A 122,182-nucleotide genomic window follows, 5' to 3' on the forward strand; every position below is an offset into this window, starting at 1 on the left:
AAGTAAAAAATATAACATTTTTAGGTATATGGTTTGATGAAAAAATTATATGGAAAGTACATATAGAAAAAATCATAGATAAATGCAAAAAAATATTAAACATTATGAGATGTATGGCTGGTATTGATTGGGGAGCAGATCGGACATCATTAAAAATAATTTATACAGGATTAATTAGATCAAATATTGATTATGGAAGTATAATTTATGGATCAGCAGCAAACACTCACCTTATAAAATTAGACAATATACAACATCAAGCTTTAAGAATTTGTAGAGGAGCAATCAGAACCAGTCCAATAGCAGCACTTCAGGTAGAGATGGGAGAGATGCCATTAGATATAAGAAGGAAATAGTTAGCAATAAATTACTGGATAAATTTACAAAGCAATAATCCGGATCATCCCACACGTGATATTTTAAAACCATGCTGGGAAAAAGAAAAAAAAACAAGTTAAGAGTTTTGGTTGGATTATCAATAATATAGCAGAAGAATTTCAAATATATGAAAAAGAAATAAGTTCAATGTTGCCTTTGCCAGTAGTGCCACCGTGGCTGTTACCAGAAGCAGTGGTGGATATGGTATTGATGGAAAAGAAAAAGGATACGAAATGTAGATTAGATTCAAGTATAATACAAGAATATATAAACAATTACTATCATTATGTCCAGATTTACACAGACGCATCAAAAACAGATGAAAAAATAGGAGTAGCATTTGTAATACCAGAATTTAAAATAAAAGTAGGAAAAAGAATTACAGATGGATTATCAGTATATTCAGGAGAATTATTAGCCATATTGTTAGCAGTGCAGTGGGTGGAGGATATAAAACCATTAAAAACAATCATTTGTTCAGACTCAAGTTCAGCATTATTAAGTTTAAAACATAATCATTCAGAGGGTAGACCAGACATTTTGTTGGAAATAAAACATACTTTATTTAGAATACAAAGAATGGGATTAATATTAGTGTTTTTATGGGTACCAGCACATGTAGGAGTTGGAGGGAATGAGAAGGCGGACAGGATAGCAAAGAAGGCAATACGAAACATTAGCTTTAAAATAAATATTAGTAGGTCAGAGGCAAGAAATATAATTAAACAGAGAATCAGGAAAGAGTGGCAAAAAAGGTGGGATGAAGAAAAGAAAGGAAGATGGTTTTACAGAATCAACAAGATAGTAGGAGAAGTAAGAACAGGAAGAAGGAGTAGAAAAGAGGAAAGATTAATTACAAGATTAAGAATAGGACATACAGGACTTAATTCTACATTGTTCAAGATGAAGAAACATAATACAGGAAAATGTGATTATTGTGGAGAGGAGGAAACAATAGAACATGTAATACTGAAGTGTCAGAAATATGAACAAGAAAGAACAATTTTAAGGAGAGAATTTGTAGGTATTAAAGAAAATTTTATTTTGAGAGATACTTTGCAAAGAAGTTTAGGTAGCAAGCATATTCAAATTATAATTAGATTTTTCAAAAGCACTAAATTAATAAATAGAATTTGATTGTTGTAACAGTAAATAAGATTTAAAACCATGAAGAACCACACTCCATACCAGTCGGTGGCGGTAATGCACATCATAACGTTATTTGCCAACTGCCAAAAAATAACAGAAGAAGAAGAAGAAGTGGATCCCGTACCGCAACAAATGAAACAGCGTTTCGAGACAGCGATACCTCGAGAAATTGTAGTATTAACTTTGCACATTATTGTCTTAGGTTTTGCACTCAGCGCCTGAATGAAACTCCACTGAAACCATGGGTTGTCATCATTACTTTTGGGCAAGGGGACTCTGCACCTGCATGGCTGACATCGCAGTCATGTGCACATGTTGGCTCTCTCCTGTTCAAAATTGAAGTTGCAGTCTGGATAAGGGGGACCAAAACTGTGACTGATGCTCCAACCTACTGGATGATGACCAGTAATGTCAACCAAAGTTCACGCAGAGATTGGTCACAAGATTGACTTCTCCAATGGAGCAGTCTGTTTCCAGATTTATATGAAATCTATTTGCGCGTATACATATAGGTCACTCATCTATAGATAGATTTATATATCTATCTAGATAGCTATAAATATACTCAGAGGCATATATATATATATGTCTCTGAGTATTTCTTATTTACTGCTGATCTTTAAGTGTACTGTGTCTCGGGACTTGCTGCGATTCCACTACATTGGAACTGTCAAGGCTTTCTATATTTGTTTTGTTTTTGTTCTTTTCAAACTAGGGGTTAAACAATTTGTACCCATCTATGTTTGATGTGCAATTCCTACTACTACTATATTTCTTTCTAACGTTTATAGTTTAATAAAGATGCAAAAGAATATTTAAGTTGTCCATTTATTCACATAAGGCAACCTAGTTACACTGCTTTCTGCTTAGCACAAGTTTCGCAAGTGGTTCACAAAGCTTAGGTTTAACACTTTCAAAACAATGCTGGGACACAAACTGGTCGGAGAACAGCACACTGTCATAATTTTGCCCAGTAAAACCGCGTTATGGCAGCACCATGCTCAGTGGTATGTCACCCTGCAAGTGTATTACCTCCATTTTAATACAGATTTGGTGAATCTGACAAAGAGGGCAGGTCTAATTGGCTGAGCCTAATCGCAATCACCGATAACTTGTTATTTTCTGAGATGAATTTGCGAACCATTTAAAATATTTTAATTTGTCTATGTTGAAACCATCAAATCAACTTTAATTCTTTTCACATTCTCAATAAACAAATACAAGACTTTTATCTCTATAGTCTGTGTTAAAACTCAAGCATTTATGGGAGACTTCTGATGGTTTTGGGGGCCCCTGAGCAGCCTTGGGCTGGCTTTGGGGGAGGAGTTCTCATGTTAAATGAAGGCAAAGCATTTTTTTCTGACAAGATAAGGTCAGAGACAACCTAGCAACGACTACCTGATGGCTAATAAATGACAAATAATATATAAAAAAAAGAGAAGACAAGTCTTAATGAGTTTATTTTAATTCTATTGCATTCTTGGCAGGCCGCACGGTGGTTACAGTTGGTACCACTATTGTTTTGCAGCAAGAAGGTCCTGAGAGTCTACATAGAATTTCCCAGTGCATGTGCAGGTTCCCTCCTGGTACTCAGGCTTCCTCCACCATATGAGTGAGTGTGTGCATGGTTGTTTGTCCTGTGTGTCATGCCATCGTCCAAACCATGCTGCCCTGGGAGCGCATATCAAAAATCCACAGCTCCTAATATCAGTCATATGGTCAAGTGGGTCCGGCAGTTTTGACATTAAAGAACACCTGCTGAAATGTCGTGTAAACCGCAACTACCCGGCGGACCGATTGCCTTCCCGGATGACGAATGGTGCGAACCCACTTTCTACACGTCTCTGTTGTTTATGTAGTTTTAATTGTATCGAAGCATTTCATTGGTTACATTTATACACCCACAGAGCTTTGACCAATGACCGAGGATTTTACTAATTGGCGCGTAGCAAACTGCTGCAAACGTCTCGGATCCATGACTTAACAGCAACAAAGGATGATAAATAAATTTGATTTGTTAATTTATTTTAGATCTGTAACCGCTACCACATCAAAGTTTAATGTTCTGCTGAAGCTTTAGAAAACTAAAGCTGGTAGCCCGGTTGACAACGTACGGTAAGTTCCGGAGGTTAGGAAACGACGGGTTGCTCAGTGAGACACAAGCTAATGTTAGCTTGTAGAATCTGCTTTTGGCACAATTAGCGAGCTGGGGACAAAATTAGAGCTTCATTTTAGGCAAATTCTAGTTATAGTCTAAGCTAAACAGCAACCATCGACTGCCCGGCGTTGCAGTTGTGTTATTTAAATGCATACCTCTGTTGAAATAAAGTTCGGTCCCGTAGTGTTAGGCTAACCAGGCTAATTGAATAAGCAGTTCGGTCAAGTCTGCCTTCTCGGTCCACTGAACTAGTGTGTGCTTCATTTTAATTCTGTGTAATTGTGTGTCTCGGCCCCTGACACTAATACAATGACGTAAAAAGATTGAATAACAAACTATAGTGTGCTTGCATTGGTGCATGGCTGTCTTATTAGAATGTACAACTAAGAAGCTGAAGTTGGTTTCCGATTCGGGAAAGCTTTATTTGATTTGTGAAAGTTTTTTTTGTTTTTTTTTGCACCTGGACCACCTTAGAACTGGTCCAACTCCATAACTACAATATTTAGACACCTCAAAACTGGATTAGATTGTTCTACACAAATAGCAGGTAATGAATATAACTTAAAGAAAAATCAAACAGACTAAAAAGAGTGCGTCGTTGTGTGTGATTTTAAGGTCTGTACAATAAAATAGGCTTGACTTAAAAAAATTTGAAATGCAGAAGGTGAAAAATATGTTTAGAATTATTGCATTTGTTTTTTAAACAGATTTTCTTCTACATGCACTTCCACCAGACATCCAAGTGCTTAAAGATTTGGCTGTGTTTGAAAAAGAACCGCTTGCCATCACCGTGTTCAGTCTCAACCAGTTAGGAGTGGTGAGAGCATGAGTAAAATGACTGGAGGAGCAGAATATTAATCCTGTATGGTAACGTAGCATTGTGTAAAAAGGTCCGTCTGACTTGAAGTTCAATTATCCATATAAAAATTTTATTTGATGGATAAAATCATAAAAAACTTTTTCCACATCAGAAAAAAAGTACAATATCAATTGTTACTTGAAAAGTAACAGGTTTTAGCCTGTTTTCAGTCTTCTTTAAATTCTGTTCTATGTCTGCGATACATTTAGAGAAAGTAAGGAATTAATGGGTTTGAGGATTTTACCTATATCAGACACGATGCCAAAAACAGGATGGAATTTGCCCATCTTCATAAGAAAGATTTCACAAATCTTCCTTCTGCTCCACGGGAGGTTTCTGTCCTCCCTGAGCTCGTGTTAGGACACCTGCGTTACCGTTTGACAGGTGTACCGCCCCAGTCAAACTCCCCACCTGCCACTGTCCCTGAAGCGGGTCACACCCTGCACGCGTAGGGGTGTTTAATGCCAGTACTGTAGTTTTGGAGGTTTGAAGTGTATAGGTATTGTAGTTTTGTGAGGTAGACCAATTCTAAGGTGGTAGAAATGCAAAAAAAAGTACTAATATGGCCCTTTCTTGAACTTTCACAAATCCCAAACTAGGTTTATAAGATTCTGCTATTAGAATAATCTAGTCCAGGTTTGAAGAGTCTATGTACTGTAGTTTTTAAGTTGGAGAAGATTAAAGATGTTCAAGGTAATGAAAAATTGTGGTGGAATGATCCTTTAACTGTTTACGAATCATAAGCCAACTCCAGCTGGAGCGGTACAACTCAGATCTACTGATGAGTTATGCTAAGGAAAAAAAATCCGATTTATCTCTTGTTGCTGTTAGAAAAACATCTAGTAAGCCAAACCTGATTTCGTCAGTAAGATGGATTTTTGTGGGCATTGTTTTATAAATAAACCCGAGCTGTCTGGGATAATTGTGCTATTGGAAGAGCCAGCTGTGTCCACGTTTCAACTGTGTGATTTCAGGGTAAGCTGAATCATTTGTGGACAGTCCTACTTTATTATTTCAGCAAGTTTGTACAGTGCTCCTGTACCATTGGTTGTAAAACAGAACCTTAGCTTGTCGCTCGACAGTCAAAAGGCTCACCTTGACTCCTCCAAACAATCCTCCTGTTTTTTTTATATGGCAGCATAGTTTAATCTTCTGACCACAAACCTTTCTACAGAAGTCTTTTCACTTGCCCATGTGAGCGGCTGCAAATTTCACTCTAGCTTTAAGGTGTGGATTGTTGAGCCCTTCTTGCTCAGCAGCTTCTCACTGTCTAGCGATGTTAAACTCGCTTCGCTGTACACAGTGACACTGATGGTCCAACATCTATTTTGAGCCTCAGTGGTTTTTAGGTTGCTGCTGAACATTTTAACCAGTTCATTTGAAGGTGACAGTTTGGGTCAGATGGTTAAACCTTCCCAAACAAACATCAAAACTGGTTTTGAAAAGGTCACATTAGACATCTTGAATGTTTTTTTTTTTCTTTCAAAGTCCTGACCTCAACCCTTTTGAAAGTTTATGGACTATATGATTACAAACTGGGCCTATACCAGAAAACCATGTACCGTACTTTAAATAAATTCTGCCACTTTAGATGAGAAGGATGTTCAAATCTCCAGTCAGACATATGCTAGGACCTTGTAGAGGGCAACTCGAGTGTGGTTTCCTTTGCAAATCACCCAAGGTTGATTAACCAAATATCAGTAGTGGAGCATGTATATATTTGAGCCCACATGAATGATCATCCAACCGTGTGGATTAGGGATAATCTGTGTTAAATTCACACTTGGCACCCATTACTTGTTGACAATTCGTTGTAGTGGGAAAAAGAAAACTTCAAGTGCATCACTTAAAGCCCTAAATTATTATTGCATTCATGCTTTTGATGAGTCTACGCTAAACTTCTGGCTCCCGCTGTATCATTTTCTTCTGTCCTGCAGAAGCAGTCAAAGATTAGCAACCATAAAGACAGAGAATCTGCTTTAAAGATATTAAAATGGTAAGTTGTGCACAGTATTATGTTTTGCCTGACCCCACCACGTCTTTGATTTTATCATTGCTAATGAGTTTGTTGTTGTTTATCTTTTACAGATTCGAATTGCAGCTCTAAATGCTGCTTCGACAGCTGCCGATGAGTCTCAGGACCCACTGAGGAGCAGCAAAAGTCAGACCAAAGAGGCTCAGGTACAGATTAGATGATGATAAACTTAAGTGTGTAGCTAATCGTTATCTACACGATTCTTTGGGTAGAAACGAATTGCCTTTTTTTAACTTTAATTTACCTCAACAGGAAGCTGAGGCTTTTGCTTTATATCACAAAGCCTTGGATCTCCAGAAACATGACAAGTTTGAGGAGTCTGCCAAGGCCTACCATGAGCTTCTTAAAACTCCGCTGCTCAAAGAGGTAAACTCCCCTCGGTGTATTGTACAGGCCTGATCATGCTGTTAAGTTTTACACTCTTGTGTATAGGTCACTTAATTACAAAATTAGCTGTTAATATTGTTATTTTTAGGCATCCTTGTTTTAGAAATCTTTGACTCTGGTTCATTTAATGTTTTCTATACTGTAATACATTTTACTATTTGTTTTGGCTGTTTGAGTGCATGTTCTATGAATGAAAGTGTTTAAAATAGGCAGTTTTGCATTATCAGACTGTATATTTGAGCTGTTCTAGAGGTCTGAGAGAATGACTATGCCCCATAAAGCTCTGCATAAAGATCACTGCTTCTAAAATCTACTTGTGCCAGATGTAAATAATTTTATTCCCTGCATTCATCCTCCCTGTCCCTGCTGAAGAGAAGCATTCACAGAGGGAGTGGTGTGTTCAGGGTGATGCTTGGTGTTAGTTTTCCACCACATGCAGGTTTGAATGTAGGCCAAAAAGTTATACTAGGAGGTGCACGGCTAGTAATTGTTCTATCGACAGATTCTTCCACCTGAGCTGTGAATATTTGCAGCTAATCCAGAGTAGCCCTGGGCCTCTTGGTTGGTTCTCTGATAAACCCTCTCTTGTTTAAATTTTCCTCTAACCTCATAGACCTTTACAGAGCTCCTGTATTTACAAGTTTTGTAAGTTGCTGAATGGTCTTGTAACCCAATGCTTCTTTCTTGTAATGTTTATTGTCCTTCTAAGTTGCTGTTGCTGTGCTTCTCCGTTGCCATTCGTACCAAATCTTATTTACGGTTTAATATTTCAGGCCATGCCCTCAGAAGATCAAAGAGTGGGTCTGAAGCATCCTGGACTGATGCTAAAATATTCAACTTTTAAAAACCTGGCTAGCATGGCTGCAATACGGGATGACTTGGGGAAAGCCATGGAGTTTTATTTGGAGGTAAAACTGTCATTCTCATGGTTATGTTGTAAATATTTTTGGTTTGTATTTTTGGAAATGTCCCTGCTTTGCTTACAGTTTTAATTGGAATGAATTGTGCTGATGAGTTTGTTTTTTAACTCCTGCCCTGGTTTGGGCTTTATTTTTCTAGGCCGTCATGTTGGACTCCACTGATGTGAACATGTGGTATAAAATTGGTCAGGTGGCTGTGCGACTTGTGCGCATCCCTCTTGCTCGTCATGCGTTTGAGGAGGGCCTACACTGCAACCAGGACCACTGGCCATGTCTGGACAACCTTATCACTGTTCTGTATGCCCTTAGTGACTATACTTGTGAGTAATGCGTATCCTCATGTATTGCTATGACTTTTTCATAACCGGGTTCGTAACATCTCTCATCGCAGTTTCAAGTAACTGTTTGTGAACAAAACTTGGAGCAAATGTTGTTCTCCTGCTTTATAAACCTTTATAAACCTGCTTTTTGTTAGAATCTCATGAAATTGAATGACTAGTGTTTTAGGTGTTTTTGTTTTATAATCGTCTCCTACTCAGCAGATATGATTACAGCAGGCTGAGCCGACCATGTGGCACACAGACGGGATGCCGCAGTATCTTCTCTCTCTGTCTAAATTTACATTGTAAAGTTTTTAAACACTTAGATTCTGAGTTGATCACGGCCTAAAATCCAGGTTGGCTAGCCTTGCACATGTACAGGGGTTGGACAATGAAACTGAAACACCTGGTTTTAGACCACAATAATTTATTAGTATGGTGTAGGGCCTCCTTTTGCGGCCAATACAGCGTCAATTCATCTTGGGAATGACATATACAAGTCCTGCACAGTGGTCAGAGGGATTTTAAGCCATTCTTCTTGCAGGATAGTGGCCAGGTCACTACGTGATACTGGTGGAGGAAAACGTTTCCTGACTCGCTCCTCCAAAACACCCCAAAGTGGCTGAATAATATTTAGATCTGGTGACTGTGCAGACCATGGGAGATGTTCAACTTCACTTTCATGTTCATCAAACCAATCTTTCACCAGTCTTGCTGTGTGTATTGGTGCATTGTCATCCTGATACAATGTTTGAACCATTGGATGCACATGGTCCTCAAGAATGGTTCGGTAGTCCTTGGCAGTGACGCACCCATCTAGCACAAGTATTGGGCCAAGGGAATGCCATGATATGGCAGCCCAAACCATCACTGATCCACCCCCATGCTTCACTCTGGGCATGCAACAGTCTGGGTGGTACGCTTCTTTGGGGCTTCTCCACACCGTAACTCTCCTGGATGTGGGGAAAACAGTAAAGGTGGACTCATCAGAGAACAATACATGTTTCACATTGTCCACAGCCCAAGATTTGCGCTCCTTGCACCATTGAAACCGACGTTTGGCATTGACATGAGTGACCAAAGGTTTGGCTATAGCAGCCCGGCCGTGTATATTGACCCTGTGGAGCTCCCGACGGACAGTTCTGGTGGAAACAGGAGAGTTGAGGTGCACATTTAATTCTGCCGTGATTTGGGCAGCCGTGGTTTTATGTTTTTTGGATACAATCCGGGTTAGCACCCGAACATCCCTTTCAGACAGCTTCCTCTTGCGTCCACAGTTAATCCTGTTGGATGTGGTTCGTCCTTCTTGGTGGTATGCTGACATTACCCTGGATACCGTGGCTCTTGATACATCACAAAGACTTGCTGTCTTGGTCACAGATGCGCCAGCAAGACGTGCACCAACAATTTGTCCTCTTTTGAATTCTGGTATGTCACCCATAATGTTGTGTGCCTTTCAATATTTTGAGCAAAACTGTGCTCTTACCCTGCTAATTGAACCTTCACACTCTGCTCTTACTGGTGCAATGTGCAATCAATGAAGACTGGTTACCAGGCTGGTCCAATTTAGCCATGAAACCTCCCACACTAAAATGACAGGTGTTTCAGTTTCATTGTCCAACCGCTGTGTGGAAATGGATACACAAAACATGGTCTGAGTTTTGTCGAGGACTCCCGATAGCGATGGTCAATAAATGATGTGATCCGTCTACAGGGATCAAACCAGGAAAATCCTATTTTTCATCCTATTTTTTTCAACCAAAAGGAATTAAGTAAACTTTATCTGCATTTTTGCAGATTGTTTATACTTCATTGCCAAAGCCCTGGAGAAGGACCACTGCTACTCTAAAGGCCTGGTGTTAAAGGAAAAAATCTTCAAGGAGCAGCCTTGTTTGAAGAGGGATACGATGCAGATGTTTACAAAATGGTAAAACCAGTTCACTTTTTCTTTTTAGGAGAGTCATAAATTTACAATGTGCTGTAAACAAACATTTCACAGTACTGAAGGTTTGCGTGTATTTTGCTGTGGGTTATTGCAGCGACATGTCCATTCACTTTGTGGAAGTGGAAGAGGAAGAGCGCAGATCCATCATTGAGGAAGCTCTCGAGATAAGGAAGCGCAGACAGTCTCTCTCTCACTGTGAACCAAAACCGGACCTTGACCTGATTCAGCCTATACACTGTCTCTCGTTAGTTTTTATTTTGTATTTCTTCATCCTATTTGGATGCTAAATGTATATTACTGAAAATAGTAACCTTCTTATACTAGCCCCTTGGGCAAAAGTATTTGTTGTTTCTTCTCTGAGTTTTTTGTCTGTAAATTTGAAGTCTCTCCTGTCTAACCTCAGATGGAAGCATTTAGGCGAAAGCTTTCTTGCAATGTACAAACATCAGACCACCTGCGAACCTCCACGATCGAGTCTGGGCCGCAGAATTGACTTGTCATCGTACTGTGACCCGAACTTCTGCCAGAACCTTCCCCAACTGAGTAGCCCTGTGAGTATGGGCTTGACCACTGTGCTGAGCAGCCCCAGTTCATCCCTGCCACCAGTAGCCTTTAATGAGCCTGCAGTCCTTATCCAGCCTGGTTCTCAGCCTCAAATTACCCTGGGCCAGACTACTATCGAGGTCACTACTTCAGCTCCCCCTGGTGGTCAGTTTATTTCTGTCTTTTTCCAGCTTACATCATTTCTTTTGTAAAATAGAAAAAATAAGCTTTTACACTAATATTCAGTAATTCTGGGACGTTCACATCCCTTGAATCTTTTGACATTTTGCCACGTTACACTCTACGAATTTCAGTGTCTTTTGTTGGGAGTTTTTTGTGATAGACCAACATAAGGTAGTTCATAAGTGGAACGTGGAAGGGTTTTTAAAATGTTTTTTACAAATAAAGATCTGAGAAGTGTTGCATACCTTTGCTTTCAGTGCCCTTGGATCATTCTGCTATAGAAGCACCTTTTGCTGCAGTTACCGCTGCATGTCTTTAGGGGGCCTGTCGCTGTCAACTTTGCACATTCAGGAACTGACATTTTTGCCTATTTGTATTTGGAAAATATCTCCAGGTCATTAAGATTGAATGATGAGCATCATCCTTTTTGAAGATTTACTACAGAATCTCAGTGGTATATATGTCTGGGCTTTGAATAGGACATTTTAACACATGACTATCCTTTGAGCAAAATCGTTCCCTGCTGAAAGGTAAACCTCCTGTCCATTCTCAAGTCTTCTGGAGCCTCTTACAGGTTTCATTCCAGGAGAAGCTCCTCTGTCTCTGCTTGGAAAAAAAGCATCCCCACAGTGTTATGCTGCCTCCACTACATGTTACTGTGGGGATTGTGTGTTCAAAGATTAGTTATTAGATGAATTCAGAAGGCATTTGCTTGACTTAGATTTTATTTACAGATTAAAAGGGTTTAATAATGAATGTGTGCTGCACCTTTCAGATGTTTATTTGTAAAAAGCGTTCAGAGCCATGCAACCTTTTCCTTCTGTGTCTCTATTTTGCGCTACTTTGTGTTGACCGATTACACAAAAGCCAAAAAAATGCATAAAAAAATAGTTTGTAACTTGCCAAAATGTGGAAATGCTCAAGTAGTATGAACACTTTTGCAAGCCACTTTTTATTGTTGTTTTGAATATTCTGTTATGTTCACAGCTGCAAGCATGGAAATTTCCCTGGCTGATAAAGGGAAGAAGGCTCCCAAAAGAAAACGTGGCGTGGAGGATAGCGGTGAGACGGCCAAACGTCGCTCGGCACGTGTTCGAAACACTAAATGTAAGAAGGAAGAGAAGATTGATTTTCAGGAGCTTCTTTTTAAATACTTACCTTCCAGGTAGGTTGGCCTAAAACGTATGCACAAAATCAATAAACATTTTTATAGCTCTGCTTTTTTATTTTAATTTGGAACATTATTTTCTTGTTCATTTTAGGCTAAAGAAGTTCGATCCTGATGATGATGAGAGCTTGGGGAATATTGAGACTCAGTGTAATGGGAAGGATGACGTTCAGCCTTATCATGAAAGCTGCTTACCAGCTGACTATGTTGAACCCATGGAATCTGGTATTCTGCATATTCTTTTTAAGGTGTCAGCTTGCTTTGCATTGGAACATAATGATAAACTAAACATCTTTGCATTTTTCCTTTGATAGAGCAACAAGATGTTCACAACTTCTTGCTTAATAATTTGACCAATGGTGGAATATTGGATCTGATGATGCGCTATCTGAAAGCAATTGGTCTGAAGTTCATGGAGGAGTGGCCACGGGGGCTGACCACTGTGGTGCTGGAGGTTTATCAGACTTGGAGGAAGCACAGCTTGGGCCTGCCTAATCCTCTCCTTCGGGACTGCAGCAACCAGCACATTCGGGTAAGAAAAAAAAAAAGAAAACTGTTTAATTGTTGGGTGTTTGTCACTGAGAGCCCCTCCAGAACGTAAAGGCTCAGACCTCATGCTGTTGTGGAGCAACATGGTGTATGTTCAACCAAAGTAGGGCCAAAATATCATATCTGGACAGTAAAATTACAATTGGGATTTTTATTTATTTATTATTATTACTGATTTTCATCTATATGGCAAATTTTTAACATTTGCCTGAAGTACAACTGGTTGGTAATATTTAAGTTTAGTGCTGTGCTGAGAAATCCACTGGTGACTCAAATCGAATGATTTTCACCCCTACTGACCCTGACTGGTCAGAAACTCAAAATGTCTATATTTTAACGGTCAGTGAACGCATCATACCGAGTTGTGCTGACTATACTCAGTGTGGACATTATTACAGTGGCAAGACAGCCTAAAGTTAGTTACATTCATTTAGAAATGAAGTCAGAGAATGAACAAAAGCTGTTTAAGGCGGCTATTTTCTATGCAGGAACTTTGAATGGTCATTTCACTCCTTCGCACCTTTCTTGAGTTTTGTCCTTTCAGTACTTTTGATAGTTTCTGCCTATCCAGGAAATGCTGACAATGAGCTTGGCCTGTATGGAGTTACAGCTGGAACAATGGTTACACAACAAAGGGAAGATTGGTAAGCTCATTCTCATGGTGTTGGATGTTTTTTTTGTTATTGATAGAACCTGGTTGTATGATGTGTGACTATTGCTCCAGAGTACGTACGTACTCTTAGCAGAACTATCAAAGTTCAAATTAAACTACTTGTTGTTTATTCGGGGCTTCTGCAAGGCCTTAAAAAGTCTTCAAGTTATTGGTCATCAAAATGTTTGACCTCAAATGTTTGATAAATGCGCAGATTATTTATTCTTTTTAAATGTCTGTTTAAATGAATTTGTATCCAGAACCCTCCCAAATTAACTTCTACATTTAACATGACTTTAACACAACTTGGCTTGTAAATGGGGATTTGCGTTGTTGACAGCTGTTTAAATAGGCAAATAGCTATAACCTGTCATTAATAATTGTTATGAAGCTAAAGTAAATGCTCGTACACAAGTGTACATGATGTAAAACGCCAGTGAAGTTGGGTGTAAATACACCAGCGTCACATGCCAGAGTTGAAAAATCCCAAAATAGGTAGACAAGCTATCTTTAACTTGTCTACCAAGTAAGTTTAAAAGTGGGTCCCAAATTAAAATCTTAAAAAGTCTTAAATGTAACTTTTTAAAGCTTGTAATTGACGATCTTGTTTATCTTTGGAAGTTGCTAAATCGAAACATGTTTACGTACATTAGGTGTTAGGGTTGTAACGGTACTCGCATATGTACCGGACATTTTCGGTACACGCCTTTTTGGTCCTGAACACACGTGTAACGAACAGTTACAGCGTTATAAAACAGAACACATGCAGACTGTTTATGTGCCGAACTGAGTTCACAGTTCTAAGGTCAGTTTAAACGTTTAACACAAAACGGTGTGGACCCCCAGCTATCTCTGAAGTCTGCTAATCAATAACTGGTTCTTTTTTCAGCTACAGGGATGATGTAGAAAGAAAGGACTGAACTAAAGGCTTGTCAGCATTATTCACCACTTCAGTACTTACTAAAAACCTCAAGCCAAATGTAAACAGCCCTGGTCCTGGAGGAATAGTTAGCTAAGGTCTTAATCCTGCTGCCTGCAGTAGTATTGTAAAATGTAGTAGTATAAAATGCTGCGCAGCAGCAGACATGTCGGCAGGATTCCTTCTGAGGAGAGCAGGCTTCCCAGCAGCTGAATTTCATGCACTACTGGATTGTCTATATATTAATCAAATCCAAAGTGATGTTTTATTCTTAAATATCAGCACCGTTTTATTCTGAAAGTCCTAAATACCAGCCTTCACCATTTTCAGATGGTTTTGGCTATATTTGATTATCCTTTATATTAATGGAAAATAAACCAAATCTCCAGTCAGAGCTTAGTTTTAACCAGTTCTAAAAAATCATATCTTTGTTCTCTGCTGAATAAAGTAGAAATAAATAGTTTCTGATGATCAAAGCATAACAAAAATGTACCGAACTGTGACTTAAAAGCGGAGGTACATACTGAAACCAGGATGTTATTGTACCTTTACACCCTATTAGGTATTATTTACAGTTGGTTTTTACAGACGTCATTAAATCTTGTCCAGTTATTCCAAGAGGAAATTGTGGCGGTCCCAGCAGTGACACGTCTGACTCCGAATTCCCTGGACAACACTTCCAGGGCGACTTGTTAATCCTGGCCCTCGGTTCCTCCCAAAGAGATCTGTTTGAGAATGATTGGTTAGACGTCATGGTACGTGTCTACTGGCTGAAAGCACGATTCTTGGCCCTGCAGGTAAAATCGACGTTTCCTAGTTTTGTTCATGAGTCTTTTTCACACAGTCTACCCAGAGCTGTCATTTAATGTCACAGTTGTTTTTGGCTTTTGACAGGGAGATATGGAGTTGGCCCTTGAAAGCTATGATGTTTGTATAGGCCTGCTGCAGGGCAAACCAAAGGCCACTGATGGGAGACATTATACCATCAACCTGCCAAACCTATGTGTAGATGCAGCCATATCTGCGGAGGAGGTTGGTAAAATATTTGATATACTTCCTTATCTAATGCTCAATACACGATTACAGAAAGTCTTCAAGGATAACGGATTTAATACGTAAAATGTTACTGTGTTCACACAAGGAGTTAGTGCTGTGAATGTGTTTTCTCTGATCCCATGTATAGATCGACAAGAGACTGAAGTCGTTGGAGCGTTGTCAGTCTTTAGAGGAGATCCAGCGTCTCTTTGAGTCTGCAGACTTTGAGTCTGTTGTTGGCCTGCTGCAACCCACTTTAAATTATGAAAACAGGGGCAAATCTCTGGAGTTTGTGAGCTCGGCACCGGAGCGTCCTGCCCAGCTGATGCTACTGCAGGTTGGAAGTACTATAAAGCTCTTTATCCGCTGTAGAAACGGGACTGTTTTTAGGAAAAGCTGTATTTATTCTCAAGGTTTTGGCCAAAATAGCTCTAGAAATATTTGAAAAGTAGCGCATTGACAGGAAAAATGTGTCTGAACCCTGTCTGTAGCTGTTGATTTGTTGCTTTAAGCATTGACATAGTTGGAAAACAAAATTACATCATATTATGTTTGTGAATTTACTTTAAAGGAATTAAAAAAGCTGCCATTCATAATGTGCTTGAGTTTTGGGTAAACTCCTTACACTGTGACCTTTCCCCCTTTCTCCAGAACTCCCTGTTGAAGCTGCAGGACTACTGGCAATGCTTGGAGAGCAGCGAGCTGGCTTTGAACGAAGCCCTGCTGCAGCTCAACTCTGCTCCAGGCGGTTCTACTCCTAGCAAGGAAGAGTGGGTCGTCACCATAAGAAAGTTGCTGGATGGCATCGAAATCTGCTTCAACAAAGAACCGGAGCTTCTGAGCAAAGTCCCTCATTTCTCAAGCTTGGCTCGACTGGCAAACAATCTAATTCAGGTTTGAAAGAAGGGATGGGAATACAGTAAAACGGTAACCGCAATAAATTGTTTTATTGCTTTATTCTGACCTGTTGCTGTGTTTTATTTCCCTCTAGCTGATTGATCTTAGCATGAGTACTTCAGATGATCCAAAGGAGCCATATTTCTTCTCAGTTGTGCCTTGGATTATTTTGTATCGCATTATCAAACACGAGGAGACTGCTTTTGACTGTATGCTTCGGCAGCATATATCTTTAGATGACGACGAAGGTGTGTTGAGTCGTTGCTTCTCCCTCATTCAATGCTTTGAGTTTTTTTCTTTTTATTAACGCTGAAATGTCTGATTTTTCAGATGCACCAGAAACTCCCATGCTTCCCTCCTCTCTGATGCTTTTGAGTACAGCTCATGAGTATCTGGGTCGTCGTTCCCTTTGCTGCAGCTCAGAGGGTGCCTTCCTGAAGTTCTTTGTAAGATCGTACATGGAACTCCCTTAGCAAACATTGTTTTTAACAGGTCTCATTTAGATAATTAACTGTATTGATACAGTATGATGTATTGAAAAATCTGGTAAACCTGTTGTATTCGGCCTCTCCACAGCCCATACATTTTTGTGCTGAAATTACAGCCACAAGTATTTGCACATTGTTTTGTTCGTTCTTGTTTTAAAAATAGTTCAGTCTCATTCAGACTGCATGATTAACATTGGTTTTTAAGTTTTTACTACAGACTCTCAGCTGGATTTAGTGCTGGACTTTGACTACACCATTCTAACACAGTAATATGAACTTTGATCCAAACCATTCCATTTCACCTCTAGCCGTATGTCCTGCTGAAAGGGGAAGCTCCGTCTCATTGTTCTGCAGCCTTTAGCAGGATTTCTTGCCCTACGTTCAGCTCCATTCATCTTCCCTTCAGATCTCACCAGCTTCCCCCGTCCCTGCTCAAGAAAAGCATTCCCACAGCCTGATACTCCCTCCATGTTTTTTCATGATGGGGGTGATAGGTTTTCAATGTAGACATGTTTAATGTTGATTTCTTCTGAGCAGAACATATATTTACATGCCTTTGTATGTCTCGTATAAAACAGTTTTTTTTTTTGTTTTTTTTTTTCTGCTTCACAACTTATTTGGTGCAGATTAGGATATTGGAGAAGGAATTTGCTGCTTCCACCAACAATGACTCTCATCCCTATAAAGAAGAGCTTGAAATGGCCTTGGAGCAATGCTTTTTCTGCTTATACGCCTACCCCAGTAAGAAGAGCAAGGCGCGCTACCTTGAGGACCACTCATCTCCACAGGTTATTCCTACAATTTCTCACCTATATTTCGTCTTCTTTCAAGATTCATGTCTAGTTTGCTAATCAGACTTCCATAAACTAAAAGTTAGCAACAAAATCAACAAAGGTAGCTGAGCTGTTATGTAGCTAATGGGGAAATGGTGATGAAGAGGCGGTGCAGTAGTAAAGAGGTGGCTCAAGGCTTTGCCTAATTGGTATTTCTTAGTTGTATTGCCAAACTTATGTAAGAGGTGTCCATGAAAAGGAGTAGACTGCCGATGACGCAAACATGCACCCTTAGTGAACCTCTCGATGCTGAAACGGTCAGATATATAACCATTAACATTGTTTGTTACTGAGCCACACAAAACAGGTTACAGAACTATTTTTACTCCACTGAGTGAGAAATGATGAATATTTGTGTAAGCCGCAAACGACATATCTGCAAAATGCAGTTTTTTTAAATGGTAAATGGCCTACACGTATAGCGCTTTTTCAAGTCCCCAGAGACCCCAAAGCGCTTTACAATACAGTCGTTCACCCATTGATACACACATTCACACGCTGACAGTGGTGAGCTACAATGTAGCCACAGCTGCCCTGGGGCACACTGACAGAAGTGAGGCTGTTATACATCTGGCGCCACTGAGACGGACAGAGCGAGGTTTCGAACGAGGAACGAACGGGTTACAGGACGAACTCCTTCCACCTGAGTCACTGCCGCCCCTAGTTCAGTATTTAATGCAAAGACTCTGTAACGGCTTCATTGTTTTTCTATTTGCTCTCTGAACTCCCGGTTTACTTGAACTGATTTCTAGTATTTCTAGTCTATAAACGCCATAAGAACTAAAGGAAATGATGGGAGCAAAAAGCTTCTGTGTGTAGCCACTTTATTCCCACTGGCATTGCTTCCATCCATCCATCCATTTATGTGTCCTATTTATTTGCCCACCCATTTATCGGACCCGCTAACATCCATAATGCGATTTTTACTGATTCTGAATTTAAATCTGGGCCAGATCTGCAGTATACATAGTATACCTTCGTTTTTAATTTTTGTACCAATATTATAAACACACAAAAATGGCGAAATATTGAATTTGGTTATCATCATTGTGGAAGAACCTAGTTATTAATTTTAATGGTTGTTTTTGCAATGCTCTTGTCCAGCCACAAGTGGGAGTCTGTGCATTTAGGTTGCGATTATTCTGGCTGTAATTACATAATACCACAGTGCTAGAGAAGGGGTGCCCATTAATCTGTTGTTGCACTGATGCTAATCAGTTGAACTTGGGCCTGGTTTTGGGTTTTACAGGTCGAGCTTCAGTGGACCGATGCTCTCTTCATGTTCCAGTATTTCAAACCAAAGTCACTGCCTGAGTTTGACAGCTATAAGACTAGCACAGTGTCTGCAGAACTGGCCAATCTGCTGAGGAGATTTGCAAGCATAGCGCCCCCAAGTGAGACCCCCACCTTCACCATGGATGAAGTGGCAGCCTACATTGAGGACATGACGGAGAAGGTCAGTTTACTGGGTTACTATGAGGGGTACTAAACAATGTTGAAATATGTCCTTTTTGTCTTCATTTGCAAGTTTGTCCTTAAAAATCTGACTATTTGACATTTATCACTTGAAGGTCCCTTCACTTCCAGCAGGCAGCCCCCCTGCACCTCCAATCATCAATGAGATCTACTATCTGTTGGCTGATTATCACTTCAAGAACAAGGAGCAGTCCAAAGCTATTAAGTTCTATATGCATGACATTTGCGTATGCCCCAATAGGTCAGTAATTTCTTCACACTGTTGTCAGTGATTACATCTGTCTTCAAAATGCTGGATGTTTCTCTACTGCTCAGACCTCACTTCACATTCTCAACTACATCTAGAATGTTGGTTTTCTAAGATTTAAGACGGATTTATTGTAAAAACTTTGCTTAAATTACTGCTCATTTGTAAACTTAAAGCATTTCTGCTTCAGTTCAGCTTCTTCACTAGATCAGCTCATTCATTCAGCTCACGGGATTCACACAGCATTTATGCAATAAAAGCAGTTCTACTTTTTATGTAATTTTAAAGGGTTTTAGAAGTGAACTTAATAGCAAACCTGTCGTCTCTCAGATTTGACTCCTGGGCAGGCATGGCTTTAGCCAGAGCCAGCCGTATCCAAGAAAAGCTCAATTCCAATGAGCTGAAAAGTGACGTTCCTATATGGAAGCACTCGCAGGCCGTGCTAAACTGCTTCAAGAGAGCCCTGGAGATAGACGGCTCCAACCTGTCCTTGTGGATTGAGTACGGAACCATTTCGTATGCGCTGCATTCTTTTGCTTCTCGGCAGCTCAAGCAATGGCAAAATGAACTCCCTGCAGAGGTTGTTAAACAGGTGAGGCCTATCTAGCTCATAATGTTTCCCATGACAGTTTGGGTTGCATCTGCTTTGATGCCATATTTTTATGCTCAACAGTCACATTGCACCACTTTAGATTTTTTTATTTCTCTACAGTAGAGCTTATTGATATGCCGCCTTGAGAAAAAAACACTAGATGTTTGCCTTGTTTGTTTGTTTGCGTTATTTCAGATGGAGGAAAGAAGAGACTCCATGCTGGAGACAGCTTTTCAGTGTTTCCAGGGTGCATCCCGCTGTGAGGGTGACAGCGATGAAGAAGAGTGGCTTATTCACTACATGCTGGGGAAGATAGCCGAGAAGCGCAGGAAGCCCCCTGTTGAATATCTGCAGCTTTACAAAAAGGTAAACCTGCTTATCATTCTTTGACAGTGTTGCGGAGTTGAAGTATCCTTTACAGTCCTACAATGTAATCTTTTTTTATCCTACATACAAGAATAAATGGCTTAAATAACTCTGCAGTTAAGATTAGATCTGTTGTCTCAGGTGACACTCAGTGCCTTGCAAAAGTATTCACACCCCCTTTTAACTTTTTCACAATACAGCCACAAACTTCAATGTATTTCATACGATAGATGAACACAATGTAGTGCATAATTGGAAAGCAGAAAAAAACGCATACCCCATTTTTAATAATTTGTACCAATAAAAATCTGAAAAGTGGGGCCTATGTTTGTTTTTTTGCCCTCTTTTAATGAACAACAATAGGGCAATTTATTTCAGCCAATTGCCTTAAGATGTCATCTTATAAGTAAGTTCAGTCCCTCTCTGTAATTCAGGCTTTGAGAGAGAACATAAGTTGACAAACGGCATCATGAGACACATGCATAGCAGACAGGTCAGGGAAGAAGTTGTGGAGAAGTTTAAGGGGGACATGTTATGCTTTTAAATCTTTTCTTTTCACACTTAAATCATTTAGTTATGGTCTATATAAAGTGGAACAGCAATGCTTTGGTCTGTATTCCTTGTTATTGTAGCTCCACAGACCCCTCTTTTACCCCTGTTCTGAGGTGCATCTGAGACCAACTCATTTTGGTGTGGTCTCTTTAGATGCTGTTGAGGTGCTTCACACCCCACCCCCCTACAGGTCAAGGTGCACTCCACTTTAACCCCATCTGCCAATTTTCTAGTTAGATAATAGAGATACAATTATCTAGCGCCGCAGAATGCAAAACTGTTTGTGTAATAATACATTTCAAAACACGCAGTACCGTTATGTCCTTAAGGAGCTAAAAGCAGCACACAGCGCTAACAAAAGCAGAAGGCACAATGCTACTTCTATTAAAACCATGGCCTGGATGTCATATCAACACACAATTCATGTCTAGATTAAAGTTTGGTGTCATTTTGGCGTTATTTGCAGCTTATCGCTTTCCTGTGTTCATCGTTTCAATAGACAGAAGGAACTGACCCCTTAATCAGATTACTTCTTTTGGCAAATCCTTCTTGATACTGGTGGAGGTTGCTGAAGGCACTCGTAATAGAAGTGTTTCGCGCAGACAAAGAGGAATTTTCCCACTGATGTGGGAACATTTCCATGAAAAATAAAATTTAACCAGGCACTTTGAAGAGGTTCTAATGCTGGGGACGATGTAATGAATTGTGTCTGCATTCCTACAGACTCCAAGTACACAACAAAATATGTTTAAAGGCTAAAAAAGTGGATTTTCTATGATATGTCCCCTTTAAAACAAGGTTAATCAGAGAAGGGGCCAAGTGGATCTTAATGACTGGTGTAGATAATTATAGTCGGTGGTATAGGTTCAGTTTCCAAAGCAAATTCATGTGCTAGAATGGTCCAGTTGAAGTCTAGTCCTAAATGTAATGGAGTTTGTGTGGCAAAGCTTGTAAACTGTTGCCAACAGATACTCTCCATCCATTGTGACTGAGGTATTTTGCAAAAAACTGTAGCTATACAGGGGTTGGACAATGAAACTGAAACACCTGTCATTTTAGTGTGGGAGGTTTCATGGCTAAATTGGACCAGCCTGGTAACCAGTCTTCATTGATTGCACATTGCACCAGTAAGAGCAGAGTGTGAAGGTTCAATTAGCAGGGTAAGAGCACAGTTTTGCTCAAAATATTGAAATGCACACAACATTATGGGTGACATACCAGAGTTCAAAAGAGGACAAATTGTTGGTGCACGTCTTGCTGGCGCATCTGTGACCAAGACAGCAAGTCTTTGTGATGTATCAAGAGCCACGGTATCCAGGGTAATGTCAGCATACCACCAAGAAGGACGAACCACATCCAACAGGATTAACTGTGGACGCAAGAGGAAGCTGTCTGAAAGGGATGTTCGGGTGCTAACCCGAATTGTATCCAAAAAACATAAAACCACGGCTGCCCAAATCACGGCAGAATTAAATGTGCACCTCAACTCTCCTGTTTCCACCAGAACTGTCCGTCGGGAGCTCCACAGAGTCAATATACACGGCCGGGCTGCTATAGCCAAACCTTTGGTCACTCATGCCAATGCCAAACATCGGTTTCAATGGTGCAAGGAGCGCAAATCTTGGGCTGTGGACAATGTGAAACATGTATTATTCTCTGATGAGTCCACCTTTACTGTTTTCCCCACATCCGGGAGAGTTACGGTGTGGAGAAGCCCCAAAGAAGCGTACCACCCAGACTGTTGCATGCCCAGAGTGAAGCATGGGGGTGGATCAGTGATGGTTTGGGCTGCCATATCATGGCATTCCCTTGGCCCAATAGTTGTGCTAGATGGGCGCATCACTGCCAAGGACTACCGAACCATTCTTGAGGAACATGTGCATCCAATGGTTCAATCATTGTATCCTGAAGGCGGTGCCATGTATCAGGATGACAATGCACCAATACACACAGCAAGACTGGTGAAAGATTGGTTTGATGAACATGAAAGTGAAGTTGAACATCTCCCATGGTCTGCACAGTCACCAGATCTAAATATTATTGAGCCACTTTGGGGTGTTTTGGAGGAGCGAGTCAGGAAACGTTTTCCTCCACCAGTATCACGTAGTGACCTGGCCACTATCCTGCAAGAAGAATGGCTTAAAATCCCTCTGATCACTGTGCAGGACTTGTATATGTCATTCCCAAGATGAATTGACGCTGTATTGGCCACAAAAGGAGGCCCTACACCATACTAATAAATGATTGTGGTCTAAAACCAGGTGTTTCAGTTTCATTGTCCAACCCCTGTACTTGTCAATATCTAGTTAAACAAAAGCTGGAAGAGACATTCCACAAAAGACTTGCAGCTGTAACTGCAGCCACATAATGTTCTAAAAAGTACAGATTTTGTGTTGGTCTATCACATAATATGGCGATAAAATTCAGAAAAGTTTGTGGTTCTGACAAAATGTGAAAACCTTTGAGAGGTATGAATGATTTTACAAGATGCTGGATCTGTTTATTTCACTTGCTTTTGCACATTTCTCTGATTACTGGAATTCACTAGTAACCCTACTGTTTCCTGGGTTTATAGGCAGCACAATATCTGCATGAAGAAGCTGCCAGGTACCCACGGAAAATTCATTACCACAATCCTCCTGACCTGGCTATGGAGGCCCTGGAAGTAAGCAAAGTTCAACTTGTTGATCAGAATGTTTCCAGGGATGTTGCTTCTCTACATTTTATGCAACAGCTGTTTCTGAAACCATTCACATTAACTATACCTTTGCAACATTCAGTTTCTTTTTTCCTTTTTTTTTTTCTAGTTGCATTTCCGTCTGAGTGCCTCCATCCTTAAATTGCTACAAGCTGCTGAGTCTAATCTGGATCACGACCTTTTATTTAACCTCCTGGTTGAAGCAGCAACTGGGCCATTCGCAAAGGGGGAAGAGAAGAGTATGCCAAGCTTGCCAAGGTCCAATGAAAAGTAAGCTTCATTATTAATTATTTAGAAAGTCCAACAAATGCTACAAAAAACTGTTGATCTCACGGTGCTGCATTTTTTCTCTTTATTCAATTTTAGAGAGAAACCGCCTACGATGATGGAAGAAGAATTTAATTGTTCCTCAGTTTGCATAGGGAACGTCCTCAGCTCCTCCCCAGCCTCTGCTGCCACCCCAGGTGTAACTTCCCCTCCTTACGTGGCCACGCCATTTGACCACGATTACGCCAAACGCAAAACACTCCGAAGGCAGCAGTGGCAGCAGCAACGGCATGAGGAGCAGCAGGCTGATGGTACAGTCCCAGTCCTAGACACTGCCTCTGGGGTTGGGCTCTTTGCCATTTTCGCACTGGGACAGAAAGGCCCACTGGGGAGCGCTCAGATTGCTAATCACCATGCTCAATGGCTTCGTTTTCAGTCACTATGGTCCCCATGCACTGGGTGATTGGGATGTGGCGAAATGGGCAATATGGCTTCTGATTATTTGGCTAATAAGCTTTCCATGGAAAATGATAGCTACTTTGGTTGGCTGAGAGCATTTGGGCTTATATGTTTTTCATATTTGTGCATGTGGGGTTGTAACATCTGTCTCTTGTGGCTTCTTCCTCTCACTGGGAATTTAAAGTTTTTGTTTCTCCTAAAGCATCTTCAGCTTTTTGTGTCACATTTACACAAGTCTGGTGTTGTTTCAGCATCCATCAGCTGTTATTTAGCACCACACACAAAAAAAGCTGCAAATTTGCTGTGAACTTGAATATAGAGCATGTTAAGCTTAGCTGCATAAACATTACATTGTCTACATTTCCAAGTACTTGTCCATGTCTGATACATATTTATTATTAAGGATAAATATGTAACAGACTTTGGCAACCATTTTAAGCAGCCTCAAAAAACAAGGTTCCAAAATTATTTCATTTAATTCGTTTTTTGGGATTTTTGTTTCGTGTTCAGTGTTGTAAAATCCATTTAGAAACTGCCCCTATTGGAATTTTGAGGCCAATTCCAATTTTGCATATTGCTTTTTTTAGGAGCTGTGATATAAAAAGACATAAGAACAGCCTTATTAATATTTTCTTCAGTTGTTGCTGCAGTGAGCAATCACTTATTTATATCAGGAACCCAAGCAAAGTCACATGGGTGCTTGAGAGACCAGGCACAGTAAAATTGGGTTTTATTATTACTTCCAGACAAAGACATAATGAGAATGTAGATCCTTCCTGTAAGACTACCAAAAAGCTTCTGACATTTCAAAAACCAGCATATTTCCTATCAGACATAAGTTAAAAGCTGTTGTCTGTTTAGCCTTCCTGTGTTCTGCTGAAAAATGTTAGCTCTCTCACTCTCTTTAGCTGCCTGAATAAATTCCAGGCATGCCTCAACAGTAGGAAATATAGTTTCCTTTGAAATGACTTCCTACATCTTTGTGCTTCCTCTGGCTTAATTTGAAACATGGAAAATATCTACCTTTGAATCTTTTTCACTCAGTGACCACATCCACACCAATGAGTGTTGTCAACAGTACCTGCTAATGTTTATTTATGGTATGTTCATTGGAAAAAGATTGGACTTTTTTCGTTCCTGGCTGGCCGATCGAGGTAAAAGTTGGCCAGATTACTGTTACTTGTTCAGGAGATGGAGTTAATCCAAAAATGTGCCGGACGTAAAACCATGCTGTCAGTAGTGTACATATTTTTCATTTATTCACTTTTTTTTTTTTTTTTTGCATTTAAACTGTTGTAATGGTACTAGGTTTATTGGTGTTTAAAAGATGAATTCAAGAAGAAAAAATCTATTCAGAATAATACAAAAAAAAAAAAATAGCCTGGCGTTTACTTTTAAATTATTAGCGCAAAATATTGAAATGTGAAAGCTCACATTGAGGAAAAAGCCAGCGTTCTTCCATTAGATAAAAACCTGTATTTGCTCAGTCAACCCATTCATGCAAATTCAAGTTGAATGTGCAAATAATGCAGCCATATTGCCCATGTTGCCAGTTTTGTCACCCTCTCCAGATTCTTTCCTTCCTACCTACCTACCTACCTACCTACCTACCTACCCACTTACCTACCTGCCTGCTACCTCTTTGCCTGCTTGCTTTTACCACCTGCTTTGCCATTTATGTGCATGTAGTTCTATTGGGGTGATTGTTTTAACAGCTGGAGAAACTCAGTCCCTGAATCACACTCCACCAAACTGTCTGATGTCATATAATCACATTTCATCAGAGTGTGGTGTGTGGGTTAATTACACAGAAAGCAAGATGGGAGATATTCTGAAATCTCACATGGATCATATTTGCTCTATTACTAATAAGGTACAATTTCTAATTATGGCCAATTAATGTGAAAATTCCAAGTTGGAAAGAATGTGGCTTCCATTTATTGGCTGAAGTTAGAAAATGCCTCTCTATGCACATTGCTGCTGGTAGGTGTCCGACCTTTGACTTGATTCCTGCTGAAAGTGCACTGAGGTGAATGTAGAATCTGATTCAGACATGCTATTTTCAAGTCAGAACCAAGACATTATTTATGATATGGTTGTCTAAATGTTTAGAACTAACAATTGGAAATAATCATTTTGGGGACTGTAGACTCATTGATTGTTTCCTTCATTTTGAAAACATGCACAAGGGAGTTGTAAAACTGGAAAGGTTTAGTTATATATAAGCAGTGTCTTGTGAATTCATACATCATGAATTGGATCACATTGCAACAACATATTTCACTACATTATATTTGGATTTTATGCATAATCATGAAGTGTAAGGAACATTATATGTGGTTCTTCCAATATTGTTTTCCAAAGGAATAGCAGAAGTGTTGCATTAATCATTTAGCCCCCATGAGTCAGAACATTATAGAATCAACAAGTCTTTTGGGGTCTCTGCAACTTTCCACATCCAGAAACTGACAGTTTTGCTCAAATTCAGACCGGATGAAAACGCATCTGTGAACATCTGTTTTCAAGTCTTGTCCACAGATTCTGAATGGTCCAGTCAAAGTCCAGCTCAAGGTCATGAACATGCTGTCTTCTGGAAGTGTTAGATGTTTCCATACTCAGGACACAAGTGATTCAGACAGCTTAATTACCTCCTCACATATAACCCCATCCCCAGGTCTTTTGCAGCTTCTTAACAGGTTTTCTTCCAGTATTACCTTGTATTTACCTCCATCCATCTGCCCATCAACTCTTATGGTCCCTTCTGAATAAAAGCCTCCTCATAATGCTACCACTGATGAGGATGGTGGGTTCAGGGTGAGGGTAAATAGCCTGAACTTATTTAGCACTTTTCCAGTTATTTTCACCCAGGCAAATTCACCCAGTTGCACTCCCAAACACACACACATTCATACACCGATAGGCAATTTGGGGATAAGTGCCTTGCCCAGGGGCATATCGACAGGTGACATGAGGAGGCTGACATTTCGGATTGACAGGCGACTTCTCCTCCCACTGAGCCACAGACGCCCACTGTAATGTACAGTGTTTGTATTTCAGCATTTAGTGTTTGTTACATAAGATAAAAAGTTACATTTTTGGGCTCATCTGACTAGAGCGTTTCTTTCTTTCCATTTGCTGATTATGGATTGAACGGACCTCTGTGAGATGTTAAAGTTTATTGTATTGTTCCCCAAACCTGCTTTGAGTTGTGTGCCTGATAAGCTGGGAAAACATTTAAGGGGTATGAATAGAAATATTACCATAATAAAACACACTGTGTATTTTGTGTTATCATGAGGAAATACTTGTCTGAATTAGGTTCTACATCTTCAAAGGGGTTTTTCTTCCATTGATTTTAGGCTGTTGCTGATTTAAAAAAAAATCAAATTTAGAGTTGAAAAAGTGCTTTCTCACTATATATTTTTTCAAACCAGCTTCCTCATATCTTCAACAGCCTCACCAGGGTTTGACCATGAATACTGCCTGCCCAGGTCTCCAATATGGCTGGCTTCCTTCAATGGTACTCTACTTCCAAACACCAAAATAAAAGTGCTCTCTAGTAGCAAGCATTGAATACACAACTTTTTAGTTTACACAAACTTTACATTACCAAAGTAATGTTGCTATTGATTCATGACTGTAAATCTTTTGAAAATCGCCGTGTGAATTTTTTATTTGGAGTAGTGAAGGCTTGCTTCCTTATTAACAGTTTGCTGCCATGATTTCTTGCTGAGGCTGCAGAACATGGTAATAAAGAGGAATGCTGGCATTTTGTTTTTAGACCTTTTACAAAAACAAACCATCTCTCCTAACAATATGTCATTAGTTCTGCACTAATAAACATTTGTGACTCATAAGTTATTTTAGCTGCATAATTATATCATTTTGTCTCTAAGTAAAACAGGGAATGTTAGGTGTTTAGAAACAAGTTAACCTCCACCTTGAAAAAAGGCTTACACAGCATGTAAACTGATCAGGTTTTAAGCAGTACAATGATTTCGTTCATATTCTTCATTTGTGAAGGTAATCCCAGATTCTTTCTCTGAGGCCATGCAGCCATTAAAGTAACCCGTGTTTTTGTTTGATCACTCAGAGCGAAGCCAGGACAGCGAGGTGGTGTTGCTTTCTGATTCCAACTCCACCCAGGATGCCTTCACAGATCCCGCCAGTTCACAGGACACCAGTCAGAGAGCTGCCTCGGTCAAAGCCAGTGCATTGTCGTCAGAAAGCACGACCCCCATGAAGGACAGACAGCCCACCTCTGAGGACACAGGTAGTCAGAAGTCCATAAAGCCCTGATCTTACTACTATGCACCTTTTTGATGTACTGTGTGTTTCTGTCTGTAGAATGCAGTTTTTACACTTGTTAAACAAGGTACAGCTTACACCCTCTAAGAGGTACAACCCTGAATCTAAAGAGCCAAGACTGGAACAAATGCATGAAAACATGTTTTATTCCCACTATAATGTATTAACAAGGTAATTACTATAGAAACTCTTACTGGTGTGTTAAAGTCTAATACAAATCCTTAAACACAAAGTAAAATATCCAAAAATGAGAATAACATGATGACAAAAAAACATTGATCTGATCAAAATGTTGCAGCTAATGTCTTCCAGTTGAAAAAAATAAACTGCTTTGTTTTAAATATTTACCGTCCTAAATGCTCAGTGCTCTGTTGACTATAAAGCTGTTAAGAGCAGCTTACTTTAGCCACTGAACTGTTAGTGTTTTCTGCTACTGGAGCTCTATCGGTTAAAATATTTAGGGTGTGTTTTCTGACTCTGACTTCTGTAAATTTACTCATTTGTTCTCCTTCACTCATGTTACAACAGATAAGCTGCATAATTGCGTAATAAATCTAACCCTAATTAATGCATGAATAATAATGTACAGTAGTTCATATTAATTGAATGTATCTGAGATGTGAAATAAAACATCAGCAAACCTGTTGATGTCCTGTTTGTTTCTCAGTTGACAGTCCTGTCTGCTCTTTTAACAATGATATGGCAATGCTGCCTTTTCTAAGGCTTGGATAGATCAATTCTCTGACTTACAAAAAAAAAAAAAGGTTGTTAGCGTCGTTGAGACAGGACTACTAACAGGCTGTGACTAATACACCAGGTGCGCAGCAATTTGACTGTACACCAGGCCAGGTTTTGGGAACCTACTGTTTGTGTAAAACAGAGTTGACCATCAGTGCGTCCTGTTTTTTTCACTAGATGAATGAAAAGCAGGTCCTTGCTTTCTCTTGGGACACAGCTGCCGCACATTCTCCCTTTGGTGTGTCATGAGTCTCCTTCCTGGCAAACCCCTGACCGGGACAGCACTCTTCCCCCCACCAGACCTGCGCACATTATTAGGACAGAGCTTGTTCAGCGCACTGGTGCGACCAACGTGTTGGACTGCCTTGGACCTCGTATGGACAAATTTCGCCTGCTTTCTGCAGTCCATTGCCTCGTTATAAAAGCATATGTCTAGTCTCATCATTCTTTGGAGCATTTCCACAGAAGAGTTACAGCAGGCTTATTGCAGCAAAAAAGAAAAAACACACAATAAACCCCCACATGATTTTGGTATATGTTCTAGAACTACTTCAGAAACTGATCTCACCTCATCATGCTCTAGCTCAGGGGTTCCCAAACATTTCCATACCATGGTCCCCCAAACAGCATTAGCGTCTGGGCGGGAACCCCCTTTTGCAAACCCAAAGAAACATAAACTTTATGAAATGTATTTTCTTAACTATTCAATAATCAATATATTTCTTTAATGTAAGAATATTATTAAAATATGTTAACACAATTATAACCCCACTGAATAAAATTCAACAAACTGTTGAGGATAAGAAGTGTTTTTGTTTTATCATCATCCCCAACCTTTCTGAGGCCCCCCAGGGGTCACAGCCCCCACTTTGAAAACCACTGCTCTAGCTAATTTACCCCACCCATACATGGTAGGTAGGTTTTTGATATGCAACTCAGAATCCGATTTAAAAGATAAACGCTTTCAAAATGCTTATCCTCATCCAAACTAATCAAAATTTGACATACAGCATGTCTTTATTTTATCTCTCTCCTTAGCTTTACATAGAGACCAAACAGGTATCCAGACAGAAGAGAAGGTTATTCAGGAGAAGGTTGTAAGCATGGTGGTGGAAGTCCCTGACGGATCGACCCCTAAGGTGTCTGCAGACCCCTGTCCTCTTCCTCTCACCCCCACAGTCACGCCACTGAAGCCAGCATCCTCGCAGCAGGGCACTAGTCAGACCACACCCAGCGAGAGCAAGAAGAAGCCCGAGCCCCCCGCTGAGGTGATTGAAGTGCCCAAAGCTCTGCCGGTAGAGCGAGCTGATCAGAAACGAATGCTGGTGGAGATGTGTGTCCGTGCTCTGTTTCTCTGCCTCAGCCGTTTCCCTCAGCACTACAAAAGTCTCTATCGTCTGGCCTACTTCTATACCAACAGCAAGACTCATCAGGTCAGTTTACTATTACTCTCACCTCTATGCTGTATCACTGCTAATATTAAGGATAAATATTTGAGGACAAATAAAGTAAGTTGTGTTACAGATTTATCGGTATGCTGAGCAGAACTGGTCATTTCATTATTTTTTTTTATTGGACCTGTGAGCACTGCAGTGATGCACAGACTGTGTTGGCTTTATGCCTCTGTGGGCAGAGGTGTGCATGTGGGTGGTTGCTCAGTCCTCCATCCGCCAATTTGGCATAGGAAAGACAGCATAGAGCTTTACTGAGATGGCAACCTTCTGTTAGCAATTTATTGCAGCCCCAGCTCATGTTTATTAAGGACAAGCTTGGCCATGGAAGATCTTTTGATTCACAATCGTCCCGTTTGACCTTTCTGTTTCTGCAGCATTGTGGTTTTGTGGCTTCTGGTGTTGCTGTTCAATAACTACATTTATTCTCTTTTTGTGCTCTAAAATGACGTTTTATAAAGTTGTGTTCAAAACTGAGGCAGAGTTGGTACTCCAATTAATTTATGGTAAAACCTCCCCTGGTTTTTACAATCAGCGGAGTTATCAGCAGCTTGGATGAAAGCAAATGTACCCTGGCAAGGGACTTGATGACAGTCATTTGATGTGTGGCTGTTTGCACAGGTTGCTTAGCCGCCCTCACAGCGCCGACACTTCCAGCATTAAAAGCTTCTCTGCTGCTTGTGTTCTCCAAAACTTTTCTACTCACATTGACTGGCCATTTTTATCCTCATTCTGAAAACGTAAGCAGAGTAGCCTGTGGTCTGTTCTGTAGCATTGTGGAAAATCAGACCAAGTGACTTTGAGTTGCTATCTTTTCAAACAGGGCGCTTGTCTTCACACGTATTTGAGTGCTGTGAAGAGGTCTGCATTTTTCTGATTGCAAATGAGCAGTTCTCCTTTTCTCATAAAGATTTATTGGCTATTCATTTTTGTGTTTGTGTCTTTGGTGTGTGTGTGTGTGTGTGTGTGTGTGTGTGTGTGTGTGTGTGTGTGTGTGTTCATAGTATACATGCAAATAGATGTTTTATGAATTTTTTTTCTTTTCATTTGTTTTCTATCACAGAACCTACAGTGGGCCAGAGATGTGTTGCTAGGATGCAGTGTCCCATGGCAACAGCTGAAGCACATGCCAGCACAAGGACTTTTCTGTGAAAGAAACAAGACAAACCTGTTCAATGTAAGTCCAGGTTCTAATCCATGCCTTATTTGAAATCCTCCTTTTCTCGTCAGTTTCACGTCACTACATATTAGTGAAGACACGGTATTGTGTTCATATTTAAGTCTTAAAACAACTGAATAATTAAGTAGTTATAAAAGTGCTAAGGCAGTATTAGCTCTCTAACCAACATTGCATTTTCTTCCATCTTGGTAAGCAGTTCGGGGTCATTTTATGTTTGTGCCAATCGTAACCATTCAAAAGCCTGTAGGTTTTTTTGCACCTGTAAGTTGGCCTAAATTTCAGTCCTAGCATTTTCTTAGTTTAGCTCATTTAAAAGACACTTTCAAGGTGGGCTTGAGTCACCTTCATGCAGTCTAGATGTGGCCATTTTATTTACTGAGAAAGTATTTGGGGGCAGTTGAGGACAGACTGCTGTAGCTGCCACAAAGAAGTTTATTCATTTGTTAATTCCTTATGTTCAGATCTCAGATACTTTCCGTTGCTTCGTCTAGGATTTTGGGGGGGGGGGGGGGGGTTCTGAAGTGCTTTATTTGACATGTGCACCTGAAACGAGCACATATAGCACTAGGTAACAGCTTCCATACAAGGGTAAAAACCATCATGGTTGACTTCTCTTTTCCTCTCCGCTCTCAACTCTCTCCAGCGTTATTTAGTAAGTAAACTGAAAAAAATGTACTCGGCTGTAGGGGTGGAGCCCCACCCATCCAATAAAACTACCAAGGGAACACCAACATTTCTCTTAGGGTGTATTCACACCCGTCACCTTTGGTCCGCTTTAAACGGACCAGAGTTCGCTTCCTCCTTGGTCTGGACCCTTTGTGCAGGTGTTAATACACTCAAGCGAATCCTGGTCCAGACTAAACCACCTTTGAAAGTGCACCGGGACCATCTCAAAAAGTGGCTCTCAGGTTCAAATCATCTCTTCCATCGATTATGATGGGCAATGTGAGATCATTGGGAAAAAAGTTGGATGAACTCCAAGCCCTACAAACAACCCAGCCAGAGTATCGGGAATTTAGTATTTTGTGTTTCACTGAGACATGGGAGCAGGATCATATCCCCGACTCCAGCGTCTTTCTGCCAGGCTTTCTGACCATACAAGCAGACAGAGATTTAAAGAGAAGCGTCAAAGGCAAAGGAGGTGGACTGGCAGTACTTGTGAACAATAGATGGTGTCATCCAGGGCATGTTACTGTGAAGTGTCATCTCTGCAGTCCAGATAATGAACTGCTAGCAGTAAGTATTCATCCATATTATTTACCCAGAGAGTTCACCAGTGTTATTTTGGCAACAGTTTACGTTCCACATTTAGCTATTGCCGACACTGCATGTGATGCCATCAGCTCAGTTGCTAAGCTACAGACACAACACCCCATTGCATTTCTGGCAATATCTGGTGATTTTAACCATGCTTCACTCTCTGCTACACTTTCAATGTTTCGACAGTTTCTCAGCTGCTCTACCAAAGAAAACAAAACGTTGGATTTGTAATATGCAAATGTAAAGCACTCATACATCTCCAAAGCAAGACCCCATCTAGGCAAATCAGATCACAATCTTGATTTCCTCAGCTTTAAATGGAAGCCCCTTGTTCAGAGGCAACCTGTAATGAAGAGAACTGTGAGAAGATAGTCACAGGAAACTGAAGAAGCCCTGCGAGGTTGCTTTAAGGCTACAAACTAGGACGTACTGTGCCAGCCATATGGAAAGGACATCAATGTCATTACTGAGTGTGTAACCGACTATATAAACTCCTCAGTGCATTCCACTAGAATGGTGGAATGCTCCACCAGTAACAAACCCTGGATCACCAGTGACTTGAAGGACCTGCTTAACAAGAAAAAAAGAGTCTTCAGAGTGAGAGACAGGAAATTATTGAGGAGCATAAAGAACCAACAGCAAGGAGGTGTCGAAAAAGAAGCTGGAGAGCAAGCTCCAGCAAAACAATATCAGAGATGTCTGGTCAGGGATGAAGAAGATCACAGGCTTCAAGCAGAAGGAGTATCGGACTGATGGATGTCTGGACAGAGCCAATGAACACATTCTTTAACAGGTTCAGTTAAGAAACAAGCTCAACATCCTCCTCTCCTGCTCAGAGCCAAACAGACACCCTCATATGACCCCCAGCTTTTCTGTCACAACTCAAATGTGTTCTTCCACCTCAGCCATGGACCCTTCTGCTTCTACATGTTTGCCTTTGACCAAATTAGAAGATGCTGATGCTCCCTTTGCCTCCACCTTCCACCTATGTGTCTCAAGAAGTCATGTGAAGAGGCAACTGGAGAGACTGAACCGGAATAAGGCTGCAGGTCCAGATCATGTTAGCCCTAGAGTCCTGAAGGCCTGTGCAGAGCAGCTCTGTGGGATTCTGCAGCACCTCTTCAACCTTAGCCTGGCCCAGAAGAAGGTTCCGGTGTTGTGGAAGACCTCCTGTCTTGTTCCGGTACCAAAGAAAACTCACCCATCAGTCCTCAATGACTATAGACCTGTTGCCCTGACATCTCACATCATGAAGGTCCTAGAGAGACTTCTGTTGGCCCACCTGAGTAAGCAAACAATGAACCATCAGGACCCCCTTCAGTTTGCTTATCGCTTTGGAGTTGAAGATGCCATCATACACCTGCTTCAACAAACCCACTGTTATTTGGGCAAAGCAAGCAGCACCAGAAGGATAAGGCTCTTTGATTTTTCCTGATTTGCTTTGTCAGAAACTCCAGAAGACTCAGGTGGAGGCCTCAACAATCTCCTGGATCAAAGACTACCTGACAAACAGACCACAGTTTGTGAGACTGAAAGGTTGTGAGTCTAACCAGGTAGTCAGCAGCACAGGAGCACCACAGAGGACTGTACTCTCACCATTCCTTTTCACTCTGTACACGTCAGACTTACAGACTCCTGTCATCTGCAGAAATACTCGGAGGATTCTGCAGTCATGGGGAGGATCAGAGATGGACAAGAAGCTGAGTACAGGATGGTGGTGGACCACTTTGTGGCATGGTGTGGAAACAATCATCTCATTTTGAACGTGACTAAAACAAAGGAGATGATTGTAGATTTTAAGAGAAACAGGAATAAGTCAAACACTATTTCTATCATGGGAGAAGAAGTGGAGGTGATGGAGGAGTATAAATACCTCGGTGTTCACCTGGACAACAGACTAGAGTGGAGATGCAACTGTGAAGCCATCTACAAGAAGGGACAGAGCAGACTGTACTTCTTGAGGAAGCTTAGGTCCTTTGGTGTTTGCAGTAAGATGCTGCATATCTTCTATAAGTCTGTTGTGGAGAGTGTGATCTCTTCTGCCATCATCTGCTGGGGAAGCAGCATCAGAGCCAGGGACTTAAAAAAGCTCAACAAGCTGATAAAAAAGGCTGGCTCTGTTCTGGGGACTCCTCTGGAACCTCTAGAGATCATTGTGCAAAGAAGGATCATGGAGATCCCTGAGCATCCTCTTCATGAGACTGTACAAAAACAGTCTCAGGTGTATAACCACAGCTTAATAGCTGAGGTTATACAAAGATACAAAATAATATTACATAATATTTAACTGTTGTTGGACTCTACCAGTGACCTTCAACTGCAGCTCTGTTTTGATGTCTGTACACATATTAGAAAGAGGGCCACTGAGAAATGTATTTGCCATTGTTGCAACTTTTGCAGATGCTACATCTCTCACTGACTGGCACTCAATAATCTGCATCCAGCTGTAGTACAAGCAGTGTTCCATTACAACCAATGCTTCATATGAAAAAACTTGATTAAAAAAAATATTACAGTATTTACTCTGCATGGGATTAAATGCTGGATGGTTTACATGTTGGAATTGATCATGCAAACTTAATACTGGCCTATTAACGTCACTGTAAAATGTAAATGAAACCACATTTAAGGACCATATATCCAGTCCAAAGTTCTGGTAAGGTAGCCTTTTTTTTGCTTGGATTGTCTGTAACAAGAACCAGAAATGTTTGCCTCAGACAGCTCCCATCTCATTATAAAACGTAGCAGAGCTACCTATCACATTATCAGTACAAATGCTACTTTTCAAACTGCATTTGCTCATTTTTGGTATTCATCAATTCAATCTTATGTCTGACCTGTGTGCAGGTCTCTTACAACCTAATATTGAACCTCAGTCTGCAGCAACACTGTGCAAAACTTTTAAACCTCCTGCAATTTAAATTGTGTTTAAATTGGTCATTTTCCACATTTTCAATCATTTTGTTTGTTCATCATACCTGACCTTAACAGCATATTAGTGTAAAAGTTCTGTGAGGCCTAGTATCACGTAGGTCTTGAAGTGGAACCTTGGTTCGGCTCTGGCATACTTTGTGTTTGGTGAGTTGGGAACTGTGTTATCCTTAAGAGTGTGTGGTTGTCATTTGTTTCTCTGCCGACCCTGTGATGGACAGGACCTGTCCAGGGTATTTAGCCCGCTTCTAGACTCGTGACTATTGTTGACTGGTGTGATAGGCTCCAGCTCTCAAAAGACCATATTTTCACCATTAGAAGAATTCCCAAACAGTTGAGTCATTTATTCTTGTTTTCATTTCAGTGAGGGAAAAATGTTCTGGGGTTTTCCCATCCTTCGGCCATACAGCTGACTGCCAACTTGCTCCAACAAGTAGGGGAGGGGGATTGTTACTCCATGCTGCACAAGACATTAGAGATTTGTGCACTGTCTCTGACAATGGATGAAAAACAGTTCTAACCATTGGAGATTATATAATTGAAAATGTACTGGTTTTAAAACCAAAAGGTCTTTTTGGACCGTAATATACCAAGAAACTGGAAATTAACCTTTGCCTTTTCAAGAGTCGAGTAAACCATGCGACCTACCAGAGTTGAGCTTTCCCATCTCACATATGCTCGTCTTTAAGCAATTGGATTAAAATATCCTTTGAGAATAGCAAAACCCAACAGTGAGTTACTAAAACTGCAGTTCAATTATTAAAACATTGTTCTGCATGTCAGTGTATTTGCATTTTTTTAAGTGCTGATTGCATAGAGCTTCTGGTAACAGACTGTGGATATGATGTGGGCCAGGTCTGAGCTGGAGAAGAACTCTGCTGTTCTCTGGTTCCCACTGGGTTCTCAAAGAGCACCTTCTGGATGCAAACCTGCCACAGTGGCACACCAACTGTTTGAGCTTTACTGTCCTCTATGAACCAAATCCTCTGTCTCAACCAAATAAACACGTACATGTACATATTTTATAACTGAGATCCAACACATCCATCTTCCTTTGTTTTAATAGTTCTGCGGAGATATTACAAAATCAGTTTCTAGAACCAGTTGTATAATTTTATTTGACCGCTCTGTGCAAATCTTTAGAGCAGTTCTACAGCATCTAACCACATCTGTGTTCCACAAACAGAACATAAACATTTTTCATATAAATCCAATCAAATACTGCCCATTCCAAATAAAATTCAAGTGCTGTCCATCTACTTCATCAGAGATTCAGGTAAGAGCACCATGATCACTCTGGTTGGATCTGTAGACAGAACAACTGCAGTTTGCCTTAAGCCGAGTGTTAATTGAAGCTAAACCTACAGTGAAAATTGCTTTTTCTTTACATATAAAAACAAGGCTAAAATTGAACAAAGTAAATTAGAATAAGAATAACTGACAAAGATGTCATTTTTGTCAACAAATAAAATAACAAAACTAAATTAAAACTGCAAGCAGCGTTGGGTGGCGCTCTACCTGATTGCTGCTCTGGCAGGTGTGGCCGCTGCAGGCGACCCGCACTGCCACCTTATCGCCTGCATCAAATCTGCCATGCAATTCTGCACTCAGCCACCAGGCGGTAGTATAGGCAAGCCTCAACATTACGTTTGGTAAGGCTCAGTTCAGCTCCAGCAAGAAGTCTTCAAGAAACTTCCTGTTTGGTGGTGAAGGATTATTGAAGACCTGTCGTGTTTTGAAAATGTCATGTAAAATTATTCTGCTGTTAGACAAAATATGAAACTTCTACAGACTATAAGGAAGGGTAAATCACCACAGAAACCTTTGACTTTGTTCTCAATAGGCAGGGCTAAAGTGATGTCATCAATAGACCATACCAACATGTTGAACACCCATCCACAATGAGGCACACACAATTTGATACATATCCAATGATGCATCAGGGAGATATAGCTTTTTTAAATATTCTACGGGGCCCAGTTGAGTCAAATTCCAATGTAATCCAATTGAACTGCTTGGTGGTTGTCAAAGGTCATTCATATCCAGTTTGGAGCAAATCCAGATCATGCATGCATGATTTATAGCTACTCTGCCATGCCCACACAGTACAGCCAGCGGTCTCTGTTCACAGTAGTATTCAACCATCACCTTGTTCTGTGTGATCACACTGTGATTGAAACTTTAAGAGTCAAAATGTAAAAGAAGGATATCTACCAGTAAAACAGGTGACTTCATGTTTTAAGTGAGCATGGCTAAAGTGATGCCAACAAATGAGTATGTAAATATGATCAGTGCTGGTCTGAGATGACAGAAAGTTTGGAGCTGGTGCAAGCTAGTGATACAATTATTACAGTTTCATCTTTCGTGGCAAGAAATCAGATTTTGAGGCTTGGCCACGCCCACATGCTTTCATGAAGCAAAACACTTTGGATAAGTTTTGATCCCCAATACTTTAAGGGTATACACAGTCATTTGAAAGTTTGTAACTGTAGGAGTTTGCTCAGAAACGACAGTGTAAACAAGACAACATGGCTCCTTTGATCCAAAATGGATGACTTCTTGTGGGGTTCGGACCATGCCTCCAGGAGACTTTTTGTTGGTCCTGAGAAGTTAAATGTGTATACTTAATTTTATAATCCTCAGACAAAGCATGGCTTGGGACTGGTGTTCTAGTGCTTCTAGGGGGCGCTGTGGAGAAATTAGGCCACGATCATTAATTATTTGACTAAAATCAATCATATTAAATTTTGGGCAGACCAGATGAAAAATATGGAAATTAGAGGCAAACGTAAGGCCATGATGTGACGTTGAACGTCACCACACCGCCCAGACCACACCCTCCGGCCAAACTTCTCAATACTGGAGACTTACTTAGACCATCTTGTTCTCTGTCACTGGGGACAGTTTCAGGTTGATTAGGTGAAAGGGATCAAATATGGACCTCATAAAGTAAAACATTACACTTCCTGTTCTTAGGGGGCGGGGCTTCGATGATGTCCGTATTTGACCATTGAATATTGTTCAGGGCCAGATGTGAATCATCCCAGGTGTGGGTCTCTGCAACTTTCCTCCTTGGAGCTATAACAATTTTGTTTTTCTTGGCAAGAAGTCAAACTTGAGGTCTGACTCCGCCCTTAAAATCCGTAATTTTACACTAGGACTGACACGTGTGCAAATTTTATAGAGTTTTTGAATATGTCAAAGCCTCCAAAAAGTGATTTGTTTGACCGAAGGATAATACTAAACATTGGAATTACAATAGGCCTTTGCAGAGCTTTCGCTTCTCGGCCCTAAATATTGTAGTGAGAGGGTATCAATTCAGATCTAATTGGTAATTCTACTAATATCTAAGATTTTGTCAAATAAAACTGGATTAAAACTAACAAATGACTAAAATGCGGCTAAAATTAAGTTACATTTTATTCAAAAGTACTATGGCTAAAACTTACATTCAAATGGTCAAAATTAACACTTCCCAGGCTATGTAGGTGACATGGTGTTGGACCACTTGTTTGCTGAATATTGGACCATTTGCACATTGCTGGATGCTACCAGGCCTTCCGGCGTTATCGGCCATTTTGTATCCCAGGACAGTCCGTTACTACAAATCCCAGCGGCCACTGCGGCTGATATGACGGGGCCGTCCCAAGTCTGACGTCACAGGAGGTAATATAAGAAGGTGAACGCTTTAATCCTTGCCTTCAGCTGGGGACCTCGACACGGTTACCATGCAACTGAAGCATCCCTCTGGAGAAGAAGAGGTCCCACGTGGATTCTTCATTTATTCTCCTTCGTTGGCCAACAAAAAATTCATGAAAGAGGTTTCTGGAATAAGAAGGCCAGAAATTTCACTTTGCCGATCGAAGACGTGAGCTTAACACGTAACCAAAAAACCACGGAGTTTCAAGGAGACGCAACTTTCCCTCCTTGTTTTGTACCAGTCGACTAGTGACGGTTCATCATAATTTTTCTACCTTTCTGCCATGGAGGCCACCAAGGAAGAAAACGGACTGCTTCGCTGAGTATCCGCGGACGCGTGGAACTCTTCACCCCACCTCACTCTCCCTCTGCTCAGAGGAGGCAACGACAAGTAAAATCCACCTTTTATTTTTATTTCTTAATTAGGAATAGCTTGGGCAGGGCAGAGGAGGTTATAGTGCGATGTAGAATCGCCACTTAGAGTCTAATGTGTTCTGAATTGTATGTGCATGCCATTGTTCTTTTGAAACGTGATTACTGTTGTTCTCTGAGGCCGCCGAGTCTCGCAAGATTGTGCTTTCGCCGTGTGAACACCTGAGAGCAGGTGCGCTGTGAAACTGGACTGCTATAATAACCTTATGGTGAAAATCAACCATTTTCTTTGTCTTCAACTTCATGTTTTATGAGTTGCCGCCAAAGGTTTTATAACCCTTTGTGTTCTCGAACATCCCCAGCGTTGGGGGATGTTTTATGACTGCCTGTATCTCACTGAGCTACACTTTCTGGCGGGCTGCGCTTCCAAAGCTTCGTTCAACCATATTCCCTTTTTATTTTGCCATAACTGCCATAACTGCTGGTTTGATCTCATACACACCCACTGCTGTTTTGTTTATTTTGTTTAGGTAGATATTTTACCCTTTTGTGTAGAACTTTGCATGTTTGATTAGGTGAAGATTATTGAATCGGATAGTGGATTGTATCAGGCTGTTGATTTAATAAATATTCACATAGTTAAAGGGAAGTCGTTTGTGTTTATTTTGTGCGAGAGTGATTTGTCAGTCAAAATAAGGTTAAAGTTCCACACGTTTCGGCAGAAACGGTTGATTAAACAGTGACATCTCTGGTAATAGTTATCAATTATTACTGAGTATTTAACGGTTGTAATTATCAAAGGCGTTGAGCCACAATTACAACACCAGAAGACATCTCTGGTCTCGATTCATAAATGAGTATTTTTGGTTAAGAAATTAATTTTCTCAAATTATGATTTTTAATTATAATTATTGATAAATATTAATTAATCAATAATCATAATCCCAACAACGGTAAACATGTGGGGAGAGTTCTGGTCAGATGCGACCAAAATGAAACTTTATGGCCAAAATTCAAAAAGCTTTATGAGAAGAAAATCTAATATTTCACATCAACCTGAACAGACCGTTCTCACTGGGAAACATGGTGATGCGGTGGGGAGATTTTCTTCAGCAGGCCTGGAACCGAAACATACAGCCAGAGCTGAAATTTAAACATAGAATGGCCCATGGAACACCAAAAAAAAAAATAACAACCCAAAGTTATAATCATTTTGATGAACAGCATCTTGTTGTCAGAATGCAGGTAAAGAGACCAGAACTCCTCGGCTGTACTGTGCAAAATACCATCACACATTAGATCAGAAATACCTCCCTCATTCTTAACATACTGTGGCTACAAAAATGCTATAAGGCCCTCTTTGATGGTGCAGTGAGAATGAAGCCTCAATCCTTCACTTGAAAGTTGTCGAAAACATCACCCTGTGTTTTACTTGTAATAGAAACCTAAACAGCATATTCCCCCTATATATTGCTCTAAAAATCACTATGTCACTGTTTTTCCTTCTCTTCAAATGTAGGTTATGATGCCCTACATTGCCTTGATGGTTTGGCTGCATTACGTTTACGGAGGCCTCCATAAAGTAACCGACATACTGCTTTAACGAAATTATCCAAATCTGGTTGTGTTGCATTATTTATAAAGGATTCCTAGAACCCAGCTCCCTTTTATTTAACCAGTAAACCTGTATTACTGTTCCTGTTACAGATATAAAATGGTTAGGGTGTGGGTGACCTATACTTTACAAGAAAAGTAACACTGCATCATTTGAAGGTTTGGTGAAGTCAGTATTGTAATATTTTGGGCCTGAAGCTACTTTTTTTTGTACTGTACATTTATGCAACCAGGTTATTGCAGCTTTTTATTATATACTTGTTTTACAATTCTCCTCAAGCACATGTTTGTTTTGAAGTTGAATTGTGATGAATTATAGAATGTGGAAAAGGTTTTGAAAAGACATTTTTGATGGTGTTATTTTTTTACATAACAAAAACCGGGCATTTTTAAAGGGCTGTGTAGGCTTTTGAGAGCCACTGTAGTTGTAGGATTATTTACAGACATTGCAAATATTAAAAATAGCATAAAAAGACCTTAATTGTATGTAATCTCACACGGTTATTGTATTACATTTATTCCCAGCCTTTGCTACAGAACATAAGGTTTATTCAATAAAATACTGTGCTCCAGTTGGTGGCCCACGAGCTGCTCAGGAAAAACATTGGAGTAGTTGTGAGTAGTCTGTTCTTCCACTGAGGCACCGTTTTACCTCGTGCTTTCTCTCCCCACACCACACACACATACTTACATATTGCTTACATATTCTTCCTCCCACTGATGTCCACTCAGAGAGCTCCAGGGAAAATGGACGTCTATGTTGCAAAATATTTAGTCATTTAACGGTTGGTGGTCAAAATGAGCCTTTCTAACCAATTTACCTGCTTACAGGAAGGCCTCTGAGTCTTGTTACATTAGCTTAGCCCAGTTCTCTGGGGGAGCAGTTACACTTTCATTACTCGCTGTGGTTTGATGTTCAGCTGTGTAATGTTCTGGAGGTGGAGCCTTACTCAAGAGAACATTGTTTTGGTTTGATTTTTTTTCTATGAGGAGGAGGAGGGGTAATGGTACAGTGAATCTACATTGTCGAAGTTGATATTTGGATTTGCATGGAGGGATTTTTCCTGGCAGCCAGCATACATTCCTTTGCCTTCTTTTTCTCCGTTTAACTGGTGGAGACTTGTTCTTTCACTTACACAACAGGAAGCAGGAAAAACCAGGTGTGTTTACACTCTGTGTGTGTTTGATGGCCAGCTGGAGAGGGACAAACAAAGAGGAGAAGGTGAGGGATGCTGTCGTAGCACTGCTGGCTGTTCAGGCAGCACTGTCCTGACGGCTACTGTTGTACATTTAGGATTTATTTTCTGAACATTTTGAGTGTAATGTTTCTTCTTGTTTTGCTTGTTGATTCCTCTCATTATACTCATGGAGGAGCTCAGAATGTATTTATTTAGGGTTGTTTGTGTTCTTTTCCTGATGCTGAGTCTACTGGTTGATCAAGCTCAATCCCATCTCTAGTTTGTTTTTTTCCCTCCACTCTTCTCCTCTCTGTTTCATTGTTTTTTCTTATTACTCTCTCTTTCTCTCACTGCCCTGTTTGTACGTGTGTGTTTGTAAGTGTGTGTGCGTGTTTATTATGTGGGTGTACACTAGTGGGAGGGCTTTTCTCCTCCAGGCTCTGATTGGCTGGCAAAGGCCCACGGTGATTGGCCCTTCTGTTCTATATAGTGGGAGAAAAACAAAATGAGGGGGGCGAGGGAGGAGAGAACTCCAGCAAGCTGGGGTCAGAGTAGAGCGCAGCTAAAGTCCGTGGGCGTTTTTGTTTTGAGATGGCAGTGTTTGAAATCAGGAGAGGATCGAGTCAGCTTGTTTGTCAGTGGCATCCTGAGCTCATTGCCCCTGACTACGGTGCTGTTTCTCGTCTTGCCAAGGCAGCTGCCATTCTCGTTTTCTGTTCCTGTTCTGCCATGTGCAGCTGTGCTTCCCTCGTCTCCTCTTCAGCAGCTCCCACCACCCTAGCACCCGACCGCAGCCCGCCACTTGCTCTTAGAGCGTGAGCCTCTTTTTTTCTTTTTTTTTTTTTAATTCAAGGTGGAGGCGCTGCCTGGGCTGCAGGTTCTGCTGACGACTAGCAGGAAACTGTCCAAAAGAGTACTAGCACAAGCGCTGTGGAGTAGCTTTCTTTGGTGATGGTGAGTTGCTTTATTGCATTTTGCTACACTTCACCAGGAATCTCGCTGTGTTTTAGAGTTGCAACTATAAAGAGCTTTTGTAAAATTCTCGTGACCAACTGAGCTGCAGTTGTTCGCCACCATAGATGTCCTGTGATCGTGCTCTGAGGCAAATGTACAGAGCAGTTTGTGCAACTTTCTTATTGTTCATTTTTGGGCATCTGTTATGAGTGGTATGTCACAACATGATTAGAAGAAGTAGGTCGACAAAGGGTCATGGATCTGGCTCCAGATGTTTTTTTTTTTAAAGTTTACATATTATCAAGTTTAGCTTTATGTTGTTCATCTGGAAGGGGGAAAAAAAACGTGTTGCAGTTAGATTCAGTTGTAATGTTTAAAGATGCAGCAAGTTCACATTACATTTTTTGTCAGGTCTATGAAAGCAGAGATGCATCAGAGTTTTGTGGCTGATTTTTTCAACTCTGTTTTTGTAAAGGTTTGAGGTCTGATACAGATGGGAGTCGATTCAAATTTAGTTTTAAGAACTATAATATGAGAAAATCTAAAAACGGCATTCAACATTTTTTATTTTGTTGTTTTCTTTCTACCCTGAACAATCATTCATTTATTCACGTTAACAGCAGAAGCGACATCACACCTCATGGACGAGAAAACAGCTGCAGAGTTCACATTTAAAATTTTGTCTTTAGCAGATTAGCAAGGTTAGCTCTGATAGGCTGGCAGGAATTACTGAAACATCAGCCTGTGTGTATTATCTAGAGAATAGGGCTGCATGATATTAGAATGTAAGGGATTATGATTATACATATTTAGCAAAAATTATAATTAAGAACAAAATTGTAATCAAAAATCATTTCTTACAAATAGAAATCAGAGATACACTGGTGGTGTGATTATTGGGCTCACGGGACTTAATAAACACAATTAGTTAATTATCATTAGTTAATTAATAATTGATTAATTAATTAATAATTGATAATTATTGACCAAAACCACACCAAATGTCACTGTTATCAACTGTTTTTCTGAATGGTGTTGAACAGTAACCTTATTTTGACAGATAATCTAATGCAAAATAAACACAAACACTGTCTCTTCATCTCTGTGAAGATTTCATAAACCAATAGTCCCTCTTACAACCAACTAATCATGTTTAACAACTTTCACCTAATTAAGAATGCACTATTCTACGAAAGGGGTAAATTAACAACCAAAACTAAAGATGCATGCTGAGGGGCAGATGGAGATTAAACTAGCAGTTTATGGACTGTGGGACTGGATCAAAGCTTCAGATTCACTTGGAATATATAAAGAAAGATCAGTGGGAGGCAATGGGTTTCCACACAGGCAGCGCCTTCAGGAGTCGCTTAGTTCTGTACCTGCTAACAGCTACTCCAGCATACAGTCATAAAACCCCCATAGCGGGAACTCCGTGGAAATACACAAAGGCCCGTAAACGATGGAACAATGGAGACGAACATGAGGCTCAGGTCGTAGCCTCAATCTGCATAAAAAATACTCCAACTGAGTCAGCGCTCCGGCATCCAACTGTACTGTGCTGCCGCTTTTCGGAGTCCAACAATATTAAACAGCCATCATACGGTTCCGCATAACTTCCACAAAGCATTACATGCAACATTCAATTTAAAACACATTGGGTTAAATGAATGGTGATTCTAAATGACCCCAAGGATCCTACTTTATCCTGCCCAGGCAATTTCTACAGTACCGACAAAAGGGAAGATTGCTTGGTGTAGTCTTCTTTGGAGCAGCAAGTAGAAGAAGGGGAGCTTCATTCGTCACGTGTCCGTGACAAACTCTACAACGGTTAACTTCTCCAACTTTGGCAAAAAGGGAAAAATGAAGGACTTTGACAGTTGACTGGAACGCAACAAAAAAAGGACAAATTTATCTTATTTGGAAAACCTCTGTGGGTTTTTCTTACTTAAGTTGCGTGCTACAGACATGCCATCGGTTGGTATAGTAAATCTTCTGGTCTTATCCCAGCAAGATTTGTTGCTCTGTCAAGCTTCTCATAAAGTTGGCAAGTAATTGAGAATGGATGGAAAAGCCACCTGCGAACTTCTGATTCTCCAGGTATGTGCCACCGTTGCATGGTAACCGATCTCGGCTCCAGCGGAAATAGCTAAGAAATAGCTAAGTCTTATAAAGCTCACTTCCTGTGATGTTAGAAAGCTGTGACGCCTGTTGAACGCCTCAACTTCATTTGGCTCACATAGTGGACGAGGACCCAAAAAGAAAGATATATCTAACTGGGACACTGTTGCTGAATATTGCAATGATAATTTTATGAATACTGTAGAAAATCTAGTTTTCTTTCAACTAGCTCCCTACATCTGTTTTACCTTTATCCTGATTTTAACTGCCTTACTGTTTATGAAAATGGCTAAATGTTGGTCTTTAATCAGTAACAGCCACACTGAAAGTGTTGTTGTGAGCCTGACCTAGAAGCTTATACATATGGGTCATAAACTGCTGGGATGTTTTCTCGTTCTCTGCTGCCAATAACGCAGCACATCGTCATTTCAAATGTTTATCTTAATGATCTACAAAAAAAGTCAGTTCTCATTCTTAAAAGGATTCTTTCCTCTTTTTTGCTTTGTATTTTAATCTGAATCTGATTCACTCATGATGTGTTGTTGCATCCATGCCAAAGCTGTCACAGTTTTTCAAGCAGCGGGAACATTTTTCCATGCCCGACTGAATATGGGAGGGAAAAGATGCTTAAAATTATTGCAGTAAAAGTCTTACAAATCTGCTTTAGCTGTTTGGTTGCAGCATAATCTGTGTAAACCCGTGGCTCTGCTTTCCCTAAAGAGATTTGCTGGATGGTACTCTGATGAAGAACAACTCTCCTGCTTTAGACATGTCTTTCTATATGAGCACCCCCCCACCCCCATCGTGCTTGTTCTTCTCTTGTTAGAGGCTTTTCATAATCCGTGCATTGAAAGGGTAAAACCTTCCCAAAACTCTGCTCGATTCCATCATTTTGACAATAACAAATATTCCGATCAGACATGCATTAGTCCCATATTTTTCTTAGGAGTGTTTTTGTAGACATCTGTCTGAAAGGACCTCAGACCAGACCATAACTTAGGGCAACAGTTTATAACTAAGCAACCCATTTGAACTGAGAATTCAAATTTTTTTTTTATAGGAAAGTTTAAAATAAAAGTTGTGGTTTTTCTCAGAAGACTTTTGCCCATTTTCCACTGGCTCGTTTTAGTCGACGCGGCTCTGCTCCACTTGCTTTCGCTCTACTTGGTACGGTAACTGTTATGTTTCCACTGACCCCCCCAACGGCTGAACCTCCGGCAGACGCTGGTTCGCTTAAGGACTGTAAATAAATTTCCGAACCAAACACGTTGTTTTATGGTGGTTTTGTTTTGTGTGATTTGGGGGAAATGTTTGTACCTCTGAACAGCTGATTTTATGTGTGATCAGCTGGTTTAGGGTGTTATTACATACAGCACTGTGCCTGCATGTAATTCAGAAAGGTGATTCATCCTTTTTCTTTTCTGTCAGCCTTCAGGCATGGTTTATGATCTGTAAATGGTAAAATTACATGTTTGACCTGCTCCGGCCACCGTGGTCCTTAATATTATTGCAGTTGCTCTTGAGTTTTATTAACTTTTACCTGCACCGTCTCAATGAAAACCTTCTAATTTCCTCTCTCCCCATGGCCAATCGGTGAAAAGCAGTCTGTTCACGTCACATGTAGTCCCTACTTAGCTCCCCAGGATTTGGCTTTGTTGGGTTCCTCTCCACTGGCTTTGAAAATGTCATCTGACAATCTGGAGTTGTCTGTAGACTTAGTTTTATTAAGTATTAGGCTTCTTAACCGGGACTTGAGTCCGAATTTCATTCCTTAACATGTAAATGTGAGCTGGTATGACAATAAAAATCCTTGAATCCTATTAGGGTCGCCCAGCTCCATCTTTCCTCCAGCAGGAGTGGCTGGAGCCATCTCATTTGTTTAGCTCCATCCTGATACTGTCATCTCTGTTTTTGTTTCACACACGAGTATGTGGCCTGAGCTATGGGCCACATGCTTTCTGATTATAGTCCGTTCTCCGCCCGAGCACCATCTGCACCGCGTCAGTAACTTCAGAGCGCTTCGGCCTGCCTCAGTTTTCCTGCTGAGTGGACATGTGCTCTCTGTAAAAGGATGCTTCTATCAAACAAAAAAATATCTTTCATCAGTTCTTGGCAGCTTGTCTGCTGGTTTGTTACAAGTCATGGACAGAACTGAACACTAATGAGGCTGCCTATTATGTGTACCTAGAGATAAAGTTTACCCCAATTCCTCCTTACCACCTGCTACAAGACCAGCTCGTCCACAGGATCTGTCTGGAAGCCTTTCCTTCCCCTCATTAGGGCTTCTTTGAATGGCGTGTGATTTACTTAAACTGGTTCTCCCATCTTTCAGAACCCATTTTTTCCCCATGTCTTGCTGTTAATTGTTTCCTAGGTCAGAAATACCACAGGCCTTAGAAGCAAAGAGGGGGCATGCCAACACAGGCTTAAATTTTACATTAAGTGTTGTGTAACTGGACAGTTTGTTTTATAATTAATACTGGCTTAAAATAATCATAATCATGGTGTTCAGGAATAGGGATGTCTAAATAAGGATTATTTTGTCCCTGATGCAGATCAAAGTTGTTTAGCAATGGTTAACCGTCTGATACAGATTCCCAGTCCAGTATTTCATTAAAATGTCATATACTTTGTATGAATAAAAAACAATAAATTACAAATTGCAGTTTTACATGGTCTACATTAGTACTGTGATTTTTGTAGCACTCACCTATGACATTTTGGATGCTGCAGTCTTATTTTTCTTGATAGAAGCTGATATCTTCTCCATATATTGCCTCAATATGCTGCTACAACTTTTCCTGGTTCGAAAAACATCATTTGTCCTAAAACATCCACTGCTTTAATTAGTATACAATATTTGGTGGGCTATTATATTTCAGATTTCTATGCATTCACACACTGCTTGCCAATAGTGTCATTTAGCCAGTTGTATAGACTTGAACAGCATTTTATGTCCACTACTCTTAGATTGTTGTAAGCAAGATGATTACATTCAGGAAAAGGGAGAGGACATTATGCAATGCACAACAAAGAGCAAATGTAAGTTAATTGAAGTTATTTTAGCTTTGCTATATTGAACAGTATTGCAATTAGGGCTCCACAATATATCGTGAATATATCATCATTGCAATATCAATTCGTACAATTTTCATATTGCTAAGGATGGTTTGGAATGGAGGCAGATGCTAAAGCTCACAGAATCATAAAAGCAGAGATAAGAATGAGAGGAAGGTAGGCATATCTCACACCTGATAATTGTTTTTGCAATATTTACCAATATTAACGTGTTTTTGACGTTGTGCAGCCCTATTTTTAAGGTATGTCTGGCTCGACACATTCACTCTTTAATAAACTCGCACTTTGCTCATGGTAATTTTTTCATCTATAGCAGTAGGCAGGAATGCTATGGTAATGTTAGCATGTTTCCTGTCAGTTTTGATATGATTTGTTAACGCTTTAAACATATTTTACTGTCGTTCCAGTTAAATAACTTGCAGACAGGACTTGCTTCATAAACTTAGCGCTTTGTTTTGTTTTTTTCAAAATTAGAAAGTGTAAGGATTACTGCTTCAGTTGTGCTCTTCATAGCTCACAGAACAGCTTGGGATGTCTGAACCACATCTGAGCAAACACCAGGTCCCACCATATAGAGGGTGCAGGAGCCTGTCATTGTTTGGGTAATATGCGGCTGCACAGTGTAGACCTACAACCTACCTTCCTGATTATTAAAAAATCCTTGATCAGGGCCCAAAGCAGATTTGGATCATAATAAGATTTTTTTTTTCACTTTAACTTTTATTTAATTTTCCACGTGTATATATACATTTTACCGAGTAGTATGCCTTACAAAGGCCACTCCCACAATATCCATAAAGAGAACGTAATATATACTAAAACAGGAATCTATCGGGGTCCTATTAATAGTGGTGTTGAGTTCCTCAAGTCTCCATGATAAGGAAATTTAAGTGAAAATGCTTGCAGTAATAATAATGATACACCAGGAAAAAATATCATCCTGCTTTGTTTACTTCTTTTCTCCTCTTCCACTCCAGGGCATCTGGCGTATTCCAGTGGATGAGATTGATCGCCCAGGAAGTTTTGCGTCTCATATGAATCGTTCTGTTGTCCTTTTGCTGGAGGTGCTGTCTCAGCTCAAGGATCACAACACATTACTAAAAGTCTCTTTCATGCTACACAAAAACCCTGACCAGGGAAAGTAAGTACATCATATATACAATTATACTGTTTGTGGTCTTAACTTTTTGGCTCCATGACATTTCTTCTTGTTTTCAACAAAGGAAATATTTACGGGATGTTGATCGCCAGGTTTTGACCAAGAGAGCATTTTTCTTAACTGTAAAAGTCCTGGAGGACAATCTAAGCAGTCTCACAGGGGTAAGAAAGAACAGGCCACTGTTGTAAATGTTAAAAAAAAAACACCCCAAGTGGCTTGAGGTTGCAGATGTCTGGCATGCACCCACTTCATGTTTTGACAGCTTCTGCCTTCTTTCAGGTGTCTGAGCAGCTACACAAAGTGCCTGCACCCTCCATGGGGGAGATGACCACAACGGACACATCCGGCAGGCCCAGTTCCGAGGACTGCAAACATGCGCTGCCTAAAAAGTCTGGGCTTACAGAGGGAGCCGGTGTCACTGATACTGGCCCCAGGGAAGCCTCCCAGGCTCAGATAACCCTAACACCACTGTCAGCAGATAAAGGGAGTATAGCTCAAGAGGGCTTTCCTGGGAAGGTGGAGACTGCTGGTAATGAAGGGAACAAAGGAGGGCCAAATGAACCAATGGAAATGGAATCTTACGTCTGGAGGAAGCCCCCCACTACCACAGACTCTCAGGGCAACCAAACAGAGACGGAGGCCTCCCTGGGGGGCTTGGAAACCCAGCAGAAGGTGACTGAAACTAGCCGTGCACCAGAGCTGTCTCTGGAGGAGCTGAGCATCAGTTCGAGACAGCAGCAGCTGCAGGTGTCTGCACCAAAAGTCGCTGTCGCAGCAGGAGGGACTGATCAGGCCTTACTACGAAAACCAAACAGGAAAAGGAAACTTATAGACGATGTAGAGTCCGGAAAAACCCTACTACTTGATGCCTACAGAGTTTGGCAGCAAGGGCAGAAAATCATGACCTACGACCTGAGACGCATTGAGAAGATAATGTCCGAGACATATATGCTCATTAAACAGGTAAACCTCTCAAAATATGTTGCATAGTGCTCAGCTCTGCTGTGTATGCATGCATAACATTACTGCTGTCATTTTATGTATGTGAAGTCATGAATGCTGAGTATAACCCTCTTCTGATGATTTCTGTTTGGGAAATACCTTTCCTAACAGAATTAGTAACAAAAGAAGAGGGAATTTCCCTCATCTAAATTTTCAGGGGCTGCTACAAAGCATAAATTTAACCTCTGTGATTTTTGTCGTTTTCCTCTTACTCATTTAACAGGAAACTGAAATGGCATTTTTGTGGTGAAATTACAAGGTCGAATCACTGCTTAGGCATAGGCTGGTTTCCAAAACGAGGTTAAGCAATGTGTAAACTAGGGCTGCAAAATATAGGACATTTTTATCGCAATAACGGTGTTAAAAATGTACAAATAATGAAGAACTCCTCAACCGTAATGAATGTTAACTAATTATGCAGATTCCATGCATTCAGGCTCTATGTCTGCAAATTATTGTTTCACACTTGTTTATGCAGCATTAAAATGTTTAAAGAGGATGGTAATTTGGTCAAGTTATTGATCAATGCGAAAACAACAGATGTCGATACGGGATCTGAGTTTGATATAAACCCAAAGCAGAAAGACATCAACAATTGTTTATTATAGTCATATGGTTATCGCAACATTCACCAATATTATTGCATGTTCTGCTAGTGCCACCCTAGTTTTAACCAGTTGGTTTTAAAACTGCTGAAAATTTCCATCATAGCATTCCAACAATTTAAAGTCATTTGTAATGTGATGCTGAGTTTTCCCAAGTGTAACCAACCCCCCACCCATTGTTGGAGAGTCACTTGGCTGAAACAAAGCTCCTGCAATTTTCCAATGCACACAAAAAAGACTAATTCAGCTGGTTGGAAATATTTCCAGTTGCAAAACACATGTTCATGGTGTGAAAGCTAAAGGGGCGCAGCCCATCGTTCTTATAGCTGACTGCTAGCTGGCTAATGGAGCAGACAGTCCTAATTTCAGCTTGTTACGCTTAATTTACATTACAAAAAGCACAACAGAAAACCCTAGAATTTGGGATTAACGCATTGATTATGAGACCATGAAAATCTTAACATTACTTTGTTTGATTGGTTTTTGTTTAGTTTTTTTTTTTAGATTTTAAATACCAGTGATTGGCTTTCAGATTGATTAAACTATTTTGTCGCTTTTATTTTATTTCAACTGAGCCATCTGTTGTACTTCCTGAAGAAACTGTCTGCAGAAACAATTGCTCTGGAACAGAGAAAAAGGTGGAGATCCAAAATGCTGTTACAGACAAGCGTTTATTATTTTGTCACAAATCAGAGGCGTCCATATAATATAAAATCCATTTAAAGTCAGATGTTTACATACGTGTTATAAGAAGGGATGTAACCTTTTTTTTTTTTTTTTGTAACGTCCTGTTTGGCAGAGTTGCGCTCAGAATTTTTGTCTAAGTGCCATGCAGAACCAGAACAGATTTACATTGTTAGCATTACAGCTAACAACGTAATGCTGTACTTGTATGTATGTATGTACGTACGTACGTAAAAGTTTGGACATACCTTCTCATTCAAAGAGTTTTCTTTATTTTCATGACTATGAATATTGTAGCTTCACACTGAAGGCATCAAAACTATGAATTAACACATGTTGAATTATATATACTGAACAAAAAAGTGTGAAACAACTGAAAATATGTCTTATATTCTAGGTTCTTCATAGTAGCCACCTTTTGCTTTGATTACTGCTCCGCACACTCTTTGCATTCTGTTGATGAGCTTCAAGAGGTAGTCACCTGAAATGGGTTTCCAACAGTCTTGAAGGAGTTCCCAGAGATGCTTAGCACTTGTTGGCCCTTTTGCCTTCACTCTGCAGTCCAGCTCACCCCAAACCATCTCGATTGGGTTCAGGTCCGGTGACTGTGGAGGCCAGGTCATCTGGTGCAGCACCCCATCACTCTCCTTCTTGGTCAAATAACCCTTACACAGCCTGGAGGTGTGTTTGGGGTCATTGTCCTGTTGAAAAATAAATGATGGTCCAACTAAACGCAAACCGGATGGAATAGCATGCCGCTGCAAGATGCTGTGGTAGCCATGCTGGTTCAGTATGCCTTCAATTTTGAATAAATTCCCAACAGTGTCACCAGCAAAGTACCCCCACACCATCACACCTCCTCCTCCATGCTTCACGGTGGGAACCAGGCATGTAGAGTCCATCCGTTCACCTCTTCTGCGCCGCACAAAGACACGGTGGTTTGAACCAAAGATCTCAAACTTGGACTCATCAGACCAAAGCACAGATTTCCACTGGTCTAATATCCATTCCTTGTGTTCTTTAGCCCAAACAAGTCTCTTCTGCTTGTTGCCTGTCCTCAGCAGTGGTTTCCTAGCAGCTATTTTACCATGAAGGCCTGATTCACACAGTCTCCTCTTAACAGTTGTTCTAGAGATGTGTCTGCTGCTAGAACTCTGTGTGGCATTGACCTGTTCTCTAATCTGAGCTACTCTTAACCTGCAATTTCTGAGGCTGGTGACTCGGATGAACTTATCGTCCGCAGCAGAGGTGACTCTTGGTCTTCCTTTCCTGGGGCGGTCCTCATGTGAGCCAGTTTCTTTGTAGCGCTTGATGGTTTTTGTGACTGCACTTGGGGACAATTTCAAAGTTTTCCCAATTGTTCGGACTGACTGACCTTCATTTCTTAAAGTAATGATGGCCACTCGTTTTTCTTTACTTAGTTGCTTTTTTCTTGCCATAATACAAATTCTAACAGTCTATTCAGTAGGACTATCAGCTGTGTACTGTATCCACCTCCTGCACAACACAACTGATGGTCCCAACCCCATTTATAAGGCTTGAAATCCCACTGATTAAACCTGACAGGGTACACCTGTGAAGTGAAAACCATTTCAGGTGACTACCTCTTGAAGCTCATTAACAGAATGCCAAGAGTGTGCAGAGCAGTAATCAAAGCAAAAGGTGGCTACTTTGAAGAACCTAGAATATAAGACATATTTTCAGTTGTTTCACACTTTTTTTGTTCAGTATATAATTCCACATGTGTTAATTCATAGTTTTGATGCCTTCAGTGTGAAGCTACAATATTCATAGTCATGAAAATAAAGAAAACTCTTTGGATCAGGTGTGTCCAAACGTTTGGTCTGTACTATATATATATATATATATATATACACACACACACTTTATTAGATACTGCTTCAGAATTATTTCAATAGCAATGTACATGGAGATGGAAACAAAAATGGAAAAATAGAAGAAGCAAGAGAGAGAGAAAGTTGGGGCAAAAAGGAAAAATGGAGAGAAGGAGAAAAGAATAGAGAGAAAGAAGGATGAAGAAAATACAAGATAACACCCCTAATGGACTGTTTCTTCACTTGCAGAAACACATATATAGCAACAGCAATGTTACTGAAAACACATAGTACTATTAAATGCAAGATGTATTTAGGGGCAATTGCAGCTCAATATCGAACATCTGTGTATCTGTTAACACCTGCATCGAAACACCTATGGGTGCATATATTCTCCATAAAAATTTGTAATGGTGAGTGTGAGGAGCCACAGACCTGCCCCATAGGACCCACAAAAACAGGCGCTCGCTCACAATCACTCATTCCCACCCTCGTGCATACACACAACACCCACACACCCAACGTGCAGACACACAACAATGGATGCCGTACACTCACTTGCACTCCCCATATATACTCTATACTCCCAGGTCTAGGTACCGATACCCTAGAGAGGCAACTAGCCCCCGGACCCAGGATGTGGTGTCCCCTTCATTCTGGGGTGAAGACAGGCAGACTGTCCGAGCACCAGTCCAGACTAGTGCTGGCACCAGCCAAACCCGAGCAACCCCGACCCTGGGCCCCAAAGTCCCCTGTCCCCATCCAGAGAGGGGGCCACGAACAAAAGAGCGGTCCAACGAGTCTGCCAAACAGGGCCGTCCCAGGACAATTTCGGATCTCAACTCCATGAGCCTCCCACCCCCCATGAACCCCCAACATGAATTTCCCCACTGGGCCACCTCCAACCAGGACACAGATATCGAAAACATGCCCCCGAACCCAAACGCCATGAATCCCCCCCCACACGGGCACACCCCCACAGGAGAGTTTCACTCCTGAAAAACCGATGAAGACAAATCCACAAACCACACTCTCCACACACAGCCCCACTCCAAGCATACCCGCCGCATCCTGCCCTCCACCATACAGCATGCTGCAATGGCAAGGCAAGGACCCTGTGCAACTCCACCCAGTTTCCGCCTACAAGTGCAACACCACCAAGCACCTTACTCATATCAGATCCCCTGACCTCACACCAAGATGGGACAAACTCACCTGGCAAGCAGTCCCCGGACAGCGGCACGGACCCGGGGCCGATAGCCCCTACTCGCAACCACACAAACACACCACATCACCACCACTGCAACGACAGCTCAGGGTGAAACACCAACCAGCCGCACCCTCCACAATGAAACAAGTTCTGTACTAACATGGACTGAAAGGACGATTTGGAAGAAGCCATATTCCAAAAGCAACATCGAAAGCCTGATTACAGCATTAAAATGCACTCAGGGATAAATACCCTAATTTCTGGAGGCATATCCTGTGGTTTGGCCATAATGACCATCCCTTCGTTTTGAGGGGAAAAAAATGGGGAGCCTGAGAACAGCTGCATCATATTGTTCAATTTTTTATATTTTCTTTTGCTGAGTAATGACTGGTGCACTTTACAAGTTAGATGGCATCATGAAGAAAGACAATTATATGGAAATATTGAAGCAACATGTAGATATTAACAAGGAATTTAAACCTCGGTTGCAAAAGGAACTTCTAAGTGGACAATGACCCTGATGATCTCCGCTTGACAGGTTCTGAATGTCAGCGGCTCAGTTTTGCCAATAAAGAGCTTCAGCTAGACATCATCCTTACGTGCAGCTCTGCCACAGCTCACAGTGCTGCCTCAGGTGGAGACTCTTGGGTGTAATTAAACTCTGTCTCTTAATGACAGCGTAGTGGTTTTTCATCTATTGAAAGCCTGGCTGGTTCTCCAAACTCTTCTCAGTCTGACTCACCTGTCTTGTAAGAGGTTAAATTACTTGGTAAGTCGAAGTACATTTACTTCCTCGTATGCTGGTACATATAAAAAAATAATCCCTCACTACTACAAAAGAAATATGTGAGCACATGTGATAAAATAGTTTTATTTTTAATGTAAATAATGAAAGGCATTTAAGATTTAAGAAAGAATTTGAAACATTGGCTGTCTAACATCCTCCCCCAACAAACAATATGATTGTGATTGGGAAATAAATCCAAATAAGGCAGGATTGCTTCTTGTTGCTGCCAGAACATTTGACTGTCTGGGTCTTATGTGAGGCAAAACTCCTCAAAATACTCCTCCCCTGGAAGTTCAGATGAATTTCTTTTTGAATACTATCCAGCTGATTATAAGTCATTTTACCAGAAGCGACTCATAAAACCCTTACAGGTGGTCTGTGGTTTAACAGTGAATACAAGGTTGACATGATATCAAGAAACTGTTGCATGCTGAACCCTGACTTTTAGCTTATACAACTAATGAAGCGGTTTGAAAAGTCGCACATCATGGCGGGGGTGGCTTGGTGGGGTTTGAATGAACCTCTGCAAACAGTCTGCTGCAGAGAACATGGCTGTAATCTTGTTCATTCAGCTGTTTGGTTTGCAGCGTTGTGCTGTGGCTGAGCCTGCCAACTCCCACACAAGCTGAAAGGGGCCACAATGCAGGTCTTCTGTTTCTCTTTCCTATTTATCAGAAGCAGAAGCTTTGTTGACATCCAACAGGTTCTGATACAGAATCTGATTAATTATGCCATGCTGCTCCGTGCTAATGTCCTTACTTTACCTGTTTGTCCCAGGTGGATGAAGATGTAGCTCTGGACCAAGCAGTGAAGTTCTGCCAGATACAGTTGGCCACCTCAGCACAAAGACAGGTAAGGCTCATCATACTCTTGTCTTCTTTTTTTCCACCATCTCTTTATCTCTTCGGAGCCTTTTCCACTGAGTTACATCTCAAACTGAACAACATGTAACTTTCCCTTTCTCTACATAATGCTCTTAGTTAATACTCCCATAAATGGGAAATGGTATTGCAAGAAATGTTGCACTTATGGGGCTCTATTTAGTTATCTTAGTGAAAGTTTAAGCTGATAATTTCTTTTCAAATGTGGCCATCTGGTCCCTTAAACAATACACTATTTTGTTGATGTAGTGTTCGTAGTAGTGTAGAAGTAGTCGTAGTCGTCATCCCTTCTTCTTGGCAGATAGCAGAGATGCACCAATCAAAGTAGCTAATTTCTGATCTCTAGATGTAATGTTTTATCAGCCAATACCATATTTATAGATTAGTACTAATTGCTAATTCAATTTTATCTTTAACCACTATAATATGTAAAGGTACAAAACAATTATTGAAAAAGTTTTTTTCTTGCTTCGCTGCCATAAATGTAAATGAGTTAATTATTTACATTACGAACAGAGGTGTTGTGATACTGTGTGGTTGATTTGCCACCTCAAAACCTAATTCTACATGTTATCGATCAGTGCTTTGGTTTTGATTTTAGTGTCTGAATGCACACTCTACTCTATTGGATTTAAAAAGCCAAACAAAACTTTAAAACTGCAATTCTTATGTGGTAGTTTTTTTGAGAAATACAAAAAGGCTACCTATGTACATAAAATTGTCCGTGTCCTCTAATCCTTGTTTAAAAGTCCTTACATTTCTAAGAGTTTGAAATAGAGCCAATTTAATATAATGGCCTTATTCCACAGTTAGAAATTTAAAAGCCAATTTCAGCATTGTTTTGTTTCATGATTTGAACATTTTTATGATATTAGACCTGATTACTATTCAAGCAGGTAAAGATTAAAGTTTTGTATTCAATGTCCAAAAAGATCTGAAAACTCCAGAAAAACAAATTAAGACATTTCTTTGAGGAAAAGTGTTGAATTTTAACATTAAAAATGTGTTGGAACCCTGTGAATCTGCCAGGGGTGTGGATAATTACTGGGCTTTATTATCTCCATGTGTGTATTCTAGGGAATATCAATCCTCCCCATAACCATACGATTGTCAAAAGGCTGCCAGTATTTCCGAATCCAACATATCTTGATCGAGGTCGGAATCCTAAAAGGAATAAAACAGTAACTTTCTGCTGAAAGTCCCCCTTTCCCTCTTCTTTACATCTCTGTTGTTTCTCTGTCTTCATATTTAAACACATCGTTAATAAGAAAAATTTCTTAATGCCTACTGTACAACTGGTGTATTCACTGAACCAAAAAAGATCCGATTTTTGACTTTTTTTTTCTGATTTGTCATCAGTGGGTGCTGATCAGACCAAAAATCAGCAGATTTCTTGGTTTATCTCACTTTCTCAGGAGACTTGCTGCCTATTGTCTATAGATGTTCTGTTTTATTATTGGACAGAAAAATGCAGCATCTGAAATGTGCTAAACTGATTAACACTTGAGGTCTGTCTCCATAGCTTGCCAACGCTAAATATAGCCCCAAACATGGTTTGTTTCATCTTCAGTCACTCAGTTTTGGCCGAACATTTCATTGTTTTCAGCCTTCCATTAGTGTAAATGCCGGTTTGTAACGTGATGTATCTAAGAGTAACTAAAAAAGTTGACCCAGCTGTAAATTTGCTAGAACTCCAGCATGTGTTGTCTTGTTAATTTTTTTTCCAACATGTTCCCCATCGAATCATTAGTTGCATCTGCTTCGTTCTGTCTGAGTCTCCATGTTCCTCTCGTCCCTCCTCCTGCCCACACAGTCATTAAGGGTCTCTCTGCCCACATCCTGTTGTCACGGTGATGTTCCCTGAACCTCTGGCTTATGAGAAGTAGACGCTGGCAAAATTAATCAGGTTTTCCTAATTCTGTGATCTTTAATTTCTGATGGATCCTTTTTGTTTCTTGCTCATAATCATAATATGACAGAGTTACAACAAATTGCATGGTGTGTGTGTGTGTGTGTGTGTGTGTGTGTGTCAGAGGGGAGGTAAATTTGGACACAGGGGGTGGTGGTTGTAGGTTAGGGTAAAATCTTGCTAAAACAGCTGTGTGGACACGTCCTTAAGGAGCTTTCTGTGGTCAATGCCACAGTGAACTTTAATATTTTACTAGGTGTCTTGTGGGAAAATTCATACCTTTTTGAATATTTTCACATTTTGTCACATTTCAACCCCAGACCTTAATGTGTGACACCAACAAAAAGTAGCAAATCATAGTGAAAAAGGGAATAAAGAAGCTTAGTTTTCCATTTCATTTATGTAAGTAAAAATTGTGGCTTGCATCTGTATTCAGCCCCCTGTACTCTGAAACCCTTAAATAAAATCCAGCTCAACCTGTTTTCTTAGGAATTCGCCTAATCATTAAATAGACCACCTTAGTATTATGCTCAGTATAAATTCAGCTGTTCTCTGAAAGCCTCAGAAGTTTGTTAGAAATAATTAGTTAACAATGCTGTGTTCCTCAGTCACCGTAAAATCTATTATTTATTTATTTATCATCAAATCTGGCTTTTATGCAACAGCAAAGGCGCTGTTGAAAGTAAGAGATAAGAAGTACTGCTTGGAGTTTGCCACAAGCCACGCAGGAGACAGAAATGTGGATAAAAGTGCTCTGGTCAGATGAGACCAAAACTGAACCCACATGCAACTTGCTATATATGAAGAAGAAGTAGTATCACGATCACTCTAAACACACCATCCCCATGGTGAAACATTAGTAGCAGCGTCATGCTGTGAGTATGGTTTTTCTCAGCAGATATACAGAGCAACCACATAAGAAAGCCTGTCGGAAGCTGTAAAAAAACTTGAGACTGGGGCAGACGTTTACCTTTCAGGACAGCAACCCCTCACATACACCCTGAGCTACAATAGAATGGCTTAGATTAAAGCATATTCTTGAGTTACAGTGGCCCAGTTTGAGTCCAAACCTAAATCCAAATGAGAATTTGTGCCAAGACTTGACTCTGTTCAAGAGATGTCCTCCATCTAATCTGACTGAGCTGGGGAAAGAATTTGGTCTCTAGATGTGCTAAGCTGCTAGAGATGTACCCCAAAAGGTGCAACTGTAACTGCAACAAAATACCACATTTTATTCTGAATTTTATTTTATAAAAACGTATCTAAAACCATGTGTCCATTTCTTTTCACTTCACAATTATTCACTACTTTGTGTTGGTCTATCAAATCACAATTCCAATCAATCAGAGCGAGGTTTGTGACTGTTAACGTGACATAATGTGAACAAGTACACACATGTTTCTGCAGGGTGATGTGTTAGCATTAATGCTAAAGTGTGGGCCTGTAGGGTGAAGATATGAATGAGAATGCTCTTACTTGAATAATTACTCAGTAGTTTTATGTAACTGCTCTTAATGTGATATCTATTGTGCCAATAACTGTCATGTTTTCCTTTCGGTTGCACTTTGAAACAGTTGATCTCAGCGTCGGTACGAGGCCGTGTCCTTGCCTGCTTCCTACTGAGTCATGCATGTCCTTCCAGCCTCAAAATGCCCTTATAGGGCTGAGCTGGAAAATCAGCTCCTATCGCATGTGTATGTTAGCTCTGCCTTTGATGCCATATTAGGAGGAAAGCATCTATTTCTCTTCCACTCTGATATTTTTTAAAATGTGTTTATGCTTCTCACATTCTCCTGAATAAATTAAAAGGCTTAGCTTTTAGCTTTTTGAAAAGCCTGCATACACACCAGTGTTTTACTCTCCTTGCAAACATTTTCATATGCCTTAAACTCTTTCAAGAGTAGGTATGTTAGAACTAGAAACTTCAACGTATTTCATCAAGAGTTTATGTTATAGACCAACAAAAAGGAAGTCAGAATTTTGATGTGGAGGGAAAATAATTTATGGTTTTCAAACTTTCAAATAATCTGAAAAGTGTGGCATGGTTTTGTATTCGGAACCACAGAGTGAATACTTTTTAGAACCCCCTTTCACTGCAAATACAGCTCTAAGTCTTTTTGTGGTATGTGTGATATTTTTTAACAACTAGAAACTGGCATTTCTCTCCGTTCTTCTTTGTAAACTAGCTGTAGCTCCCTCAGACCAGGGTTGATACCATTTGCAATACCGCACCAACATATTTTGAAGGAACAGGGTTGTTTCTAGTTAAAAGGAAAAAATATTATTATTTACAATATGATAATATTTTAACTTTCTCAATTTGGGGAAAACCCAAGATGCAGGGGACAATTCAGCCCTCGTTTAAAAAAACATGTAATTTAAAAGTGTTAATTCCCCATTTGGTAAAATTGTAGACAAGATAATACTTTAACAAAAATGAGTATCTTTGAATAATTCATTTTTTTTGTATCAATTATATCAAAACATCAATTTGGCTGTCAAACCTAAGTCAGTCTGGATGGAGATAACAAAAACATTCGTACAGCGAGATGCTGCCACCAAAATGCTTCCCCGCATGGATGGGAGTTTCAGGGTGTTTCTATAAACGGTCTCAAATTGATTCTCAGTTGTGCTTAGTTACTCTAATACTCCAATCTAAACCATTTCATTATTGTTGTGGGTGTAGAGTGTTGTTCTGTTGGGAGGTAAACCTCATCACAGTATCCAGGATGGACCTGTATTTAGCTCCATCCATCTTCCTATAAACTTTGATTAGGTTCCCCTTTCTTGCTAATGAAAAGCATCCCCACGGCATTATGCTGCCACCACATTTCAGTATTTGATACGTTGCTGATTTTGCAGGTTTTTCCACTTGCAATGTATGAAATCTTTCATTTTTATTATAGATACTCTTCAACTGTGAGTGACAGAATCTAAAAAAAAATCCAGAAAATCAAATTGTGTGATTTTCAAGTAGTTAATTTGCATTTTATTGCATAACATCAGTATTTGATCACCTAACAACCAATAAGAATCACAGGCCTGTTAGTTCTTCTTTAAGAATCCCTCCTGTTCTCCACTCATTACCTGTATTAACTGCACCTGTTTGAACTCGTTATCTGTATAAAAGACACCTGTCCACACACTATTAAACTCCAACCTCTCTTCAATGGCCAAGACCAGAGAGCTGTGTGAGGACATCAGGGATTAAATAGTAGACCTGCTCCAGGCTGGGATGGACTACAGGAAAATAGCCAAGCAGCTTGGTGAGAAGGCAACAACTGTTGGAGCAATTATAAGAAAATAGAAGAAGTTCAAAATGATGGTCAATCTCCTTCAGTCTGGGACTCCATGCAAGATCTCACCTCGTGGAGCATCACTGATCATGAGGAAGATGAGGGATCAGCCCAGAACTACACGGCAGGACCTAGTCAGTGACCTGAAGAGAGCTGGGATCACAGTCTCAAAGAAGACCATTAGTAACACACTACGTCCTCATGGATTAAAATCCTGCAGCACATGCAAGGTCCCCCTAAGGAGTGGCTCCATAAGAAGCATCTCAAGGTCTTGTGGTCTATCCAGTCTCCAGACCTGAACCCAATCAAAAATCTTTGGAGGGAGCTGAAGGTCCGTATTGCCCAGCGACCGCCCCAAAACCTGAAGGATCTGGAGAAGATCTGTATGGAGGAGTGGTCCAAAATCTCTCCTGCAGTGTGTGCAAACCTGGTCAAGAACTACAGGAAATGTCTGATATCTGGAATTACAAAGATCTCTGTACCAAATATTAAGTTTTGTTTTTCTGATGTATTAAATATTTATGACATGCAATAAAATGCTAATTAATTACTTAAAAATTACACAATGTGATTTTCAGGATTTTTATTTTAGATCACTCACAGTTGAAGAGTACCTATGATACAAAATTAAAGACTTCTACATGCTTTGCAAGCAGGAAACCTGCAAAATCGGCAGTGTTTCAAATACTTGTTCTCCCCACTGTAGCACGCAGACCACAGCAGCACTCAAGGAACCTCCTTTACAGTCCCACTTGCATCCATGTACTACAGCCTTCTCAGGTACGTTGTTCCTCTAATGCTTCGCGCCCAGGTGACTTGGTGGTTTCTGAGCTGCTGATGTTTAATTCATGCGATATGAATCATCAAAGCAGGAGTGGAGCTGCTGCATGCTTGAAGTTGCTGAGCCACTGTGTGCTGAAGCTGAAGGATCTGCTCTTCTTTCAGGCTGTTTTGTGAAAAACTTTGTGAATCCTGTGGGAAATTGTGTCACACCCAGCTGTGATTCACAGCACAATTTGACCTCAACTCCCAGAGGACTGCTGGGATAAATGGCAGATAAGCCAAATTACCTGGTGCAGATTGCATTTGTCATAGCTTGTGCATTGTGACATCGTGCAACATGTACGAATTGGGTCCACGCGTTTCACATCTCACCAGAAGCACCTTTTTATTTGCTAATTAACCTTTACCACAGAAACACTCTGAAGTCACACCGTTTACTTTTTGTAAGGCCCCGTTAAATGTAGCTGTAGACCATTAATCTCACGCAGTTCGTATCTGCTCTGAAAGGTTAGTCGCTGTCCACAATGTCTTTTGTTTGAATTTGAAAACTAGAGAAGGTTTATTCATTTCTTTTCAGCTGTGCTCCTCCGTGTTACCATGACAGCGGCAGTGGGAGCGGGCTGGCTGTCGCAGGTTGTTTGTGCAGTTCTTGTGTTTAAAAGTGGCCCTGTAATGCCTAGGAAAGTGGCTTAGAAGAGCTGAGCTTTTCACCAGCACACTGTTCGGCATGCAGGTACTGCAACCTCTGGTTCCTCAGGGAGCACCACAGAGATCTCCGAAGGATATTAATAGCTGGACTTATATTGCTGATGTATATGCTGTTTTATTAAGTGTGGATCACTCTTTTTTTTATCAGCACTGAGCCTCAGGGCAAGAGGGTGTGCTGTTCTTTAAAGTCCACCTCAGCACTGGATGGTTGATTTCAGAGAACGCCATGCCTATCATCACCCCCTCCTTATTTAGTCCAACTGCTTTAACATTTCTCCCTATTTCTGTCTCCAGCAGTCAACAGGTGATACCCCAACCACGCCCAAGCACACCAAGGAGCACAGAGATATATTCTTCCCCGCCTCCCTGCCAATGCCTGTCCTACTCAGTCACTCTGCCTGCCACCCGCTGTCCACCCAGGATGGCCAGGCCAAAGGGGTCTGCGAGCCCCTCGCCAAGATGTCCAGACCTCAGAGCTCGGGCTTCCATGATCAGCCGCAGCAGAGAAGAACAGGTGGCCAGCCTGCTGCAGCTATGGCCTTCCTCCCACCCGCAGGTACAGTGGCCTAATCCTGTCATCAGCACAGGAGAGCTTTGTAAAAAAAAAAAGTACTTTTCTGTTATCGTTATTTTTTTAAAACCGAACTCGTTTACCTCTGTTGCTATGGAATTTGATTTAATGTTTTATTCTATGTGGCCAGCAGGGGGCGCCTGAAGTCTTCCTTAGGTACATTACATAAGTGAGGTCTCTTTGCAGTTTGTTTTGCCTTTTGGGCTTCATCTGTTCACCCAACAATAGTTTCTGTAAGCAATGTCCTCCAGACTGAGAGTCTGTTCTGTCTACATGAGTTTCTGGGAGGATTTGGTTTAATCATTGCTGATCTTATCATGAATATTCAGTTTATGCCATGTTTAATATCTGCAGAACCAATCCTTCAGCCTGCTTAAATTCAGCATATATTCCACTGATCATCACAACTTGAAGCTTGGATCTCTAATATCAACATGTTTTGTGTTCATTCCCCCCTTGTAAGGTAGCATTAGTATTTAAATGTTTAAACACTTATTTTTGACCCTTTCAAGACTTAACCTTTATTTTGCAGGAGATAAGTACTAATTTCTAGCCAGTGATTATGGAGTTTTTACAGCATTTTCTTACTTTAACCTAACAAATTTCAACATATTAACATTTTACTACGTGCAAAAGAGAAGCACAGTATTTATGTTTCTGAAACATGAGACTAACATTGCTGAGGTCACTTTTATTTTCTTTGGCGCTTCCGTGATGTTGCTGGTATGAACCGTTAAAACCCACGTTTCATTTCCCTAAGTTTGGTGACCTTTAGCGTGTGCAAATTCATACAAAAGTGTTCGCATCAACGGGGATTTACACATGCATCCTACAACATTTCACCGATGTGAATTATGTAACGGTTTCCTAGGCAACAATCACATAATTGTAGTTCAGTTGTGTCTGTATTTGTTTGCCACGACTGCGGGGGAAGTTTTGTACCTACAGGCAATCTGAAAAGTTGATGCACCCCTGTTAAAATGACAGGTTTTTGTGACATAAAAAATTGCGCACATCTTTAAACTAATCACCTTTTGATTTAATGACAGCATTGAGTCTTCCTTTCCTGACTCCGATTAACTAGCAGGATGTTCGTAGTTGAATTGAAGAGCGGAAGCTGCGGTTTGCAGAGTGATAACAACTGTTACGTGACATGGTGCCACTGGAAAAAATTTGTTGAACCTAGTTTTTCTAATTAACATCTACAGGGAAATGGAACAATAAATTCGTAACAATAACATGTTATCAAAACATTACATGCAATAGTTTTAGCATCAAAACAAAAACATTTCTAACCAGTGTACAAAATAATCATTTACAACTACTGAAAAGGCTGTTTTTAAACGCATTTTTATCTGTGATTTGATTGTTTAAATAACACTGTAATGTGTTTTTATTGGACAAATGGTTATTAAATGTTTTTAAATCTAAAATTAAATTATGTGAAAGTTGTTAATTAAAACTTGTATTTCTTATACGCTAAAATAATTATTTTAATGTTTTATTTTACATTGCATCATGAAATAAGTACAATTGTATGTATTATTGTTTCTGTTGTTAACATTATTTTTATGCTTTAATGTTTTTTTATTATGCTTTTTTTTTTTGTTATTTGTATCTATGGCTCATCAAATGGACTCTAGCATCTGATTGGTCCACCCTCACAGCAACTCAGCTGCCAACCAATTACATGGTCTATAGCAGTGTTAGCCCCGCCCTCTCATTTAACCCTGATAGATCAAATAAATTCACAACACAGGTCTGGGAAATTATTAAATAAATACTGATATAATTATATTTTTTACAATATAATTAAAATGCATTTTAACACATTTTCCCACATTTAATTATAAGTTTAGTAAATAATTGAAACACTTGATTATAAATGTTTTTATTTATTGGATGTAATTCTATTTTTTATATTTATGCATTAACTCCTGCCTTTTATTTACATGCTTTGTATTTCCTTCTTTTTTTAAAAATATTATTGAGTAATGTTCTTTGTCATCTAAAAAAAATTACTTAGGCTCAATTTTCTGTGTTTTCGTAGTTTATCTCTGAACTGTTGCATTGCATTTCTTTTGAGGTACTCTTATATCAGCGATGTTGTTTTATCCCACAGACGAGTGGGAGGAACCCTCAGAGGGGCTGTTGTACCGCCAGCAGGAGTCCCACCTCTGTCAGCAGATGAAACTTGCCACTGTCTCCCAGGGGCAAGAACCTTCAGCTGGTTGGTTTCAGGAGGAAACCGCAACATGTAGCACCACGCAACCTTGTTCAGGTCAGAGCCTTTGCATATAACAAGTGCATCTTAATAAATTAGAATATCATCAAAAATTGATTGATTTACTACACACAGAGTAACATTTCAAGCTTTTATATCTCTTCATTTTAATGACCATGGCTCACAGCTTAAGAAACTCCTAAATTTAGTTCCTTTGTCAGGTAGAATATTGCATAAGAACAATAAAAACTAAATCGTATCACTGAAATGTTATGGTATGCGCCACACAATCATAGGGAGGCTGCTAACTTAACAATTACCCAACAGACTGCCCTCATCACCCTTCACAAGCAGGATAAGCCTAAAAAGGGCATTGCTAAAGAAGCTGAACAGTCCTCGGTGTACTGCGTCTAATAATGGTATTGGAAAGTTGAGTGGAAGGAAGAAGTATGGCATGGGATAAGTGCAGCCTTGACATGACTGTGAAGCAAAGCCCATCTACGAGGTTGGGGGAAACTAACAATACTTGGACTGTAGGTGGAGTCAGTTTTTCATAGCTATCGCACACAGACGTATGGAGATTAATTTAGTTAAGATATTGTGATATGCTTGTAGATGTGACATTAAAAAAAGTAATCTTTATTGTAGGTTTAAGAACTACATGCATTTCTGTAGATATTAAAAATGCTAATATATTTACAAAACATCCTCTTAATACCTTTCTCTCAGATCAGCAGCAGTATGCCAGCAATGAGCAGTCCAAGCTTCCAGACCCTAGCCGAATCCGCTCCAGAGTCCCGGCATGCATGCCAAAGCTTTTCATCCCTTCCACCGTCACCAAGTTCCCTCCAGAAATCACAGTAACACCTCCAACACCCACACTGCTCTCGCCTAAAAACAGCATCTCAGAGGAAACCAAGCAAAGACTGAAGGTGAGCTCTCTAACTCAGAATCAGAATCAGAAAAGCTTTATTGCCAAGTACGTTTTTGGACATACAAGGAATTTGTTTTGGCGTAGTCGGTGCAATACAGTACAAATTAAACAGTATAAACATATCTACAATATAATATAAATATATGTGCACAGTTTTAAGTGAGTGAGAGTAAATATAGAGCAGTATAAGATGCAAGAGCAATACAACAGTGCAGGTGATCATTGTGCAAGTAAAGCAGGAGTCCAAGCTGAGCGTTAACTCTGACTATGAATGCCTGTAAATATGCATAAAGCTCTAAACAGTGCCTCCCGCTGTCTGTTCCCATACAGAATGTTATCTTGTCATCCCAGTCTGCTGCCACGGTCAAAAAAGACACATTGACCCAGCCAGTGCTGGAGGTGCAGGAAACATCCAGTCAGGAGTCGTCTCTGGAGAGTGAGTCGGATGAGGAGGACGATTACATGGACATCTGAGCTGAAACTGAACTCTATTCTCATTCAGCTCCCTTTTTTTAAAACTGTCGATTCCACAGCAGCTTGTGTATGTGTTGATACTTTGTTTTTCGTATGGGATGTGAGAGAACCAACCTTCATTCCAACCAGATGAAATGCAGTTTTCTCAGCAGTTTTGTGGTGGTATGTTGCTGTGGTTGGTAAGAGTGTTGGTGCATGACAGAGATTTTATCCAATAGCATGGCTTACATGTGCCATTAATGCATATCACACATCAGCTTTTCCAGCTCTCTTGCTTTACACTCAATCTGGCAAAAAAACAAAAAAAAACAGACTTTGCCTGAAACAGCTACCAGCGACATGTTTATGCACCCTTAGCATGTTGTGTGTTAATTCTTCTCCGAGCTGCAGCTCATCGCTCGACCTGCGCTCACTTATCCGAGGTACCTCGTTATGGACCGACACTCAGCAGCATGAATTTCTGTCCTCCATACTCCTCTTTTACTCCAGCATGAGATTCTCATCTCAAAGACGGGTCGCATTGCTACATGATGCATTACAATGAATACCAACGTGAAACAAGGACCGCCGGCTGCATTCTGGCTCAATCTGTTGAGCTAATAATCCACAAAGCCTCATAACCTGTAGCAGACTGAAAATGTTTACACTGAACGCTTGGGATGTTTTTCAGTTGGTCCTTAACTTTGTGCTCCTTTTTTGTACTGACTCTGTTTCTTGTATTATTCTATTATTTCCTCTTTTGTGTGCATTTGTAGCTACAAAACACTTCTTGCCAGGATGACATCCTGCCACCAGCACTGATCTGAATGACAGAGAGGCTTTCACTTATTTGGAATTAGCACACACAAAAAAAAAATCTTTTGAATGTTTGGGTTTGTTGGGTCGAGGACTGAGCTGGAGAAAAGTGCACACGCGTGAAGGTGTGAACATTAAGGTGTGGGTTTCCGCAGGAAACACAACGCCGTGGACCTTACCTGATGTCAGACGAACTGTTATGCATGACAATGAGGACTCTCCAATCCTGATGCCTTCCCACTGGACTCATTTAAGGGGAGTTTGTCACATTTCTTGCCTAACTCAGATAAAGACGCACAGAATGTTTTTTACAGATAGTTTTCTACAAAAAGAAAGACTTATGTTTCTTGAAAGCTGTGTGATGTGATCATTTTTAAAGAAAAAGGGCACAAATGGAAATCTATCCCACATAATAAAGAGATAAGATGGCTTTGTATTTTAGTTTGTTATATTGTTTATGTTCGGTGGGCTTTGGGGAATGTACTACAGCTGAAGCACTGGGTGGGTTGAAGTCCTGAGACTGCTTGTCTTGAGCATGTTCTCTGTGTCTGGACTGAATTGATGTCAAACCAAATATATATATTTGAGAAACACATTTGATGTTTGAGTCTTTAAACAAAAACAAACCACTTTTTGTCATTTCATTGTGTTCTTAATACAGAGGCAACTCAAATGAAGATAACATTGACAGGTTCACTTTATTCTATAACTCCATAAAGTGAAACTTGTAGATTTGTTACTTGATGATGGATTTCAAGTGTATTTCTGTTCAGTTCGAAGACTATGGCTCACAGCTTAGGAATAACCGAAATTCAGTTTTTCAGAAAAGTAGAATATTACATAAAGACCAGTAAAGCAGGACTAATAAAGCAAACTGAATCTACTGAAAAAGTATGTCTACTGTACAGCACATGTTCTCAATATTTGATTGTGGCTCCTTTTGCATGAATTACTGCATCAATGCGGTGTAGCATGGAGGTGATCAGCCTTTGGATCAGTTGAGGGATAAGGAAGCCCAGGTTGCTTTGATAGCGGCTTTCAGGTCATCTGAATTGTTGGCTCTGGTGTCTTGAATCTTCCTCTTGACAGTCAGGTCAGACTAGTTTGCTGGCCAGTCGAGCACAATGATGCCGTGGTCAACAAAGCAGGTATTGGTACTTTTGTCATGTACCAAGTAGGTGTGGGCGATATATCGAATACACTCGATGACGTATTTTCCCACGCACAATGGTTAAAATGGCTTTACCGCGCATCGAGTACAAACTAGCATGGCGAGATTAGGCCGTCTGCATCTAATTCACTGTGAGTTTTGTTTCACCCACACGCTATGAACGCATCACTAACCTACCTGGTACACGCAGCAACGAGCATGCGAGAAATTATGGCGACAGCGGGATATCCAGCTGAGCAAGTGGATTGGAGCACTGAAATGGAGTCAGATAAGCTAATTACGATGCGAAACGGCATTGGATCAATAATATGACAGTGGTTTGGATTTCTCAAGGAGGACGTCGAACAAATGGCGGCCATTTGCAAAACATGCCGCAAAACCATCGCTGCAAAAATTGATTTCACCACCTAAAAAGTCACCCACTGCAAAATGAAGACCATTGTAAACTCCGCATGTCGGCGTCTCCCCACACACCAAAGAAAACGTTAAATAGACCAGCTGCGAAGCAGATGACGCTGGCGTCTTCATTTGAGAAAGGTGGAGGAAATCACAGACGTAGTAACAAAAATGTCGCCAAAGACATGGCTCCTGTCATCGTGGTGGAAAAACCCGGATTCAAAAATCTTAAGACACTTCATGCCAAATACAAAATGCCCGGTTGCAATTTAGCGCAGAAAAAGCGTTGCCAGAGTTGTACATTTCAGTAAGAGAAAATATATCCCAGCTGCTAACAAATGTTACCCACTTCTCAACAACTACGGATCTGTGGACGAGCCGCACCTGTGCGCCGTATCTTAGCCTAACTCTACCTTCCATCGACCAGCGCTGCTCCAACACGCGTCATGTGATTGTTCTTCAGGTTTGCAGGCATTGTCTGAACTTGGCAACTTTTTCCATTTTACAACGTTTTGTGGTTCTTTAAAATTCCCACCACGTAAAGAGCGTCGCAAATAATTTTAAGATGTTGCCGTTCCTGGTCACTCGTTTTTGTAGTCAGTCTCTGACTTTTGTTTTTGTCATTTGAGGTCATCACATTTTTTTTTAACAATTGTTTTAGTTCTACAATTTTTACGTAATTTTTATGTTTTATGCATAAAATAACACCTTTTTAATTTCAATTTACTGAGTATGATGGGTTCTTGCTTGGTTTCTTTGTAGGTTGTTGGGATCTTGTTAAAGGTCTAATGTTTACTACAGAAAGAGACATAATGTGGCAGTATTGTTAATTGTGAAAAGCTATGTGCAACTGATTATAGAAAATGGTTAACATTAAACCCTTTTAATGGTTGCAAATAACATTTGTTTTACAAGGTTATTTAAACATATGGTATATGTTGTCTATCCTGATTTAGCCCAAATATATCGAGACAATAGATTTTTCTCATAATGCACAGCCCTACTATCAAGTCCTGCTGGAAAATGAAATTAGCATCTGCCTTAAGGCTCATCAGCAGAAACAAGTATAAAGGGTTCTAAAATGTCCTGGTGGATGGCTGCGTTGACTGTGGACTTCAGACCAACACCAGCAGATGACATGTCACCCCGAATCATCACTGACTGTGGAAACCTCACACTGCACTTTTAGTAATGTGGCTTCTGTGCATCTCAACTCTTCATTCAGACTTTGCGACCTTGATTTCCCATGAAACTTTGGACCACCTAGCAACAGTCCAGTTGTTTTTCTTTTTAGCTCAGGTGGGACGCATCTTAAGTTGTATCTGGTTCAGGAGAGGCTTAATACGAGGAAAGTGACAGCTATAGCCATCTCCTAATACATCCATGTGTGTTGGCTCTTGAAACTCTTGACTCCAGCCACAGTCTGCGCCTTGTGAATGTCCCTCAGACTCTTCCATGGGATTTGCGTCACAGTCATCTCAAGTCTGTAGTTTACCCTGTTTCTTGTGGACCTTTTTTTACCGCACTTTTTCTTTCCACTCAACTTTCCACTAATATGCCTGGATACAGAACATTGTGAACAGCCTGTTTCTTTAGCAATGCCTTTTTGTGGCTTACCTCCTTGTGGTCAGTTAATGGCTCTTTTATATGATTGTGTTGGGCAAAACAGTTCTGGCGTCTATATGGTATTATGAAATATTCAAATTTTCCAAGAAACTGGATGCCATTAGATGCAACCCATAATCATTCAAATTACCAGAAAATACTGATTTCTATGTGGAATGATTCTATGAGTTTCCCTTCTTGATTGGAATTACTGAAATACATGAACTCTTCCCTCTTGTTTGCCATGTCATAGCTGGAGTAACACCCTCACATGGAGTAAGTTAGACTCTCAAACCCGTCTCTGCAGAATGTTTTAAGGATGCTGGTAGAGAGTGATGTTTGCTTCAGTTTTCTCAAAGTGCGGTCTCGATTTCCCAGTGGTGTTCTGCAACCAGATGAGGTTATCAGAGCCCTGTTCTCCATTGAATTCAACAAGAATAATCATTCAATGCTCAGATTTATCAACTGAATTAAGGGGTCGCAAGTGTTGTGAGTGAATGTCTTAAAGATTGGTACACTGACAAGAGTCTTTAATAGAAATAGTTGGTCATTAACTTTATAAATTCATCTATATGGAACGTTGTAAATGAAACAATTTCATTTTTAAATAGGAATTTGTTTTCTTTTTCATTTTTATTTGCAATAGCAGACTAGTTTTTCCTGCGAAAATCTAAATTTACGTCAGAGATGCACTCGATTGCCAAAAGTATTAGCTCGTCTACTTTCACACTCCTATGAACTTCAACAAAATCCCATTCTTAATCCATAGGGTTTATTGTGATGTCAGTTAACGCTCCGCAGCTATAAAAGCCTCAACACTTGTTGAGTGTGTTCATGGGAATTATTGTCCGTTCTTCCATTTGTCCTTGTCTTTATGGACCTTCATTTGTGTACTGTTGCGCAAATCATGTTGGAGCAGGAAGGTACCGACTATTCAACATTTGAAATACTTATCAAACCACATGAAATGGAATCTTCTTTGGGATCCCTGTTGAGCAGCTGGCAGACCTTCCTGCTGACAATGTCGAGCTGGTGCTCAAAGGGCTCATACACGGTGGTGTGAAGTCTCTGACACGAGGGAAGTCATTAGTCTTCATTAGTAACTTCCAGGAGTTTGTTATGAAGTGCTGTGAAGTTGTCATTTGTTCCCTTTGCCAGGAAAACTAGATGTGAGGTTTATTTTGTTACATGGAGGGCCAAATGTGCCCCCCATGGTTTGTGCATTTGAGGTCATGGTCACTTTGGATTATGAAGATGAGATGAAAAAATTATTTTTATTCTTATTGTTTTACTTTATTACAACTGTTGAAACAAACACGTCTTTCTATGAGAGAATGTACACTTCTTCCCATTTTTAAGACTTAGGGACTCCAGCAAACCACATAGAGAACCGTTATTCACAAATGGACAAAACATGGAACGGGGCGAACTTTCCTAAGAGTGGCCGGCCTGCTGAAATAACTCCAAGAGTGCATCAATAACTCCTTAAGGAGTGGAGGAAAGAACCCAGAACAGCATCTAATCTCCTAGCTCGATTTAGCCCAGCTCCACTCCACACATCCTGTTTTGCGAAGGTTTCCATTACTGATTTTTCTGGCCCAAAATCTGCTTTGTTTTGGACCAACTCAGTAGCAGGTACGATCGGGGCTGATTAAGGAATGCATGTGACCTGCTGTTCAGAGATTGGCCATGGACGTGGTCAGGTGTATGAGTACTGCAGGCTTCACTTAGCTTAGTTAAAGTCGGTGATCATGACTGAACAATTAGAAAGTAACCGGGCAAAAAGTAACCACATGGAAGAGCTCCAATGCAAAGCCCACTGCTAACCCAGAAGAACAAAAGGTTCGGTTTTACATTTGGCAAAATAATATCTTGATGGTCCCCAAGACTGTTTGGAAAAACATTCTGAGAACTGATTAGACAAAAGTGGATCTTTTTGTAAGGTGTGCCTCCTGTTACATTTGACAAACAACAAAAAATCCTGAAGGAGAATGTCGGGCCACCAGCTTGCGACCTTATGATCAAGTGCACCCGAGTTACGCTGAAGGACAATGATCCAAAGCACATCAGCAAGTCCACTTCTAAAAGGCTCAAAAAGAAAAGGTAACTCATAGGTTTTGAAGTGGCTTAGTCAAAGTCCAGACTTCAGATTAAGAGGTTGTGGCATTACCTTAAACAGGCCGTTCTAAACCCTACAATGTGGCTGAATTATTCTCTCCACACTGATGTAAGAGAATTATGCCAGTTATCGCAACTGTGGGACATCCAGTTATTAGATGTAGCATTGTTGATTTTCCAAACAGATCCAGGTAGTTGTGACAGCCTTTTCTCCTTCTTAAATGAAAAAAAACAGAAGAAATCTGTGAGGGGGCAAATATTTTTTTACATCGCTGTATGTAATGAATGTGATGAAATAATTTTTGGATAAGTAATGCACAATTATTACGTTAAAAAAATTATTGTTTGCATTTATAGCTCCACTTTCTCTACAGTAAGAAAAGCGTCTCTTTCCGCATCAAAAGGACGCCCTGCAGGGCTAATGTGAGCGAAAGGTGTGAGATTTCTCATCATTCCACTCCAGGGGCTCTTTATTGACCTGCTGCAGAGCCGTCTGATCCCCGGGTCCTGGCTGTATATTGGCAGCTGTTAACTTAAAGAGCACATGGAGATCTCTGTGCAGTCAAGGCAAATGGCTTGAAGGTTGACAGTGGGAAGGTGCAGCACCCGTGTCACATAGGTGAACTAGAATATACCTAGGAAGGAAAGCCTCTAAGGGATCAGACTTGAGATTTGTTTTTTTCTTTTAAAATGGTTGACTCTCACCTGCAAACATCCACTGGAGTTTCTTTGAGGTTTAAATTACATAAAGCATTGCAGCCTCCATTGGCCTTTTCCAGGCAGCCACACTGATTTGTCACTCTGTCTACATCTTCCCTGCAGGCTGGATGTTACATAAAGCAGCACCCTGTCCTTGCTTTTAGACCTCTGGCCTTTTACCAGTCACACCTGTCGCCTTTAGACCCTTTATGTAAAAAGGTTGACACTGATGCTGCTGAAACGTACACTTCTGGGCTCCGACGCTCTCTGCTGCAAATGACCTGAAAAGACCTGATCTCTTTAATTTCCAAGCGTTCACCTACCTCTATGAGCAGCTAAAATACCCCCAGCGACCTCTACGACCCATGAGGCTGTTACAGGAGATACTCACGCAGGCCCAGAAAAGCTGAGGAGAGCGACACTGAACCTCTGATTAATAACTCCCCGACAACAACTGGTTTTACATAAACACAATTAGAAACACATCCTCAAAGCCAATGTTGCTAACTTTCAGTGAAAGGAGGAGCGCTGGGAGACATCAGTGCGGTTAAATGACCACCTCACATCTTTAAGTGCATCTTTACTACTTCAATATTATCTTTTTTATTTGACATTGATCTCTGCCCAGAGCTTGTTAATATATTCACAGGGGGAACATCTTGCACACTTTGTGGACATTTACAGTGCCTTGCAAATGTACTCAAACCCCCTTTTCTATGCCACAACCACAAAGTACAATATACTTTTGGGGAATTTTATGTGATGGACAAACACAAAATAGTCCATAACTGAAGTGGAAAGAATAATGCATGGTTTTTAAATTTCTTTAGAAAAACTATCTGTCCCCTCACAGTCGACTCTTTCTAGAACTACGTAACGCTTAAATTACAGCTTCATTTAGGGCAGGTCTCTACCAGCTTCACCCATGTAGAGTTTTTGCTCATTCTTCTATGCAAAATAGTTTCAGCTCAATCAGATTTGATGCAAAGCACCTGTGAGCATCAATTTTCTAGTCATGAATATGTTTTGATCTGAACCATTTAATTGTAGCTCTGGCTTTATGGTTGGTCATGGTTATTGAGAGTTGTTGTCCAGCCTCAGTGTTAAGTCTTTTGCAGCCTCTAACAGGTTTTCTTTCAGGGTTGCCCTGCTTTTAACCTCATCCATCTTCCCATATAGCACGAACAGCTTTCCTGTCTCTGCTGATGAAAGCATACCCACTGCATGGTGCTCCCACCACCATGTTTTACAGCAAGAATGCTGTGTTTAGGGTGGCAGTTTCCTGCCATACATAGAGTTTTCAATGTAGGCCAAAGTTTTTCAGTTTTGGTCTCATTTAACCAGAGCACCTTCTTCCACAGGTTTGCTAACTGCAAACTGCAAAGGTTTCTTTCAACAAATGAACAATCTTGCCACTCTTCTATAAAGGCAACATTTGTGGAGTGCACAACTAGTAGTCACAGTTGTTTCTTTATCCCCGACCTGTGTTGTGTGCCCATTGGTCTCCATGATGCTTACTGATGTTCTCCAACGAGGCCTTCACAGTACAACTGAATTTATACTGAAATTAACTTTATTACTAATTAATTTAACCTCTGAAGGAAACTGATTGCACTGAACTTAATTTAGGGGTACCACAATAAAGGGGGTTGAACACATATGCACATAACACTTTAGATTTTCATTTGTAAAACATTTTGAAAGCCATGAATTCACACGCTTTATAATTATGCCCTACGTAGTGTTTACCTATCACATAAAATCCCTATAAAATACATTGGTGACAAAATGCACAAAAGTTCTTGAGGTATCAGTACTTTTGCCAGCCACTGCAACCAGCTGCCTCTCTACTTTTAAACATGGTGCCTTTAGTTAGTTATTTGTACAGTAAGAGAAAAAAGCACTCCGTGATGCTGGGGTGTAAAAAGCTGTGCTTACAGAGGGCATTGTATGCAGCACAGGCACGAGAACCCAAGAGTGAACCTACGAGATGGTTTGTGTTTCTGTGCCTGAGAGAAGCTGAATTCAATTCAAGCAAAAAAGGAAATTGTCATTTTTCCTCCTTCTATGCTAATGCCTGTAACGCAAAGCGGTTGTTTCGCCTGCAGTGACGCAGTATGATCAACTGTGACACCTGTGGGTTGGACCAGGAAGTGTATATCAAGGAGGACAGCTGGGTATACTCTCCAACCCCTCCTGGCTCCATCATTCATGCCTGACTTTGAGCTTGTGCTGCTAACTGGTTGTTAATTGCCCACCCATACACTGGGCTTTCTCTTCATACAGAAACTTGCTTCTTCAAGGGAAACCATCTTAATGAGATTATCTGTCAGAGCATGGGCTTGTCTAGACAACCCAATACACAACCAGCAGCATCGCCTCTTCCCAGTAGTCCTAGATGGCTTCTGAAGATGCCCCAGGTAAAACTTACCTACAGGAAGATTGCATGGTATCACCACACCATTATGGGTTTACACAGAGTTTCCCTACCCTCTCTGTAATTTGGTGGAGAAAGCCAGAAGTAAGGAAGTGTAAGGGCGATTTTTATGTAATGGGACATTTTGTCCACTTTCAGTTCAGTATATTTCCTGTATGAGTGTGTGTATTACATTTCTCCCCAGATTTTTTTAATTCGTTTTGAGAAAACAGTGCATAAGTTCAGTGCATCCCATTTGACAAGTCTTTCCACTCCATTTCTCTTAATTGTGTCAAATGACTTGCACTGAGTGTTTACCACATTGCACAAAAACACTAAGTGGCATGTCTCTGATCGGTTATGTACGTGTCAATGATATCTACACAGCTTCTGGAGCTGCAGCAGGGAAGTCCGTCCATATTTGTTTTAAAGTCTCTTAGCAGTTAATAAAGGCGCATTTCCTCCTTCCCCTTTCCTGTGGGGACGGTATCAGGGCTCTGTTAAATCTCTTTGATTTCCAGCACCCCTCCAATCACAGCGGGACCCTGACTCATCATTGTGTCACTTCAAAGCCTGGGAACAGCCCTCCTGGCTCCACCTACCTAAGGGTTCCTCTTAAAAGTAATGGTCACCCTCTCCTGCAGCATCCATCTGATGCTACATGACTGAGCTGTTTGGACCAATCTAAACTGCTGGATTTGTCTTCAACACATGAGACAGGGGGACCAGGGGCAGAGCGGGGGCAACATTTTTGGATTTAGCTAACATTTGGATTGAATGTGATCCTTTCATGCATAAAAATCTCAAACTGTTCTTGTCCTGCCATTGAAACTGGAAATGCAGTCCATCAGGGGTGAGTGCCCGACAGCTTTTACAGAATTTTACAGCAGAATTTAAAGCATTTTCCTCAGTTCATCCCGAATCAGAAACTCAATCCCTTTTGGTGTTGAATGTCTATAGTAAGTCTTACTTTGTTCCAGAGCTGAAGTCTAACTTCAGCGGTCCACCTCCTGCCTCCATGGCTGCCTGCCCTGATGCCTATCTCCAGGGAAGCATCAGGATGACTCTGGAAGACACTGACCTCTGGAAGACTTTCAATGAAATTGGAACAGAGATGATAATCACCAAACCTGGCAGGTGAGGCAGGAAGACAAATAGTATATTTACATTAAATATCTGGAAAGATGTTCCTGTACCTCACTTGTATCTTACCTTCTGTCTTTCAGGAGGATGTTCCCACACTGTAAAGTGAGTTTGTCTGGTCTCCTCCAATGTGCCAAGTACATCTTTCTGGTAGACATGGTTCCTGAGGATGGTTTCAGGTATAAGGTAAGGCCTATAAATTAGAACTCTGTGTTATCTTGACTTGTAGCATCTTTGGCAGTTGTCCTTATTGTTAGCAGTTACCCCGTTTATCACCCCCTCCCCTGACGTTGCACATCAAAGACTGCTAGCTCTTCCTGTTTTTCTATCCCCTGCTGGGAGTTCACTATACCACCCCCTACCTCTGTGGGTGGTATCCCCCAGCAGTCACTCTCCAATCTTTTGTGGGAAGCTAGGGAAGATGAAGTTGCTTCTGTAAATCACCTTTTCTCTAAGGCTGATTGACTTACGATATGTCTCCTCCCCTTCAGTGGAATAAAGAGAAATGGGAAGTGGCAGGAAAAGCGGAGCCTCAGCCTCCCTGCAGGACCTACCTCCACCCAGACTCTCCAGCCCTGGGGAGCCACTGGATGAAGCAGAGCATCTCGTTCCTCAAGCTCAAGCTCACCAACAATACACTTGATCAGCACGGGCATGTAAGTCTGAATATTCGAGAAACTTTTCAACTGATGTTAAGTTTAAACAGACCTCTGTCTTGCCTGCAGATCATTTTACACTCAATGCATCGCTACCACCCGCGTTTCCACATCGTCCAAGCAGATGATCTGTTCAGTGTCCGCTGGAGTGTGTTCCAGACTTTCACCTTCCCAGAGACGACCTTCACTGCAGTCACTGCCTACCAGAACACCAAGGTAAGTTAGTTAAAAACCCAAATTATCTTCTAATGAGGCCATTGGATGTTACTGAGGTTTAAACTGAATTCTGTCTGGGCAGATCACAAAGCTGAAGATTGATCACAACCCGTTTGCAAAGGGTTTCAGGGATGAGGGCACTAATAAAAAAAGGTGGGTCTCAATGGGTAACAGCCACAGTTACTACTCTGTCGTATATTGCTTGAGAAGTGCAGCTTTTAAACTTGTTCTAATAAAGCTGATGCTCCTCTGCAGGCATGCAAACAAAAACCCTGCATGCCCGGAAAAAAGAGCCAAGATACCAGACGCGTTGAATGACTCCAAGGACAGCAGTTCACCAGGTACCTCTTCAGTCCTCTTTCCGTTTAGGTAATTTCTTGCCGTCTTGTATTTTTTAAAGTCATCCATTTATTTGTGTCTTTTCAGGCTTTTGCCAGTCATCATACGAGGGTTGCGAAGGAGAAGAAGGGTACTTGGCCAAAAGGAAAGATGGGGTTGCTGTAAAGAAAGAGCAGTACTCTCCCTGGGGTGCTGAGAGACAGCAGGGTGTGAGGACTGACTCTCCTGCTGGGGCAGACACAAGAGATATCTACAGCACAGAGCAGCTTGTTCCCGCTCCTGCTTCCTACCAGCTGTACAGGTGAATACAAATAGTAAAATGCAACAAATAGTAAAATGATGTGCTGATGAACAGAGAATTGCACTCTGCAGGGCCCACGAGTATGGAAAGTCTCCATCCCCCTCCTCCAGCATCGGCAGCAGCATCAGCGGATCTGGACGAAGGAGCTTTGAGTCCAGGGTTCCTGAAATTGCCTCAGTCCCTGATCATGACTTGTCAAAGCCTGGCCCATCCAATTGTGGCCCCCAGCATCTTGCTGGCCCACAGGACTACAGGGCCATGGCCCAGGCTGGCAAGTCGGGAGTCATAAGCCACCACATTTACAACCCCTACAGCACGGAGCAGCCGCTGGGCCAGTGGAGCGGTCCTGGATCTGCCCAGTATGCCCCTCCCCACCCTCTGACCGCCGACTACACCACACAAGCTGTGCACCACAGCTATCACCATGGCAACGTGGGCGAGTGGAGCCAGTATCCGCTGTTCTCTTACTCCTGCTGGTGAGGAGTTTACCAAATCTGCTGTGCCTGCTGGCTGACGCACGGCTCACAGATCTGAGAACGCATGCCCAAACAATGACGAGGGCCTGACACTTACGACAACAGGGAGGTTCGGGAAGGAGAAAAGATGTGGCACAGGTGGCCTCAATGTTCTGCTCAGAACAGAAAAAAGCAGAAACCCTCCAAACCTTGAAGAACAAATGTCCACTCAGCCCTGCAGGGTGTCTATTTATTTTAGATTTTGTTTAATCTCCAGTGTAAATATTATTTTTGTACAGAAAATGAGAATTAAACCAAAGTGTGCAAATTATGTGTCTATGCCTTGTAATGTGAAGTAAAAATAAAATACTTATGTGATATAATATATTGTTTTGCGTTTGATGTTTTTTTCAGATTTTCTTATAATACTAATCAAACAAGAACAGACACCATCGAAATTTATATTATTTAGATGTTGGTTATTCTGATGTACTAAATTGTTCAACTTCACTTTAAAGGTTTATATCTATTTGCATGACATGTGTACAGACTTCAATAAATTATTGATCAAAGTTTTAGATATTCTGTCTGTGGATTTAGGCTTTGATCCAGTTAAAGTTTTGCCCTGCAGCAAGTTTACTAAAAAAACCAAGTGTGGGCGCAGCGCTGATGGTGTAGGGGCGAAAGCGCACAACCCTGTGCAGAGGCTATAGTCCTCGAAGCGGCTGTCCCGGGTTCGAGTCCCGGACCTGGTGACATTTGCCAAATGTCTCCCCCTCTTTCCTGTCTGCCTACTGTCAAAAAGAAAAATACAAGGCCACTAATGCTGAAAACATATCTAAAAAAAACCAAAAAAACCAAGTGTGTTGCTCAGTCATAGCCGTTGGTGCTGCTTGTTTGTGTTTCCACTAATGGGGACTGTTCTGAGTTTCTGTACGAACCCAGCATGCATGATAGACGCCATATTAGTGCGACTCTGGCTCACCTGCTGAGGTTTACCCACTGCCACATAAAGCATTGCATGACCCTCATTCTCCATGTCAATGAGCCTTAAAAAGCATGAAAATGGGTGCTGTTGGCTCGTTTTCACTGCTAAAAAACACAGCCAGGGCCCATCGCCTTCATCCTGAGTGGATATGAGCCCCTAATGACTGCTGTAAAATACAGCAGGAGGGTGGGTGTGGGAGCAATCTAGTGTAATGTGGGTTTTACTCATTGCTTTTCATTACTGTTGGTCCTATGTGTAGCTTCCTTATCTACTCCTTTTAGGTGGATAAAATCAGACCTTTAACACTAAAGTTTAAATTTCATATATTAGATTACCACACTTCCCACACGCCTTTTGATTCAGTAAAGATATGATCCTTCTACATTGAAATTGTGAGATCATGTTAGCAATAATCTGAATGTAGTCATGCCATAGGGTATTATTTAATTAATAATAATAATAATTAACATACTTAATTTATGTAAATGATCCCTTTTTAAAAGAACTACCCTAAATATGTCCCAACTATTTCACATTCTAGAGGAAGCAGAAAAATATAAAGTGAGTGATGTAAAATCAGAGAATAAGAAACAGTGGAGGCTATATTATGTAACGAGCTCATTGCTATTAAATGATTTTTTTATTAAATAACCACAAACCTATTTTATTGAGATTGATGTGATAGACCAACAAAAAATAGAGCATAATTATGAGGTGGAGGAAAATAATACATGGTTTACAAGAGTTTTACAAATGAAAACTACCTGAGTCAGTACTTTGTAGAACCAAATGTTGTACCAGTTACAGCTGCAAGTTTTTTGGATTAGGTCTCCATCAGGTTTGCCCATCTAGACACCGAAGTATCTGCCTGGTTTTTTTTTTTTGCATCTTGCCGCAGATTCTCAAAAGGATTTAGGTCTGGACATTAACTGGGCCGATCTAACAAACATGATCTAAACCAGCTGTGTGGCTGCGTCTTGCCAGTGTATATTTTCAGATGATGAATTGAACAGTGCTCCTTGAGACGCTCATAGCTTTAGATGTTTTATAGTGCCCTAAACTTATTTTATCTCTGACCCGTTTCCTTTGGTCTACATGTTTGTTTACCAATGTTCTCAAACCTCCGAGGCCACCACAGAGCAGCTGGATTTATACTGGGAACCAGTTACACACAGGTTCACTTGTTAGGTGACTTCTGAAGGCAGCTGGTTGCACTGGATTTTAATTTTGGAGAATCAGAGTAAAGGGAGCTGAACACAAATGCAAGGAACACATTTGAGATTTTTATTTGTAAAACATTTTGTGATGTGGGTTTCCTTTCATTTCACAGTTATGCTTTGCACTACTTTTATGCTGTCCATCACATAACATTCCAATAAAATCCATTAAGGTATTTGGTTTAATGTGACAATATATGGAAAAGTTATAGCATTATGTACAATTATTTTATGCAGTCTACATTTACCTGTAACTTTTTTTGTAAGACTGCGGTCAGAAAGCCATTGTATGGCTCCTGTTCATGCAGCGAAGCTACCATGCTGATCAGTAAATTTCCTGCAGGAAAGTAAACGTTCCTTTGTTCTCCATCGATTTCCACTGACCTTCTCCACTCCGCCACAGCAGGGGGAAGCAAGAGTAAAAGCCGGCACTTTCTTAAATTCCCCCGACTCACAAACACGTCCTCAACTCCACTGGGTTCAATCTGCATATCTCTACATCAATGGCTAATGTGGCCCTTTTAATTGCCTTGCAAAAAGCTTCAGATCGACCTGCACTCAAATGTTTGTAAAGACTGCTGACGTGGCTAAGTGCTGGACATGTGTCTTAAGTGTCCCCCAGGTGGTACTATAGCTTTAAAATAAAAATAAAAAAGGACAAGCACGTAAACACGGCAGACTGTTGATCCTGGATGTCCAGTGCTGGTGTTAGCAGATCCTAGCAGACAACTTGCTGGGGGTTGGCACAAAAGTGTGAAAACAGAGGGAGGGACATTGGGGGGTGGGGATCACCCTCTTAGAGCTGGTGGGGGGTAACAGATGTAGATGAAACAGCCCCGAAAAGGAAAGCGGCAGTCAGCCTTCATAAAGCTGATGGAGTATAAAGCCAAATGGAGAGGAACTGGTGGAGACTGGGTGGAACAACAAAGCTCAAGCTAACAGCTACCACTGCTGGGGGGTTCAAACGAGGACAACCGACTGTGGAGATCTGACATCACACCAAGGCATCAGAGTAAAACAAGGCTCACACATCGTAACAAATATGATCAGACAACAGAAGCCAAAAAGCTTTTTGAATTGGTAAAATTCATTTAAACTGTTAAGCTTGTTCACAGAAAAATCTTGTAAAGTGATCAACTGCTTATAGACAACAAACTACAATGTCATCAGTCCTGATAGCTCATATGCAATAATTTAGAATAATCTCTCCAATGAGGCTTGTCAAAAAGTACTTTTTGAAAATGTTAATCAACGAGAAGTTTGTTTCTCACAGGAGATTGGTGTATGAATGTGTGCTCGTTTATGAGTGCGATTGGGTGAATGTGGCTCTAAAACGCTTTGAGTGGTTGGTATGAGTGGAAAAGCATTTTATAAATTTGTGTTTGATTACACAAAGACGTGATTCACAGGCAAGGCAACAAAATGTGAGTTGAGATAAACCTCCTGAAACATTGTGGCCTCCACGGTGAGCCATTGCCATTTTGATCTAAGGCTAATTTCTTCTCACTCAGATATCATCAAATATACAGGAAGTGATCACAAAACAAGGCACAATTATGCATTTCAAGGTGAAGTCCTTTTAGTTATAGCAAAAACTACAACCGATCGTTGCAATAACCCTCATGAAGCAAACGCAGAAACAATACCTGGTGCCTCTAAAACGTTTCAGACCTGACTCTGATTTTGAATCTTAAAAAGCTGTCTTGAAAGAATAAAAGCTGGCAGCAGAATTTAACCTCCCTCTGAATAGTTTGTGCAATTAAGCCTGTTGTTTTTTATGATACACATTGCAAAGACATAGAAAAAAAAAAAAAAAATAAGGATAAAATAAAGACAGGAGAATCAAAGTTGGGATGAATGTTTCAGCCGACTGGGATATCTGGATGGAGTGTGGTACCATGAATTTGAGAAGTAACAAAAAGTGTACAGAGGTGCTGAACGAAACTCATTCAGAGGCACTAAACGTCATCAATGCACCACTGTCCCTTAAAAGTGCTGTTTCATGTTTTGGATAAGAAAATGCAGGAAAACTGATGACTTCATTTCAGTCCTCACTGGATTCCTCTGAGTTGTCTATGTCTGCATTATCTGATGAAGCCTTGGTGTGCTGCTCCCAGCCTCGGGCCTGAGCGATCACAGCAGGGGGCATGAGTGCAACACAGGCAGCCAGGCCAGAGACATGCTCTCTAAATTCAGTCTCGTTTTCCCACTCTCCTGTGTCTGTGTTGTACACGTGAACGTACTTCATCCTGTTGCCTTTATCGTGGGAGCGCCCGCACAAGACGTAGATGCGGCTGTCCAGCACAGCTATGCCGGGTTCTCCATGTCCAGATGGGAGGGGGGTCAATAAAGACCAAGAGTTTGCTGTGGGGTCAAAGCATGCTACCTGAAAAAAAAAAACAAAATAAAAGAGTAAACCATGAATGAGTAAGTTATTCAAATAACTGTTTAAACTGTAAGAATCCCTGACTCGAACAGTAATTCACATTGTGAAGTGTAAAACGTTATGCACAAATAAAAAAATAAAAAAAGCAAGGAAAACATCTCCGTCTGTAGTAAACAGCTGTGATGACTCATGACATACCTGCAGGACATCACGCCGATATCCACTATCATCATTACTACCTCCGATGACGTACGCGCGCCCATTCACAGCGGCCATGCCGTGCCACGCCCGCTCCAATGGCCCCTCTGCGCACGCTGTCCAGTGATTGGGTGCAGGGTCAAAACAGTAGGTCTCTCTAAGGTACGCCATTCCTCGACGGCCACATGTTATATAAATCCTGCCGTCTACCACCGCTCCAGCGTGAGCATACACCTGGACGGAAGGTTTGACCAACATTTAAGGAAAAAAGTCAACAAAAGTCAAGAAAAGGGGAACAGAGCATTTATAGCAGGTAAGTATATAGCACCACCATGTGGGCAATAGGAATACTACACGTATTTTGCCCAGATACACGCCTTGCAAGAGTATTCATAACCCTATGGAAGTTTTAATATTTCGTCATGTTCCACTAACCTCACAGTATTTCATTAGGATATTATGTGATAAAGTAACACAAAGTAGTATATAACTATGAAGCCAGTACACCTCCAGAAGTTACCTTATTAATAATTAGGGTCCATCTATGTGTAATTTAATCCAACTGTTTTATGAAGGCCATCCACCGGAACTGCCAGGCCTGGGCAAGGACAGTATTAATCAGAGAAGCACCCAAGAGGCCATAATAACTTTGGAGTTGCTGCAGAGATTCACAGCTCAGGTTGGTGAATTTGACGGTGGAAACTAGTTGTGTACAAATCAGGCCTTCATGGAAGAGTGGAATAAAGAAAACCATTGGATGTCCGGTTCATAGTTTTCCACAAGCCATATAGGGAACACAGTATGTGGAAAAAGGTTCAAAATCCAACATTTCGGTGGACATGCAAAACACTGCGTGTGCTGGAAAAGCAACATTGTCCCAACAGTGAAACACAGCAGTGGCAACGTCATGTGCTTTAGCAGGAACAGGGAATCTGGTCAGAGTTGATGGAAAGATGGATGCAGTTAAATGCAGGAGAATCCTTGAATATCACTTGTTATAGGCAACACCAGGGAAGTCCTTTGGTCTGCTTGTTTGGTCCGGAGCAAAAGCAGACTTATTTTTTTTGTTTGGTGTGGTTTGCTTTCACATTGTAGATTTTGCAAGTGAACTATAACTTATAAATAAAGCCACCTAATAGGGTGAATACGAACCAGCCCCGGTTCATATTCACACCATTAGTGAACCGCACCAGAGTCCGTTTGGAAGCGGACTGAGACCACCTCAAAAAGTGGCTCTTGGTCCGGTTGTTTGGTCCGGACCAGGGTTTGATTAGGGAGTATTCACATTTGCACAACGGGTCTGGACCAAGGGGGGAAACGAACTCTGATTCGCTAAAATCAGACCAAAAGTAGCAGGTGGGAATACACACTAGGACATGAGAGTAGGATAGAGATTCACCTTCCAGCAATCAAAGTGCTTTTACACTACAGACACATTCAACCACCCAAACGCACCAGTCATACACCGAGCTGCCTGCACCAATCAGCAGGCAACTCGGGGTTAAGTTCCTTGCCCAGGGGCACATTTACATGTGACAGAGGAGGAAGCTGGAATAAAACCCACAACTCTCAGATTGCAAGACAACTAAACTCCCTGTTGAACCATTGTCAGCGTTAGGTATGTATCACTTAACTTCCAGTTCACAGTAATGCACTGATTGGTGTTGTTTTTCCACACAATACTGATGTTTCCAGATGGAACGTGACAGTGTGAAAACGTTCAGAGGGTGTGAATAATTTTGCAGGCTGCTGTATTTTAAATTCTTACTTCTTTCCTCATCGGAGCAACAAACTCCCACTTGTTGGTGCTCGGGTCGTAGCGCTCCACGGAATCCAGCTCACTCCTGTAATCACGCCCACCGATGGCATAAATATGGCCGCCCACCACACAAACGCAGTGGTCGGCATGTTGCTTCTGCAGAGGCTGGATGGAGCACCAGCTGTTGTGACGAGGGTCATATCTAAAAAAAGCAAAGTCTCAGAGGAGGGACTCCAACTCCAGAGATGAAATCTGAATAAACTAGATTAGATCTGTGGGGAAATAAGAGCTAATTTGGGATCAAACCACCTAATCTTTATTAGGAGATGAGCTGGTTTTCAAAGTTAATTTTTTCTAATACAGAAAACGTAATGTGATTTAACAAATCCTTTCTCACCTCCAGCAACGACTCTCTGCACGAAAGCCACTGTTGTTCTTATCTCCTCCAATAAGGTAAACAAAGTTGTTAAGCACGGCGATGCCCTGGTTGGACATTCGAGGAGCGTGAGCTGCTTGGAGAGTTCTCCACTCACTCCAGCTTGGGTGGTACACCTGGAACATGTGCTCTGCATCTACAAAGGAGCTGGAGCTGAACATCCCCCCAAAACCAAGGATACAGTGGAAGATGGATCGTGGCTGAGTGAGGTGGCTCTGCAGGACGGGCTGCCACAACTCATGTTCGTGGTATCTTAGGGCCGCTGAAATGGAGTCCTTCAGCGGACATGAGTCCAGTCTGCTGTGGAGTCTCTGCAACACTTCCTTCTCAATTAGGCTGAACCGGACCGCATCAAGCATCCTGAAGTTGTCCTTTGAGTTAAAATGGGCAAAAACAGTTAACTTCAATGCAGATGTTTTATTAAATCATAAGGCCCTATAGATGATAAAAGACGCATGTAGAATCAAAACACACCTTTTGACTGACCTGTAAGTCAACCTGGTCAGTTTCCACCTCCTCAGGGCTGTAGTGATAGTGAAGTGCAGCCTCGTACACCTCATTCTCACTGGCCACCTGAAGCTCATCACTGCTCAGCACCATGAAGACATCCTCCTCAGGGAGTTGGCGGTAAACGTCTGTCCGAGACAAAGTCTGAATGTTCCTGAGGATGTACGAGTGGACCTTGGCTTTGAGATGTTCAAGTCCATAGACATCAGCCAAGTGAAGGACCTCTAAAATGTTGCTCTCATCCAGCCAGGAGAACAGGAAGTCACAGCAGAAGCTGATGACATTTTCAAGCTGTTAAAAAGAAGAAGTTTTAGTTGAACTCAACAACGTTTACTGACTGACTCAACCAAGCATACCTGAAAGAGCGTTGCAGCTATCAGAATCTCCTGAACATTCTCCAGGTCTAACTCGATCTCAGAAGTGTAGATGTAATCGAGAATTTTTTTCATGGCTGTGTAGGATACTCCTTGAATAGGAATCTCATCCTGCTGCATTTCACGCAGGCCTCCAGCAAACATGCCCCTAGTGGAGAAAGTTTAAACGTGGTTTAATCTGGTCAAAGTGCAGCCCCAAAGTCAGAATTCTGTCTGAAGTCTATGAGGAGGATTAACTTGATTAATCAGGTTCAATTTCATTCATTTAGATTGTGTTATTCATATCCAATAAATATATTTTGACACGAGGACCTGTTTGGGTTGTAAAGTGCCAAGAGATTATGCTTGTTATAGATCGGCACTAAATAAATAAGACGAACTGAAGATGTACTTGGCTAGTATGTACTATCCAATACAGATTAAAATCCGAGAAGCAAACATACAAAGCATAACTGGCTGTTCATTGCAGTTGCTGCACCTGGCAGCTTTTAATAGGACCAGTTCTGTTTAGAGACGCACTGATCAGAATTTTAGTTGCCGATTTCCGATCTCAGTTTTTTGTTCTAATTTTATATGTTTTATCTTAAAAGAACTAAGAAGCTATAAGAGCACCATTAAATCTTATTGTTTTTGTAGCCTTCCTGATATCTGCTAAAACCTGTTCTGTGGCGCAGGCATAGAAAATACCGCTTCCTTTTAAATATCTTGAGCTTTATCATGCCTTACATCTCAGTCTATCCTCTGACATCATGTTCAAGACCTCACTGATATTAGAAATAACTAAAATTGAACCTTCTTCCCTCAGTAACAGCCTTCACACTGAAGAGTGCTGTTATCAGAGCAAACTGGAAAGCGCTTAAGTATGGTGCATTTACTCATTGAAAAATGATCTGTTTTTTGACCTTCTGACCAGTTCAGGCATTGGTTTTCCAATTTAGCTAATTTCTCTTTACATCTCTGGTTCTATTCTGAGACAAAATTTCTCAATTTCCTTATTTGTCCTGGACCAAAATTTGGTACTTATGGAGAAAGCTTGAGATTTACTGATACATAACTCATCCCAGAACCTGTTTCCCAGTCAAGGGATTAATCAAACCCACTTACTGTGGGTTTGATTAATCCCTTGACAAATGTGTGTCTAGAAACAGTCACTATCTGCAGGTCGGACATCTGATGTGTTCATTTTATAAATGCTTTGAGTTGTTAGAGATATTGCTAACTCTACAACTGCAGTTGATGACCCACTGTACAATCACATATTCGGTGAGTTGTACGAGGAAACGTAGGCTGTATACTGCACAGACTATAAATGTATAACCACTGAAATCTGATCCGATCTAACGTTACCTATACAATACTGTACTAACATGTACAACTGAAAACTCATTGTACTGAATCAGTGAAAGGCAGCTGAAGAATTGACATTTGCTACTTTTGAAAAAAGTTTTTTTATATATACATTTTTTGTTTGGATTTCACAAGAACTGACCCAAACGTTCCCTGATAAACAAAGTGCGCAGCATTATGAAAGACTCCAACCATGCCAGACAGAAACTCTTTTCCCTCCTGCATTTAGACAAGAGGTACAGAAGGTCTGAATTACTCCTTCACGTTTTCTATGTGAAGTAATAATTAGGAAGTAATATTAACATTTTGGAGTCGCCAAACCAGAGACCCGACCTGAATCTGATTGAGAATCTGTAGAGGGAGACAAAGATTAGGGTGATGGCAAAGACCCGGAGCTCATCACCAATAAAGATAAATTACCAAAATACCAGCGAAAAAACACAAAAAGCCAATATTAAGAATGGTTTGATTACTGATTGTAAAGGTTTTACCACCTTTATTGTGGGATATTTCGCATACAATTCAAATGAAAAACAAATGTATCGAATAATGAAAAATGAAAGGCAGCAATAACCCAGTTGTATACATGTACACAGCCTTAAACTAATTCTTTGTTGAAACACAATTTGATCACTTTCACAATTGAGTCTTAACATCAATCATAGGCAGTCTTACTTCAGTGAATCTACCCTGGTAGGAGATTACTGACATTTGGTCATTTGATTACTGATACCTGATGCTCAACTCATAGTTTGCAGAGAGGTTAAACCTAAAAACAGTCACCAATGACTGAAGAAAATATGGAACAACAGTTACATGACCTAAAGTGGAAATTTCTGCAAAAAAGACTGAAACTACTCAAGGAAGCAACAACAACACTTAAGGAGATGCAGCAATTTACAAAAAGAGCTGGATGTGTACCATGACAACAATGTCTGCATATGTCTGGATTGAAGGGTAGGGCTGCAAGACACCATTCTTTTATTTCCTAGTGAAAACACCCAGGCCTGGGCAAAATATCCTAAATATTGTGGGAGAATGTGTTATGGACTGATGAAACCAAACTGGAACATTTGTGCCATAACTCCAAATGGTATGTCTGGTACAAAAACACAGTGGCACTGAGTGAAAGAACACCATACCAACAGGCGAGCAAAATTGGTGGCAGCATCATGCTCTGGGGTTATTTTTCTTCAAAAGCAGATGTTTGTATCAATGTGGAAGAAGCTAAGAAAAGTCCTGACAGTTTTGACCCCAATCCTTCAGGTGTCTGTTTGAAAGCTGAAGAAGCATCACTGAGAGCCCAAGCATACATCCAAATCAACAAAACAATCGTGACATCATGAGAGGAAAGCCGAAGTTTTGGAACGGCCGAGACGGAAATCAGATAAAAAAGGAAAGAATTGTCAGAAAATCAGGAGTCTTTCTGCATGGACTTTGCATGTTACCCCATGTATGCATGGGTTCTCTCCGGGTACTCTGGCTCCCTCGCACAGTCACATGACTGTTGGATTAATTAGTTTCTCTAAATTGCCCTCAAGTAAGAGAAGGCGTGCATGATTTTTGTCCTGAGTGTCTCTGTGTACCCTGCCTCTCGCCCCATGACAGCTGGAGATAGGCTGCCCCCCCTGGACTCTGCACCACAGTCATTGTGTCTAATGATGTTAGGCTGCAGACTTCTGCAATATCTGATCAGCTTGCATTATGCATTGTGAACTCTATTGTAGAACAGAAAAAAGATTACAATTTTATAGCAAACCAGATATGTTAAAAAAATAAATAAATACTGAAAAGTGCAAGGCTATTCAGTCTTGGCCCCAATTGAGGTTTTCACAAAATAAGTTTATTTAAAGTACCTGTAAGAGTTTTTAGGAAAGTACCTAAAATTCTCGCATGTGACACTCATTAAAAGAAGCTAAATCAAAAAGGAAAGCAAGAGTAAAGCTGCAGCCAACGCTTCTGTGAGTCGTACCTGAAATAATCACAAGAGGCAGCCAGAAGTACACGGTGGGCTTGGATGGACCGACCCTCCACCAGCAGCACAACATCGGACAGGGTTCCGCTCTGTCTCAGGGTGTGGATGCCGTCCATCAAGCTGGGGAAGTGAGTCCAACTCTTGAACATCTGTCGGTCCGGACGACCCGAGGAGCCAGCCTGTCTAACCGAACAAATCAGCTCCCGTCCGTTCTCAGCCATTATAAACCAGTGACCTTTAGGTTTCATCCCTTTCACCTGCCTGGCAGCACCATAATGCGGTTGTTTCACAGCTGGACGCGGACTGCTAACAAACAGGAAGAGGAGGTCCAGCTAGAGACATATGAGAGCTGATTTTTGATGTGTCATTTGACAGGCGATGCACACAGTTTCCCCCGGTTTAAGATACAGAGCTGTAGAAAACATAAAAGTACAACAATAAATACCTGCTGCCGTCAAACTGTTAGCTGTTCTCCTGATGCTAAGCTAGTAGTTACGTGTTATACAAGCTAAAAACAGGTTAGCCTGCAGGCTGCTGTAACGCTCTGTGTAACAAAACACTTCAAAACTGTACCAGGATTAATAGGCAGAAACGTTGCCGTGTCATTAAAGAAAAAAGCCGCTCTGAAACAGTAGCTTAAACAGAAAATACTTGCTTATAATACAGGAAGGATGATTTCTTCCTGACAGGTCAAAACAAGTTTGTTTATATTTTTAGTGTTGCGTTGAAAGCTCAAACGCCATTGGTCTGTCATCGTCCGGCCCAGTTTTTCTGCTCGAGCCAATCACATCGCGCTGACTTTTGGGAAGCGAATCACATTTTTTCAAAGCAGTTTTGTTGCCTGCACAACCTTTGGCCCCTTAGACATGCTATTACGAAAAAAAACAACAACAAAAAAACAACCAGTAATAGCAAAACAAACAGAAAATGATCTGGAAATATTAAAGCACCATGTCAAGTCACCAGTCAGGAAGTTAAATCTTGGGTTTAAAATAGGTTTTCCAAATGGACCCATAGCATACGGCCAGTTTGGTTACGAATAAAACATGAAGGAAAATGTTTCATAAGATTCCACACAACATTTTGCTTATATAGCAACAATCTCCACATTGTTGCATCTATATGCTCTTTTTGTAAAACTGAGCTAGAAGCCGTTTTCTTGTTAATGTCTTTTCGCTTTGAAATTTAGCAGAAGAATTTGTCACAATTACACCTGAAAACATAATTAGTAAACATTAATATGAGAACAAATTCATAGCTGACATAAATTTGATCAAAAAATCAAATTTTGATAATACCTTTCCCAGAACTAACCACCTTTTCCTGTAAAAGTCAACAAAAGTCATAATACATCATATCTATAAAAGTTTTATTTTTAAAATCTGACCTATTGACTTCATGTACCGATTGTCCTCTTTCCTGATTTGTTTTGTGGTGATTTATTTACACCTTTCATTATTTGTATACCCCTACATGTTTTTATAGCAGTGTAAGTTGCCTATTTTACTGTCTCTTTCATTTTCTGTTATGCTTTCTAAGTGAACATTTGTGCAATAAACATCGTGGAAAAAACACCGATTTTGTACATATTGAAATAGGATATTGGCATACTTTTTATTTGATTTTTACATTTGCAGGGCTGAATGCAGAGATGTGAATTTAATTAATTCTAGCTGTTGAACACAAGAGGGGGCTGTAAGATGCCCAGCTATTTTTATGGCGCCCTAATTTACTTTCCAGCCATTTAAATCCACCAGCACCAGAAGCTGAACGTAGCCTCTCGTAGATTTCCCTTGTTTCCTTGCAGTTTTGTTTTCATGATTTTCAACAATTTCTTTACATTTTACTGCAGCAACATTATGTTTTCCAGAGAAAGAGATTACACACAGTAAATAAGTTAAGACTGCAACACAAAACGAGTTTTAAATATGAAGATAATACACAGAAGTAAAATTTTTGATGTACAAAGAGATTTTTTCTCAAAATCATACATATTTGTCATTTTTGCCACTTTCACCCACAGCTGTTCTGTAAAGCTCTCTTATCTTTGTAAAAGGAGATTAGTGGACAAACAGCATCACAAACACCAATGAACACAGGAGACAGGTTAGAGATAAAGCTTTGTTATAGGTTTAAAGTAGGGTTAGGTTATAACAAAATATCTCAAGCTTTAAACATCTGACAGAGCATTGTTACGTCAATTATTTTAATTGTAGAATATAGCCCAACTTCAAACCTACAAAGCCATTTTAGGCATAGCTGCCCACCTACATGGCAGGCCACGGGAGGACAGCATTACTCAGTGAGGCAGCCAAGAGGAGCTGCAGATATTCACAGCTCAGGTACGAGAATCTGTTGGCATTTCACAAATCTGACATTTATGGAAAAGTGACAATTGTACAAAGAAAGTATATGGATGGTCTGATTTGTTTTCCAAAACCAATCTAGCAGAAACAGCACAAAATTGAGAACAAAGTACTGTGGTGAAATGAGAGCAAAACTGGAGCCTTTTGGCATACTTAAATAATGTTAAATGTGGAGTAAAAAGGAAAAAAAACAGGGGCATCAGAAAAGAAATGCAAACCATAGTAAAAAAATTTAAAAAAACCTGCATCCATCCTCTTCTACTAGTTTGCATGTTGGGTTTAACTCATAGAACCTCAATAAAATAAACTGGTTTTTAGATGTAAAGTGACAAAATGTAAACCTTCAGAGGGTGTGAATACATCTGCAATGCACTCTAAATCTTGTCTTTCTATCCACTGTTTTCCACATCACTATTAGCATCTTGATACATTTTCTGAGGCAGCTATGGTTGTTATGGCTTTTTCATACACACATATATAAATAACACTGGCTTTCATGTTGCTTAGGCTTTACAGCTCCATTCATCTTATGTTGAAACTTCAATTTGCACACATCATTTCTTGACAGCAGAGGGTTTTTTCCTCTCTCTGCTTCCATAAACACTGTTGAAATAATCTATCACTTGATCCATTTCCTGTCCGATGTACATTGCAGTGTGGCATGCAAGGAAAACTAAGAGGTAGGCAAGGAGCAGACTTTTCTTTTGCATGCAGATATGTTTTTGACAGGGAGTCACCAAACATTAGAGAGAAGTTCAGGTCTTTTCTTCCTGTATTGGTCACCGACCCTACCAAAAACATTCTATGCCACATAGCGGATAGATTGTAAAGCAGCAAATGATACCATGTATATTTGCACAATTCAACCATGTCTTTCTTTTTTTGTAAAAAAAAAAAAAAAACTTCATATATACATAGTTACAAAAATATTTATATTTCTCTTTTATGTTTCTGAAAAAAAAAAAAATTTATAGTAGAACCACAGCTAAATTCCTTGCTTGTGTCCACAAACTTGGCAAATAAAGCTGATTCTGTTCTGTTACTAGCTACTGTTTATCAAGCACTTGCAAACATTCTTGCACATGTTGCTGATTAGGGTTTCCTAATCACAGGTTGTTGTCTCAGGTAGTGTAAAAAAAAAAAAAACTGCTACAGTGGGCTTTGTTGGACCCCTATGTCACAAAAGGCCTGACTGATTTGGCCATTACCGAGAGTGCAGCATTCCAATGCATTAGCAGAGCATCACTTTCCATCAGCAGAGGGATGTGCAGAGGAGGTACAGCAGCCCATGGGACGGAAATGAAAAATGAATACAAAGTGGGCAGCATTTACAGAATGAGCTGTCAAGTTCTTCCACACAAAGACTTGAAAATGGAGGCTGGCAATAAGGGCTCACAGACAAACAGAATACTGCATCTCCAAACACAAGACCCAATCAAGTCTTTTAGTATTTTTAAACACTTATTAGCCTAAATACTTGGAGATTATTTTAAGAATCCATTTTTGAGCATCTGTAGAAAGGACAGGTACAGAAAATGTATATTGAGTATATTAAGCTTCTACAAGCAATGAAGCCCTGCAGCAGGATTTTATGAAAAAGTGAATGTACCAGCCGTGTACAACAAAATAGCCCCTGTTTGCTACATCTGATAAGAAAAGAAACTGGCAGCTGATTAGTTTGGGACAGCAGAGCACCAGCCGTGACAGTTGTCCTGCGTCCTTCTTCTCCTCTCTGTCATAGATGATTTTACTGCTGAAATTAAAAAACCAAAACAAAATCAGCTGTGATGTATAATATTGTTTAACAGAAATCTAGATAAATAGGATGTTTACAGTATATAAAGTACCAATGAAAGTTAACATTCATTCATCAATCAGAATGAGATTTAATGATGAAAATGCAAAAGGTTCATTCACCAGAATTGAATGATCATGCTAAACATTTCAGTTAAACAGGAATTCAGTGCAGAATTTTGAATTCATGGTGAATTTTCTCTCATCCAGGCATGGTCAAACATATACAAACAAACTCAAATATATGCATACACTTCTTCTAAAATATGGCCAACTGTCCTTTAGAGAACTGTGGAGACAATACGCACGTTTTGACTGCTTAAAAGTCAGCAACTATAAACTCAAACTGTTCTACATGAATCAGAATCAGAAAAGCTTTATTGCCAAGTACGTTTTTGGACATACAAGGAATTTGTTTTGGTGTAGTCGGTGCAATACAGTACAAATTAAACAGTATAAACATATCTACAATATAATATAAATATATGTGCACAGTTTTAAGTGAGTGAGAGTAAGTATAGAGCAGTATAAGATGCAAGAGCAATACAACAGTGCAGGTGATCATTGTGCAAGTAAAGCAGGAGTCCAAGCTGATGTAGGAAGTCACAGCCTCTGTGTACTTGTCCAGACTGTTGGTAGTAGTCCTGAATACATCCCAGTCTGTACAGCCTAAACACGCCTGGAGATTCTCCACGGCCTCACTGCTCCACTTCCTTGTCGTCCTCACCACAGGTTTGCAGAGCTTTAGTTTCTGCCTGTATGCAGGAATCAGGTGGACCATGATGTGGTCGGATTGGCCCAGTGCAGCACGTGGGACGGCGTGATAAGCGTCTCTGATGGTGGTGTAACAGTGATCCAGAATGTTGTCCTCTCTGGTCGGACATTTAATAAACTGTCTATATTTGGGGAGTTCGTGGGTCAGATTACCTTTGTTAAAGTCACCAACGACGATTACTAAGGAGTCCGGGTTGGTCCGCTCCACACTCAGTATCTGGTCGGCGAGCATGCGCTGTGTGACCTGCACGTTAGCTTGCGGCGGGATGTAAACACCGACTAGGATGAACGAAGCGAACTCACGGGGGGAATAGAAAGGCTTACAGTTTATGATGAAGGCTTCCAGGTCTGGAGAACAGTGCTGCTGAATCACTGTCACGTCGTTGCACCAACCACTGTTGAGGTAGAAACAGATTCCTCCACCTTTCGCTTTGCCGGAGAGTTCCGTGTCTCTGTCCGCTCTGTAGAGCTGGAATCCTGCCAGCTGCAGCGCAGAGTCCGGTATTAATCCACACAGCCACGTCTCCGTGAAGCACAAAACTGCCGATGAATAAAAGTCCCTGTTTTTCCCCAACAGCAGTTGTAGTTCCTCCATTTTGTTGGGAAGTGAGCGCAGGTTAGAGAGAAATATTCCAGGTAACGGTGTTCGTAGTCCACGCTGGCGAAGACGTACCAGCACCCCAACCCGTTTCCCTCTCTTCCGGCGTTTCACCGCGTGAACAAAGGTGAGCGGAACCTTTAACCAGAATGTCCAAACATTCCAGAGCAGTAGGCAGAAAAGTTGGAAATAACTCCTCTGGTGTAGTAGCCCTGATGTTCATGAGTTCTTCTCTGGTGAGAGAGCTCCGGGTACCATCACAGAAGACCATTTTAAAGCAAAAAACAAAACAAAACAATGCGCACCAACACGCCGAGGCGACCATCTGCGGCGCCATCTTGGATCTAGATGAACATGCCAAATGTCTTCTGTAAGGTTTATAGTCAGAGAAGACAAAGATTGAATGAGAAGACGTTTTATTGAGGTTGTTAAGGTAAGGCTTTCATACCAAAGGAGAATTTACCTGCTGTCAAGCATGGTGGTGTTATCATCATGCTGAGGGTCTGCTTAGCTGCAAGTGGTATGGGTGCTTTGCAAAGAGTGCATGGAATAATAAGCACAGAACTACCTTGAATGTCTTTTGGGTGTACCAATAGGACAATGATCCCAAACCTACATTAAAGCTGATTTTGGAATTGATAATGCAGGCTAACACTGAGCCTCAGGAAGGGCCCAAACCTCGACCCCATTAAAAAATTTGCAATGCTTGTTTAAAACCGTGTCTGTGTCAAGAAATTAAATAAATAGTAGAATTTTTGAATCATGCTGCTAGCTTGCTGCAAATAGTGTCTAGTTTCCCTGGTACTCTCTTAAGCACACCTATTGGGAATTCAAGTATATATTTGAGCTTGTATGTATAACTTTTACCATGTGTGAATTAAAGAAAATCAACAATAAATGTAAACTTGTGCAATCAACTGTTGTTTTTAAAACTCATAGAAGCTGTTTGTTGTACAATCACTCGACCCTGATAAAAGAATGGTCCAAATGCATTATTAAAAGCTCAAAATTAATATGCATGCACGGCCATGAAGAGTGTATGTCAAGTTTACACCTTCAATGTAAAAAATAGAACATGTTTCCTTGTTTGCATAATCTGGAGAATAGGCAAATGTGAACTGCACGTCAAATCCTAAATGTATGGCTCATAAAAGAGCAGGAGCAGTACGCAGTAAACTGTGTGTACTTTATCACACATACCACCCACCCTATGATTCACAAGATGAAAGGATCGTTTTAAGTGACTTAGATGCAGATGTGGCATACGATATTTTCCAAGTGCAGTGGGGTGATTGTGAAGGGAAGTAATCAATTTTCCTCCAGGCCAAAGTCTTGCAAACACAGCAACTTCCAGCCCAGCCAGCAACTCCAAGACAGCAGCCACCAGGAGACTCAGAGCTTAAACCTAAATGGGAATTTATGCTGCCTCTTTATATTTATTCTACTTGATTCTGTGAGAATATTTTCTTGGACAACACAGTGTGATTATTTGGAGAAATAATTAGAAAATAGTTGTCTGTGTTCAGCAAGAAAACATGTTGCTTCAAATTAAATAGAAAATAGCTGACATTTGTTGCTTGACCATAATGTCAGCTCCCAAATCAGATGGATCTTTTTCTTCTCTAGTTTTGTCTCTGCAGGTCGAATTCTTCTGTTGGAAAAAAAAAAAGGCTGAGAATGTTCCTCCTAACAGGGGAGGTAAAGAAAGCAAACCAGTACTGCTAAAATATTTAATACTACCTACGGTGTGTGCAGCTCCACAGTGTGGATGAATTGTCAGTTGTTGACATAGGGACAAAAATGGTTTTTTATCCTGTTCATTTAAAGATTGCACCAACCTTGGAATGTTTTTTTTTTGGGTGTGTAGAAACAGAATGAGGAATGATCACTTTTTCACACATGGCCCTCACACACATCAGGATATTGGGCATCTCCCAGAGGAATGTATTACACAAGACAGCAGGCGAGAACATGACAACACCAGATTGCTGGGTTAGACTCTGCCTTGACAGCAGCTCTCCAAGGGAATGATGGGTCTGTGTCATGAACCTTTTACCTTCACTGCCGCTGGAAGATGAGAAACATTGTTTTACACTGACAACATTTCTGTGTATTATCCCCATTAAAAATGGATCCGTGTGGATTTACTGTGAGAATTTAAATGTTTATCACATACTTATGATAAATAAGAGTGTGTCATGCCACAGAGCTGAGCACAGGTTTGTGTGGTGTGCTCTCTCTCTCTCATCTTCAACGATTTCTTGGATTTACCAACTTCTACTGGAGATTCATCAGGAACTACAGCATCACCATTAACCACCCCCAGTTCTACCAAGAAGACATTTTTCTGGACTCCTGAGGCTGAAGAATCCTTCAAGACCCTTAAAGAAAAGTTTGCTTCAGCACCAATCTTGATGGTAAGCATCACCCATGTGCATTCTTCTCGAAACGTTTCGCCTATCCAGAACAAAACTACGACGTTAGGGACCGAGAACTACTTGCCATTAAGATGGCATTGGAGGAGTGGCGTCACTGACTGGAGGGCACCACCATCCCTCTTGATCTACTGCTGTTTGCCTCCCTGCCTATCCACCCTCCAACCTCGCACACCACCACCTGGAAAGGGGTACTAAAGAGAAGCATTCAAACCTCACAACCACCCCTCCTGTTGACCTCAGTCTCTGTGGCATTGCTCACCTCCTCGGGACAAATCTCTCCTTCATTCCACAGTAAGAGACTTTTTCCAACAATCCTATTCTATCTGCTCCTGTCATTCATACTCACCAACTGCTCCTCCTCATTGTGCCGACCCAGAAGAACCAGATGCCTGGACCGCACCGCTGAATTAACCTGTGTTTAACTTTCATCCTGCCTCTTGTTGCTTGCTTTAGAGTCTCCAGTTATCATGACAGAATGATAATGGAAAGAATTTTGATTGGAATGAGCTAAAAGAAAACGGTTGCGGAGAGATCTCATATGTCATGTGTGTCTGGACATTTTGTTTCTCTGTCACTGCTTACATTCACTTTTCACCTCTTGATATTGGCATATGGGCTATTTTTGGGGTGTGACATCCACCATCCAGTTTGCAGTGACAACGTAATTGTAAATTCTGAATCATAGGGTGGAAACCAGTGAGCCAGGGGCGAGACAGGAAAGAAGAGTGACTGCGGTGCGGTGCACACAGATGTGTTCAGCGCCAAGATGAATGCTTATGTGGTCAAAGAAAACAGGAAGGGCATGGTGAGCATCCATATGAATTAAAAGGGAGAAGGGTCACAGACACAGACACGCTCTGGACTGATTCAACCTTTCAGTCCGCTTATGCAATTGTGCCTTATTAAACCTCAGTCTTACACCGCTTGTTCATCTGTTTATTTATTTTGGTTATTTCTCCTTTCTCTTTTCCCTGCATTAAATTGTCATACTGCTCTATGTGCATTTTTAAGAAATATCTACAGTGGAATCAGACAACTCTGTTCTTATACCAGTGGGTTTTCCAGTAGGTTGCAAACATGAAATGAGAAAAAACTGCTTTCAGTAATGGGTCTAAAGGAATGGTTTGATACTTTATCCACTTACACGCATCACCTGCAGGTGTGAAATCTTTCAGAAATGGTCCAGAGAGGTGACATGTGAGAAAAAGCAAATGGGCACAGCACCTTTTCCTCATTCCTGTCTGAAAATATTCAACCAACTCCACAGAAATATCTGTAAGAATAGGTGAATATATACTAATTTGTCTTACCTTCTGTGCATAATTTCGTTTCTTATGGAGTATTTACTAATACCCCAAAAGTTCAATATATTTTATTGGGTTTTTTGTGATAGCAAAACACAAAGTAACGTATGAGTGTGAAGGAGAAAGACAATGACACATAGTTTTCATCTGAAAAGTTCAATATTCAGCTCCTCTGATTTAAAACCTTGGAGATTATGTTCCTACCAGCTACGTACATCTAAAGACTGACATTTTTGGCCATTCTTACAAAGCTTAAACTCACTGAAATTGGATGGAGAGAATTCAAAAACATACATTTTCAAGTTTTGCAGCAGATTCTTAATTGAATTTTAATCTGGATTTTGACTGGCCCGTTTGAGCACCTGCATATGCTTTAATCTAAACCTTTCAATTGTTGGTTTTCTTCTAGGATTGTCCTATCTTTAGCTCTGCCTAGCCTCTCATCAACCCCGACCAGCTTTCATGTCCCTGCTTAAGAAAAGCATGCCCACAGCATGATGCTGCCACCACCATGTCTCATTGTGGAAAAGATATGTTTAGGGTGATGTACGTTTTCGGCCACACATAGGTTACGTTCAAGCCAAAAAGTTACATTTTGGTCTCATCTGATTGGAGCAACGTCTTCCATATATTTGTTCCAGAATTGTGGAGTGCAGGCCTGAAAGTTGTTATGTCAGCAGATGATACTGCCTGAGCTGTAGATGTAGATGTCTCAAGCTCCTTCAGAGTTACCATGGGCCTCTTGGCTGCTTCTCTGGTTAATGTTCTCCTTTACCATCCTATGAGTTAAGGTGGATGCCCGCATCATGTTAGGTTTACAGGTATTCCACTAGCTTTCAAAATTCAATTGAAGGACTGAACAGCCTTTAAGATTAGAATCAGGGGTTGGCTGTTTCAAAGCTTGAGATTTTTTTTTTTGTGACCTAACCCTGTTTTAAACTTCTCTACAATGGAATTTATAAAAATAATAAAACTGGAACAGCCAACCCCTGATTCTAATCTTAAAGGCTATTTATAATTAGCAGGAAGCATTGCATTTAAACTCCAATATGGGAAAAGTAAAAAGTAAATTTCTCAGCAAAAAGAATCCACTGGAATGCTCGCTAAGCTGGATTATTGACTTTGAAAGTCGCAGAAACTTCAAGAGCCCTGACCTTAAAATCTGACATGGCTGCCCCATGTACAAAAGTTGGTGATATCTTTCATAATAAATAATAAACAAAGTACAGAAAGAACAGAATCAGAATCGCTTTATTGCCAAGTTTGTACATACAGGAAGCTGTTGATCCACTGACAGGTGGAGGCTGGGACGTTGAGCTGGGTGAGCTTCTGATGGAGGATGTCTGGTATGATGGTGTTGAAGGCCGAGCTGAAGTCTACAAACAGGATCCTGGCGTACATCCCTGGGTGGTCGAGGTGTTGCAGGATGAAGTGTAGACTTAAGTTAACAGCATCATCTGCCAACCTGTTTGGTCGGTAAGCAAATTGCAGGGGGTCCCGCAGGGGGCCTGTGATATCTTTCAGGTGCTTCAACACCAGCCGCTCAAAGGATTTCATGACCACAGACGTCAGGGCTACAGGCCTATGATGGTGGGTTTCTTAGGAACCAGAATGATGGTGGATCGTTTGAGGCAGGAGGGGACCTCACATTTCTCCAGTGACTTGTTGAAGATCCTTGTGAAGATCGGAGCGAATTGATTTGCACAAGCTTTCAGGCATGAAGGCAGTGTGCAATAGCAACCTACTCCAAAGCTAAATCTTTCCTTAAAAAAGAAACAGAACACCCTCCATTCTGCCAGGATTATTAGCAATGAGCTAGAATAAGTTGACCAATACCCACAGTCTGATCTTAGACTCCTTTCGTCTTGTCTCAAAGAAAGTCAGTAATTGAGTCAAGTGATTAGATTTCTTGCCACAGAAAGGCCCACAAGAATGGGCTTATTCTGGTATGAAGAGAGCTGAGTAAACAAAAAGGTGACATAAATATCCATATACAGTAAATTGGAACATTTTTTAAAGCTGTTTTTTTTCAGTAAGTCAGTTCCCTAAACGAAACAATTTATTTACATCATATACAGGGGTTGGACAATGAAACTGAAACACCTGGTTTTAGACCACAATCATTTATTAGTATGGCGTAGGGCCTCCTTTTGCAGCCAATACAGTGTCAATTCGTCTTGGGAATGACATATACAAGTCCTGCACAGTGGTCAGAGGGATTTTAAGCCATTCTTCTTGCAGGAAAGTGGCCAGGTCACTACGTGATACTGGTGGAGGAAAACGTTTCCTGACTCGCTCCTCCAAAACACCCCAAAGTGGCTTAATAATATTTAGATCTGGTGACTGTGCAGGTCATGGGAGATGTTCAACTTCACTTTCATGTTCATCCATCCAATCTTTCACCAGTGTTGCTGTGTGTATTGGTGCATTGTCATTCTGATACATGGCACCACCTTCAGGATACATTGTTTGAACCTTAGGATGCACATGGTCCTCAAGAATGGTTCGGTAGTCCTTGGCAGTGACGCGCCCATCTAGCACAAGTATTGGGCCAAGGGAATGCCATGATATGGCAGCCCAAACCATCACTGATCCACCCCCATGCTTCACTCTGGGCATGCAACAGTCTGGGTGGTACGCTTCTTTGGGGCTTCTCCACACCGTAACACTCTTCGATGTGGGGAAAACAGTAAAGGTGGACTCATCAGAGAACAATACATGTTTCACATTGTCCACAGCCCAAGATTTGCGCTCCGTGCACCATTGAAACCGACGTTTGGCATTGGCATGAGTGACCAAAGGTTTGGCTATAGCAGCCCGACCGTGTATATTGACCCTGTGGAGCTCCTGATGGACAGTTCTGGTGGAAACAGGAGAGTTGAGGTACACATTTAATTCTGCCGTGATTTGGGCCGCCGTGGTTTTATGTTTTTTTTATACAATCCGGGTTAGCACCCGAACATCCCTTTCAGAAAGCTTCCTCTTGCGTCCACAGTTGATCTTGTTGGATGTGGTTCGTCTTTCTTGGTGTTATGCTGACATTACCCTGGATACCGTGGCTCTTGATACATCACAAAGACTTGCTGTCTTGGTCACAGATGCGCCAGCAAGACGTGCACCAACAATTTGTCCTCTTTTGAACTCTGGTATGTCACCCATAATGTTGTGTGCATTTCAATATTTTGAGCAAAACTGTGCTCTTACCCTGCTAATTGAACCTTCACACTCTGCTCTTACTGGTGCAATGTGCAATCAATGAAGACTGGCTACCAGGCTGATCCAATTTAGCCATGAAACCTCCCACACTAAAATGACAGGTGTTTCAGTTTCATTGTCCAACCCCTAGATTACACATAGATAAACAGATGATCGCACATAACAAACCTCTGAGGCCTGCACAGATACTGAAATGAAATTACCCACAGGTGGGCTATTTAAAATTATCCTTAGGACCTGCTGTTTTTGGGTGACTTCTGCAAGTAATTGGTTGCAGTGGATTTTATTCAAGGGTTTAGGACTAAATAAGGATGAATATGTATTGATGCCACTCCTCTCTGGTTGTTGTGTGAAAACAAGAAAAAAAGGAATCCCATGTATCATTTCGTTCACTTCCATTCGTTATGTCCTATTGAAAATAAAATAAGTCAAATTAATAAGTAAAGTTTGAGGTTGAAAAGTCGCAAAATAAAAAATAAACAAATTGAAAAGGAATGAATACTTTGACAGGTACTGTGCAATCTTGGTTAATGTGGTCAGATTAGACTGTTGCAGACACTATGTACCATTTGTTCTTCTGTAAACCAGTCATGTGAGGTATTACACTCCAGTAAGACATCCTTAAGACCTGCTGTTTTTGACATCTGCTGACTGTCTATCAGTCACAGTTTGAGCAGCTCAGACTCTTCTTCTGAGAATTTTTTTCACACCAAACTTTGGAAGCCGTTTTTCCCCTGCAATTTCACGTATTCTACCCCTTAACAATTTCTACTGCAGAAGAACAATAAATGTTGTTGAGTTCAGCCATGGCTGATGGATTTAATTGCAAAATCATCATTCCTGGTTATATTTTATTCCTGCTGACATTGTATTGTATTGTCTACTGTTCCTAGAACAGTTCCTAGTACTAATCTAATCAATCTGCTCACCTCTGAAAAGGTTTACTGCTACAAATTAAACGACTAACACACAAGCAGACATTTGATCCATTGTTTCTATGAAGATATTGATTCTCAGCTCAGGGAACAGTACAGTCAACCATGAATAAAAGGGTTTCCCTTGTGTAACTAAGCAGGATGTGCTGCAACCAAAAGTCATATTTTACGAGAGGAGCATCGGGGTGAGCTCTGTGTCAGATTTCATCTGTACCACTGAAGGTTGTTTGTCATCCCACTCTTCCTGAGACACTGTGGCATTTGTTCTTGGCTCAGGTTATTTAAAGCCCCAAGGGACATAAAGAACTGTGCTGCTGTGTTGATGTCAAGGATCACTTCAACTTTGGTTTAGCAGGAAGCTCTAATACCGCAGGGAAGACTGTGTCACAGTTTAAGGCATGACACCAAGAACAGGAAGATTAGATGTAGTTTATTAGATGATAGTAGACTCAAAGGGATTTAAAACTGAGAAATGATCAGCAAACCAACTTTCAGGCTACTCACTTTTCTAGACAAATGAAAATAATCACTTCTTTATGGATCTTTATCTAAGGAGAATACCAAGTCCAAAGTGTTGTGTAGCTTTGTTTGGGGTTGTGGGTCTCTTTTGATTCCCCCAGACTTAGGTACTATTAAAAGTACTTAGCATCTAGCCATTTCTTCTTGCATCTTGCAAAATCAACTAATAAATCACTTTTCAGTCATGAGATATTCAATTCAATTCAGTTGTATTTATGTAGCGCCAATTCACAACACACGTTGCCTCAAGGCACTTTACAAAGTCAGTTCAATCGAATCAAACAGATTTCAAGTCAGGTACATACATTCCAATTAATCCTAACTATCAAACAGTGCAGTCAGATTCAGTTTATTATTCTAATTAGTTAAAAAAAAAATTAATCTAAGGAAACCCAGCAGATTGCACCGAGTTAGTGACTTGCAGCATTCACTCCTCATAGATGAGCATGTAGCGACAGTGGACAGTCTCTTGCATTAACTTTGCAGCAATCCCTCATACTGAGCATGCATGTCGCGACAGTGGAGAGCAAAACTCCCTTTTAACAGGAAGAAACCTCCAGCAGAACCAGGCTCAGTGTGAGCGGCCATCTGCCACGACCGACTAGGGTTTGAGAGAACAGGGCAGAGACACAAAAAGAAGACAGAAGCACTGATCCAGGAGTACTTTCTATGGGAAAGAGATGTGAAGCATTAATCGTTGTAGCTCCTTTAGTGGCTTCATCTAGGAGAGCAAGATAGCTAAGCAGATGAACTCTAAGCCAATTTTGAAGTCTAGAGTATGAAATAGAGCACATACATTTAGTCACAGTAAAAGCTCAGTCAGTAGCTATGTCTAGGGGAGACAAAGTTAAACACTGAAAGACAGGGCCAAGTGTATCGTCTGTAGAAGGTGAGCATTAAGTTGTTGACAGCAGCAGCTCAGCCGATGTCCCCCTCGAGGAAGGGACCACAGCTGAACAAAGAGCCAGGTCAGATGTAGCTTCGAGGAAGAGAAAAAACAGCGAGAGAATATAGAGTTAAAAGCTGAAATAACAGCAAATAACGCAAAATTGGAGAATAGTATGAGAATGTAGCAGAGAGAGTGAAAGTGGTCATTATGTCATCTAGCAGTCTAAGCCTATAGCAGCATAACTACAGAGATAGCTCAGGATAACTTAATCCAATCTAAATAAAAGCTTTATCAAAAAGGAAAGTTTTAAGCCTAGCCTTAAAAGTAGACAGGGTGTCTGCCTCACGGACTAAAACTGGAACTGGATGCTGACTACTGCAACCCAGACAGATGTTGCATTTTCTGATTTCTGACATATCATCTAGCCAGTGCACCGGAATATACAATCACAGGGAAAACGAAGCAATTGTTAACAATTAAAAATGCAAGTTAAGAGAATTTGTGTAGTCTATCTCTAAATGCATAATGAAAGCAAGGCCATATTGTATGGTGAAAGTAATTGCCATGAGGTGGAAACGCCCCTGAAAAAAAAGAAGGTCTGCTCATTTTCAAATAGCTTCGTCTTCAGTTTGTTGGGACCCACAGTCATGAGTTACAATGTGAAAGGCCAGTACAAACTTTCCTGGAACTTTCAAAATAAATTGCATTAACCTATTTCCGGCACAGCCAGGAAACGGGATAACTGCTGACTTCCTGTGACGTCACTGCCCGAATAAGAGCACAGCTTTTGCTACATCCTGCCTCTTCCACGCCGGTGTTCATTGGGGTGGAGGGGAGCAAAGTGCGCTGATGTCTCTTTGCTGGCAAAAAGACATAAACTCTTCAAACCGGATCCAAGGGTGTCATAAGATCATGCGATCATATGCACAGAAAAAGTAGAAATGAATCACTGTCTGCGTGTCCGGTGATTTTCATTCATGAACGGGGTAATCAAGGTACAAGTATTGCTTGACTGTTCTCTCTGAGATCTGCAGAAGCGAACGGTTTCCAGAGAGTTCCCAGCATGACGCCGAGTGCAGCAGTTTCCCAAGGAAGGACAACAGAGGCCGCATTACGGCAGTTAACGTGCAGTGTGGTTGGCGGACACAACGAGCTGTCTTTCATCCACAGCTACGGAGGTTAGCTGGAAGCTAACCATTGTTCACTGTGGATGCTTTCTTCAAACTTCACCGCCCTGGACAACGTTCCTCCAGTTCATGAGGTTAAGTGTTTGGGCAGAATAATATAGAAGTGATTTAGATTGAAATGATCTAAACGTTTTTTATTTTATGAAGTTTGGTTTTGTTTGTGTTGAACTCAACTATCTTGGTGCTAGCAGAATATCTGCAGCACACATGTTCAGTTTTGTGTTCTTTGTCTGTGTGTATTTAAAGTTAAGACAAATTTTATTTAAAAGGGTTATTTTAAACAAAAGATTGATCATTACGCGCCGTCCGTGCTTATGCATTTTAACCTTTTTATTAATGGTATTTTTAAAGGTGTGTGTTTGATTCTGGTGCTAAGCTATCAGCTTCTTGTGTTAGCTCAACTGCTAACAGCTAAGAACACGTGCTTGCTGCCAAATATTTAACAGAAAGGTTGTTAGTTTTCAAGCTAGTGAATAATAGTCCCTAAACATCATTTTACTAAATTTGATAACTAAGTAAACACAATTAAGCCCCATTTCTCCAGAAAGATTTGTCTCTTTTCCAAAATACTTACCTTAATAATATTTCTTTAAATATTATTTTAATAAATAAAGGCAGCTAATTAGACACCATTGAGAATTAGTCATCCAGAAGGTTGGTTTTATTCAGCAAATCTTTAAAACATTATTTTATTAAAATAATATTTGATCTGATCTTGCATTGTGAATGGTTGTCTAAAAGTTTGCTGATTATTGACTAAGTTGGTTCCACGACTAACTTAACTTCATTTCCAGATTCTTCAAGATAATCCTTGGTTCTAAAACATAAACATTGCATGGTAATGTTGCATCACTCTTTTTGGTCATGGTTTTCAATCATCTTTGATCAAATTGTTTATATTGTACATAGCCCATTAGTCTTCGTTATTCTTTAATTCTGCTTGGTAGTTTAGTTGGATTGTTTTAGCATAGTAAAGAGTTTGTTGATTGAAATATGTTTGACTTTGAGTGGACTTATTTTTGTTAATAAATTCTTGTATTTTAAGAAATTGTGTGAATTAATTCCATGTGAGTTTATGCTGTTCAATAATGTCAGAGCTCGTCTCACACCTTTCTATTTTGTCCTGATACCATCGCCTTATTGGGCTAGTATTTACAGGACAACCCTTAACAGACTGAAATATTAATATTAAATATATTCTCAGATTCATAATCCCAACAACTTCTTAGTGAATCTTTAGCTGATTTTTATTCTGCAGAAGCTCAAAGGGGTTTTGTGAAGTTTGAGCTCAAAATAACATGCGCAAATTTAACAGAATTTTGTTTAGTCTGGGCCTGTGAACATTGAGTATGCAGGCCTCTAAGTTGTTGACAGCAGCAGGTCTGTTGTCAACAACTTTAGCTTCCCTTCATTGGCTCCCTGTTAAATCCAGAATAGAATTTAAAATTCTCCTCCTCACATATAAAACCCTTAATGATCTAGCTCCATCATACATCAGAGATCTGATTGTTCCATATGTTCCTAACAGAGCACTTTGTTCTCAGACTGCAGGTTTACTGGTGGTTCCTAGAGTCTCTAGAAGTAGAATGGGAGGCAGATCTTTTAGTTATCAGGCTCCTCTCCTGTGGAACCAGCTCCCACTTTTAGTCCGTGAGGCAGACACCCTGTCTACTTTTAAGGCTAGGCTCAAAACTTTCCTTTTTGATAAAGCTTATAGTTAGAGTGGCTTAGGTTATCCTGAGCTATCTGCCTTATTTTTTTTACCTACGTCTTCTTCCCTCTCTGTTGGATGGAGTAAGGGGGAGTCAAGTTTAGCCTAAACCGGCTCAGTTATGGTTGAGGTTCAAACACACCCTCCATTTCTGCTACCTGTATGCCCCCTTCTCTTTTCCAATGGTTATGGTCAATCTGACAGAGAGAGGTATCCCAATCGTTGTGGTTTTTTGTATAACAATGACCATCAGTGGGCTCTAGATGGACAAACTGTCTACTTTTAAGGCTAGGCTTAAAACTTTCCTATTTGATCAAGCTTATAGTTAGAGTGGCTTAGGTTATCCTGAGCTATCTCTGTAGTTATGCTGCTATAGGCTTAGGCTGCTGGAGGACATAATGATCACTATCACCCTCTTTGCTACATTCTCACACTACTCTCCAATTTTGCATTATTTGCTGTTATTTCAGTTTTTAACTTTATGTTCTCCCTTTTTTCTCTTCATAGAAGCTACACCTGGCCTGACTCTGTGTCTACCTGTGACACCTTTCTGGAGAGGGGCATCGTCCAAGCTTCTGCTGGCAACAACTTAATGCTCACCCTCTACCAATGATCCACATGGCCCTGTCTTTCAGTGTTTAACCCTTTCTCTCTCCTAGACTTGGCAATTGTCTGAGCTTTTACTGTGACTAACTCTATGTGCTCTCTTTCAGACTCTAACCTTGAAAACTGGCTCAGAGTTTATCTGTTCATTCTTTCTAGGTGAAATGACTAAAGGAGCTACATCCATTAATATTTACTTTTCCTTCCCATAGAAAGGACTCCTGGATCATTGCTTCTTTGTTCTCTTTGTGTCTCTGCTCTGTTCTCTAAAACCCCCAGTCGGTCGTGGCAGATGACCGCTCACACTGAGCCTGGTTCTGCAGGAGGTTTCTTCCTGTTAAAAGGGAGTTTTTCATCTCTACTGTCGCTACATGCATGCTCAGTATGAGGGATAGCTGCAAAGTCAACGCCAGTGACTGTCCACTGTCTCTACATGCTCATCCAGGAGGAGTGACTGGTACAAGTCTCTGACTCGATGCAATCTGCTGGGTTTCCTTAGATAGAAAAACTTTTTATCCAATTTGAATAAATAACTGAATCTGACTGCACTGTTCAAAGATTAGGATTAATTGGAATGTATGTACCTGACTTTTGTAAAGTGCCTTGAGATGACATGTGTTGTGAATTGCCGCTACCAGAAGACCAATTTTAAATCTACCCAATTACAAGGAGGAAACCAATGCATTGATTTAAAAACACGTATAATGTGACCCATTTTCCTGGTGTTGGTCATTTCGGAAGAGCTGCAGCTACCTGATAGGCATTTTACAGAGACCAGTGAAGACACTATTGTAATCATGTAACCTACTGAAAATAAAAACATGCTCTAGATTTTCTGTGTCCAGAAAACCCTTTATTCTGACAGTGTTTTTAAAGATGTTAGTAAGCTAATATAGTGCTGCTACTCAAAGTTTAGGTCTGAGTCCCACACCTTATCATCACATGACCTGATCCAAAACGAGACAGTAGGCAAACAGTATGATGTCTATGATTAAAGTTTACTTCTCAAAAACTCACGAGAGGTAACACAGAAGGATAAAAATCAAGGAATATGGCAACAGGGATCAAAGCAGGAGGATCTGACAATACCTCTGTGAACCGAAAATACATACTGGAGAGTTATAACTGGTATGAAAAATAGGTGAATAAGTTCACTGATGGGAAACAGCAGTGAGAGGAGCCAAGAAAACATTAAAGTGTCTGTGACATCCAATTATCACGATAAATCCAATTACATCATGGAAAGGAAATATTGAAAAATAGTTTAAAAAGTAAATTCATTCCACTGAAATGAACAGTTATTGAGATATATAGTCATAAATTCCACTTAAAGGCATTTCCAGAATACTCCTTTGTGATTTTGTTGCACCTTTTTATGACATCACAGGGGAAGCCCTGCACATAAACTGACTGCTGCTACAATGGCCAGCAACACAGCAGCGAAGAATCTTATATTTTTTAAGATATATTTCAGTCACTATCAGAGTCAAGAGAAGACAATCAACTTCATCAGATGGCAGAGCCTCAGTGCTGCAGCATGTGGACGGCCATCTAATTCGACCAGAGTCTATTTTAGCTGGATGCCAAAGCACGGCCGGAGTCAATCTGCACGAATCATACCGCACCAACAGGAAACAGAACGAGCACAACATCCGGATTTTCAAAATACAGTAATTCACTATAGATGGACTAGATCTCACTTAACACACACTTACACACATATATTTACATATACATGTGACTATATTAGCAGTTGTTTACATTAGATCAGTTAAGTTAGTTACTGTGCTACATACATTAACTAAGGTATTCTAAACTGAACAATTAAACACTAAATGCACCAAACTAATTCGCTGCACTCAGTGTATTCACTCATCGTAGAACAAAACACATTAAAATATCTGGATGCATAAAATGAAAAATGAAGCAAGCAGTTTAACTGGTTTAACTTCCACAGAATGAGTTGGTTTGGCCTTGCTACCACATTTATCACTGGCTTTTATTGCGCAAGGGTTACAGTAAATATGGCACAGAGTGAAACAACCAGAGGTGAAGTGAGCAGCATGGAGCAGTATCAGCAGACATGAGGGATGATTCAAGATCTGAAGACATTACCTGGTGTGTCATTTTTTTACTTTATTTTAAAATCTTTAGATACGCATTTTATTTTAATATGTTGTATGCGCGTGTAATTTATCTTTTTTCTAATAATAATAATTTCGGATTAATATAATTAAAAATAAAAATAATAATTTTGGGTTTTTAATTATTTACAATAACTGCTGATATCTAAATATTCTTTTGTGACAAGGAAATGTTCTTACCTGCTGAGCCTTGATCAGTTTAGCAACAGAAGCAACAACCTTTTCTTTTGCAACCTGTTCATCAGATGCTCTGAACAGTGTGGCTATAGCATCTGCTTCAACATTCTCCTTCATCTGGACGATATCCTGACTTCTGGCATCGTTTCTCTTGTGAATTCAGAGGTTTCTTGTTTGAAGCAGTTTGCAGAGAAGTCCTCCGATCACACCTGGCTGTGCTTGGTGGGACCAGCCCATCTGTCCCTCAGTTTTCCAGCTCTGATCCAGGCAGCTCTGATCCTCTTCACTGAGCAACTTGGCTTCTGCCCGAAACATTTATCATTGCCACTCACACAGTGAATGACCGCCTGGAAATGACTTCCCCTTAGATGTCATTTCCAGGCGAATTTGGGCTTGCAAAATTTAATATCAAAATATGCTTATTTTGTGTCACAATTGATATGAATGATATTTTACATATAAATTCAACTGATGAATTTCTGGTCAGTTGTCTCTCTGGTCTGGTCTAGTGATGGTCTGGCTTTTGTTTTTTTCTGTGTTTTGTGGTTTGCATGCCTTTGTTGCTTGTCTGTTTTGTTAAAAAATGGAAAATTAATAAATATATGAAAAAATAAAATAAAATAATGCTGTTTCTGTACTGTGATGTTATCTAAGCCCAGACTAAAACTTTTGGGTTAAAAAAGTTAAAACCTGTGAGTAAACCACTTTCTCTAAACCTAGCAATAAAAGGTAATTTAGAGATCAGCCTGAAGTTATTAGGATTGTTACCATCCAGGTTGGGTTTCTTCAATAATGGTTCAACAGCAGCAGTTTTTAAAAAAATTAGGAACTACCCCTGTGGATAAAGATTTGTTACAAACTGTTGAGATATCAGGAATTAAAAAGGTACAGACTGGCTTAAAAAATGTTGTTGGTAAAGTATCTAAAAAAGAGGAGGAAGGTTTCGTACTATTGATTGTCCTTAATAAATCAGATTAAGGTGAGATAAGATGAGGTCTGAGAAATATGTAGACCTTTCTTCTTTAACCACTGTATTATAATCCTTTAAAAGGTTTTTCATAGTAAAGAAGTCACAGCTCAGATCAAGAGATTTGTATTTCCGTTCAGCACGTCTGCATGCCCTCCTGATGGTCTGAACACGGTCATTTATCAACGGAGCTGGTTTGGACAAAGCAGAATGGCATTTAGACATCTTAAAATAAATACATTTCATGGTTAAGTAATCAATTTGCAGTTTTAACTTTCTTATCCTGGATTGCAATTTTAAAACAATATTAAAACTGTAACATTATTCTTTATTATATAATTTGTATATTATATTATTTTAGTAGCAGTAGTAGCATTTCTGTTTAAAATACAACAATGGTGCTTTAGATTTCTGAGCAAATACACAAATACTGTGAAACCGTGGTATTTCACTCAAGGTTATCATTCTGTAAAAATCTTATACTAGGCCATGCCTAGTTGTTTGGATGTAAATGTTTGTATTTTTCAATCAATCAAACAAACTTTATTTATAGAGCACTTTAGGCACCCAAATTGACCAAAGTGCTGTACAGCTCCATAAAATAATAATTTTTTAAAAATCAATAAGCAAGAAAAAACAACATCCACACTAAAACTATTAGAATCAGAGCAGTAAAAATAAAAGATAAGAAAATAAAGATTATTAATAAAACCACCCTGATATTCTGCTCAACTGGAATTAAAAGCTTAAGTTAAAAAGATGAGTCTTTAAAAGAGATTTAAAACCCATCTAGTCGTTGGCCCTCCTTATAATGAGTGGGAGATCGTTCCAAAGTTTGGGAGCCACAACAGAGAAAAAGCTCTGTCTCCTCGGCTCACAAGACAAGTCCTAAGAACATCAAACATCAGCAGGTTCCCTGACCTCCGAGTTCTGTCGAGAAGATGCTTGTGTCACAGCGCCAAAAAGTAAGGAGATGTCTGACTGTTTGAACATTTCAAAAACAAAGGTAAAATCTTAAGAGCAATCCTACAGCACATAGGCAGCCACGCATAGGCAGCCACCAAAGGGAGGATAATATGGGAGTATTATGGTCACGTCACCTTTTACCGGTGAGCACCATTTTTGACCAGCTGCAGGCCGTGAAGCAGAGCTTTGTCCATTCCAGTATAGAGAGAGATACAGTACTCCAGTGTTGAAGTAACACAAGAGTGAATCACCCTTTCAAGGGCACTATGAGGTAGATAAAGTTTGATTTTAAAGATCAAACTCATTTGGTAGAAGCTAGACTGGACTACTGCACTGACCTGTTAATCAAATTTAAACTGTTATCAAAGAATACCTAAAGATCCCTAACAGAAATACAACTAAAAAGAATTTAAGGGACCAGTTGCACTTCTACACTCTAGTAACAAGTCAGTTTTCCCAAAAAACTATCACCTCAGTCGTATTTCCATTCAAATAAAGGAAATTAAGCTCCATCCAAGTTTTAATGTCCTATTCAACCACGGCTCGATGAATCAGTGTAAATATTTTGAAGCTCCTTGTATTAACATCATGGCTGATCAACGCTGTAAGCAGTGATCTCTGAACAGGCGAACCTTTGCCCTCTATCAAGATTCATATTATCACTTTTAATAAAGTGATAATATAAACAGTATTGTAGCTTTATTTTTCCAACAGCCATTGCAATTTCCTGATAAGCTACTTATTCTGATGAGCATATGTATTTATTTCTTTTATTTGGAATTACAATGTTTCTGAGCCGAAATTCTAATTAGCTAATACCAATGGGAAACATTTCCAGCCTGAATGTGCCTCAAAAAGGCCTCCTGACTGCACCATTCCAGTTTTAATAATTTCCAAAATGTTCATCAGTCGATCTTTCTTCCTTTCTTTCTAAAGAATTATTGCGAAGCTCCATTGGAACAACAGATATGAATCACACACAAAAACTGCCCATGGAATTACAAAAACACAAATATGTGGTTTCCAGGGCTCCCCAGTCAGTATAAATCACACATAAAAGGAGCCGGAGAGGGAGGGAAGACTCATTGTTAATGGGGCGAAGTACTTTATTGATGCACGTTGCCATTCGCACAAAATGTTATTAACAATTTTCCCACAAGAACTGCTCTCGCAAATAGCTTATGTGACAGGAGCCTCTTTGAATCCAAAAATGGTCATAGCCTATTCTGTACTGTAAAAATGGACAAAACATGAGAGATTAAAGAGTTGATAGTTGAGAGTTGATTTTCTAAATAAAAGAAATTATCTTTTAGCAATCAAATGTTGAAGAAATTATTTTTGAACTCCAAACGCTTCTCTGGTCACAATTTCTTGTTCTGACCCAAGATGTGACTTTTCAATTACACGGAAGTGCTGGACACACTGTCAAACATGCAATATCTTGTCCAAGAGATGTCAAATTCTCAAAAGAATTGCTTCAACCCATCCTTTCTGCCAAAGCAACGGCCTTTCAAGGAAAAACTACAATGTGAGTGACAGTAGCACTGATTGCACCAGGGAAGAAGCACAGCATTCATTCTGAGTCTCAGCATGTCAGACGGTTTTCCATTTAAATCCAGACCCTCCAATAATTTCCACCCATCCTGTATTTGCATTCCTGCCTTAATCTAAAAACTCACAAAAGCATCGTCTCAAACGACGTGATACTCGTGCCTCTGCTTCGAGCAAACACCCACAGAGCTGTTGTTGTTGGTGGCAAGTCATTTCGCAGCTCTGCCTCTCAGACAAACGGCTATTACTGTTTCTCTCCAACAGCCTCCAGTTAAAACAGGAGTGTGTGGGGACAGTGTGAAGAAGCCGTTAACAATCTGTCGCACATGGAGAGGAGGCACAAGAAATGGGCTTTAAAATAGTACAAGAGATTAGCAGCAGAGAGATGTGAACAGGACTTTGATCATGTTGATGTTTCATTTGATCTAAAGAAGCCCAATAAAGATGCATTTAGATGATTAGTGTTATTGTCTCAAATAAAGCATCTTAGCTGCCATCACTGTGTAAAGAATCATTTCAGATTACAATGTTGTGGAAGATGAAACGAATGACAAAAATTATGATATTATGCAACCTGTTAAGGCACAAAAGGTGTTTGGAAACAAGTGAATCTCCTAGTCTTTTATAGCAGAGACGAAAGCATCTGTCTGAATTTCTTTGACATGCAATGTTACTAGTTACAATAAACTGCAGTACATTAGAGCCATGTTGTTTTACTTTTGATATGTGTTTAACTGGATGTGCTTGCTCTGCCTTTAACAGAGCTACAAAGAAATTTTCATGTGAACTAACTACCGTATTTTCCGCATTATAAGGAGCACTTAAAAACCATTAATTTTCTCAAAAAATGACAGTGCGCCTTGTAATCCGGAGCGCCTTATATATGGATCAATTGGTTAATTGGTTGATCCATACTGGTTGTACACGGCGCTCTGTCAAAATGTTTCAGTACGACTGGTAAACTACAAAGCATTACGGCTACCGTAGTCAGGGGCGTCGCGAAGTAATAGCGGTAAACACCTGTACTGTGCTTACTCCTAGTCCAACACCACTTGTGTGTGTATAACGACCCCAAAATTGCACCTTTCAAGAGACACGCTTACGATGCTGAGTTCAAACTCAAGGCTGTCAGCTATGCAGTCGAACATGGGAATAGAGCAGCAGCGAGAGAATTCAACAGTTAACGCTACTATATTGTGAATGTACTAACGTTTGATTTAGTGCATAAAACTGTTTCTTTTACATGTTTACTGAATCAGGGAAAAGTTCCCTTTCACGTTTTAACTAACGTTTGATTTCAACTTCAACTTCATAGACTCCAATGCATTCCTAACGTGCGGTTGGCTCTATTCAATAGAATTCTATGTAGAGGAGACCTTACCATGAGAGTGAATAGAGTTATCAGAACGCTGGTTTGTAGTGTATTAATAAAGTTTGACTGACTGACTTATCTGACTGTTTTGTTGACATTCTCTTTAGCACAGCTCCATCTAGTGGATGCATAACGCAACCCCAGTCAAACGTTTGACTGCAGTAGCTTCTATTCTATGCGCCTTATAATCCGATGCGCCCTATATATGAAAACAGTTCTAAAATAGGCCATTCATTGACGGTGCGCCTTATAATCCGGTGCGCCTTATAGTGCGGAAAATACGGTACAAGTTAAAAGCCAAGCTGATCTTTGATGCAAAACCAAAAATAATCTATCTTTATAGATGATTTTACAAATAACCCAACTGTGATCTTGGCTCCAAATAGTTGCTACTTTAAAGTATAGAATTTGCAACCCTTGTGGAAAGTTCAGTGGGTTATCCTGAATCGGGAACAAGAGCTTGACAAGTGTCTTCTTAAGAAGTGCCGGTGAAGTCTCTATAAAATCTACTGGTGACAAAAGATGCAAAAGAGTGAGGAAATTTATTTCAAGTAACTGCGTTTCAAATGTGTATTTAGGTGTTATGGGAGGGAGGAAGAGCCAACACCACATTGTGTGGTTTCGTTCTGAGCATCACATTGTAAAAATCCTAGCCGGTGCTGTATTTCCTTTTAGTAACAGCTGTACAACAAATATGAAAAATAATCATTTGAGTAATAAGGCATTGATACAAAGCTTATTAAAACATCACAAAAGAACACCAATCTAATTCTGCTTTATGTCATTCAATTCTTTCAGCTCTTGCATAACTACATCTGTTTTGCATGTCTTAGAAACATCTAAAATACGCAGGAAAGTGTATCCAAACAATCAAAGTTGGGGACCAGTGCCATAGAAAACCAATGAAAGAATAAAGAGAACATGCACACTTTATGAGGAAAGTCCTCAACTAGCATTTCCACCTGGAAAGTTCTTGCCGAAGGCGTCAGTGCAAACAACTGATCTACCATTCAGCCCAAAATAAATAGAACTAACAACTTCATAATGTCTAGTACAAATTGTACTGACAAACAACTGAATTTGGAAAACTAAATTCATACCCATACTGATTTAATTAACACATATTAAATATTGCCAGTCAGTATTGACTTTATGATCAAATATGTCAATGTTAAACATAGTTAACACCCACCTGTGCTCAGTACTTACCAGATAAAATACTAATGTTACCTTAAGAGAACAAACTTACTTTGTGGTGCTGTACTTCCAACCTGTGGGGCCTGGCTCCCTAAGGATGGTGCTACAGGGCTCAGGGGTGTGCAAGGCTTTAATGCCAAATAAACTTTTAATAAAATCATTAAAACGATCATTAATACAACCCACTGACTGTCTTGCGGTTTTTTACTTCAGCTAATGTGAGAGGCTTTAGTTATGTCCCATCTGGTCACTGCACCGTTCAAAATGGAAATCTGTAGAGAATAATGAGGCTCCGTCCATCTTTTCTCTAACTCAACAATTTGGGTTTGATTAAAACAGACGAGCTTCTACTCTGGATATTTTGACATCAACCTCAGTGCACAAAGTCTCAAAGTCTCCCTTTTTTCCTAATATCTTCACTATTACCTCTCTAAACTTCAGGTGCGTCAACCGCACTACACTCAGCAGGCAAATTGTAGTCAACTCACTTTCTTTATTGGGGCCCGTGCTCTGGCGCACGCGCAAGGGGCGTGTTCACGCGTTGGCGCGCGCGTTCCTGCCTCGCAGAAGTTATTATGTAAGATGTTCCCAGTCAGTCACATCCCCGCCAGAGTCTGAGGCATGATGAGGGCGCTTTAAGAAAAACCACAGCTGTTGTCCGGGATCCTGGCAGGACGCATACCTTCTGCTCCACCTGATGCACAACAGAGTCCCACAAGAAAATAATACTGCGGTAAGACAACACCGCTAATTTCGTTGACAATAAGATTATAATTGAACATTTTACAATTGGATTAAATGGACTTTTAATCTTTCAAATATACCACCGGTGCATGTAGAGAATTATCTTTAATTAGTACCTTTAATAATGGGACTTATTCTTCTCTCTGTTTTACCTCTGATCACAGTGATCTCCAGACAGCTCGCTAAAAGTGCAAGTGGTTCCCGTTCATTAGCCATCCATCAGGTTCCTACGTGGATAGAGTGTCCCATACCTGCCCCGGAGCTTTAAAAGGTCCGTGTCAAAGCCAGCATACACAACACTGTTGCAGCCGGAGCTTGGATCCAGGAAGGCGGGTAGGTCACACATGCAGCACCCGACAGCCTTCTACCGTTTCTGGTATCAAATGGGTCCTTAATTGTATTACTCAAAATTTTCTTTGTGTATTTGAAAAAATCGTTAGAAAATACCTGAAACTAAATTGAACACTATCTGTACACACACACACACACACACACACACACACACACACACACATATATATATATATATATATATATATATATATATATATGTATTAAAAATGCGGATCACTTGTGTGGTGGGTGCAAGCTTGTAAGCTTCAGGTTGCTTTTGTAAATTTCCTTACACTGCTTACAATGTTTCTTCTTCCAGCAGACACAACGCACTGCACTGCATCACTTTGTATGTCCAAGTTCTGCCAAAAATAATCAGTATCAAGGCTGCAGTGTGTAAGTGCCAGTCACACAAGCAGAAATTTGGCCAGGTTTAGTTCCAGATTGTTTTGTCTCTCGAAGGAAGGATTTTAAATGGTACTTGAACTTGTTTTGTGCTTGTACTTCGTTGGTGAGGAACACTCAGGCTAATCACCACAAATGAAACAGTACATCCTAATAGGTCATTACAGCTCATAACAGAGACGGCCACAAGCCATTAATGTCCTAACTGTCAACATTTATCACTGTTAAGGAGTCATCTGTTAAATATGATAAATCCCGCAGATATAATTCTGTTTACATGGCCGTGTTGCAAAACTGATATTCTGGGGGAATGGAGCCATAGGCAAATCATATCAGGTGATGAGTAATGATTTAGTGCTGTGCATGCACTCTTAGGAATATACTGGTAAATAAGGATATCCGCACAATATTCAGATGTTTTTAGTCTTGATTTAATGACACTCTACTGTATTCTTGTGATGTTTTTCAGTACAATAGTTTATACGGTACTGTGGATGCCTGTAAAGACCACATGTGGTGTCACACATGGATGGGGGCTGTTGTGACTGGGAACAGTATCCTTTACGGAGAAAAACCTAATAGATTCTCACCATAAATGGGAAAGGATACAGCAAAGGAAAAGATTGTCAGTGAAAGTGCAATGATTATCCCCGTTATTGTAATGGAAATTTAAATCAGCAGGCTATGATAACAATGCTGCAAAATATGGATCTTTTTTTTTTTTGTTTTGCTTTCTTGATGATCTCCCATGAGTGCATCAGTTATTCTTATAGCCTGCACTCAAGGAGAGATAAAGTCTGTGTTTCCCCTCACAGCTTCATATCTGCATACAAACACTGTTTATTTCTATCATAATTTTCCCATTATTCTAATAGTAAATCCATTGCCTATGTGCACAAAGTGAGATTTGTTTCTAAAATACATGGCAGCATCTAGGCATGGGCCGGTATGAGATTTTCACAGTAGGATAACCTTGAGTAAAAATAGTGTTTCATGGTATTTAGGCAAAAAGTTTAGCATGATCCCATTGTTTTTTCTTAAAAAAAACTATTCTTGCTGCTAAAATATTATATCACATTGATTAGCATAATTGGAATAAAGTTATCTACTTATCCAATGCTATTACAAAATATAATTAATTTATTGGCATTTTGATTTTGCTATATAAACCTTTGCAAAAATGTAGAATAAACACAAAAATGTTACATTAGGTGTTTATTATTTATACTCTATGACAGAAAATTTTAGAGGTTTTTAAACATTTTTGTAGGTTTAAAAAAAACATGGTGTGGCTAGATTCCTGTCTTACTTAATACCGCTATTGCCAAATCATGAAATCTCCTTTAAGATAGTCAGAGTTACAGTCTTCCAGGAAGACATTTTTACACCTCTGATAAACTTTCACATTTTTTCAAATTAACTTTTCTTTTTTTTTAGGCCATAAAGATGACCATCAACCTGAAACTATGGATCATGAAACACTGAAATGTGTAAATAAAATTCACAAAGCGGGTGTCACCAAGTGAATTAATTTAGTCCCATTTCAGTCACGTCATGGAGCTGCAGCACTACACCAATCACAACCAGGCCTTGTGGAAAGAGATACCGTGGGAATCCACTGAGGACTGCTCGATCTCAGTGAGCGGGACCACTTTCCTCATCATTGCTTACAGCACAGTGATGGCAGTGGGCCTCATCGGGAACTCTTGCCTGGTGTTTGTCATCATGCGGCACAAGGAGATGCAAAATGTTACCAACATCTTTATTGTCAACCTATCTTGTTCTGATATTCTAATGTGCATTATCTGCCTGCCAGTTACCATCATCTACACACTGATGGACCAGTGGATCCTTGGAGATACCCTGTGCAAGCTCACTCCCTTCATCCAGTGCATTTCAGTTACTGTCTCTATCTTCTCCCTCGTCCTCATCGCTATGGAGCGCTACCAGCTCATCGTCCATCCAACTGGATGGAAACCACTGGTGAGCCAGTCCTACATTGCGGTGGCTGTCACCTGGATCGTGGCCTGCCTAATCTCGGTGCCTTTCCTAAAGTACAGTGTACTTACCTTGCCTTTCCAGAACCTAAGTCTGCCCCTCCCTGTCAGCGATCACCTCATTTGCATGGAGCTGTGGCCGTCAGTTCAGAAGCGCCGCGCATACACCACCTCCCTGCTTGTCTTTCAGTACCTGCTCCCTCTCATGCTCATCTTGGCCTGCTATTTGCACATCTACCTACGCTTGAGAAGGAGAAGAGATATGGTGGAGCGCGGCAGGAATGCTACTCACAAGAAGAACAAGGGCTCAACGAGAATCAACGCCATGCTGATCGCCATTGTAGTGGCATTTGCCCTCTCCTGGCTCCCTCTCAACGTCTTCAACACAGTGTTCGACTGGAACCATGAAGCCATCCCATCTTGCGGCCATGACGTCATCTTTTCTTCCTGCCACCTCACAGCGATGGTCTCCACTTGCGT

At 40.5% G+C, this 122,182-nt stretch overlaps 4 protein-coding genes and 1 long non-coding RNA gene across 12 annotated transcripts in view; 3 read left to right on the forward strand and 2 right to left on the reverse strand.

The window, feature by feature from the left end:
* The first annotated feature begins 3,478 nt into the window (after positions 1–3,478).
* On the forward strand, positions 3,479–69,408 carry cabin1 (calcineurin binding protein 1). 6 transcript variants are annotated; one of them, XM_047381237.1, is made up of 39 exons: positions 3,479–3,642; positions 6,482–6,540; positions 6,633–6,725; positions 6,832–6,945; positions 7,740–7,874; positions 8,026–8,206; positions 10,004–10,133; positions 10,246–10,395; positions 10,555–10,859; positions 11,865–12,042; positions 12,140–12,270; positions 12,360–12,577; positions 13,166–13,238; positions 14,775–14,962; positions 15,060–15,197; positions 15,349–15,537; positions 15,852–16,094; positions 16,192–16,345; positions 16,428–16,543; positions 17,212–17,373; positions 18,668–18,874; positions 18,990–19,135; positions 19,472–19,733; positions 19,929–20,099; positions 23,227–23,316; positions 23,459–23,619; positions 23,716–23,927; positions 27,530–27,595; positions 28,169–28,348; positions 30,160–30,554; positions 31,636–31,749; positions 49,934–50,097; positions 50,180–50,276; positions 50,395–51,078; positions 57,016–57,090; positions 64,110–64,371; positions 66,509–66,667; positions 67,340–67,542; positions 67,875–69,408. In XM_047381237.1, exons 2-39 carry the CDS (start codon positions 6,538–6,540, stop codon positions 68,016–68,018), a joined length of 6,693 nt encoding a protein of 2,230 aa, XP_047237193.1. In that variant the 5' UTR covers positions 3,479–3,642; positions 6,482–6,537; the 3' UTR covers positions 68,019–69,408. The 6 variants fall into 6 exon arrangements, with proteins under 6 accessions (XP_047237193.1, XP_047237195.1, XP_047237197.1 ...); XM_047381239.1 differs by having other exon boundaries at positions 64,113–64,371; XM_047381241.1 differs by having other exon boundaries at positions 23,716–23,813.
* Positions 45,002–78,554, reverse strand: LOC124877762. The gene is made up of 3 exons (XR_007040598.1): positions 78,431–78,554; positions 78,189–78,348; positions 45,002–48,703 (listed from the first exon to the last, which is right to left on the reverse strand). It is a non-coding gene; the product is annotated as an uncharacterized LOC124877762 (long non-coding RNA).
* On the forward strand, positions 69,559–80,713 carry tbx16 (T-box transcription factor 16). 2 transcript variants are annotated; one of them, XM_047381247.1, is made up of 10 exons: positions 69,559–70,843; positions 78,062–78,071; positions 78,199–78,355; positions 78,445–78,547; positions 78,853–79,017; positions 79,087–79,233; positions 79,316–79,386; positions 79,489–79,574; positions 79,660–79,873; positions 79,945–80,713. In XM_047381247.1, the coding sequence occupies exons 3-10, from the start codon at positions 78,237–78,239 to the stop codon at positions 80,351–80,353; spliced, it is 1,314 nt and encodes a 437-aa protein (XP_047237203.1). In that variant the 5' UTR covers positions 69,559–70,843; positions 78,062–78,071; positions 78,199–78,236; the 3' UTR covers positions 80,354–80,713. The 2 variants fall into 2 exon arrangements, with proteins under 2 accessions (XP_047237203.1, XP_047237202.1); XM_047381246.1 differs by having other exon boundaries at positions 69,559–78,071.
* A 1,864-nt stretch (positions 80,714–82,577) lies between these two features.
* klhl22 (kelch-like family member 22) lies at positions 82,578–92,231 on the reverse strand. 2 transcript variants are annotated; one of them, XM_047381245.1, is made up of 8 exons: positions 92,089–92,231; positions 91,513–91,927; positions 88,176–88,341; positions 87,799–88,110; positions 87,274–87,683; positions 86,886–87,078; positions 85,118–85,351; positions 82,578–84,919 (listed from the first exon to the last, which is right to left on the reverse strand). In XM_047381245.1, exons 2-8 carry the CDS (start codon positions 91,761–91,763, stop codon positions 84,578–84,580), a joined length of 1,908 nt encoding a protein of 635 aa, XP_047237201.1. In that variant the 5' UTR covers positions 91,764–91,927; positions 92,089–92,231; the 3' UTR covers positions 82,578–84,577. The 2 variants fall into 2 exon arrangements, with proteins under 2 accessions (XP_047237201.1, XP_047237199.1); XM_047381243.1 differs by having other exon boundaries at positions 87,787–88,110.
* Positions 92,232–118,814: 26,583 nt separating this feature from the next.
* The window catches only part of npy8br (neuropeptide Y receptor Y8b), a 4,624-nt gene continuing 1,256 nt past the window's right edge, over positions 118,815–122,182 (forward strand). The window contains exons 1-3 of the mRNA XM_047381936.1: positions 118,815–118,956; positions 119,132–119,300; positions 121,143–122,182. The exon at positions 121,143–122,182 is cut by the window's right edge and continues 1,256 nt beyond it. Coding sequence (XP_047237892.1) covers positions 121,260–122,182 — 923 coding nt within the window. The 5' untranslated portion in view covers positions 118,815–118,956; positions 119,132–119,300; positions 121,143–121,259. The remainder of the gene's footprint in view (positions 118,957–119,131; positions 119,301–121,142) is intronic.

The sequence above is a fragment of the Girardinichthys multiradiatus genome, chromosome 12 (genome assembly GCF_021462225.1).
Source record: "Girardinichthys multiradiatus isolate DD_20200921_A chromosome 12, DD_fGirMul_XY1, whole genome shotgun sequence".
In the NCBI taxonomy this organism is placed as follows: domain Eukaryota; kingdom Metazoa; phylum Chordata; class Actinopteri; order Cyprinodontiformes; family Goodeidae; genus Girardinichthys; species Girardinichthys multiradiatus.

Excerpts from the sequence above, each read along its gene's own strand:
- tbx16 (XM_047381246.1), top strand. Across the intron at positions 78,356-78,444 it reads ATAATCACCAAACCTGGCAG|GAGGATGTTCCCACACTGTA; the intron begins GTGAGGCAGGAA and ends TCTGTCTTTCAG. Across the intron at positions 79,575-79,659 it reads CAAGGACAGCAGTTCACCAG|GCTTTTGCCAGTCATCATAC; the intron begins GTACCTCTTCAG and ends GTGTCTTTTCAG.
- cabin1 (XM_047381237.1), top strand. Across the intron at positions 16,346-16,427 it reads ATCTTTAGATGACGACGAAG|ATGCACCAGAAACTCCCATG; the intron begins GTGTGTTGAGTC and ends CTGATTTTTCAG. Across the intron at positions 19,136-19,471 it reads ATTTGCGTATGCCCCAATAG|ATTTGACTCCTGGGCAGGCA; the intron begins GTCAGTAATTTC and ends GTCGTCTCTCAG.
- klhl22 (XM_047381243.1), bottom strand. The coding sequence starts at position 91,763 with ATGAAACCTAAAGGTCACTGGTTTATAATGGCTGAGAACGGACGGGAG. Across the intron at positions 88,342-91,512 it reads GCCTCTTGTGATTATTTCAG|GGGCATGTTTGCTGGAGGCC; the intron begins GTACGACTCACA and ends TTTCTCCACTAG. Across the intron at positions 87,079-87,273 it reads GCAGAGAGTCGTTGCTGGAG|ATATGACCCTCGTCACAACA; the intron begins GTGAGAAAGGAT and ends TGCTTTTTTTAG.